General features: G+C 43.2%; 1 protein-coding gene across 2 annotated transcripts; it reads left to right on the top strand.

Annotated features, from left to right (window-relative positions):
• The first annotated feature begins 35,211 nt into the window (after nucleotides 1-35,211).
• cenpw (centromere protein W) lies at nucleotides 35,212-102,176 on the top strand. Of its 2 annotated transcripts, none has more exons than XM_041188307.1 (3): nucleotides 35,212-35,392; nucleotides 48,818-48,931; nucleotides 101,763-102,176. In XM_041188307.1, exons 1-3 carry the CDS (start codon nucleotides 35,300-35,302, stop codon nucleotides 101,931-101,933), a joined length of 378 nt encoding a protein of 125 aa, XP_041044241.1. In that variant the 5' UTR covers nucleotides 35,212-35,299; the 3' UTR covers nucleotides 101,934-102,176. The 2 variants fall into 2 exon arrangements, with proteins under 2 accessions (XP_041044241.1, XP_041044242.1); XM_041188308.1 differs by lacking the exon at nucleotides 101,763-102,176 and adding an exon at nucleotides 59,697-60,271.
• The last annotated feature ends 42,003 nt before the right edge of the window (nucleotides 102,177-144,179 follow it).

The following is a 144,179-nucleotide window of genomic DNA, read 5'->3' as shown; positions in this document are numbered from 1 at the left end:
TCCTCCTGATGACTAGGATTCTGGTTTTCCTGCTGAGGGTGTTGCTGCTCATCACCACTGAACCCAAAATCCAAGAGGCATGCCCCCATTTGCCAGCTACAGTCTTCATTGTGGTCAGGTGGCTCCCTAATTGTGATTGGTAGCTTTGCCCCACAATGACAGGATGACCCCCTGCACTGCGCGAGCACTTACTGCCCACTGCCCCCACCATCTGCGCTGAGCTGATGGCAGCTGCTTCCCAATCACTGAGTCCCCCTCTGAACTGTCCACCCTTTCATAGAGCCCCGGTAATTCCCCAGACGGCTATGACTGGCTGGTCATGACCACCCCCATTCAGCTGGTCTACCTTAGGCAGTGCTGCAGCCTGTGAAAATCTGAATTTGCCCTCTGAATGAGCTTTAACAATGTTAATTGTGCTTCAGATTGGGCAGGATCATGAGTACGCCTTCCCCCACTCTGGTGGAACTTGCCAGTTCCAAGAATGAGATCATGAAATTGGAACACCGGCTAGTGCCGGTACTTTCATCCTCTCTCAGTCTCTGTTCCTGCCCCTAACAGGACCTGAAAATTCATGCCACTGGGTGAAATTTTACACCAACGGGATTTTATGGTCCAGCTGAAGTCAATGGACTTTTGAATTTCTCACCGCATTTTACAGCCTGCCCCGTCTCGACAGGGCCATAAAATTCCACCCATTAGGGCCAAATCTTGTTGCAATGGGGCATCTCATGTTTTGTGTCTTTAGTAAGACCTTTCTCTGCATCCTTCAGCTTGAATATAATTTGCGCCACAACTTGCTGGAAGGTGAGGGAGACAGAGCTCTGTTACCTTAGCAAATGTTGGGACCAATGGTCTATCTCCTTAACCAATGGACTTTAAGGATTAAGAAAGAAAAAGAGAAACAACAGAGAAGGAGAATTAATTAAAATCAAATATGGAATAGAAAGAGTAATCAACAGAGGGAAAGAAAAATCAGATAAGAGAAAGACAGAAAGGAAAAGGAAATATCAAATATTAAAATCATTTTAAATCATTTTTAAAATCTCTAACAATTTATTGTCTATAGGAATGAGACTCCAGTTGAATTGCTCCTGTTTTGGGCTGGAGAGGTTGATTGGCATTGCATTAATATGCTGTTAAAAGAAGGACATACACTGTGAAGTATGAGTCCTAATTTTCTGAGATGAGTTTAATGGGCAATAAATGTGTAAATCCAGCAAGTTTTTAATGGCAACCAGGAGGTTGAGGGTGGGATGCTGTTTATGCGTGGCAAACAGTGGAGCCATCGACCAGCAAGTTCTAGACATTCACAGCTCAGACTGTAACTCTTCTGCCCTGAACTTCCTGGCAGATCTGCACATTAATAATAATGTGTGGTGTAAATTAGCTGTTATTTTTCCAACAAGATTTGGCCTAATAATAAATCCCCATTACACTTGGATCAATTTAGGCTGAGGTATGGAATTTAACTGCAGCTGGCTTTTAATTTCTTTGGGCCTGATTTTCCTTCCCCTCTTGTATAGACCTTGGCATTGCACTGTGAAAATGTATACTCCCCCGAATGGACCCAAATGCGCTTATATTTTTCCGACAAGAAGCCTGGTTTTATAAAATTAGCCATTATATTTATTTCTACCTACTACACAAATTGAATGGGAAGTTTTGACAAAAGAATGGATAGGCTGGGTTGTTTTCTTTGGAACAGAGGAGACTGAGAGGAGATTTGAATGTGTATATGAAATTATGAGAAGTCAATTTAGAATGGATAGGAATGACCTATTTCCCTTGGTAGAGAGGTCATTAACCAGGGGATATATATTTAAAGTAATTGGCTGAATGATTAGAAGAAAGTTGAGGAGAAATTGTTTTTACCCAGAGGGTAGTGAGGATCTGGAAACTGGCTGCCTGAAAGGGTGGAAGAAGCAGAAACCCTCATCGCATTATATAAGTACTTGGATACACATCTGAAGTGTTGTAATCTAAAAAATTCTGAACCAAGAACTGGAAAGTGGGATTATAGGCTGGGTCGCTGTTTCTCGGCCAGTGCAGACATAATGGCCTGAATGTTCTCCTCCTGTGCCGTCAAGTTTCGATGTTGTAAAATAAAAATAAAAATAAAATTAGGTTAACAGGGACAAACTTAGACAAAGTGCTAAGAATCCTCAAATTTTAAAGGGTATATCTAATATAGTTGTTTGCATTCACAGATCCCAAAAGTTAATAACTCAAGAATGTCATTGATTATAAGCTATAACATGTGAAAACAAGAAGTTACATGGGTTTGCATCATTTGTATTGGAGGGAATAAAACATAACTACAAGAAAGCCTGAAGGGAAATTCCAAATATTGAAAGCATAAAATTGGTAGTGTGTTTTTACCCATGCATTTTAAACTTCATTCTTGATTGGAGGATAACCCTCTGCTCTAAAGAGGGCAACCTTCATTTTTTGCACTTCCTAGGGCAACACCTCAAGGGTATAATTCTTCAATGGAGTTTTTTTACTCATGTTGCTGTTCCATCTGGCTTTCATTCTGTGAGGACACACAAAACCTGCTTGCTGTCTGTTTGTGCAACTCCCCTTTAAATTCTAACTGTAACCCTTTAACCTGCTGGTTTCTCGGATATCCCATCCAAACATGTAATTCTTGGCCCAATGTGTGCAGGGATGTATATGTATTGTTATACGTATTGTACCTGACCGTACAAAGTCATACAACATGTTAGCACAATGAGCACAGTGTGAGCACTGCAATGTGGAACTGCCAGCTATGTGATGTGACTGAATTAACTCTATAATTCTCTGTAATTGTTTGGTTTTTAAAAGGCCAACAATAGCAAGATTTCTTTTTCAAAGTAGAATTCCACAGAATTATGATGTTTCCTTCTAGATTTCCAAATTAATTTTAAAATAGTCCTTGGCTTTCTTGTTCTGTAACATGGGGCAGAATTTTCTGTCTGTGGGATGGGCTGGTTGGGAGCGGGTGGTGTGGGGGTGGAGCCGATTGTCGCCCACGATTGGCTGCGTGCACCATTTTACATGGGCGGGTCAATTAAGGCCCCCCCCAGTGTGACGCACGACCGGTAGTGCTCAGTGCTACCTGCGTGGGTGCAGGGAGGAGGGAGAGTTGGGGCCTGCGGTCTTTCGCCCATGCACGCAAAAGAGCGCAGAAATCTCCCTGAGCATGGAGCTGCCTCAGGGAGATTAAGTTCATATTCAAATATTTAAATATAGAAAGGTAAAAATTATTTAGACATGTCCCCTCATGTGACAGTGTCACATGAGCTGGGACATATTTATGCATTGTGACAAAAATATTTATTCTTTTAATAAAACATTCACGAAACCTCATCCCGCCCATGGATGAGGTTTTCTGAAAAACACAAAGGCCGCTTGAGCTCTTTGCTTGCCCGCCAACCTTAAGGTTGGACAGGCAGCATTGACAATTACTTTAATTGGTTTTTCAATGGCCTTAATAGGCCCGCCGTACAAAAGGTCTGAATGACGCACGGTGACGTCGGGACACACGCCTGATGCCACTGCGCGTCATTTTACGATTCAGTGTGTTGAGCCCACACTCGCATGCCGACGTGAAAATTGTGGCCTTGTATACCAGTAACCTTAAAAGAAATTTCCTTTGTAAAATACAATCATAAATATTCTGCATGTCTTCCTCTCACACTGAATTTACTTATATCAAATAGCTTTAGTTCATTAGAAACACCTTACAATGTTTAACATGTATATTTTGCTTATTTAAAGAAAACTCTTCAATTTGCAGAACTAATGAAGGAATCGTAATGCTCACACTGTGCTCATTGTGCTAACATGTTGTATGATTTTATATAGTCAGGTTATGATAACAATGCATATACATCCCTGCACATATTGGGCCAAGAAATACATGATATCCGAGAAGCCAGCAGGTTAAAGGGTTAATTTGATACGCACAATTTTTTGTAGCGTCCAATCCGAGTTTTTACGTGGCTCGTCCACGTTGTGTCTTAACTCCAGGAAACCACAGCCAAGGGTGGCGAAAAAGTCGCCGCTGAGAGCCGTGAATCAGGTGGAAACGGAGCTCTGGGTTGCTTGGTCTTGATTTTCAGCCCGTTAAAATTTGGTAAGCGTGGATGTTCGTCACTTAGGTACTGATGAAACTAGGAAGCCGGTCACATGGTTAGTGGTCCGAAGACCTACCCTGAATTAAATCATCTGAATGTGTGTTACTTTATTAATTATTTATTTACATTAACCAGGAAAAAGCCATATTTAGTTAACATAGTTATAATTAACACTGAGTAACCACTCCCAAATAATTAAACAAGGTAAAAAACTAATCAAAATGCCAGACTACACAAGTTCATTTCACCATTATGTACAAATTGTCCACCTTACCCACCCACCGGGGATCAGGTGTTAGGCCTCCCAAACTGGAGATATACAATACCCATCTCGTGCGGCCGCTCCGTCCTCCATCTTGGGTCTTGTGACATCTCTACGGGTGGTCTCTGTGAGACAATTCTCTGACTACTGGTCTCCGAAGCTCTGTACAAGTTCCAATGTCAGAGATATCGTCAGTCTCGAAGCAAGCTGGGCGACGGATTTGTATTTATCGATCTTCAGGAAACGCATGAGGCTGTTATTCAGGTCGAGCAACTTGCCACGAGCTCCCATGACGAATCCGAAGTATCGTACTGACTTGCCACCAGTCAGTTTCAGTATCTCCTCCTCCAGGTGTTGGTATTTGCGTTCCTTTTCGGCTCATGCTTTCTCCAGAGACTTGTTGTTATCTTCGAAACGTACTGTTACATCCACCACCGCGACTACTCCGTCCTTGACGAGAACTAGATCGGGCTTCCAAAGGGTCCCGTCCTTTCCGAAGAGCCTTGGTTCTAGGTGCGATGTCCAGCCGTATTTGGCGACAAACTGCTGTAAGCGGTCCAGTATTTTGTTATGTCTTTTGATTCTCGCATTTTTCACAAACGGGCAGCTGCCGGAGATGTGAGCCAGTGACTCGAAGGGGGCCTCACATCTCCTGCAGGATTTGTTATGGTGTTGTCTGCCTCTGTTTAAGGTGCATCTCGTAGGGTAGAGATTGCACCGCAGTAGTAGACTGTTTATTAGCCTGGATTGTTTAATGTTGAAACATGTTTTCGTCCAGGAATTAGAAGCATAGTCATTTTCGTAATACTCGATGCCGATTCCTTGGCATTGGAGTTTGGTCCACTTCCGGTATTCCACCTCCCTCCAAGCCGAGTATCTGTTGGTGGGTTTGGGCCTGGACGTTTGGGTAATCTCCGTCCATCCCATTGCGATACCAATTTCATCCATGCCATTTCCTTCATCAGCCACTCTGGGACCTCCACTGTCCTTAAGGGCTTCTTCGATCTCTCTGAGTACTTTGAGGTTCCTCAGGGATTCGATTGTTCGTTTGTTGTCAATTCCGCTGAATTCAAAAGAGGCCTCTATCACCGCGTCCGGTGAGCTCTCCAGCGCCTCCAGTTTTCGGATTATGGCGGACGGAATCTGTACTTCGAGCCTCAGCATGCCCAGACCTCCATTCCTGTTACTGCTGTATAGTAAACCATCCGTCGTGTGTGGCGGAAGGTGTAGGATTTCTTTTGTACCGTTCTTGAAAGATTGGTCTAGTTTGACTAGTGTATTCTGTGAGACCTCTGCGAGGATCAGGTGGAAATATATTCGGGGTATCATGTGAGTTTTGAGGATTTCGATCCTCTGGATAGGCTGAAGAGCTGCCTTTTTCAGGTTCTCTATCCACGTATCGATTCTGGATCCCCATTGCTCCTCGGTGACTCCTGCCCATGGGTTGATTCTGGCACCCAGGTATTTCTCCGTCTCTCCTGGTGGTATGTAAGAGATAGGACCTCCTTTCAGATGCCAGTTTGCTCTTGTATTATACAGGAACGTCTTCCGTTTGTGGGTGAAGTGAAAGCCTTTGGTCTTTCCGGCATTCATCTCCAGTCCCGTCTTTTGGCAGAAGTCCTGCACAATTTCCAAGTTCTTAGCCATGCCAGCATAGGAGTCGCTGAGCAGAGCAATATCGTCAGCGAACGCCAGGGCTGAACAACATATCTTTGTTCCCCTACAGGGCAAGTGAACGCCCAGCTGTGCCTCTTGCAGGGTACAGATAAGAGGATCTATAGCGATATTGAAAAGTATAGGTGATAGCGGGTCTCCCTGTTTGACCCCTCTCATGACATTGATGGGTTCTGTTTTCCCGTCTTTGCTTTCTAAGTATGTATCTGTGTCCGTGTACAGATCTGTAATCATGTTTATAAACGATTTGGGCAGCCCCACTCTTTGTAGTGCTTTTATGAGCATTTTATGCTCTACGGAGTCAAAAGCTTTCGCCAGGTCTACAAAGACAACAGCCAGCTCTCTCCTGTTGCGTTTCGCCCCTTTCATGATGTTACTGAGAATCGTAATATTCTCGTTGCAACCAGGAGTCGCCACCAGAAATCCCTTCTGCCTCAGGTCAATCTGGACCGCTTCGCTTAAGCATTTGGTGATGATTTTTGTGTAGAGCCGTAGTAAAATCGGGCCGATTGTTATTGGCCACCAGTTGTCTATATTCTTAAGCTTCTCCGTATCGTCTGATTTGGGAATAAGGACTGTACGACTCTTTTTCAGCATCCGAGGGATGGAAGCAGACTTGAGCCAGAGGGTGAAGAGACTCGGAATCCTGTCTTCAAATTCCCTCTGGATGTCATCGATATTCTCCCACTTCATCCCATCCGGAACTGCTGCCGTTTTCTTGTCCATGCTTTGTAGGGCTTGTTTGACCTCATTTTTATCAATGGGGTCTTCCAGAGAGTCGTACCATCTTGTTCCCGTGTATGGTGCAAACTTCTGCAGGTTTGCTTTATTATTGGGTATGGAGAGTTTCCGTGTAAAACTCTCCTGCAGTTCAGCTTTGCTGAGTGGGCATAACTGGGTGGACGGTGCACCCATAATTTGTCGCGCAACTTTCCTTCTGTCTGTTTTGTATGCCAGTTGCATGGTTTTGAATTGAGCCTTTTTTGCTGCTCATTTTTTCATGGCTTTCGAGTTCTTACTACCATCTTTTGGGTGAGCTACTGGGTTCCTGGACCGCTTACCCGTTTGATCAGTCTTTCCTTCGTTAAGCATGGCGTCCGTTATGCTCTCTACGAGGCCGATGGCCAGGGCTCTCATTTCGGGATCGCTGGTAACTGTCATCAATTCTTCAGCTGATTTCAGCTGGTCATCCAGATCCCTGTATTTCGGGATACTGGCTGGGTGACGCCCTTTCTTTGCCACTTTGCGACCGCTCCCTGGCACCGTCTCTGCGTCCTCCCCTTGAGGTGGATTTTCCACATCCAAAGCACCTTCTGCCTGGCTGCTTTGCGTAGCTGGTATCTCCGTTGGCTTCTGCCCTGCTTTCAGGAGACATCGTCTCTTAGAGCCAATCTGTTTATTTGTTTTTGATGTTAGATGGACCGCAATCTTTTTGTTTATATCTGTGCAGCCTTCATACTGCTTCTCCAATTTTATGAGGAGTTCTATTTCCTCTTGCGTCCATTTGTAGTCTCTCCGGCCAGGTTTACCCTGACGCAAGTGAGCTGCAACTTTTTTTTCGTTCCGTACTTCCGCGTGTCGGTGGCATGCGTGCTGGCTGAGTCCACTCTGGGATGTGAATTCCATTTCACAATGTTCACATTTGAAGATCGTACCTGCAAGGGGGGGGCCTCACCCCTTTACACTTGCTGTAGTGACATGCGATGGAGTGGTACTCGCCAGTTTTCCCACACTTGGAACATCTCGTACGGACGATTTTGATTTGGTGTTTACCGGCCACATGCTTGCATAACTCGATTAATCTGGAGAGTAACAGATTGCACTGATCACAGAGCAGACCGTCAACGGGGTAATGGATTTCCACCTCCTTCTTTGCATTTCTGTCTTCACTGGGTGGTAGCACCACCGGCTCCACAGAGATGGGTGGGACACCTGCTTCGTCTTTGGGCTCCACCACACTCTTCTCGTTCACAGTTACCGTTCCCTTGAGTTTTGTATTATAGAAGGTAAGCGTTTTTATGACTATCGGGTTGTCCCTTTCGCTTGTCGGGTCTGACACCAATACCTTCTCTCGGACATTGACATGCACTACTGGGGTTTCCGGCTCTTGCAGTCTGGCTTGCTTCACCGGCTCCCAGTAGGGTAGGTAATATTGTCTCATCGGCCTTGGGCCCACCTCGACGGTTTGTGTAGAGGCGGACTTCTTTCCTAGTTCGATGACCTCTGAACTAGTACGTGAGTAGCATTTGCATTTTTCACAGCGGCCAGCTACAAATGGCACTACTGTGGGGACATTGTTTTTCTGGGGCGCTTCCCAACCGGGCCACTCTGACCGACAACGGCCATCCATTTTTATACGGAATTGTTTGGTCTACGCAGACCACACCCAACGCTGTGCTCTTTGGAAGGTCGTTTAGCCAACGAAACCTTTCTTTCTCTCTGTGTGCCAACTCGGATAACGGTGATGTTGTTACCAGCGGGAGCCACGAGGAGGCACAACCAACACTGCGAATGGACAGAGTACCAAACCAACACAGGTCATGTAACTATAAGTCCAGACAGACTCGCAGGTAAGACCGCAACCAACAGAGTCATAGTTACTCCCGTTACTCCCATAGTTAGAATTTAAAGGGTAGTTGCACAAACAGACTGCAAGCAAGTATTTAGTACCACAGGAGGCAATTTGGCTCATCTTGTCTCTGCTGATTTTTTGTTTGAACAACCTAAAACTAATCCACTTCCCTGTTCTCTGCCAAAAGCCCTATGTATTCTTCTATTATTCATTCAACTTTATCCTGAAAGATGCAATACTCTTTGGCTTAACCATTCCATGGGGCAAAGTATTCCATGGTCCAGTAACCAACTATATAAAGAAATTTTTCCTCAGTTCTCTCCATTTCTTCTTGGGACAATTTTAAATCAACGACCCACTGATTTCCCAATCAGAGGGAATACCCATTCCCTATTCATTCTTCTTCCTCCGAGTTTCACTTTTTGTTTCCAATAAAATCCAAAATATATTGAAAACTCTTGCAATTACAACATGCACCCCCTTGTTTTGTGGACAAATGGGATAAACTTAACTAATATAAAAAAATTGAAAAGGTTGACCATGCTATCCATAACTTTGCTGCAGTATTTGATGTCAAGATGAGCTTCCGACCACATATCCATGCCATCACGAAGATCATGGGTGGGATTTTTCCAGCCCCGCCTGCTGCCGGGATTGTCCAGTCCCGCTGAAAGTCAATGAGCTTTTGGCTGGGCCGCAAACCCCACGGTGGTTCCCACCATGACGGGGCCAGAAAATCCCGGCCCACATTTTTCCAGCTCCGTAACATTGCCTAACGCCACTCCTTGCCTCAGTTTATCTGCTGCTGACACCCTTGTACACTGCTTTTCTTACCTCTAGACTTGACTAATTCAATGCACTCCTGCCCAGCTTCCTGGCCATCCACAAACCCGAGGTCATTTAAAACTCTGCTGCCCATGTCCTAACTCACACCAAGTCCTATTCACCCATGTCCCCTGCGTTTGCTGACTTACATTAGCTCCCAGTTAAGCAGTGGCAAGATTTTAAAATCCTCACATTTGTTTTCAAACCCTTTCATGGTCTTGTTCTTGATGAAAGAAAGAACTTAAATTTATATAGTGACTTTCACAACCTCAGGATACCCCAAAACACTTTACAGCCAATTTAAATGAGCTGCACAGAATACGCTGCCTTTTATCAACTGATATGTGAAATTGAACACAATCTGCCACAACCTTCACAGATGCAATTAATTTTATGTCAATGGTTTCACTGCCTAAATTCTCTAAAATTGAAACTAACTTGAATTATGGAGTTGGTTAGTAGTGCATGAAAAACATGGACGACACACAAATTAGTAGTTTTGACTTATTTACATCAAACCTAAAATACATACAGTACCTTGTTTTAGATACAGTGGCTTTAAATTCCATGATTCTGTAACATCAGTAGTTGATTCATCATTTCAGGGATAGGTAGAGTAGATAGAGATAGAAGGAGATATAGAAATTGTGGAGGTAACTTTAATATCCAAAATGAGTGGTTGGGATCAGATGAGATATAAACATATTTTAAATCTTAAACCCAACCCTAACAGGCCTCCAAACTGCACACTCTAAGTTTTAATGGAGGCAGGACAAGGGCCGAGCAGCTAAAATGCTCCCAGGAGGCGTGGTAGGTATTTATATATTACAATGAGAATGGGAGCCTCACACTTAACTCTCTATACAGATTTAAATGACTGGTTGGTGTTTTCCAGGCTTCGGGAAATTCAACTCAAGAGAGCTAAGGTCTGCTTTGGGGAAAAGGTAAGTTCCCCTAAAGCACAATTGTGGGCCAGGAGAAGCAGGAGTGATTCCTTCCCCCACCCAGCCACTCCAAGCTACCTATCTCTCTGGGATTGGAACCCCTCCTAATCAAAGGCTAACCCATCCCCCTGGGATTAGAACCACCTCCTGGTCACCTACTAGCAGTCACGGGTTCCATACCTTGTGTTGCAGCCTGCTCCAGGAATGCTCAACGCATGGAAGCCAAACCTGTCTTTCAGTCTGACTTCCAGATGGGGATCCTGTCAAAAGAATTATGCACCTTATGGAGTGTAACCTTTAAAGCATCAGGAAAGCAATGTTATACAACCAATACAGGTCACACACAAATCAGCCATTTTTATTTACATGTTTAAATTTACCATGTTCCAAGTGATGGATCTACTCGATTTTTTGATGATACCTTTGCCAATTTCACTACTGCCTCAGACTTTCCATGTGATTTTGGGTAGCATGGAGATGATGTGCAGTGCTGAATTTCCCAATCATTTATGAAGCACCTGAATTCTTCGCTCGTGACCTTGCGAGCCATTGCCGCTCATCACAATGTCAGGAATGCCATAATGACTGAAGACATTCTACGATCTCACTGTGGTCGTTGACGTGCATTGTAGTCAACGGTGAAGCAACAATCAATTCCAAAAAGAGTGAAGAAGTTTATTCCCAGTTTCATCCATGGGCTATCTGGGATGTCATGAGTCATGAGCGGCTGCTAGCTTGGTTAGCTTGATGTCCATTACAAGCACTGCATTGACTGATATGGTCCTTGATTTCATTAATTTATAAGTGACCGCACAAAAAATGAAAGGTTCCACACACTTAAACAAATCGCTGTGCACTCCCAGAAAAGATTAGAGGGTACGTTGAAGGAAAACTGCTCCCATTTTGAAACCTCGCCTGCTAACACCAGGGCAAATGGCTTTAGACAACAGTTTTCTACAGATCATGATACATATGATGGAATAGCACATTTTATGCTGAAATCCCAAGAAATGAAATCTTGCTCTCTTGTAGCTTTATTTCAGTTTGTCATATTTAACAAGTCTGAAAATCGAAGCTGAATAAGATGCCATATGATTATTTGTTCACTCTGATTATATTTTTCCAGCTCCCCTCTGGATTTGGAAAGATAATTATGCCAGCATTTGTACATATTATATACTCATTTAGCAGTTTTAGTATTTCAGCCAGGAAGAAAACACAAAACAAGAACTTCCAATATTATTTAACATTCTATTTGATGCAATAACTATACATGAGTTTTTCAAAATACGATTATGATGTAAATGTTCATGAACATCGTATTCATAATCCTTCTGATTAATATTTTTATTTTAGCAAGTAATTCATGTTGATGTGCTGAGAAAAATGATTTCTGATGGAATTGAAAGTATTGGTTCTAATTTAAAAATAACAATTTATATTCTTTCGAAGAAGTATTTGCAAGGCCATCACTGTATAATTTGATATCTTACCATTTTTTGAAACTCAGGTGTTAAGTGGGCCAGGAAACATTGGGTGGGCTGGGAGATATCCTGGGGGATTACCATTGACCAGAAACTGAACTGGATTAGCCATATAAATACTGTGGCTACAACAGCAGGTCAAAGGCTAGGAATCCTGTGGCGAGTAACTCACCTCCTGACTCCCCAAAGCCTGTCCACTATCTACACAAGTCAGGAGTGTGCTGGAATACTCTCCACTTGCCTGGATGAGTGCAGCTTCAACAACACTCAAAAAGCTTGACACCATCCATAACAAAGCAGCCCGCTTGATTGGCACACCATCCACAAATATTCGCTCCCTCCACCACCGATGCACAGTAGCTGCAGTGTGTGCCATCTACAAGATGCATTGCAGGAACTACCAAGGCTCTTTTGACAGTACCTTCCAAACTCACGACTGATACCATCTAGAAGGATAAGGGCAGCAGACAAACGGGAACATCACCACCTGCAAGTTTCCCTCCAAGTCACTCACCACCCTGACTTGGAAATATATCGCCGTTCCCTCACTGTCACTGGGTCACAGAACACCCTCCCCAACAGCATTGTGGGTGTACCGACATTACATGGACTGCAGCGGTTCAAGAAGGTAGCTCACCGCCACCCTCTCAAGGGAAATTAGGGATGGGAAATAAATGCTGGCTTAGCCAGCAACACCCACGTCCCATGAATGAATTAAGAAAATTCTTCTGCACTCAGTCTCTGATGGAATGTCGAACTATTTGCAGTCAGAAATCAAATTTATTAATTAGTGAACTTAGCCAAGGTTGCATTTGGACATCACCACCGAGTCTCCTGGTCAGCTAGAAGGGTGGGCAGCATGCCATCCATTGTGTCAAAGGAAGGTTTTTTGATTAAAGGGACCACAGCATAGGTTTCAAGGGCTGATCAGCACTAATTTTGAGACTGCAGTAGCCCAGAGAGGAGAGTTGTGAAGGCTGCTGTCCATGTTTCTGACTTGTGCCTTCAGATACTGTTGTGGGATCTGAGGGGCTGCAGTGAGCTGAACCCTCCCAAGCACACAAGGAAGATGATAACCTCTCCAACCAATTAGGCATAGATGGAAAAAAGCAAAATACTGTGGATGCTGGAAATCTGAAATAAAAACACAAAATGCTGGAAAAAGTCAACAGGTCTGGCAGCATCAATGGCAAGAGAAGCAGAGTAAACGTTTTGTGTCCATATGGCTCTTCTTCAGAACTAAAGAGAAATAGAAATGTAAGTATTTTATACTGTTTATGAGGGGTGTAGCAGATGAACCAAAATGGAAGGTCAGGGATAGGTGGGAGCTAAGGAGAAATTTGACAAAGATGTCAAAGGGAGTGTTAATGGTAGTGTTAAAGACTAAAGAAGGTGCTGATAGTGGTATAAAGATAAGACAGCAGAATGTGTTAATAGCAGAACAAGGGTCAGCAGTCTGTGAAAGCAAACCATAAAAACAAGTGCCAGATGGCCCTATTGGGAGGGGGTGACGGGGGGAGGGGAAGGTTGGGGAAAAATGATTTAAAAAATTTAAAAATGAATAAATAAATAAAAAATAATAATTTGATTTAAAAAGTGATAAAGATGAAGTTCAACATGGTCTGGAGTTGTTGAATTTAATTTTAAGTCCGGAAGTGCCTAATTTGAAGATAAGGTGCTGTTCCTCCAGTTTGCTTTGGGCTTCACTGGAACATTGCAACACGCCAAGGACAGACGTGTGGGCATAAGAGCAAGATGGTGTGTTGAAATGGCAAATGACAGGAGAGTCTGGGTCATGCTTGCAGACTGAGCAAAGCAGTCATCCAGTCTGATTTTAGTCTCCCCAATGTAGAGGAGAGCACATTGGGAGCAATGAATACAGTTGACCAAATTGAAAGAGGTACAAGTGAAGCCCTGCTTCACCTGAAATGAGTGTCTGAGGCCTTGAACAGTGAGAAGGGAGGAGATAAAGGGTCAGGTGTTATACCTTCTGTGGTTGCATGGGAAGGTGCCATGGGAAGGGGAGTTGGAGTTGGGGGTGATGGACTAGGGTGTCATGGAGGCAATGGACCCTACAGAATGTTGCTCAGGAGGGTAAGGGGAAGATGTGTTTGGTGGTGGCATCATACTGGAGTTGAAGGAAATGGTGGAGGATGATCCTTGAATGCGGAGGCTGGTGGGATGAAAAGTGAGGACAAGTGGTCCCTATCATGGCTCTGGGAGAGAGAGGAATGGGTGAGGGCAGAGGTGTGGGAGATGGGTCGGACATGGTTGAGGGCCCTGTCAAGGGGGAACCCTTGGTTAGGGAAAAAGGAAGATATGTTAGAAGCTCCGTTTTGGAAGGTAGCATCATCAGAACAGCTGTGACAGAAGTGAAGGAACTGGGAGAATGGGAAAGAGTCCTTGCAGGAAACAGGGTGTGAGGAGCTGTGGTCGAGGTAGCTGTGGGAGTTAGTGGGTTTGTAATGAATATTGGTGGAAAGTCTACCCCGCAGAAATGAAGACAGAGAGATCAAGGAAGGGAAGAGAAGTGTTGGAGATAGACCATGTAAAGGTGATAGAGGGGTGGAAATTGGAAGCAAAATCAATAAATTTTTGCAGGTCCAGATGAAAGCACGAAGCGGCATCGATACAGTCACCGATGTACCGAAAAAAGAGTTGTAGGAAGGGGCCTGAGTAGGACTGGAACAAGGAATGTTCTACAAACCCCGCAAAAAGCCTGGCATAACTGGGGCCCATGCGGGTACCCATAGCCACACCTTTTATCTGGAGGAAGTGAGACAAGTGTGAAATTGTTCAGTGAGTGGAGTGAGTTCAGAGAAAGAAGAGTCATATGGACTTGAAATGTTAATTCTGTTTCTCTCTCCACTGATGCTGCCAAACCTACTGAGTTTTTCCAGCATTTTCTATTTTTATTATTAGGCATAGATGGAAATAACTAAGGAAGACAGCTGTAGAAGTCTGGTCCCTCCAACCTGGAGATATGCACCAAGATAATCCAGGATCTCAGGTGGGCATGACAGGTGTGTGAAATGACACTTTCAGGTGCCAAACCTCACACTTTTACTTGGCCAACATTCTCTTGCACTGCAGTCCTCAAGACCTTATATCCTACAGCTCCACTCATTCTTCTCACTGCAGCCACATCACAAACCTATCTGAACAGCCAACACTCATATTCAAACTCAGCCTAATGCCATCTCACACCCATGCTTCACACTCACCATCCACAAATATTCTCATTCCTTCTTCTGCACAGAGCCTTATTAACAATCATATCTCTCCATTTTCTCTCTTGGCAGGTAAAAAGAGCATGCAACTCAGATGAGGTAGAGACCAGGAACAGGGGGAGGTGGGGCTGGGGGATTTGGCTGGCTAGCCAGTGACAGGCTCCTTATCAGCCACAATGCATACTTAGCTGCTACACTGGGAAGGAGCTCTTGTTCCAGGAGGCTGCAGATGTCAGCAGCAACCTGCTATGAATACAGGGGCCCCAGAGGAACTGGTGCTCAGAGACAGGAGAGCTGATCCTCTGTCTGTAGAACCTGTGTTGGGAGTCTTCACTCCTTTCAGTTAGATCTCAATGTCCATCCTCTCTGCCCTTTGGTGGGGCATGTGGCTGAGTAGAAGGCAGCATGTGCCTCTGCTGATCCTACTCTGCTCTTGCCCTTCATCAGAGGTGCAATGTGGGGCTACAAAAGCTGCACCCATATTATGATGAGAGATGACAGCAGGGAAGTGCAGCTGAAAGTGAGTGAAATACTAAATAGGTGAAGTGCCTTCCAAGAAGTTAGAAATCACTTGTCAAGCAGTGATAGTGCTCTCTGAAAAAATGGGCTTTGAATAGCAGCCTCTCAACTGACCATGGCTGGAGCTCTTCATTTTCACTGTTCAAAGCATTCCCAGCTTGTCAAGTCCACTGAAGAAGATTTTCCCACTCTGCACTCACCTTGACGAGTTGCTGACAGGTCAGGGAACGGATGCCCTGGACTAGGACAGTCAGAATAGAGTTAAAGATGCCTTTATTAATTGCCTTTATTATTATCACATTAATTGGTTTTCTGCCAGACCAAAGTTGCCAGGGAAACCCGGGAGAGGTCAGGATGACACCGGTAAATTGACCCAATGTCAATTTCAGGGTCTTTAACTCCCTGCACACACACAAACCCATCTCTCCTTTGGGAATATCTTCCCCACTGTTCCCATTATCATTACATTGGGTACTTATTTTATTAGTTCTTCTTTTCCAGTGAGAAATTCAGATGTGGTCTTTTCCCATTGGCTCTTGAATTTTGCAAGCTTCAGATCTGTGCCTGTTTCTGCAGACATATTACCATGTGTTTCCAAGGCAAATCCATACTGGTAGAAACAATTTTATCTTTGATCTTATTTTTGAACACCTGGTCTTTTGCCATATACTCCTGTGCATTGTTGCTGTTTCTCAACGTGCTGGAACTATACTTCAGATTTTTCAGTTTTCCTGCCAATCCTGGCAGCCTCTTTGCCAGTCCTTCCTGTGTTGCTACTAGCCTAGGTGAACCCTTTATCTTAACTTCTTGAGGAGAGTGGTCAGTAGTGTATATGCATTTCAGAAATGTTTTCAAAGCTCATCTGTTCCCCTCTTACTGCTAGGCATTGTTTCAGGATGTTAACCACAATTACTTTAAAAAAAATTGCCTATTGTTTTCCATATCATACATTACATCTTACAGCCGAGTCCTAAGCTCTGGAATTCCCTCCCTAAATCTCTTTGCCTCTCTACTTCTCCTTTAAGACACACTTTAAAACCTATCTGTTTGATCAACTGCCTAATTACTCCTTCTTGGGTTTAGCATCTACTTTTGTTTGATAACCCTTCTTGCTGTTGTTGATCTACTGTTTGACTTCCTATTATTCTTTTACAGATGACCTGATGATAGAGGCAGATTGTAGTCTGTTGGGCAACTGCCTAACTTTGTGACTGAGAATGAGTTAGGTGGGTGTTTGGGTATTGAAATGCAACAGTACTACATGCCCTATCTGGCTTGTCACAGTAATTTGACTCTGCCATAAGGCAAGCTCAATGTAGGTGGCCATCTTAAATCAGTTCAATAAAGACTTGCAATGAGAAAGCACTGGGAAGCTTTGCTGTCTTTAAACATGAAAAATGGTGTCAAGAAGCGGAGATAAAATAGAGTTTTGAAATCCTGGAAATGCTGCAGAGAAGAAACAGCTCAGAAAGGCACACAGAAATGTTCAAATCTGCTACAAGCTGCTGAAAAAGGACAAAGAGAAGCAAACACATACCAAAGACTGCAAGTAAAATGCTGGATAAGTAAACATAGCACTAAACTTTCCAATCCCAGCTCCAGTAGAAATGAAAGGTGATACGTTGAAGAACTGGCAGTTTTTCCAGTTGCAATGGCAAAGCTATGAGCTGGCAACAGGTTTAAATAACAAGCTGGAACTGGTAAGAGTAGCCACACTTCTAACACTGGTGGGGATACTCTACTACAAAGTGTATGCCACTCTAAATCTAACCAACGAACAAAGAAAACAGACGGCAGAGATTTTGAAAGCCTTGAATGAATGCTTTGAACCCTGAGTGAATATTACTTATAAACGCTATGTATTCAACACTAGAGCCTAAGGTGAAAAGGAAACCATAGATTAGTATGTGACTGCTTGCAGAATCAGGTGAATTCAGACAGCTAAAAGATGATCTGATTAAAGATAGAAAACACTGAATAAATCAAGTCAAGAAATCAACTGTATTAGGTAACCAATCCAGGTCAGTCAGGAGGATAATGATTGAGCTACTTGTGAAATCCTTCCTTGGCACGGGAAATTTGTGTCAAGAGCACATAGTCTTTCACCTCAAACTAAACATTAAATTAAATAATTAAACTAATGAAACAATTGCCCTAATACTTTAATACCCTAACCCTTAAAGCTAAATACCCTGATTTTTCTAAAGGATAATTTGATAAGGTCCTTGAGAGGATGCACAGCAGATTAACTAGAATGATTCCAGGGGTGAGGGAATTTAGCTTAGGTTGGAGAAATTGGGGTGAGACTGGGGGTAGATTTGATAGAAATGTACAAGATTATGACAAGTTTAGGTAAGTTAGAGAAAAAAGCTGATCACGTTAACTGATGGCACCAGGACTAGGGGACACAGATTTAGGATATTGATCAAGAGATACAAGGGGGGATGTGAGGAAGAACTTTTTTACGTGGCAAGTGGCAATAACCTGGAACTTACTGCTTACCAGAATGGTGGAATCCTTGTGCAAATGACCTTGTGCAAAATAAGGTTGACTTCCGCTTCACTGACAAATTCAGCAAGGATGGTAGTGTTCCCCAACACACACATGTGCAGCGCAGTGTGGGCCTTGGCAGCTTCCTGCTTGGTGCTGTATCGGACCAGTGCAGTGCCGTGTGTCAGGTTCAGGTGGAATGTTATCAGCGGGCCATGCTGCATGCAGATTGTTCGCAGGGTGGAGCCATCAATCTGTGGAGTGAGATTATGAAGAACAAGCCAGGAGCTGACCCGACTAGATCCACCCAAACTGCCATCACCCCAGTTGGAACTTAGGGCATAATGTGATTCCTGTACGATAATTGGCGATAATTATGCTGAATTAACCATGCGGATTAAATAAGGGATATTTAGAATCTGCCATGGGTTTACTTTAGGTAAAGCTAAGGCTAACCTCCTGAAATGCATCTCAAGGAGTTATAGTCAGAGAATCATTACTGAACTGTACTGAAGGGGCCAATCAGCCCAGCAAGTCCATTTCAGCTCTCTGTAGAGCAATCCTGTCAGTCCCATACCCCCGCTCTGTCCCCGTAGCGCTGCGAGTTTATTTTCTCCAAATGCCTATCTTATTTCCTTTTGAAATTATTGAATGTCTTTGATTCCACCATTCTGAAGGCCTTCTCTAAACATGTCAGCATCAAATCATGCACATACTGCCAGATGCAGAAATAATTCTGACTCAGCATGTTAATCCTAAAAAAAAATCCTAAGTGTGTGAAGAAAAAGCACAGGTGTTGCTGTCTGCTAATTCTTGTTGCTGTTGTGACAACCAATTTCAATCTATCTTGTTTAGTACCTGAAGACTTTGCCAAATTTCGGTCATCATTTGAACTGCTGACAGCACTGTTTCTTTTTATTGAAATACTAAATATCTTATGAAGAATGTAAGTGAAAAAAAATGTTGTCACTAAACTAAATTACAAGCTTTACCCAACACTGTCTAAATAGACTTCATTCAAATAATAACAAAGACTACCAGACAAAGCACTTAACTTAAAATTTGGATATTTTTATATTTTAATAAATTCCAACATTGTGGTTTACATACTGTAAAATCTTTATTCTCTGGGAAAGACATGATTAACTATTGCCAATTTAACAGTAACTATAGCTTCATAAAATTTCAGCAACGCTTTTCAATTTTTCAAACTGAGAACACCAGACTGACTGGCGTGAGCTTTCTTTTTCATCCGTCAGTCATGTATCTTTATATACACTAATTTATAAGTCACAGCAAAAAACTTTACATTGGATGATCAGTTTTGTTAGTGCGAACAAATAGATGCCAAAAACAGTTATTAGTGTTTTAAATAATTATAATAAACATACAACATAAGAGGATTTCAGTATTAATTTTCACAAGCTGGCTGAAGTCAGGATGTTTGGCCTATGTGAAGTGAACACAGGGATTACAACTTCAACATCAGGTTAGGTCAAGGTTATATGTTGCCAACCTGCTCCCACACAGGAGAATTCCACTGATCAAAAACTAGGGAACATTTGTTTCCTGGGGCTGAGAAGAAAAAAGGTGCAGAGGTGTAAGATTCCTACAAGAGGCACAACTATTGCAAAGGCATAGAAATGGGAAGAGCCTCAGTGACATCATCCACCTCATTTTCTTCTGGACATGTTGGTTAGGCATCCATTGAAAAAGCGACTGGATAAATTTGGGGGCACTCCTTACACCTGATCTCCTTCAGATTGGAGGAGTCTGGCAGCATGGCAACAGTAGGATTGCCAAGTCTCTTAATTGTCCTGGAGTTTTTAAGAACCACAGATTAATCTCCCAGTCACTGTAGAAGGCAATCTGTGAGAAAATAGGGAAGTAGAAAAGGCATAACTAAAGGCTCTGTATCTAAATGCCCATAGCATTCATAACAAAATGGATGAATTGCCAGGTCAAATAGAAATAATAAGTGCAACCTGATAGCCATCACAGAGATGTGGCCGTAAGGTGACCAAGGCTGGGACCTAAATATTCAAGAGTACTTGACATTTTGGAAAGACAGGTATTTAGGAAAAGGTGGTGGGCTTTGTTAATTAAGGATGATATTAGTACAATAGTGAGAGATAAGTTCTAAAGATCAAGATATAAAATCAGTTTGAGTAGAGATAAGAAATAGCAAAAGTAAGAAGTCACTTGTGGGAGTAGTTTATCGGTCTCCTAACAGTAACTACACTGTATCATGAGGTAAACAGGAAGAAATAATGGGGGCTTGTAGGAAAGGTACGGCAATAATCATGGGTGACTTTAATCTACAAATAAATTGAATGAATCGGATCGGCAAAAGTAGCCTGGATAATGAGTTAACAGAAAAAGAGTTTTTGGGAAAATTTCTTGGTGCAGCACATTCTAAAGCCAACCAGATAGCAGGCGATGCTAGACCTGATAGTGTACAATAAGGCAGGATTAATTAATTGCCTTATAGCAAAGGAGCCTCTAGGTAGCAGTGATAATAACATGATTGAATTTCGCATTCCGTATGAGGAAAAGTGAGAAGTGTGTGTCTAAGGCTCACACCTTAAGCTTAATTAAAGGCAATTACAAGGGTATGAGGACAGAGTTAGCAAAAGGGTACTAAGAAAAGAGGTTAAATGGTAGAACAGAAGAGAAACAGTGGCAGACATTTAAGGAAATATTCCATGGGGCAGAATTTTCCTCCTGCTGGGGGGGGAAGTTTGGGACCGGGCGCATGGAGGCGCACCTCTGATCAGGCGCCCTCAATCAGGGGCACGCCGCCATTTTACATGGGCGGGCCAATTAAGGCCCGCCCAGCGTGACATCCACCAGGAAGCAGCATGCGCTCCCTGTGCGGGCGGGGGGATTCCCTGAGCCAAGAGTGCGCTGTTTCGTGCATACACACGAAAGAACACACTCATCTCCCTGAGGCTAAGTGCTGCCTCAGGGAGAAGGGCGCCACACTAAAAATTCTTAAAAATTGAAAAACAAAATTCCCTGACATGTCCATCACTTTCAAGACATTTTTATTACATTTTTTAAAACCTACATGAAACTTCATCCCGCCCTTGGATGAGGTTTCATGCTTTTTCTAATGCCCACCAGGGCTCCTGGCCTGCCCGCAAACCTTATGGTTGGACGGGCAAGTCCACTAATTACTTTAATGCGTTTGTCATTGGCCTCAGTTACCATTGACAGGTCAACAGGTACATAGCTGATTCTGTTGAGCCCCCACCTACCTGAAAATTGAAATGGGGGGGTGACGTCAGAAGTTCCGCCCAACATCATCCCGCATCATTTAACGCATCGGCAAGCGGGCCCCACACGCAGACTGGGAAATCCTGGCCGGTAACTCTCACCAAAGACATAGTCCATTGAGAAAGAAAGAATCTAGGAGAGAGATGCACCATCTGTGGCTAACTAAGGAAGTTAAGGGCAGTATCAAATTGAAAGAAAAAGCATACAATATTGTGAAAATTAGTGGTAGGTCAGATTGGACAGATTTTAGAAATCAGCAAAGAATGACCAAAAAATAGAGGGAGAAATTAGAATATGAGAGGTTAGTGTTATGACCAATACAGTTGGTAAAGCGGAGTTATTCAAAATTCCGAGGGGAGGGAAACTAAACAACTGTCATAACCTATAATTTTAAGTGTTATGTTTGAGATGTGACTCTAAATTCAGGAATCAGACCATCAGTTCTTGAGGTTTTACATTACTAATTGAAACATTTTATTAATTTACACAGGTTAAAAATAATATACACTTGGCTACAAATTACTACAATCATAACTTTTAACAAATTCCTAAACTAATCTCCATTAAAGCAACAGCAACCCATAGACTTAACCAAACACCAGGCAAAGCATTTTCACCTTAGGAATTCAACATGAGATTCTTCTCACTGTGGAGCCATTTGGAGGCTTACAGCTGCCTTTTGATCTTACATTGCCTCTGCTCTGCACATCCGAAAATACTGAAGTTATACCTACCACCATTGATTGGATTCAAATTCTCGTTGTCCCACCAGTCTCTTTGAAATTTACCTTTTAACAATAAAACCCCATTCATCATACCAAAGTTTATTAGTAATAAAACATATGGCTTGGTAGCTGCTAGGAAGGCATCAAGTTTTCACCCCACTTCTTGAATGCTCTATTCAAAAAAATGCAAATGCACGCTACCTGTCTGTTTACATCTCAACCCAGTATATATCAAAGTACCCAGATTAGCTGACTTTACTCTAATTAAGACACATCCACAGACTAAACCTCTATTTTAAAAGAAAATATTTTCCAAAATATTATATACATTAATAGCTTCATGGCACTAGCTAGAAATATAAAAATAGGTAGTAGGAGTTTCTATAAGTATTTCAAAATGAAAAGAGTACTTAAACTGAGTGTTGGTCCTGTAGAGGGTGAGACTGGAGAATTATTAATGAGAAACAAGGAAATGGCGGAAGCACTGAACAGGTATTTTGTTTCTGCCTTCACTCTAGAAGACAGAAAAAACATCCCAAGAATACTTGAAAATCAAAAGGTAAAAAGGAGGGAGGAACTTTAAATAATCACAATCACTCGGGAAAAGGTACTGGGTAAACAAATAGAACTAAAGGTTGACAAGTCCCCTTGACCTGATGGCTTTCATCCTAGAGCCTTCAAAGAAGTGATTGTAGAGATAGTAGCTGCATTGGTGGTGCTCTTCCAAAATTTTCTGGATTCTAGAAAGGTCCCAGATTGGAAAATCACTAATATAACACCTCTAGTCAAGACAGGAGGGACAGAAAGCATGAAACTATTGATCAGTTAGCCTACCATCTGTCATAGGGAAAATGCTAGAATCCATTACTAAGGAGGTAATAGCAGGACATTTAGAAAATCATAATACAATCAGGCAGGGTCAATATTGTTTTGTGAAAGGGAAATCATGTGTGACTAATTTATTAGAATTCTTTGAGGAAATAACAAGCAAAGTGGATAAAGGGGAACCTATCAATATGGTGTACTTAAATTTCCAAAAGATATTCGACAAGGTGTCACATCCTAGTTTACTTCACAAAGTAAGAGGTCATGGTGTAGGAGATAATATATTGGCATGGATAGAGGATTGGTTAGCTGATAGGATGCAGAGAGTAGGGATAAATAGCTCATTTTTGGGTTAGCAAGCTGTTACTAGTAGAATGCCACGAGGATCGGTGCTGGAACCTCAACTGTTTACAATTTATATCAATGACTTGAATGAAGGGGCTAAGGTGTGGTAGTTAAATTTGCTGATTACACAAAGAAAGGTAGGAAAGTAAGTTATCAAGAGGACATAAAGAGTCTACAGAGGGATTTAGATAAGTTAGGTGAGTGGGCAATAATTTGGCAAATGGAGTATAACATGGGAAAATGCGAATTGTTCCACTTTGGAAGAAAGAATAGGAAAGCAGCATATTATTTGAATGGAGAAAGACTGCAGAACTCAACAGAGGGATCTGGGCATCCTGGTACATAAATCACTAAAAGCTGGTATGCAGGTGCAGCAAATGATTAGGAAGGCAAATGGAATGGTGGCATTTATTGCAAGAGGAACCAAGTATAAAAGTCGGGAAGTAAGTGTTGCTATAGTTGCACAAGGCATTGGTGAGATCTCATTGAGAGAACTGTGAAAAGTTTTGGTCTCCTTACTTAAGAAAGTGTACAGCTATATTAGAAGCAATTCAGAGAAGGTTTACTTGACTGATTCCTGGGATGAAGGGGTTATTGCATGAGGAAAGGTTGAGCAGGTTGGGCCGAAACCCATTGGAGTTTAGAAGAATGAGAGGTAATCTTACTGAAATATATAAGATTGTGAGGGGACTTGATAGAGTAGGTGCTCAGAGGATATATACTCTTGTGGGGGAGTCTAGAAACCATAAGATCATAAGACCATAATACAAAGGAGCACAAGTAGGTCATTCAGCTAATCGAGTCTGCTCCGCCATTCAATGAGATCATGGCTGATCTGATAATCCTCAACCTCACTTTCCTGCCTTTTCCCCATAACCCTTGATTCCCTCAATGATTAAAAATCTGTCTATCTCAGCCTTGAACATACTTAACGACCCAGCCTCTACAGCACTCTGCAGTAAAGGATTCCATAGATTAACCACCCTCTGAGAGAAGAAATTCCTCCTCATCTCTGTTTAATGTGAGTGCCCCCTTACTCTGAGATTATGTCTTCTGGTCCTAGACCCTCCCACAAGGGGGAACAACCTCTTGGCATCTACCCTGTCAAGCCCCCTTAAACATCTCATATGTTTCAATAAGGATACCTCTCATTCTTCTAAATTCCAACAAGTACAGGCCCAACCCACTCAACCTCTCCTCATAAGAAAATCCCTCCATACCTGGGATCAACCTAGTGAACCATCTTTGGACTGCCTCCAATGCCAGTATGTCTTTCCTTAGATAAGGGGACCAAAATTGTTTGCAGTATTCTAGGTGTGGTCTAACTAGTGCCTTGTATAGTTTTAGCAAGACTACCCTATTTTTATACTCCATTCCCTTTGAAATAAAGGCCAACATTCCATTTGCCTTCCCTATTACTTGTTGAACTTGTATGTTAGCTTTTTGGGATTCATGCACAAGGACTCCCAAATCCCTCTGTGCTGCAGCCTTCTGCAGTCTTTCTCCATTTAAATAATATTCAGCTCCTCTAATCTCCCTGCCAAAGTGCATAACCTCACATTTTCCCACATTATATTCCATCTACCAAGTTTTTGCCCACTTACTTCGACTATCTATATCCCTCTATAGACTCCTTGTGTCATCCTCACCACTTGCCTTCCCGCCTATTTTTGTGTCATCCGCAAACTTGGCGATATTACATTCAATTCCCTCATCTAAGTCATTAAAATATATTGTAAATAGAGGCCCCAGCACTTATCCCTGTGGCACTCCACTAGTTACAAGTTCCATCCTGAAAATTCCCCCCTTATCCCAACTGTCTTCTATTAGTTAGCCAATCCTCTATCCATGCGAATATACTACCCCCAACACCATGGGCTCTTATCAACTTAAGTAGCCTTATGTGCGGTACCTTATTGAATGCCTTTTGGAAATCCAAGTATATTACATCTACTGGTTCCCCTTTATCTATCCTGCTTGTTACCTCCTCAAAGAATTCTAATAAATTTGTCTGGCGTGATTTCCCTTTCATGAAGCCATGCTGACACTGATTGATTAGATATGTATTTCTAAATGCTTTGCTATTACATCTTTTATAATAGACTCCAATATTTTCCCAATGACAGATTTTAAGCTAACTGGTCTATAGTTACCTGTTTTTTGCCTCCCTCCCTTTTATAAGGGTGTTACATTGGCCATTCTCCAATCTTGGAACTTTTCCAGAATCTAAGGATTCTTGGAAGATTACTACCAGTGCATCCACGATCTCTGCAGCTATTTTCTTTAATATCCTAGGATGCAACCCATCAGGTCCAAGGGACTTATTGGCCTTTAGCCCCATTAGTTTCCGTAGTACTTTTTCTCTAGTGATACTTATCGTATTTATTTCCTCCCCCCTTTTGCCCTTTGATTATTTAGTATTTTTGGAATGTTATTAGTATCTTCTACCATGAAGACTGAAGCAAAGTATTTGTTCAACTCCTCTGCCATTTCCTGGTTCCCCATTATTATTTCCCCAGCCTCATTCTCTAATGGGCCTATGTTCACTTTGGCCTCTCTCTTCCTTTTTATTTATTTAAAGAAGCCCTTACTGTCCATTTTTTATAACTTGCTAATTTACCCTCAAAGTTTATTTTCTCCCTCTTTATTTATTTTTTGTCATTTTTTGTTGGTTTTTAAAAGTTTCCTAATTCTCTGGCCTACCAATAATTTTTGCTACATTGTATGTTTTTCTTTCAATTTGGTACTATCCTTAACTTCCTTTGTTAACCATGGTTGGTTTATTCCCTTCCTTGAATCCTTCTTCCTCACTGGGATATATCTCTGTTGAGAGTCATGAACTATTTTCTTAAATGTCTGCCATTGTTCATCAGCTGTCTTTTTTACTAAACTCCTTTCCTAGTCCACTCTGGCCAACTCTGCCCTCATTCCATTGTAATAACCCTTACTTAAGTTTAGCACAGTTGTTTTTCACTCTCAAACTGAATGCTAAATTCTACTATGTTATAGTCACTGTTTCCTAAGAGGATCCTTTACTCTGAGATCATTTATTAAACCTGTCTCATTACACATTACCAGATCCAAAATAGCCTGATCCCTGGTTGGATTCATAACATATTGTTCTAAGAAACAGTCCGAATATACTGTATGAATTTTTGCTCATGTCTACCTCTGCCAATTTGATTTCCCCAATCTACCTGAAGATTAAAGTCACCCATGATTAATCTACTGCCTTTTTTACATGCCCTCATTATCTCCTGATTTATTCTCTGTCCTACAGTATAGCTACTGTCAGGGGGCATGTAGACTACTCCCACCCAGTGTCTTCTTCTTCTTGTTAATTCTTACCTCCACCCTTTTGGATTCTACATCTTCTGATCCAAGATCATTTCTTGCTATCGTACTTGTTCCATCTCGTACTAACAAAACTACCCCACTATCCTTTCTTTCCTGCCTGCCCTCTTGAAATGTCACATACCCCTGAATATTTAGTTCCCAGCTTTGATCTCCTTGCAACCACTTCTCTGTGATGGCTATAAGATCATACCCATTAACCTCTATTTATGCCATTAATTCACTTATTTTGTTATATTATTCATTTTTCATTGTTCATTTATTTTGAATAGTATGTGCATTTAAGTAAAGGGCCATTAATTTTGCCTTTTTACCATTTTCTCCTATTTGCTGCTTTTTTTATTTGTACACTCTGTCCCTTCCTGTCACACTCTGGGTATCTTACCTAAATAGCTGCCCTGCAAGGCTGCCATGTCCTTTTGCTTTGTAAGCCTATGTATCCCTTTTCCAGAACCACGCTCCCCCCCCCCCATTATTTAGTTTAAAGCCCTCTCTACAGGCCTAGTTATTCAGTTTGCCAGGACATTGGTCCCAGCGTGGTTCAAGTGAAGCCCGTCCCACTGGAACAGCTCCCTTCTACCCCAGTACAGGAGGCAGTGCCCCATGAACTGAAACTCATTCCTTGCACACCAATCTCTGAGCCACACATTCAACACCTTGACTTTATTTACCCTATGCCAATTTGCCTGTGGGTCAGGTAGTAATCCCGAGATTATTACCTTGAAGGTTCTGCTTTTTAATTTGGCTCCTAACTGTTCAAACTCTTTCAGCAGAACCTCCTTTCTAGTCTTATCGATGTCGTTGGTACCAACATGGATGACGACAACTGGATCCCTCCCCTCCCACTCCAAGTTCTTCTTCGACCATGAGGAGATGTCCTTAACCCTGGCACTGGGCAGGCAACACAGCCTTCGGGACTCATGCTCATGACTGCAGAGAATAGTATCTATCCCTCTAATTATACTATCCCCTACCACTACTAAGCTCCCATTTCCTCCACCCACTTTAATGGCTCCCTGTACCATGGTGCTGTGGTCAGTTCACTCATCCTCCATGCAGTCACCGCTCTCATCCACACAACTTGCAAGAACCTTGTAACTGTTGGACAGTTGCAGGGGCCGAAGTTTCTCGAACGCTACCTCCTGGGTCCAGATACCTGCCTCACCTGCAGTCACACCCTCCTGTCTCTGATCACAGACCAAATTTGAATTACCTAATCTGAGGGATGTGACCGCCTCCTGGAGCAAAGTGTCCAGGAAACTTCCCCCTCCCTGATGTGGCACAATGTTTGCAGCTCAGACTCCAGCTCCTCAACTCGGATCCGAAGTTCCTCGAGCCGCAAACACTTTCCAGATGTGTATGCTCTGGATCACTTCGTGTCCAGCAAAGCCCACATGCTGCAGCAGCAACACATCACCCATCCTGCCATCACTATTATTTTCTTTTCAACATATTAATTAATTATCCCCACTCTTTACATTTTATTATAATTATTGTTTATACACACCAATATCGCTTATACTTAACAAGCTATCTTTAAGAAAAAGAGAAAAAACAGGAGGTCGCAACACAAACTAAAGACCTTACTTTTACTTTAAAGACTAGAAATACTCACCAAGCAGCTGCTCTCCGCGCTTGTTCCCTCTCGCACTCTTTAATGGTCTCACACTCTTCTCTCACTGTTAAAGGCCCCGCTCCTCTCGCACTCTCTCATTGTAAATGACCCTGCTGTTTCTCTCTCACTCTCTCAGTTAAAGGCCCTGCTCCTCTTGCACTCTCTCGTTATAAATGACCATGCTGTTTCTCTCACAACCCCTCACTGTAAATGACCACGCTGTTTCTCTCACACTCTCTTGCTGTAAATGGCTCCGCTGTTTCTCTCTCACTCTCTCATTGTAAATGACCCCATTGTTTCTCTCTCACTCATTTAAAGGCCCTGCTCCTCTCGCACTCTCTCGCTATAAATGACCATGCTGTTTCTCTCTCACTGTAAATGACCACGTGGTTTCTCTCACTCTCTCCCTGTAAATCACCCCGCTGTTTCTCACACACTCTCTTGCTGTAAATGGCCCGCAGTTTCTCTCACACTCTCTTGCTGTAAATGACCACGCTGTTTCTCTCTCACTCTCTCGCTGTAAGTGACCGTGCTGTTTCTCTCTCACTCTCTCCCTGTAAATCAACCCACTGTTTCTCTCACACTCTCTTGCTGTAAGTGGCCCCGCTGTTTCTCTTACACTCTCTCGCTGTAAGTGGCCCCGCTGTTTCTCTCACACTCTCTCGCTGTAAGTGACCATGATGTTTCTCTCTCACTGTCTCCCTGTAAATGGCCCCACTTCTCTCACACTCTCTTGCTGTAAATGGCCCCACTGTTTCTCTCACACTCTCTCGCTGTAAATTACCATGCTGTTTCTCTCTCACTTTCTCCCTGTAAATGACCCCGCATCTCTCACACTCTCTTGCTGTAAATGGCCCTGCCGTTTCTCTCACACTCTCTTGCCATGATCTTATTGAATGGCAGAGCAGGGTCAAGGGGCCAAATGGTCTATTCCTGCTCCAAATTCTTGTGTTCTAGAATTGTTGGACAGTGACAGTACACCAATGACAAGAGATGGAGATTTGATGAGCAATATGGAGGCTAATAGTATGGGGCAGGGACATCTTTCCACTGTCAGGTTCTATCTTGTGGTTCCAAGAAGTTTGAAATAATCATAATATTTTACACAGAAACAGGAACTACGTTGAATGTATTGCTCAAATCTCACCACCTGCTGTGGAATGATAAATTGTTGCCTTGATACACTGTTGTGAAATAGTGAGTGATGTGGCATTCTGGATATACATGTATACGTGCTCTGTGAAGGAATCCATGTAAAGAAATATGGTCATAATGAAGGGTTATAAAGGTAAAAGAGTTATTTTGTATAAATGAGAGCTTAAAGAATTTAAAAGTATTCATTTTTTAGAATGGCAAATGCTGTTTACAAGTCTAACTACACATCCTGGCATAGACAAACTTATGTCTTCTTAACAGCAATGAGGATCCACTGATGAGAAAGGACACACACCAAAAAATTATACACAAATGCATCTTCTTTTCTTATGTCAGGAAGACAGCATAGTTTAGGAATTGATAAGGAAACCACACTTGGCTAGAACCTAGAATCAGGAAAGTGTCAGCTACATCCTTTTATAGGAAGGGGAGAAAGGTTTAGCTATTTTTAATAGCTGGGAGTTAAGTGAGGATGATGATAAAACACAGACAAGGTCTTAACTAAGATTCTATTTTATTTTTGTGTTTTTAAATGACTTTAACTTAAAAAGCATCGACATTTTCTCAGAGCCATGGGCAAGACTGAAGTTTAACTAAGTACTGTTGATATTTTAACTTTTCTCCAGGTTTCCTTTAGTCAGAAAAGAAGAAAATTGCAAATGCCGGAAAACTCAAACACAAATTGAAAATGCCAGAAACACTTAAAAAGTCAGGCACCATCTGTAAATCATTGAATTTTACAACTTGGAATGGCATTTGGTCAATCGTGGCTTTGCTGACTCATAAAAGAGCTGTCCAAATAGTCTCATTACTATGCTTTTTCCAGAGCCTTGCAAATATTTCATTTTCAAATATATATCTAGTTCCCTTTTAAAGGTCCATCACCCTTTCCGACAGCACAGTGCGGATGATAACATCTGAACTGTGTTAAAAAAAATCTCATGTCTCACTGGTTCTTTTAAATCGATGTCCTCTGGTTATTGATCCTTCTGCCAATGGAAACAGTTTTATCTATTTATTCTATCAAAATCCAGCATAATTTTGAACATTTCTATTAAATGTCCCCTTAATCTGCTCCACTCTTAAAGGAGAACAACTTCAGCTTCTCGAGTATCTTCACATAACTATGGGTCTCTCATCACTGAAATCATTTTGGTAAATCTCCTCTACATCCTCTCCATGGAAAGTCTTGACATCCTTCCTAATCCTTTCAGAATTGGACAAAACAATGTGGCTGAGACCTAATCAATGATTTATAAAGATTTAATAAAGAAAAGGAAAAATGTTTCAAGTCTTTCCCTTCATCAGGACATTAAAAAAATTACAGAGAAATAGCTTATAAGGAACAAAGTGGGGTGAAAAAGGAACCACATACACGAGAAAAATATAATGAATTGCAAAGTGATTAGGTAGAGAACAAGTGATGGGTAACTGACAGAAGGAATAATGGCATCAGCCAAAAATAAAACTTGAAGGCAAAAAGGCAGTCCAGGGAATTTGTGAATGTTTAAATCAAGTTAGCTAAATTGGAGAGAAGGAACATGAAAACCTGGCAAACCAGGCTCCAGTTGTTCAGTGAAAGAAAAAAAAAAGCAGGCCAACACCAGGAACCACTCGCTTGGCAACTGAAAATTCCATCTGAAACATTAACCCTTAAGCTTGAGAGGCACCCCATCTTTCTACTTGGTGCCTGACCTTAATATTGACTTCAGACCTTAAACTTAGCTCTGATTTTCATATGCCTGAAATATTAACATTTTACTTTCCTTACAGACGTTTGTTAGGGTATCAGCAGCTTTGTCTGGTGTAGATAGGGGAATTCACCCCTCTAAGTGCATGAAGTCTGGAATGGAAGAGGCAGATGATCCTAAGAGGACAATGGCTCTGAAGGAGCAGCAAGACTGAGTATAACACATCCAGGGCACCCACCTGACCATAGGAACATAGGACTTAGGGGCAGGAATGGCCCTTTGAACCTACACCACCATTCAATAAGATCATGGCTGATCTAGTTGTGGTCTCAGTTCCACTTTCCTGTCTGCCCCCCATAACCCTTGGCTCCCTTGTCTATCAAAAATCTAACTCTGCCTTTAATAAATTCAATGACCTAGCTTTCACTGCTTTCTGGGGAAGAGAATTACCACTAGTAATCTTCTGAGAGAAAAATATTTTCCTCATCTCAGTTTTAAAAGGGAGACCTCTTATTCTTAAACTGTGTCCCTTAGTTCTATTCTCTCCCATGAGTGGAAACATCCTCCTGGTCTGGATCTTATATGTTTCAATAAGATCGCCTCTCAGTCTTCTAAACTACAATGGGTATAGGCTCAAACAGTTCAACCTTTCCTCATAGGATAAGCCCGTCATCCCTTCATCGGGAACGAATTGAATGGCACTGCTTCTAGTGCAATTGTATCCTTTCTCAAATAAAGAGACCAAAACTGTGTGCTCTATATAGCTGCAGTAAAATGTCCCTACTTTTATTCCATTCTTCTTGCAATAAACAACAACATTTCATTTGCCTTCCTAATTACTTGCCTGCATACTAACTTTTTGTGACTCATGTACCAGGACACCCAGATCCCTCTGTACCAATGAGTTCTGCAATCTCTCTCCATTTAAATAGTATACTGCTTTTCCATTCTTCCTACCAAATTGGACAAATCCACATTTTCCCATATTATACTCCATCTGCCAAATCTTTGCCCACTGTTATGATATGGCAGGTGGTAACTGTCGGGCTGACTAAATCCCAAAGGGAAACTTGGTCAAGCTACCACAACGATTTGCAATTAGTATTTTCATTATGGGAAGGTATGTGTACTGATGTCAGAAGTAAAGATTCCACTACCACTTTTGAAGATTTTCAATATTAAGTTAAAACATTTATTAACAGAAGAAAACAGTTACATGGTTAAATTTAGTCTTACAACATTTGCCAAAAGGTTTTGATTTAGCTAGACTCACAAATAAACACCACTTTTCCAGGCAACAGTCCCTCTAGATTCTTAATCTATAGAACATCCAGTAATATTACCACAAGGCACCCACTGTTGCTACAGGGGAGATATTTCACAAGCTTCTCTCTCCCTCCCACTTGATAATAGGAATCCAAGGCCTGTGACAAAACCTTGCTTTCTTAAACAATCAGACACTTCTCTGGGATGGCTAGAAGTTGCTTCCTTCAGAGGACTGTGCTCACACAGCACACTCTTTAAATTCACATGGCCATATACTACTTACAGCATTCAATCTTTCCTTAAACGTATTTGTTTCCTTTTATCTTCAAACCCACTGTTCTTAACTTTCTTTTGAAAGTTACCTTTCCCAGAATCTAAAAATCTTTCATGTTGTCTTTACGGCCACTACTTTCAGGAGAAATAAACATAATAACTTTATTTTATTCATTTATGATTTTTGCTAGTAGCAAAACTTCCTTTTGTGTCTCTTTGAAATTCAAAAAGCTAAAAATGTACTCCTCATTTATCTCCTAATGCAAATTTCTATTCATGTTGTATTCACATGTATCCCATTTTAGCTTGTTTATCTCCACTTCAAAATGCCTGCTTTTACACCTAACCTTTGATGATTTAAACCTTGCAGCCTGACTGTCATCAGTTTAATTAAATGAATCATACACACAACATACAGACAGTCCCCACAAGCCTGCTTCACAGTATCCCACAGTTATATTTGAAAAGATGATATTTTCTTTACACCACTTACTTACCCTGCCTACCCTTTGCAGACTCTCTACCTCCTCTTAACTACTTATCTTGGTAATATTGGCAAATTTATATAGATCTTATATCTATAGCTGTATATACATTCTGTCCCTTCATCCAAATAATTGATGTAAATTGTAAATAGTCGAGGTCCCGGCACTGATTAAAAAAGACCCGTTTATCCCGACTCTCTGCTTCCTTTTAGCTAACCAATCCTTTATTCAAGCTAATATGTTACCCCTTATACCAAAGCTCCTCTATACAGACCCTGGAGCCAGTTTTGAAAATGCTGGTCAAACGGATAAGTTGGAATGGAAGATTCCGCAAGAAACAGCTCCTCCAATCACAGGCTGTTTCTCTCCCATGTTTGTTGCTGATAGGCTCACAGGGGAGGGGGTCTGGAGGAAGAGAGAGCTGGGGAGTGGGTCTGGCAGAACAGAGAGTCAGGGAGTGGGCTCGGGGGAAGAGAGAGAACTGGGGAGCTGGTCCGGGAGTCAGGCCCAGATGAAAAGAGTGCCGGAGCCATGGGGTGGAGATGCCGGCTGCGAGGCCCGAGATGCTGCAGAGCCACAGGGTGGGGGGAGAGGCTGATTGCCGTGTTTGAGAGATTGAGAGTGAGTGAGTGTGTGAGGGAGTGAGTGCTTGTTGGACTGAGAGTGAGTGAGAGAGTGTGTGTGGGAGTGAGTGAGAGTGTTGTTTTATTCATTCATGGGATGTAGGCATCGCTGGTTAGGCCAGCACTTATAGCCCATCTCTAATTGCCTTTGAGAAGGTCATGGTGAGCTGCCTTCATGAACCACTGATGAAGCAGGTAAAGATGGTTGGCTAGGACACCACCCTGAGGAACTCCTGCAGGGATGTCCTGGAACTTGAAACGATTAACTTCCAACAACCAAAATGATCTTCCTTTCTGCTAGGTATGAGTGAAAGTGAGTGAGTGAGATTGAGTGTGTGTGTGGGAATGAGTGAGAGTGGGTGAGTAAATGAGAGTATGTGTGTAGGAATGCAGTGAGTGAGAGAATGAGTGTGTGTGGGGGTGAGTGAGGGAGTGAGAGAGAGAGACTGAGAGAGTGTGATTGTGCGTCTACCTTACTCTTGGTCTCAATTTTCTCATTTACTCTCACCAGCACACACATCAATACACACACACACACACTCACTTGCAGTGGACGAGGGTGAGTGAGCACCCCAAGACTGGTAGTGAGCCTAGCACACACATTCCGACCCTCTCACACTCTGTTCATATTTTATTAATTTTTTTTTAAACTTAACAACTTATTGCTATGGCAATGTTTTATTTTTTCCCAGCAATTGTTTATTTTCTTAATACCTCCATTTTTAAAAAAATTAGTTTAAAGTTGTGCTGAACCTAATCTTTCCAAAATTTGCTCATCAGTCCCTTGAGGGAAAAAAATGGAAATGTGCCACCTCCACCCCCCCCAAGCAAAAAGTTTGGACAAGCCCATGCAGGGCGCACCATATGCCCTTATCTTACCTTTGATGTGGCATCTTATCAAATGCCTTTTGGAAATCTGAGTATATCACATCTACAGGTTCTCCTTTATCTACCTGGCTTATTACTTCCTCAAACAACTCTAATTAGCTAATTAAATACGATTTCCCTTTCACAAATCCATGGTAACTCTGCCTGATCACATAATGACCAAGTGGAATTGCGACCAGTCACCTTGGGAAAGATTGGATCTTACACAGCATGATCCCACACTTAGCAATCAAGCCCAGTCACAGAAATGCTGTTGCTTCCACGACTTTCGCAACATTGTTGCATCTAACCCGTGGCAAAAGGAAAGCACCTGAAGAAGAAATTTATTTAGAGGTGTTGCAATAACGACTTGTTCAATTAAAATTACAGTACAGAGCACTTTGAAACAACTTTGTCAAGAGGAGGAGAAGAAAGATTAGAATCTTGCCTTCGAGCCAACACTAAGAGGCCAAATCACAACGTCCACCAGAAGCTGCGGACTGAGCTGAGAGGCGGGGCCGAGGGGCCGGGGCGGGACCAGGTTCAGCGCAGGGCAGTGGGCGGTGCAGGGCCGAGCGGAGGAGGCGGGGCTTGATCTGGTAGTGACTGGCGGTTGGTTGTTTTGGCGGCGGCCGCCGAGATTTGAAGGCGCGCGGAGGTTCGGAGCCGATAGCGATGGTCAAGCGCGCGGTGCCGCGGAGGAGCCTCCAGTCAGTGCTGAAAAAACACAAACCGCATTTGCGGCTCAGCAAGGATATCCACATCATGGTGAGCCTTTCTATCCTAAACCTCTCCTCTCCCAGTGTCAGCACCGGGCCTGGGCCCGGAACCGTGTTTTAACCCGGCGGGCCTATGATTCCTCCCTTCTCAAAACTCTGCCCCAGTGACCTGAGCTAACAGTATAGTGACTGGGAGTAACCGCCTCCTCCAAACCTCTTGGTGGCGGCAGTTTCTGCTCATTGTCTTTGGCGACCTGTTTCTGATGGCCCAACAAGGGTTTCCTTTGCCCAACCCCCGAATCACCCCAGCAACGGTCTCCTTTCAGGGTGCCACTGTATGGTATGTTTCTTATTCATTCAGGGGATGTGAGCCTCACTGGCTCGGCCAGCATTTATTGGCCATCTCTAGTTGCCCTGGAGAAGGTGGTGGTGAGCTGCTGCCTTGAACCGCTGTTGTCCACTGGTTTAGGTACACCCACAGTGCTGTTAGGGAGGGAGTCCTAGAACTTTTGGCGATATATTTCCAAGTCAGGATGGTGAATGCCTTGGAGGGGAACTCCCAGGTTGCGGTGTTCCTATCTATCTGCTGCCCTTGTCCTTCTAGATGGTAGTGGTCGTGGGTTTAGAAGGTGCTGTCTAAGGAGCCTTGGTAAGTTCCTGCAGTGCATCTTGTAATTGTTACGTACTGCTGCTATAGTGTGTCAGTAGTGGAGGGGGCGAATGTTTGTGGATGATGTACCAATCAATTGGGCTGCTCTGTCCTAGATGATGTGAAGTTTCTTGTGTTATGGGAACTGCACTCACCCAGGCAAGTGGAGAGTTTTCTATCACCCTCCTGACTTGTGCCTTGTAGATGGTGGACAGGCTTTGAGTCAGGAGGTGAGTGAGTCGTCACACCAGTCATAGCCTCTGACCTGCTCTTGTGGCCACAGTATTTATATGGCTAGTCCAGTTCAGTTTCTGGTCAATGGTAACCCCTAGGATGTTGATAGTGGAGGATTCAGTGGTGGTAATGCCATTGAACATTAAGGGGTGAAGGTTGGATTCTTTCTTGTTGGAGATGGGTATTGCCTGGCATTTGTGTGGTGTCACTGTTATTTGCCACTTGTCTGCTCAAGCCTGGATATTACCCAGGTCTTGCTGCATTTTGACATGGACTCCTTCAGTATCTGTTGACTTTGCAATCATCAGCAAAAATCCCCACTTCTGATGGAAGGAAGGTCATTGATGAGGCAGATGACGACGGTTGGGCCAAGGACACTACCCTGAAGAACTCCTGCAGTGATGGGGGAGGCAATGGCATAGTAGCATTGTTGCTGGGCTAGTAATTCAGAGACCCAGGGTAATGCTCTGGGGACCCAGGTTGGAACCCCTCCATGACAGATGGTGGAATTTGAATTCAATAAAAATCTAATGATGATCATGGAACCAATTTCAATTGTCGTAAAAATGCATCCGGTTCACCAATGTCCTTTAGGGAAGGAAATCTGCCTGGCCTATATGTGACTCCAAACCCACAGCAATGTGGTTGACTCTTAAATGCCCTCTGAAATGGCCTAGCAAGCCGCTCCGTTGTAACAAAATCACAAAAAAGGAATGAAACCAGACGGGCCACCCGGCATTGACCTCGGCACCGGAAACGACAACTGTAACCTTAGCCCTGTTGACCCTGCAGAGTCCTCCTTACTAAACACCATCTGCTGAAATTGGGAGAGATCTCTTAGACTAGTCAAGCAACAGCCTGACATAGTAATCCTCACGGGATCATACCATACAGATAATGCCCCAGACACCAACATCACTGTCCCTGGGTATGTCCTGTCCCACTGGCAGGACAGGCCCAGCAGAGTTGGCAGCGCTGTGGTATATATTCGGGAGGGAGTTGCCCTTGGAGTCCTCAACCTCGACTCCGGATTTCATGATATCTCATGGTGTCAGGTGAAACATGGGCTAGGAAATCTCCTGTTTACCATATACTGCCCTCCCTCAGCTGATGAATCAATACTCCTTCATGTTGAACACCACTTGAAGGGTAGCAAGGGTGCAGAATGTGGGGGACTTCAATGTCCATCACCAAGAATGGCTAGGTAGCACCACTCTTGCCCAAGCTGGTCGAGTCCTGAATGACATTACTGCTAGACTGGGTCTGTGGCAGGTGGTGAGGGAATCAACCAGAGGGAAAAACAAACTTGATCTCATCCTCACCGACCTGCCTGCTGCAGATGCATCTGTCCATGATAGTATCAGTAGGAGTGACCACCGCACAGTCGTTGTGGAGACAAAGTCCTGCCTTCACATTGAGGATACCCCCCATTGTGTTGTGTGGCATTATCACCATGCTAAACGGGATAGATTTTGAACAGACCTAGCAACTCGAGACTGGGTATCCATGAAGTGCTATGAGCCATCAGCAGCAGCAGAATTGTACTCGAACACAATCTGTAACCTCATGGCCTGGCATATCCCCCACTCTACCATTACCATCAAGATGGGGGATCAACCCTGGTTCAATAAAGAGTGCAGGAGGGCATGCCAGGAGCAACACCAGGGGCACCTAGGAATGAGGTGTCAACCTGGTGAAGCTATAACACAAGACTACTTGTATGCCAAACAGCATAAGCAACAAGTGATCCCACAACCAATGGATCAGATCTAAGCTCTGCAGTCCTGCCACATCCAGTCATGAATAGTGGTGGACAATTAACTCATTGGAGGAAGAGGCTCCACAATATCCCCATCCTTAATGATGGAGGAGCCCAGCACATCAGTGCAAAAGATAAGGCTGAAGCATTTGCTACAATCTTCAGTCAGAAGTACCAAGTAGATGATCCATCTCGGCCTCCTCTGGATGTCCCCAGCATCACATGCCAGTCTTCAGCCAATTCAATTAACTCCATATGATACCAAGAAATGGCTAAAGGTACTGGGTGGTGCAAAGCCTCATCGATGTCCTCACATCACCTTCACGGGAAGCATTTGCATATACTGCCCTGGGGGCCCAGATTCGGTCTTTGAATATTCAACCCAGTCTTGCACAGGATACGAGCCAACCTCTATGAGAGCCATACGTGCAAGATATGACCCCTACTTACAGACAAGACACCGTGTGGAGCAGCTGGGACACAGTGTGGACAAGGTTGAATCCATTGTGATGGGTGGGACATTTATGGCACTGCCAGAAGAATACAGGGATTACTTCATCCGTAACCTGCATGATGCCCTCTCTGGGCGCATCTCCAACAACATGGCAGAGGCTGTCAAGTATTCTGAGCGCAGCAATACCAAGTGTGTTGGGATCACCATCGAGACCAGACCACTGAAGTGCCATCTCAGCCCTGATAACGTTCTGACAATAGTACTAAAGGCTTGTGCTCCAGACCTTGTTGTGCCCCTAGCTAGTACAGCTACAACACCGGCATCTACCTGGTTATGTGGAAAATTGCTCAGCCACGTCTTGTACACAAAAAACAGGACAAATCCAACCCAGCCAATTACTGCCCTATCAGCCTATGCTCTATCATTAGTAAAGTAATGGAAGGGGACATCAATAGCGCTATCAAGCGGCACTTGCTTAGCAATAACCTGCTCACAGATGCCCAGTTTGGGTTCTGCCAGGGCCACTCAGCTCTTGACCTTATTTCAGCCTTGGTTCAAACATGGACAAAAGAGCTGATCTCCCAAGGTGAGGTAAGAGTGACTGCCCTTGACATCAAGACAGCATTTGATGGAGTATGGCATCAAAGAGTCCTAGCAAAACTGGAGTCATTGGGAATCAGGGGGAAAACTCTCCACTGGTTGGAATCATACTTAGCACAAAGGGTAGGTGCTAGTGTGGCAGCTGTACTGGAACAGCTTGGCTAGGGTTGCAGCAAGTTCTAGAGCACAAGTCTTCAGTGCTATTGCCAGAATGTTGTCAGGGCCCATAGCCTTTGCAGATCCAGTGCCATCAGCTGTTTCTTGATATCATGTGGAGTTAATCAAATTGGCTGAAGACTGGCATCTGTGACGCTGGGGACCGAAGAAGGAGGCTGAGATGGATCATCCATTCAGCACTTCTGGCTGAAGATTGTTGCAAATGCTTCAGCCTTATCTTTTGCACTGATGTGCTGGGCTTCCCCATCACTGAGGATGGATATTTGTGGAGCCGCCTCCTCCAGTGAGTTGTTTAATTGTCCACCATCATTCTCGACTGGATATGGTAGGACTGCAGAGCTTAGATTTGATCCATTGGCTGTGGAATCGCTTAGCTCTGTCTATTGCTTGCTGCCTATTCTGGTTGTCATGCAATAGTCTTGTGTTGTAGTTTCACCAGGTTGACACCTCATTTTTAGATATGGCTGGTGCTGCTCCTGACATGCCCTCCTGCACTCTTCATTGAATCAGGGTTGATCCCATGGCATGGTGATAATGGTAGAGTGAGGGATATGTTGGGCCATGAGGTTACAGATTGTGGTAGAGTACAATTCTGCTGCTGATGGCCCACCTCATGGATGCCCAGTCTTGAGTTGCTAGGTCTGTTTGAAATCTATCCCATGTAGCATGGTGTTAGTGCCACACAACACAGTGGAGGGAGGTGAAGATGTGACTTCATCTCCACAAGGACTGTCTGCTGGCACACCTACTAATACTGTCACGGACAGATGCATCTGAGGCAGGAACGTTGGTGAGGATGAGGTCAACTTTGTTTTTTCCCCTCTTGGTTCCCTCACCACTTGCTGCAGACTCAGTCTAGTAGCTATGCCCTTTAGGGCTTGGCCAGCTCAGTCAGTAGTAGTGCTACTGAGACATTGAAACCCCCCCATCCAGGGTACATTCTGGCCAAGCAACAACCTGACACAGTCATACTCACAGAACCACACCTTATAAATAATGTCCCAGACGCCACCGTCACCATCCTAGCTATGTCCTATCAAACTAAAAATGGTGTCGAAATAAGGCTTCGAGTACCACCTAAGCACAAGGGGCTGTGTTTTTGGGGGGTGGGAAGTGTTCCTGTTGAGGGGTTTTGGGACCCACCATCACCTCCTTACATAGTTGCTGACTGGGTCACATCAGCAGCTTGGCCAAGCAGCTCGGGGACTCGGGTAATGGGCAGGTAAGGGAGGAGTGGGTTGGGCAAACTTTGGTCAAAGAGATGAGCATTTAAAACAATAATTTGAATTATATAACACTTTTTACATAATGAAATGTCCTAAGGCATTTCACAGGAACGTTGTAGAACAAATTATGATACTGCGCCATTTAAGGAGATGTTCAGAATGCCTTAAAGGAAGAAAGCGAGGTGGAGAGGTGTAGGGAAGGAATTGTAGAGTTCGGGGCCTATGCAACTGAAGGCATGGCTACCAATGGTGGAGCAATTATAATTGCGGATTCATGAGGCGGCAGAATTAGATGAGTGAAGATAACTGAAGATTTTGGGGTTCAAGGAAATAGGGAGGGGCAAGGGCATGGAGGGATTTGAAAACAAGGATGAATTTTAAAAACAAGACTACGTGATCAGGAGCCAATGTGGGTCAGCGTGCACAGGAATAATAGGGGAATGGGACTTACTGCACATAGGTTAAGACATGGGCTACAGAGTTTGGATGACCTCAAGTTTGTGGAGGGTAGAGTGTGAAGACCAGCCAGGAGTCCATTGGAATGGTTTAGAGGTGACAAACACATGGATGAGGGGTTTTAGCAGCAGATGATCTGAGATGGTCAAAGTTAGGTGACATGGAGGTGGAAATAGGTGGTCTTAACAATATGACACCAAGGCTGAGAACAGACTGGCTTAATCTCAGACACTTGCAAGAAATAGAATGGAGTCAGTGGTTAGAGAATGGAGTTTTGAGTGGGGACTGTAAATAATGGCTTCGGTCCAATATTTAATAGAAGGAAATTTTTGCTCTCCCAGTGCAACCAGTGGAGGAGCTGAGAGAAGTGTCGTCAATGTACTGTGAAAACTAATGCTGTGCTTTTGGACGTCGTTGAGGGGCAGCAGTGATATGAGAAATAGGGGGCCAAGAATAGATTTTGGGGGAACACCAGAGGTAACAGTATGGGAACAGAAATAGAAATGATAGATAAGAATGGAACCAGGCAAGAGGTGTAGGCACTTGTGTCAAATACTTCAGGCAAGTCAAGAAGGATGAGTAAGGGAAGTTTACCTTTGTCACAGTCATGTAGGATGTCATTTGTGACTTTGATAAAAGCCGTTTAGGTACTGTGACGGGCAGAAATCAGATTGGAGGGATTCAAATGTACTTTTTGGGGAAAGATGGGAATGGACTTGGAAAGCAACGTAACATTCAAAAACTTTGGAGAGGAAAGGGAGGTAGGAGATGGATCGATAGTTTGCAAAGACAGTGAGGTAAAGGGTGTTTTTTTTTTTGAGGAGGGGTTGATGAAGGCACATTTAAAGGGGAGAAAGACAACACCTGATGAAAAGGAACCATGAGGGCCCCCACGGCTAACATGGGGGCCAGGAGGGGAAGTTGGATGATCATTTTAGTGGGAATAGGATCGAGAGAACTGGAGGTGGGCCTCATGGACAAGATGAGTTCTGAGGAGTGCGTGAAGAAGATAGGAGAGAAACTAGAAAAATATGTGAGTTCAGGGCTAGGACAGGGAGGAGAATTAGAGGAAATTTGGGCTAGTGGAAGGGAGTACCTAGTGCAACAGAGGCAGCTGATTTAAAGTCTTGCTTTTAGTGACGAAGTACATGGGCTCCTCATGTGAGGATGGAGGGTCGAGTGAGAGGGGTTTTAAGACTATTTGCATTTGATAAAGAAAGCTGGGGATTATCTTTGCATCCCAGGATGATCCTGGATAGTGCGCACTTTTAGCAGAGGACAACAGGATCAGATAATGCTTTAAGTGGCCCAGCCGGACCTGGCAGCGGACAGCTAAACCTATTGCCCTCCATATCATTTCAAGTGTGTGTCCCTTGGACTAAAGGGAGCTGAAATGAAGGCAGTACTGGGAGAAGATGCGAGAGAATAATGTTTTTATTGGGGGTTAGGACATCAAAAGTGGAGGTGAGTGTGTTTGAGCAAATCAGCAGCTGCATACATGTAGTGACTAAGTTGGGACTTTGAAAGTGTAGTTGTAAATGAATCGAGGATAGTTTTTTCCGGGGACAGATAGAGAAGGAGGTAGGGTCAGGGTGTGGAAAGGGGATGTGGGTCATAGGAACATAGTATCCATTTATCACATCCTTTTATAATAGATTCTAGCATTTTTCCTACTAATGTAAAGCTAACAGGCCTGTAGTAACCTGTTTTCTCTCTCCCTCGCTTCTTAAATAGTGGGGTGATGTTTGCTATCTTCCAATCTTTAGGAACCATTCCAGAATCTATAGAATTTTGGAAAATGATCACCAATGCATCCACTATCTCTATAGCAACCTCTCTCAACACTGGGATGCAGAATATCAGGTCCCGGGGACTTATCAACTCTTAATCCCGTTAATTTCTCCAATACAACCTTCTTATACAAATTTCCTTCAACTCTGCGCTCCCCCTAGTCTCTTGGATCTCTAAATCTGGGAGATTTCCTGTATCTTCCTCAGTGAAAATGGACACAAAGTAATCATTTAGCTTCTCTGCCATTTCTTTATTCCCCATTATGAATTATCCTGACTCTGCCTGTAATGGACCCACATTTGCCTTAGCCAAGCGCTTCCTTTTTATATACCTATAGAAACTCTTACCTATAGAAATTTTTATGTTTTTGCTAGATTGCATTCATATTCTATTCTCCATTTCTTTACCAGTTTCTTGCTGTATTCTAAAAACCTACCAATCCTCAGGTTTACTACTACTGGCAACTTTATAAGCTTTTTCTTCTAATCTTATACAATCCTTAACTTCCTTTGTCATCCACAGTTGACTGACTTTTTTGGGTTTTTGCATCTTGAAGAAACGTACAGGTGCTGAAAGCTATGTAGTAGTTCTTTGAAAACTATCCACTGTGTATGCATTCTTTTTAATGTACTTGCCCAATCCACCTCAGCCAATTTGTCCCTCATGTCTTCACAATTTCCTTTATTATTCAACTTTAACACCCTTGCTTCACAGTGAACTACCACACTTTCAAACATAATGTAAAATCCTATCATATTGTGGTCACTCATCCCTAAAGGTTCTTTTACAACAAGATTATTAATTAGCCCCTTTTCATTACATAATACTAGATCTAAAATAGCCTGTTCTTTAGTTGGCTACTCAACACTCTGCTCTAGAAAACCATCCCTAGCACACTCCAGAAACTCACCTTCCACAGCATTAGTGCTCAGTTGGTTTACCCAGTCTATATGCAGATTGAAGTCACCCATGATTACTGTATTGTCCATGCTACATGCTTCTCCCATCATCATCATATTAATAACCATGCCCCACATTACCACTACTGTTTGGTGGTCTATAAGCAACTCCAACCAATGTCTGCTGCACTTTGCTGTTTCTTAGCTCCACCCAAATGGATTCCACACATTGTTCTTCTGATCTGAGATCCTTCCTTACTAATGCATTGATCACATCCCTTATTATCAATGCAACTCCACCTCCTTTCCCTTCTTGTCTGCTCGTCCTAAATGTTGAATATTTTTGATTATTCAGTTCCCAGTCTTGGTCACCATGCAGCCATGTTTCTGTAATTGCAATTATATCATACCCATTTACCCCTATTTGTGCCTTTAGGGCATCTACCTTATTGCGAATGCCGTGCGCGTTCAGATAAAGTGCCCCTAAGTTTGTCTTTTTGAGATCATTCTGCATTCGAAGCATACTCAATGCTCTGCTCTGTTTCTCTTGCCTTCTAGTCTCACTACAACTTCCTGTTACCAACTTTACTTTCCTCCAATTTGGGCCACCCCTCAGGTTCCCAGCCCCCCTGACAAACTAGTTTAAACCCACCCCAACAGCACTAGCAAATCTCCCTGCAAGTATATCGGTCCCAGTCCTGCTAAGATGTAACTTGTCCAGGTTGTACTGGTCCCACCTGCCCCAGAACCGGTCCCAATGCCTCAGAAATATGATGTCTTCCCTCCTACACCAGTTCTGCAGCCATGTATTTAATCAATCAATAGGCTCACTAACAGTAGTACTAGGAGTAATCCTGAGATTACTGCTCTTGAGGTCCTGCTTTTTACCTTCCTTCCTAACTCCCTGAAATCTGCTTTCAGGACCTCCTCCCTCTTCCTGCCTATGTCATTGGCACTAATGTGGACCACGACTTCTGGCTGATCCCCTTCCCCATCGAAGAATGTCTAGTAGCCGCTCTGTGACATCCTTGACCCTGGCAGCAGGGAGGCAACATACCACCCTGGACTCGCTTTTACTGCCGCAGAAATGCCTGTCCGATTCCCTGACTATGGAATCCCCTACCTATGTTGCCCTTCCATTCTTCTTCCAACCTCCCCCTGCCCCCAATACAGCTGAGCCGCCTGTGGTGCCACAGGCTTGCCTATGGCTGCACTTCCCTGAGGAACTATCGCCCTCATCAGCATCCAAAATGGAAAACCAATTAGCAAGCAGGATAGACCAGGGGGCTCCTGCACTACCTGCCTGGTTCTCTTAGACTGCCTGGCAGTCACCCATTCTCTCTCTGGCTGTACGTTTCTGACCTGCGATGTGACCACCTCCCTAAACATGCTATCCACATAGTCCTGTACCTTGCAGATGCACAACAGTGTCTCCAGCCACCGCTCAAGTTCTGAAACTCAGAACTCAGGCTTGTGCAGCTGGTGACACTTCCTACAGATGTTTGTCAGGAACACACAGTGCGTCCACAACTTCACACGTACCGCAAAATGTATACTCCACTTGGCCGAGCTGACCTGCCGTCCCATAACTCTAAAAGCTATTTATTGCACTTAGAGTAAATAGAATGAGTAGAATAAATGGCTAATAACTTAACTTTACTACACTTATGTTAACTTTATCTTTCGACTGGCACTTTACAGCCTTCCGGACTGAATATTGAGTTCAACAACTTTAGATAATGAGCTCTCTCCTCCATCCCCACCCCCTTTCCAATCCCCCTTTTTCCAACAATTTTTATATATTTTTCTTTTCCCACCTATTTCCATTATTTTTAAATGTATTTCCATTCATTGTTTTATCTCTACCTTTTAGCCTATTTCGATCCCTTCCCCCACTCCACCCCCAGTAGGGCTATCTGTACTGTTCTGTTGAAGAGTCATACGGACTCAAAACGTTAACTCTTTTCTTCTCCACCGATGCTGCCAGAGCTGCTGAGTTTTTCCAGGTAATTGTTTTTGTTTTGGATTTCCAGCATCCGCAGTTTTTTGTTTTTAACTTTATCTTACTTTGGTTTACTTTATTACTCTAGTTCACTTTGACTTGATTTAACTTTACTTCCCTATTGCTAGTGTTCCTTCCTGAAATCCAAGTAGCTACTACTTTGTAAATGATACGTTTTTCTAGTTTTAAGCTTTTTAAACACATCCCCTAACAGCATCCTCTCACCAACCAATGATCTTACAACTTTCCTGTGATATCACCCCTGGATTTTTTTTTTTCAAACTCGGCCTGCTGCCCGAGTGGGGGGTGTCCCTCTGTCCGGCTGTTTCCGCTCCTGGAAGGTGAGTGAAGACCCTGAGCCTTGTCCTCTATTTGTCCGCTGCCCGAGTAAAGGCATCACTCTTGGGTCCGGCTGTCTTCGCTCCCAGAAGGTCATGAGTGATACAAGGAACTGATCAGAGATGGCCTTATCTGTGGTTGAGACAATTGGACTACCAAGACCATGTGAGATGATAAGATAAAGGGGATGGTCATGAATGTGTTGGGAGTTTACATGAAGGGAAAGATTTAGGGAGTATGAGAGGGCAGTGAATTCGGAGGAGAGAGTTGAAATCACCTGAGGTTGAGTTGTTTGGTGTAGAGGCTGAGGAAGGAAAGCAGTGGAGATATTTCAGTGATAACATTTTTATCACACTTGGGAGGGCAGTAGAGAATGATTTTTGAAAGAGTTGGGTAGAGTGGAAAAAGGTGAAATGCTCAAAGGAGGAGAGTGTACCAAAGGAGGAGGGGTGAAGCCAAAGTGTGACCTGGTGCTAAGTGTCACACTGCCACTGTGATGGTCTTGATGGGGCAAGTAGTGGGTGATGTAGCCAGGCAGGGAGGCTTCAGAGAGAAGGTGTTGTCACCCCACAGCCAGGTTTCTGTTAAGGCCATGATGTTGATACAATCATTCACAATAACTTAATGGGTGACTCGGGCTTTGTTCACAAATGAATAATATTCTGGAGGGAGATGCGTAGAGGGGTGGTGAGTACTGATCTGGCGCATTTCACAGGGTCAGCAGTGGGAGGGTTGAGTTGGCCAGGAAGAAGATTGGTAAGATTAGCCCCTAGCAGGTGCAGTGAGCCTGAAGGTCGAAAAAAGTAGGTTGAGGCAATTGGTGTGTTGCTCATTGAGCCAGTGCCGAGTGCCTCAATTTGCACCCTCTGACCAGCTCAGAGAGGCACAGGGGAACTGTAGGCTTGTTTAATAGGGGTCAAACCTGGGACAATGGCAAGAAAACAAGGAATGTTCCACATACCCCATAAAGAGACAGGCATAGCTGGGGCCCTACTGACTCCCACAGCTACCTCGACTCTGCTCCTATCACTGCTTGCTTGTCCCTACAACCACCCCCCTCCCCTCCCCCACCCCTCCACTTCTCTTCCCCCCCACCTTAAACCAGCTTATATTTCGCCCCTTTCCTAATATTCAATCAGTTCTGTTGAAGGGTCATGAGGACTCGAAACGTCAACTCTTTTCTTCTCCGCCGATGCAGCCAGACCTGCTGAGTTTTTCCAGGTAATTCCGTATCATTGTATACATTTCTGATTTTTTAGTTATTGGACAATACGTGTTGCCTTTCTAAATAGAAAATATTCTGAGTCAGACTTGTGAACAGTATATGTTGTGCATATTGGAAGCTATGTGAATGCCATAGGCTGTCATCTTGATTTTCTGCACCTTTAAAATGTGAGAAGTTAATTTGTTGTCTTGTTTAGATGTAATTTTGATGCCAATTAATTAATTTATTGAGGACATTCGTTAGATTCTAGAAGCAAAATCAGTTGCAATATGTTCGTGGTGAGCTTTACGTCTACCCGGATGGTCCCCATGCACTAAAACAGATTGCACTAATAATCCACCTACCTAGACCTTTTGTAAAAGCACACTAGTAGAATTGCACATCCTTTCTTATTGGACAAATAAAGTATTTATTCCTTGGAAGCTAGTTCCTTTTCCTGTTTGTTCTTTTCGCATATATTTTAAACATTGAAACTAGTGCATTTTGGTGATTCTGTCAAGATAGTCCCTCATCCTAGTTCTGTGGTTTGTGTGCAGTGTTTCTCACTGAGTAGAGTTGATATCATCCCATTATGTGATGTGTGAATAGGAATACAGTAATTGAAAGAATTGTCCTGAACATCAGACCTCACTTGGACTGTTAAAATGTAACTAGAATTTATAAATAGTTTTGTGGTCACATGCACATAAATATAACTAGTGGTCGCAGACATATTCAGTTAGTTTACAAATCCAAACCATTGTATAAAAGTGAGTCTCAACCAACAATCAGTTGGTTCAATAATGATTCAAAATGTCCACTTTTTAGTATTTTTTAAAAAAGTGTATTAAAAGATAATATAAACAACAGGAATGTTCTGTTGATAAAGTTAAAGGGAGGCTTGGAATAGTTAGTCTTCCAGTGTTTTAATTTCCTTGAAGCACAGGGAAGTTCTTGTAACAAGCTCTTGTTAGTATTTGTCGTAATTTTAAAAATAAGTTTTAGTCTACTAAAACACAGACAACTGTATTATACCATAATAGGAGCAGCAATAACTCTTCAGGTTTTTTTGAACCCTAATAAGCAGAACTTGCGCATTCTAATTCTGCTAATCTGGGTTGGTATAGTGCAGTACTAAAGGGCTGTTTTTGATTCTTTTGAATATGTTTCTTAAATAAAGACCACAAGAAATTAAAAACAATGCTTTGATAGTTTTTCAAATCAACTTGCAAGGATATCTGGTTTTTATATATCCTACTGTGTACAATGAATTGATCTAATTTTGAAGTATCTGCTGTGCATTATGTTTTTTAGTTAAATCTATATATAGTGCAGAGAAAACCTGTATAATCTTCCACACACTGAGATTAAAGTAAAATCTCCAATCAGCCTGCGGTATAAAATTACTGCTATGTAAATTGAATTCAGACAAGCCAAGAAGGGGTGGTGTGTTAAAAGGGAGGGAAAGTTTTAAGTGATTTTCTTTACGTAATACTGCCCCATCCCTAAAAATTGACTAACTGCCCTCTGAAATGACTTAGCAAGACATTCAAATGTCAATTCAAAGCCACTGGTATTGCCAATTGCTTGGTTGCGCACAAAAATTTCTTCCTCTTCCTCCCCCTAGTCTGTTGCGTTTTTTGTAAGAATAGATGGTCAATTTTTTTTTTTATTTGAATTATAGGTACATTTGAACTGTCTCTTGTTCCTTCATCGTTTGGCTGTGGAGGCTCGGACTAAAGCTGTTGAATCAAAAAGTTCTACTATTCAACCAAACCATGTCAAGGAAGTGGCAAAGGTAAAACAAACGTTTTTTTAAGTTGCAAAAATTGATGCGATTTGATATTAATCACACTAATATGAGGTAGATATTTTTTTAGCAAATGTTAAATATTCTGTGGGAGTCCATTTAAGTGGACATGGTACAAAAACTTCAAACTTTATGATGGCACTTAATATTTAATGTGAATGGTAAGAATCTAAACATTCTCAACTCATTAACTCCACACTGTTTTCTTGAATGAAATATAATTTTATTTCACTACACCTCCAGCAGCTATGTTTTCTTCTATTTGCTAATGTTAGGGAAAACTTAGGCATGGCTACGAAATGCTTGAAGAGAGGAGTTTCCTTCAACCTAACTTCTCCAGAAGCTCTGGTTGAACTAATGAGTGTGGGATGAATGGTCTTCTGTGCTATTACCTTGTTGATTCTCTATGGTTAACTTGCAAAATCCTTATGCTTTTCTTCAATACTAACTTTGACTCTACAATAATAAAACTGACCCCAGGATATGCATATTTCTCGTTTGAAAATGGATAGATCATTCACTTTCATTGCCGCCTGTGCCATGTTATAACATTGTATGGAAGTGTTGTTCTTGCTCTTAAGTGAGCCTAATAGTTCAATATTACTGATTTTATTTACTGGTAAGTAATTCTAGCTACACAGATGTTGAAAATTGGTTTTATTTATGTTTGGAGCAACCTATTGGGTTCTAGCTCAGCATTGAAGTACTCTTCAACTCAGAGCTTTGAACAGCTGTGGGAGGCAAAGCAAGATAACTTGTGGGTTTATTTGGAATATTTTACTGATAAAATAAAGTGTAAATTCAGAGAAGTGAGTCACAGGTGAGGATTGGTATTGATGTAAGTTTATGCTTAACATCATAATTTGCATGTTGTGTTCTACAAAGATAAAAGTGCTGAAAGGTATATTAAAGAGAGGAGCTACTTTTTAAAGATGTGTTAATTGATCATAGCTGTTAAGACACAGATGGCCAGAAACACATACAGCTTTCCTTAGGGGAAAACAAATTTGAAAAGGCAGTTTGTAGCAAGTTGTACTTTGCCTGTGTTGCTTGAGTGGAATTTCTTAAAAAATATATATTTCTTTAGTGGATTGTTATGTACAGTGTCAAACAGTGCGTGCTTCTGTGGGAAGGCAACTGCTTGTGACACTAGAAGGTCCAGGTGTCGCACTATCTCATTCACATTCCGGTAAGGGCTTAGCTAAAATAGATGTGTGGATCTCTCCTGCTCCCACGTCAAAGGGCAAGTATTCCCCATTAGTGTTGAACTTGAGCCATATACTCTAATATCTTGCATTTTCAAGGGATTTCCCTCTCCGTCCCTTTTCTTTTCTCACCCTCTCTCTCGTCTTGTGTTTGTCTATCGAGAAACAGAGGAACATTGATTTTGCTATGAAAGCTATATATTGTTATTTCATCAACCTTTCACAGAAAGTGGAGAATTCACATAGATGTGTTTAAGTAGCCAAGTAAACTCAGTCAACTTTTTTATACAATACTTTTAAAATGCCCCCAGGCAGTTCACCGAATTGTGAAAAAAAAAAATAAGAAACAGGAGAGATGGACAAACACGTACTCAATGGAGTAATATTCAGGAGGTTTTTAATCAAGAAGAGCAAGGTGCAAGTAAATAAGAAAGTAATGTTCAAGCATGGGACCTAGGTGGCTGTGCATCAGCTGCTAATATTGGGTGAAGACTGCATAAAAGATAAGAGTCAGGGAATTGAGATTTGTGGTGAGAGGGAGAGGTTTTAGGGCTGAAGTAGCTTACAGAGATTGAAAAAGGCAAGATCTTAGAGAAATTAAAGCACAAATTTGATTATTTTAAAGGAATCATTGAGAATCTGGGTGTCACTGTAGGTTACTGTGGACCTGGTTGATGAACGATTGGAACTCGGTTTGGAATAAGATAAGTGCTGTCATGGCATTGGCCACCCTTTTCACACTTGAAAGGATGAGTCCCAAGCCCTCCATGAAGCACTGTGCCTAATTGGAGCCAGAGACCTCCATGTTTCTTGACCTTGAGAAGAGGCTTTGTGGCAGGCCTACCAATACACCAAGCATCTCGTATCCATCATTGTTCCCTTTACGCCACCCAATTGAAGTCCTCATCTGAGTCATTTCTAATCTCTTGTTCCAGTGAGCTGGCACACAAACTATCCTTTCCCTCTGACCTGGTTGCCAGTCACTTGTGCCTAGTGAATTATCATGTGCCGAATCTGACTCTATACTTTCCTCTAAGGTGCGTGCAGTGTTAGCACCTGAGAGATTTGGCTGCAAGTGTCAGGTCAAGTGACTATGCTTCTAAATCAGACTGCCTTGCAGAATGACTTTGAGCAGCTCTGGGTCCTAGTGTAACTCTTGGCCTTCAAGATGAGGCACCACTGGCTGCCAGGCAGTAGTTCTTTCGTATCTGAAAGAATAAATGCAGAAGAGGGTGCAGGGATGAGGGAAGGAGGGCAGGATGGAAAACAAGAGGTCCACGGTCACACCATCTGCAGCTTGAATTTCATGTCAGATAGCAGGATTAGGATGAGATAAAAACAAAAAAACTGCGGATGCTGGAAATCCAAAACAAAAACAATTACCTGGAAAAACTCAGCTGGTCTGGCAGCATCGGCGGAGAAGAAAAGAGTTGACGTTTCGAGTCCTCGTGACCTTTCGACAGAACTTGAGTGAGAACTCAAGTTCTGTCGAAGGGTCATGAGCACTCGAAACGTCAACTCTTTTCTTCTCCGCCGATGCTGCCAGACCAGCTGAGTTTTTCCAGGTAATTCTGTTTTTGTTTAGGATTAGAATGAGGTTGGATTTGAGAAGGGGCATAAGGCAGGAACATGTTATCCTGAATGTTCTCGACGACGCCGAATGCAATGGCCTGAGGCAGAGCACCATTTCCTCCAGAGGACATGGGAGGTATAGAAGTGCTGTGCCTTTACAGTTCTCTGTTGCCATCTTTGTGCTGAAAAAAAGTGGGAAAATGTTAAGTGTGTTGCAATGTATTTGGTTAATGTGCCTGCCATAGCTAATTAACTGGAGGTATTTGAAGAAATGAGAGGTGGATGTGAGACTGACAGCATTAGTGTGAGATTGAAGTGGAGTCTCTGAATGTTGGGCATTAGCCCTGATTGCTGATAGGTGAAGGAAGGGGCTATGGAATTTAAGCAGCCTAAAAGGTTGGTTGCCTGGTGGTAGGTGATGTTGTTTGAAGATACATTCAATGACCTTAATCGTTCTTGTGAGATCATTGAGCTTTTGCCAGCACTGCAGTCAGGTACTTGGGGCAAGATTCCAGCAATTGACCTTTTATGGCTATCTGCTCTCATTCTCTTCTCAGGATGTTTGTTGAAAGCCCCCTGGCATATTGCCTCAATTTCATCTTTATCACTAAAACTTCCAGTGCCACATCAGGAAACCTGAGAGCCCCTTTCTGGCTTGTTGTACCATTTGCTCTTTTTTACCTTCCAGCCATGACTTCCAGAGATGTTGAAGCAGCTTCTGTTGAATGAGTGCAGTGGCCCTTTAAGAGGTTCAGACTAGCTGTGTGTCATGCCAGCCACACAAGCACCTGGTCCCCTGCTGAGCATGCAGCTAGTCAGCAGCTCACTTCATGCTGAGTTGCACATTGAAATCATTTAGTTGAGCAAGCGGCATGAAGTTTGTGTGCTGCCTGCCTCAACAGGACTGGGTGTAGGGTCATCATGCATTATGATCCCCAAGTGCAATATCTAGCCTCATTGAATTTTTCCCCCTTGGATTCCACATGGTTGAAAAAAACATTTGGCTAGTTTACATACTTCTTTGTATCTTTCTTATTAAAAGAGGAACAAGTGGCTAAGCTAATCAGTCAGTCAAACTATAACTGAAATAATGTAATCCAGATGAAGTTGTATATGGGAGCTCACTATCAGGAGTGTGTATTTTGTACAGATTCAGTACTCTAATTTCCATTTATTGATTTATCCTTCAAGGGGTATTTTGAACTAGACACTTAAGGAACTAATTAGTTCAGAATCCTCTTGAAATACCCTCCAGGTGTCTATAATTGTTGTAACCTTTGAATTTGAATTTATGAAGTAAGGTTAGTGGCCCTAAACAGTATGTGGTAAGTGACTTTAAATACTTTTAAACCTGAGCACTGCTTTTGATTATGTAAACTATAATTACAAACATTAGTTTTTGTGATTCATGTATCTTGCATTGCAATTTATGGTAACTTTAGAATATAAACTTCTTATTAAAAACAGTTTTTTATTTTTCTTTTTTTTGCGTTACAGGTAATTTGGATCATATATTTAGCCCAAAATTTAAGTTACTTCAGAAATATGTTCCATAAATATCTGCAAAAAAAATTTGGTATGGTGCTACTGTTGTTTCAAAGTATATAAAATAGCATAAATAAAAGAGCTGTTTTTTTTTTAAAAAAGCTGTTTTCAAATTTGTGAAAGGTATTTTTGTGATCAGTAATACAAAATAGTTGCTGACTTGAGAGGATTATTTGAAAACTTAATTTGTTTGCTATATTAAAGTTTACAGAAAATGACTCAAAAGTACTTTGGAAAATGTTGCATAATGCATACATTGCAAGAATAAGCACATATTGGGAATGAGGAGAACTGGAACGAAATGGGCTTGAGCAATTTTAGGACTAGTGATATTTCACTTGTGAGAGTAGCCTGCTACCATACAGTCCTGCCCTATAAAGGCATCTCACCAGGAAACTGTCGGGTTCTGTCTTTCCCCCACGCACATCAATTTTCAGTTCTTGCTGTTCTTGAAATTGTTTCAAATGCTTATTTTTTTTTTATTGTAGAATATTTTTTTCAGCAATGAATCAGGAAGCTCCTGGCATTGGTTTTCCACTAATTGCATAATCTAGTGTGGTTCTTCCATAGCTTGCCTTCTATAAATCTGAATTGGATTATTAGTCCCATTAAATGAATGCTAAGAGTTTTCTGCTATCTTAGAATGGTGGCAGCACAGAGAGAGACTGTTCGGCCTGCCATGTCCTTGTCACCTCTCTACAAGAGCAACTTGGCTAGTCCCACTCCCCACGTTTTACCCATAGCCGTGAATTTTTTTCTATTCGAATGAAGTGTGGAGTACTGCGTATGTTTCTGTTCACCACAATATAGGAAGGATGTGATTTGCACTGGAGAGGTTGTAGAGGAGATTTATCAGGATGTTCTCTGGGTTAGAGGGTCTGAGCTATGAAGAAAGATTGGATAGGTTGGGATTGTTTTCCATGGAGCACGAAGGTTGCGAGGGGACCTGATAGAAGGGTATAAGATTGAGGGGCATAGATAGGGTGGATAGGAAAGCACTTTTTCCATTCGTAGAGGGGTCAATAACCAGGGGGCATAGATTTAAAGTAAGACGTAGAAGGCTAAGAGGGGAGTTGAGAAATTTTTTTCACCCAGAGGATGATGGGAGTCTGGAACTCACTGCCTAAACACGTGGTTGAGTCAGAAACACTCGTAGCATTTAAGAAGTATTTAGATATACACTTGCGTTGCCATAGCCTTTAGGGCTATGGGCCAAGTGCTGGAAAATGGGATTAGTGCTGTCAGGTATTTGACCAGTGCGGACATGATGGGCTGAATGGCCTCCTTCTTCTGTGCTGTAAATGCCTGAGTCAAATCTCCTCTCAGCCTTCTCTAAGGATTGCAGCCCCAACTTGTCCAATCTATCTATGAAACTGAAGTCCCTCATCCTGGAACCATTGACGTAAATCTTTTCTGCACCCTCTCTAATTCCTTCACACCCTTAAATTACGGTGCCTAGAATTGGACGGAATACTCCAAGTTGAGGCAGAACCACTGTTTGATAAAGGTTCTCCATAACTTCCTTTTGTACTCTCTATGCCTCTATTTATAAAGCCCAGGATCCCATATATTAACCACTTTCTCAACCTGTCATGCCACCTTTAATGATTTGTGTACATGTGCCCCCAAGTCCCTCTGCCCTGTGCCCCCTTTGGAATTGTATCCTTTATTTTGTAATCCTTCCTATCAAAATGTATCACTTTGCATTTCTTTTTGCAACCTGTCTGCTGATTCCACCAGTCTGTCCATGCCCTCTTGACTCTCACTATTTTCCTCATAGTCCACAATGCTTGCAGGTTTGTCATTAGCAAATTGTGAAATTGTGCCTGTGCATCTAAGTCATTAATATAGATCAAGAAAAACAGTGGTCCTAACACCCGTGGCTGGAAATCTCCTTCCTGCAGTCTGAAGAACAGCTGTTCACCACTACTGTTTTTATCACTCAGCCAACTTAGTATGCATGATGTCACTGTTCCTTTTATTCCATGGGCTTTAACTTTGCTGACAAGCCTGCCATATGGCACTTTGGGCTTTTTGGAAGTTATGTACACGACATCAACCCTCTTAGTTGTCCCATCAAAAAAACTCAAGCAAATTAGTTAAACATGATTACCTTTAATTAATCTGTACTGACTTTTCATAATTTATCCACATTTGCCCAGGTGGCTGTTAATTTTGCCCTGGATTATTGTTTCTAAAAGCTTTTCCACCCCTGAGGTTTAAATGACTGACTTGTAGTTGCTGGGCTTAACCCAACACACTGTTTCGAACAAAGGTTTATTTGCAATTCTCCAGTCCTCTGGCACCATCCTGTAGCTAAGGATGATTGGAAGATTATGGTCAGTTCCTTCGCTGTTTCCACCCTTACTTCCCTTAGTATCTTTGGTTGCATCTGATCCGGTCCTTTTACTTTATCAACTTCAAGTACAGCCAGTCTTTGATATGTATTCTTTATCAATTTTTAGCTCACCTGAGTGCCTCAGTTACCTCTTGTTTCATTATGACTTTGTCAACATCATCTTCCTTGGTAAAGACATATGCAAAGTATTTATAACCATACCCCCTTTTGGACCCCTGATTGGCCCCACTCCTCCTTTTATACCTTTATGCTGGCCACATCCATTCTCATGTCACTGAAATTGGTCCTCCCCCAATTAATTTTTAATTTTGGATTGCTCTTTGCCTTTTTCTATAGCTAAGCTATATCTTACGATACTATGACCACTGTCCCGTTGAATATTTCCCTATTGACACTTGCTTCACTTGACCCATCTCATTCCACAGAACCAGATCCAGCAATGCCTCCTTTCCCGTTGGACTAGAAACAAGCTGATGTAGAAAATTCTCCTGACCACACTTCAGAGCCTTTTTCTCCTCTACGTCCTTTACATTATTATTATCCCTGTTTAGGATAATTAAAGCACCCTGTTATGCTACATAGATTTTGCATCTTACTGTAATTTCCTTGCAAATGTATTTCTCCATATCTTCCCTGCTAATTGCTGGCCTATGAAATACACCTAGTAGTGTAAAGACACATCTATTATTTCTTAGCTGTAATCATGTAGGTTCTGCCCTTAACTCCTCTAGATCATCCTCCATTTCCAGCACTGTAATGTTCTCTTTAATCAGCGCTATCACTGCCACCCCTCCTTTCTTTCCTTCCCTTTTCACTCCTGGACACCTTTGGCTGAATATTATGCGGTGGGTGGTTGGCTCGCCCACACCCCTGGAAGCACTGTGTGTGCCAGTCCACAGCCATACCATGCTGTGAGCAGGCTAAACAATGGCCGTGTGGGACTTATGCCCTCACTGGGGAGGAGGTCCCGCCCTTAGGAGCTGCTAGCCAATTCGATTTCTTTGAAATCCCTAACAAATCCTCGCAGTGTTTGCCTTAAGGTTGAGATGGGGAACTTTTCACCTTTTAAGGAGGAGTTCATAACAATTTGAAGTTGAAGATAGAGTTGTGCGGTTGAAGTAAAGCAATAGGATTTGTTAATGATTGTGTCTGTCCTGTTAGAGAGGTGGGTTAAATGACCCCTCTTTCTGCTGTAAATTTCTGCTGTTCACTCCAGTTGCTGCAAGTGGAAGAGGTTAACAGCAGCACTGGGCATTCCTCCCCAGTTCCCCACAATGGGCCCTGCTGGAGAGTGGTATTTATCTTATGTAAATGATCTGAATCTGGAAATACAGACAGGCTTCATTCATTGCAGGCGTAGCACACTGTGGATATGTTTTCTTTTTCCTGCTTGATGCCCAGCTGCAAGGGACACAGGAAAATAGTTTTATTTTCTCATTTGCACAGGGCATATTTTGAAACAATGTCTAAACAATATCCAGGCTTGGGCTGACAAGTAACATTAGCACCACACAAGTGCTAGGCAATGACCATCTCCAAAAAGAGAAAATCTAGCCATAGCCCCTTGACAGTCAATGGCATTACCATTGTTGAATTCCCCACTATCAAAGTCCTGAGGATTGACCAGAAACTGAACTGGACTAGCCATTTAAATACTGTGGCTACAAGAACAGGTCAGAGGTAACTCACCACCTGACTCCGCAAGGCCTGTCCACCATCTACAAGGCACAAGTTAGGACTGTGATGGAATACTCTCCAATTGCCCGGATGAGTGCAGCTCCAACAACACTCAAGAAGCTCGACACCATCCAGGGCAAAGCAGCACACTTGATTGGCACGCCATCCACAAACTTTCATTCCCTCCACCACTGATGCACAGTGGCAGTAGTGTGTACCGTCTATAAGATGCACTGCAGAAACTCACCAAGGCTCCTTAGACAGCACCTTCCAAACCCATGACTGCTACCATCTAGTAGGACAAGGGCAGCAGATGCATGGGAATATTACCACCTGGAAGTTCCCCTCCAAGCTACTTGGCATCCTTGACTTGGAAATATATCACCGTTCCTTCACTGTCACTGGGTCAAAATCCTGGAACTCCTTAATAGCACTGTGGGTGTACCTACACCACATAGACTGCAGTGGTTCAAGAAGGCAGCTCACCACCACCTTCTTGAGGATGTTTGAGGATGGGCAATAAATTCTAGCCAGCAACACCCACATCCCAAGAATGAATAAAAATAAATGCCACAACAATACAACTCTAATTTTTGATCATTTTTGTGAAGTGGAATGGAATTTATTCATCTGGATACTGTAGATTGTTTTAAATGCAAGCCACAGATCTTTGTGCATTAACCTGAGCAAAGTAAGATGCTGATTGATATCTACAAGTGATGGACACTGGGCTTATCCAAGTTATAGGATTTTGCTAAACCTTGATGTAGACCTATTTCTTTGACATGCTGGCTTTTTTGGAATGAAGAGGAAAGAGTGATGAAAATGTAGGCAAAGCCAATTTTTTCATTTACCCATTACTAAAATTGTACTTCCAACCTAGGCGATTTCAATCTGGCAAAGTGTGGCCCATCAATTTTTTTTTAATTTGCCCATGGGATGCAAGTGTTGCTGGGAATTTATTGCCTATCCCCAATTTCCCTTGAAGGCAGTGGTGAGCTGACTCCTTGAACTGCTGCAATCTGTGTGGTGAAGGTACTCCCACAGTACTGTTGTGTAGGGAGCTTCATGATTTTTGAGATAGTGACAATGAAGGAACAGTGATACGTTTCAAAGTCAGGATGGTGTGTGACTTGGAGGGGAACTTTCAGGTGGTGGTATTTACATGCATCTGTAACCCTTCTCTTTCTAGGCTGTAGAGGTTGCAGGATTGGGAGGTGCTGTTACACTGCAGTAACCCACCAAGGTTTATCTTGTAAATTGTACATATTAGCTACAATGAGCTGGTGGTGGAGGGAGTGAATATTGAGATGATGGATGAGGTGCCAATCAAATGAGCTGCTTTGTCCTGGATGATTAGTGTTATTAGAGTGGCACTCATCAGGCAAGTGGAGAGTATTTCATCACACCCCTGACTTGTGCCTTTTAGGTGGTGAAAAGGCTTTTGCAAGTCGGGAAGTGAGTCACTTGCCACAGAATGCTTCAACCTCTGGCTTGCTTTTGTAGTCACGGTTTTTGTCTAGTCCAGTTACATTTCTGGTCAATGCTAATGATGGGGATTTGATGATGGCAGTGCTGTTGAATGACAAGGGGAAGTAGTTAGACTGTATCATTTTGGAGATAATCATTGCCTGGTTCATATGTGGCACGAATGTTACTTGCCACTTGTAGTCCAAGCCTGAATGTTTTCCAGATCTTGCTGCATGTAGACATGGACTACTTCAGTATCTGAGGAATTGTGAATAGACGGAATACTGTAATCATTGTTGAGCATCTCACCTCCTAACTGGGGAGGTCACTGATTAAGCAACTGAAGATGTTTGGACCTGGGACACTGCCTTGAGGAATTCCTGAGACAATGTCCTGGAGCTGAGATGATTGGCCTCCAACAACCATGCTTTCTTTCTATGTGCTGGGTGTGACTGCAGCCATTGGGGAGTTTTCCCTCTGATTCCCTTTGACGTAAGTTTTACAAAGGATCCTTGAAGCCACATGAGGTCAAATACTGCCTTGATGTTGAGGACAGTCACTCTCGCATCAAGGACAAAAAGTGCTAAGTGTTGGACGTGTACCAATCTTCCACTTGTTTTTCAGTATATTTGCTTTAAAATGTTTTTACAACACAATATATGATGGGTTGAGATAAAATAGCAATTTACCTGATCAAAATATTTGTGTGATCCTTCTATACATGATCCTAGATGGTTATAATGCTCCTTTGATAGTTTTCCAATGAAATAAAATTTAGCCTTGAGGAAATATTTATTGTGACCTTAGTTGTAATTAAGACATGACAACCTGTTCTCAGATCATTGTGTACAAAGCATCATGATAGATCATAAAACATATAAACTTCTTTCAATAGTTGAGTCTGTTTTCTGTTTTTAATTCGCAGGCTGTTCTGAAGAAGAGCAGAGGCTGAAGAGAAACAATACATAAGTTATCAGCACTATTTTCTGTATTTGATGAGCTATTGTTAACTGAAATATTGAGTTGTATGTAATCAAGGAAAGGAAAATCATTTTCTTTGGAGACAATTGTTTTTGTCTCAGCTTCTTACTAAAATAATTCTATTTTTGTCATTCTTTCACTTTACTATGACATGACAACTTCTTTTGTGCTGTTCTACAACATATTACTACTTTTACAAAAATAGAATACTTGTGTTTTATACCCTGGGCAAATGAATAATTCCAATTTCAGGCGCAGAATCTTCTTGACAGAGTTGTTGGATTCGTGTTGCTTTCGATATACTATATCACATAATGAATAAATGATTAAAATATCAGAGCTTGAAAGCAAAATACTTTGGATGCTAGAAATCTCAAATAAAAACAGAAAATGCTGAAAAAACTCAGCAGATCTGGCAGCATCTGTGGAGACAGTTAATATTTTGAGTCCTCCTTCATAGCTTCTTAAAAGATCAGTTTTAACTTGGCTGTAAATAAAGTTTGTTTTGCATAAAATACAGATCACTGATTCACGTCTGTCATTTAAAAAATACTGGGTTGTATTTTCTATTTATTGAACAATGCTGTGTCATACTTTGAGAGTGATGTGAACAAGAGAAAATACAGTAAAATCTGTGATATATGAATTTAGAAGCAGTCGGTGGTTGGCTGAACAGAACTTTTAACTGCCTCCCTAAAACATTTTTACAAATAATTACTTTGGGCTACTTTGATTATTTTTAATGATTTCAAAACACTCTGGAGGTAATGAGTTTTCATTTCTCTGTTTGTTTTTAAAAGAAAACAATTTTGGGTGGCGAGGATGCTGAAGGGGGATGTAATATAGTCAGATCTAATACATTGGAGGTCAAGCTGACTGTTTAAAATTCTGAATTATGGTAATGCTCTACTACCTTTTCATGTTCCCTAATGTACATTTTTTAAAATTAAGAGAATGAAACATTTAATTTAGAAATACACTTGAATACAGCCTGTAGGCCCAAAGATTTTTGAATGGTAAATGTTTCCCTCTGCACTTGGATTTTACTGAAAATATTGGCAAAGGAGCAAATATCTAAATATGGAAATTGTAGGTAGAAAATTCTAACTGCCTTGTCTATTCCAAGCAAATGTCCTGTCCTTTTAATTTAAGAATATTACATTTCCACTCCTGAAAGTTCATCATGATCATAGAATTACTCTTGCATATCTATCGGAGTAATTTTATGGACCTGTGCTATGCTGTGAGAGTGTTGGGGCTAATATTTCTTCTTAAAGTATAGGCAATGATTTGCAATGTGATTTCCCATGAATTATGGTTAATACTCAATTTAAACTACAAAGCCAAATTCACTTTGAGGGAGGCAGCGGCATTGTGATATTCTCATGGGACTGGTATTCTCGTGACCCAGGGTAATGCTCTGGGAACCTGGATTTGAATCTCACCAATGCAGATGGTAAAATTTGAATTCAATAAAAATCTGGAATTAAAAGTCTGATGATAACCATGAAACAGTTGTTGATTGTTGTAAGAACCCACCTGGTTCACCAATGTCCTTTATGAAAGGAAATCTGCTGTCCTTACCTGGCCTGGCCTACATATGACTCCAGTTCCACAGCAATGTGCTTGATTCTTAAAATGCCCTCTGAACAAGGACAAATAGGGATGGGAAATAAATGCTGGCCTAGCCAGCGACGCCTACATCCCATGAACAAATATTTTAAAAATGGTATATTTCTTATTCTGGGTCCTTTTTTTGTTTTATTCAAAAGTGTCATTTAGTGATGGCTAGTGTTTTCTAATCTGACATTCAGCCATGCAGTGCTTTGTCAACAAAATCAAGACGTTGTTTTGTTAACATGGGTGCTTTAAAGGGCACTGGGAAGAGCTATTGCTAGTTCTAGACGGCAGCGGATAACATCAATCTCTCTTGCTAGGTGCTGTGCTTTGAAACTTTGGGGCTAATATCTTTTACACACATACAGTGATTTGTAATACAGTGACATTCTTAAAAGAATGCAGGGAAGGAAAAAATGTAATTTGAATTTATGATTATATTAAACATAGTAGGTTATTCCCTTATGGTACAAAAGCACCAGTTTAATCCACAGTAAAATATCAATTTAAAATATTCATACAAAATATTCATACCATAATAATATGGTTCTTAATACTGAAGAATTCATAAGATCACAGAAATTTACGTAATGGAATGAGGCCATTTGGCCTATTGTGCCGCTCTTGAGTTTGAAAGAGCAGTTGCGCTTAGTCCCATGCCCCTGCTTTTTGTTCGTAACTCTTAAGTTCCTCACCCTCCAGTACCTGTCCAACTTCCTTTGAAACTTGTTTATGGCATTGGCGGTCTCCCACTTTTTCAGGCAGTATTCCATATCCCAATGAGTGAAAACTCTCTTTATCTCCCCTCTAGATTTTTTACCAATGATTTTAAATTTGTTTGGTTATTGATTCACTCACCAGAAGGAATAGTTTTTCTCTACCTATTCCGTCAAAACCTCTTACCTTAGACTGTTCTCCTTGGAACAGAAGTTTAACTTTTCCAACCTTTTTTCATAACTGATGTCCTTTGTTAATGGTAGCATCCTAGTAAATCTCCTCAGTACCCTTTCTAAAGGCTTCACATCTTTGCTGAAGTGTGGTGCCCAGAATTGTCCACATTATTCAGTTGAGGCTTAGAGTTTTAGTATAAAAGTCTTTGAATAGAAAAGCAATGCTCTATAACCACAAGTAATCTATATGCTTTTTAAAAACTACCTTATCAAGTAATCAGTGAATGTATAAAATTGAATTGAGCAATGTTATATTGTTCTTTTTTAAGGAGCCCAAGTAAAGGCCAAAGCCCCATAGTTCAAAAGAGTACCAAAGTTTAAAAGTAATTCTTAAAAGGTTTCTTGGCAGTAGTTATTTAGTGTATCAAAAATTTGATTTTTGGGATGTAAGCGTCACTGGCAAGACCAACATTGATTGCCCATCCCTTACTGCCTTTGAGAAAGCTGCTTTCTTAAAGTTGCAGTCCATGAGGTGGTGAGCTGCTTTCTTGAAACACTATAGTCCGTTTGATGTGACAGGACCCCTGTCTTACTGTATATCAGTTGAAGGTCGGATAATCAGAAGGCATATAGATCACCTCAGGAAATGGGAAATAGATCCACAAGAAAAGGTGCACCAAACATTCCCTTTGGAGCCTACACCACAGGTAGAAGGAACTCCTATTGTTTGTCCAAACCTTTAAGTCAAACTGAAAATTTCAAAATTAAAATATGTAGTGTCCATTTATTTGGGTTGCCTAGAGCTCCAAAATGGCACCTGCAGCATATGCACATATCTGGTAGGCATCATGGCAGATGCCACATTGTGTTAGCACATATAAAGTTAGCGCATGTTGGAAATATGCAGAACACTTGGATCATGAAGTCAATACGTATGCTCACCACTCCAGCTAATGCCGTCTCTTAATCAGCCAAGTCTAAACATGTGTTCAGTAGCAGGGAGCCCCCACTCCCCACAGCCACCCGACTGCACTATTTAAAGGGGTCATCAGTTCCTTTTGGGTTAGTTGATTTCTTGTGGCTGCTGCTACTATTGTGCAAATGTTTGATGCTTTCTTGTGTTCTGTAAAGTTGCCAAAGTTTACATGGAGGTATGGTTGGTGCTTGAAGGAGTTGCCCTGCCTTCAAGGCTTCTGTGCAAACCAATTGCTCCCAGACATTGCTGTACTAGTGGCATTCCCATGCAATGCAGCATGACCGGGAGAACGTGTGGAAGGTATACAGAGGAAGACAAACTGTGAGACGAGGGATTTACATGGCATTATGTAAGATATGTGAAAATGCAACAGCCCATTTGGCCAAACCAGTCCATGCTTGTGTTAATGCTGCACTCGAGCCAAAGCAAAATAACTATTTACTATTTCTGCTATCCCTCTATTGTCACCTGTGGTATTATCCTTCCTTATCTCTTAATGGTCCTATTCCCTTCACAGCCTTTTTTTATTGATGTGCATATCAAATATTTTATTATGGTGCTTTATATTTCTTGATAATTTAATTTCATAGCTCCTCTTTACCTTGCTAATTGTTATTTTGCCTTCTCTTCTAATCTGTGTACTCTCTCTTATCATGCTCCTCTGCTTTGATGTACTTAATGTAAGCCTCTTTCCTAACGCTCAGTTGTTCTCTTATGTCTCTCTCCATCTGTGGAATCCCACTAGTGTTTAGCTTGATCTTTCCCTCTCACGGAATATATTTTCCCTGCACTCTGATGCACACTCTTTTAAATGTTTCTTATTGTTCCATAGTGTTGTCTGCCAATATAGTTGTCCATGTTATTTCCCAAGTTCCATTCTCAAAATCAATTTTTCCATAATCTCACAACTTGTTTCTTTATTCATACTTATGTGCTTCTCTATCATCTTAAACGGAGGGATGGGAGAACTTTCAGCAGGAGGGTATATCCAGCCAGAGTGCACAGGGAGCAATTTTCCACTGGAATTGCAAAAGAGGAACAATATGTGAGACTGCATTTCATTAAGGACGGTCTCTCTGAAATCAGTCACCTGCAGCAGATGCAACTGCCATCTGACAGCAGGACAAGGACTGACTTACTGTGAAGTAAGGTCACTGTGCCTATGAACATTTAGGCACTGGGCTCCTACCAGGCTGGAGTTGGAGATATTTGCATCCACTGTTGCATAAGGGAGGTCACTGATGCCGTGTTCAAAGAGGGCTAACTACATTTCATTCTCTCTTGCCAGGGAACAGAAAGTGAAACAGGTGTGTGGCAGTGTGAGGACGCCAGGCAGCAGGCCATGGTGTCATTGACTGCATGCATGTCACTTTGCAGACACCGCATCTCAATTCTGAGATGTACCTCAAATGAATGGGATTCCACTCATTCAATGTCCAGCTGGTATGTGACCATCGACAGAGAATCGTGCAGCCAAATATACTGACATCATTCATTCTACCATCATTCTGCGGCAGTCCACTTTGCCATCTGCACGAGCCACCTGACAAATCAAAAAGGATGGCCTCTGAGGACAACACGGCTGCTGACTGGTGCGTAACCAACATACCTGTGGGTAGTATGCATATAACGATAGCCATGCTGCCACATGTCATGTAATAAGACATTGGCATGCTGAAACAGTGCTTCCCATTTCTGAACTGCTCTGGGAGAATCCTGCAATACATGGCAGAGTGGATGTCAAGATTTGTTGTAGTCTGCTGCATGCTGCACAACCTCCCCAACATAAGGGTACAGTTCTCGCTGCCAGCTATACAGAGCGAGTCTTTGAGGAGGAGGAGGTAAAGAAATAGAGGAGGCAACCTAGACAACCCTTTCTGGCTGGGTTGTTCATGAACAACTAATCCAACTATGATACCTGTAAACACAACCCCAATTCTCCATTTACCAAGAGTCCCACACCTTATCTTGTTGTCAATGACTGTCTGAATGTCTGCTTGGTCACAAATATATATAAAAATAAATGCCACCAAAAAATAAATATTACAAACCAAATATATAAATTAAATCATGTCATGTTGCACCGAAATGTCAACTAATCAGTTTGTGCATTCCCTAGATGCCTGTCTTCTGTATATCTTTGCTAATCCTAGTGCTCTAATGCAGTGTTACCCTAGTGCCCGCTGCATGGCTGAAGACTGCAAATCGTCTTGGAGGACAACCTTGAGCAGTTCTCAGCCTAGGAGCATTAAATATGAGGGTGAGTTGAAGCTATGAATATTAGCTATGGGCTCTGATGAATAAGGATTGTTGGTGACTGATAGGGTGTAATTTGCATTGTCTAAAGCTCATGGTGCAATTGTTGGGATATGGCATTTGAAGATGCATTCACTGACCTTGACTATTTGTGTGGAGTCATTGAACTTACTGCATTCAGGTCCTTGAGCTAGACTTCTGGCATTGATTGCATTAGCTATCTGCTCCCATTGCCTTCTCAGAGTTTGTTTGGGGTGCTTGCTGGCTCCCTTCGTATAGAGCACATCTCTTCTCTCAATCACAACCAAGGCCTCCAGTGCAGCTCCAGATAATCTTGGAGCTTGCAATATCCAGTAGCATGCAACTATTATGTCTTTCCCAGATCAGAATCAATAGGAGATTGGCTTCCACCATCTGCTGCAGCAGCAAAGCACCTCATGGAAGAAGTGCAGGCGTTAACTGTTGCGAGCCTCTCACACTTTGGCCCTTCTGCTGAGGTGTGCAGCTGTTCAGTAGCGCAGTTAACAACATTCAGCAGCCTGCACAAGGTTGGCCTGCTGCTTGCATCTGAAGCAATTGATGTAGGTTAACCATGCACTGTGATCACCCCTGCACATTACTGGGGCTTATCAAGCTTTGCTGCTGTAGACAAGCACAACTCCCACAGTAGTAAAATGTACACGAAAATAAATTGCAAAAAAAATTCAGAAGCTAGATAGATGAATTACTAATTTATTTATAGAAGTGGTATGCCCATGTGTATATGTACATTCACTGTATGTACATGTGTGTATGTATATACGTAAATGTATTGATATATCTGATGTTTTCATACTGTATCACTCATTGAAGAAGGGAGAAAGATCCTATGCAAGTATAAGATCATTTCAGTTGCTGAAGTAATTAAAGTTGTTCAGTTTGTTATTCTGGACATGTTTCTGAAAGTTTCCCTAGACACTAAGTCTGGTTAAAATGCTCTCAGGTAAAGAATTTGGGCCTCGCTTATGACAATCACCTAAAATACTGAAACTGAAACGTCTACAATAAGAGTGCAGAATACTCCAAAAATAACATTCAGATTTGCTTTAGGTCCGTAGGTCATGTAAAATCTATTTTAACTTGCATCCCGCTCCCCCCAAACAACATCATCGTTTCTCAAACTTGGGACTTGTGCTATTTCCAACAACTTTAAAAAAGCAATATCTGGATAACATTACAGCATTTTTGTGTTTTTTTAACTGAGAAAAATGATGCATATCATGCAGGCATTTCTTGAAGTGCTTGTTGCAGTATGATTTCCTAAACAGTTCCATTGAAAACTGTGGATCCTGGTTGAGTAGCAGACACTTCATAGGTAGAAAGCAACTAAACATGTGCTAATACTTCAAACTCTATCTCTATACTACCTCTGCTACTAACTACTGACTACTAACTTACAGAGAGAGCCCACACTACTCTGCTATTGGATACTAAGATCATGTGATCTATTCCATTAAGACATTCTTCAAGGTATATTACACATCAGATTGCCACAAAAACACAGTAAACTTCTTTATCTGGAACATTTAATGTGATTGAGAACCTACATTCTCAGGACCTTCTGCATATTTTAAACTTTTTATTCTTTTATGGGTTGTGGGTGCCATTTACAAGGCTAGCATTTGTTGCCCATCCCTACTTGCCTTTGAAATGTGTGGCTTTGCTAGGCCATTTCAGAAGGCAGTTAAGAGTCAATCAAATTGTTGAGGGGTCTGGAGTCACGTGTAGGCCAGGCTGGATAAGGAGGGCAGGCTGCCCATTAGTGAACCAAATGAGTTTTTTTTTTTCACCCTTGCTGAGACTAGCTTTATATTCCAGATATATTAATTGCATTCAAATTCCACCAGCTGCCCTGGTGGCATTTGAACCTATGTCCCCAGAGCATTAACCCGGGCCTATGGATTACTAGTGCAGTGACATTACCACCATGCCATCTTCCCCCAGACCGTTTGCAACACTAGCTCTCAAAATAAAAAATAAATATAGGCTTTAGAACTACTTAAATGAAAATTTGTGCAAAGTTGTTCTAAGAAAATGATCTGCAGAACTTTTTAAGTTATTGAATGTAAACTTACCTTAATCCACAACAATCTGATCGTAACCTTTTATACATTTTGTGCATTAGATAATTTTAAATTTACTATTCAATAAGCTATCTGGTTTGGATTCCTTTTAACCCTTAGTTTGTATATGCAGGGCATACTATACTAAAATAAAAATTATATGTGGTTGTCTCTTTTTCCATCAGAACTTGAAGCTGAAATCTGTGACTCCTATTTTACACAACCATCTGCTTTGTGCCCAAAGCAAGTTGCTAGTTTACCTTTTTGTTTCCGCATTCAGTCAGTGCCTAAAATGTTGCAAAAATGAAACATTTTTTGAGTAGTTTTGCAACTAATTTTGTGATATTTTTCAATGCAAAAATGCTACACCAGAATCATCAAAGATAAATATTGCTTCACATGGATGTGCTTTTATCATCCTTTACACTGAGTTTTTAAATTCATCGTTGTTCTCTTCCTCTGACTCCTGCATGTTTAAGAATGAGCATTGCCCTGAATTGATGCTAATTAAGCTGAGTATTTAAAACAGCATTGATATATTTTACTCATTGAAAATAATAATCATGTGCTTTACGTGTGTGTTTGGTGGGGATAAGGCAATGGTGTTGGAATAAGTAATGGAGCATTTAGATGCAGTAACTGAACAAGCCAGATATACTTTTTTTTGAGCAACAACAAAGTGGAGGAGTTAGGACAATCCCAAAAGAAGACATTGTCTGGCTCTGAATGAACTAGAGGGCGAGAAGAATGCAGAGCAGACTAGAGTTGGAAGGATAGAATCTGTGAAGGCTGCAAATTGAAAGGAGATTGCAAAGAATTGTTGAACCATTTGAAGTGTGACGAAGACAAGGGCGAGAGACTAGAATTCTCACTCCCAAAAGGCTGTGGATGCTAGGACAATCAGAGTTTTCAAAACTGAAATTGATAGATTTTTGTTATATTACCAGATTTGAAACAGGAAGATAAATGGAATTGAGGTACACAGTAATCACAATTTAATCAAATGACAGAGCTAGTTTCAGGGGCTAAACAACATTTTCTTGTTCTGAAGACAAGGATGTTGCAGAACGTTACAGCCAAACTTGGGCTCTCAAAATAGGAGAAAGGGAGGGCTGAGGGAGAGGAGGAACCTCACAGTTTGGAGATCCTGGGAGAGAATAAGTTTTCAACCTCTACGGGGTGGGTTACCACCATGGGCAGTCTTTTCAATGAAAACATGTGGATTAGAGCCCCTTATGGACTGGTTGCTAGGTTATAAATAAAACCTTCAATAATGCTGCTTTAAAAATGCATCAACATTATGCCTGCAATAATTGAAACTTGCGTGAATGTTTATCTTTGCTAATGAAATAAACCTTACATTATGCATTATATATTGTTTTGTAATTAATTTTACAAGAGCCTTTAATACATGTTATTTTTCTGTAGTTGACTTTAAAAATTATTAAATTTTTACATAATTAGTTATACAATTAGATATTAGCATTACCAACACTGATTTTCTGCAGAGTGAAAATATTTGGAGCAGCTTTCAACAGTTTTGTCATTCACATATTGTAGGGGAAAACAATTCACTATAATGCAGATATAAAGCCAAGTCTGTTCTTACAGTTCAAGTACAGAACTCTTATCTTGACTTTGTATGCTTTTCTTTTGATTTGGTATACGTCTATCCAAGTTTGCCTACAGTAGCAATGAAGCCAAAAGGTGAGGGATTGAGTAATGTGTGTGAAAATAGGACTTGGAATTTTGACACTTGTTTATTTTTATATATAAACTTTCAAATGCAAATCAACCATTTGAAACATGAGAAAGTAAACGTTATGTGACTGACAGTTATTTTATTGTGTTTTACATTTTTTGTTGTTTGTTAAAGAATACCAGATGCTGTGACCATGATGCCAAACATATGGCATTTGGCAATGCTCTAGTGATCTGCAGTAGGTTGTTTTAATGTAGGAAAAAGGAACCTTTTACAGACTGCACTGACATGTTAGGTCTTGCAGCTGGATTCAATTTTGCCACTCTGATGGGCTTTTGCTTGCAGCACATCTTGAGTTTTTTTTAACACTAATATATATATATTTTGAAGTGGTTTACGTTATAATAAATATCACAAAAGGATTGTATACAAGAAATTGATAGATGCTCTGCTGAAGTTTTTTTGTTTAACCTTTTCCAATTTGCTTGGATGATTGTTATTGAAGGAAGGAAGATAAGCCAATTAGAAAAAATCATATTTAACAGGTAGGCAAGGAATAAAAAGGTCAGTTTATGATCAGATGTTATTGACAGCTGTAGGATTTTTTAAAGGAAAATGTGTTCATCCTATGACTATTTTTCACCATTAGCCTTTATTGTTTCTATATATTATAAAAGCATATGTCCTATACTTAAGTTGGAAACTATGGTGTCGAATTTGGGAACTCCATGTTTTTTCAATAAAGCAAAGAATTAAATGTTTCCTAAATCTTTATAACACTAAAGAAACATTTTAATCCGATATTAAAAAGCTATTATTTTCCAATTTCTTAATTTATTTTCCCCTTTATATTTAAAGATACTTTGTACTTAATGTGAAAATTATAGTGCATGAGTTTAAAGGGAATGTGACCACATGATTGTTGGAGGGGTGGTAAGGGCAAAAGCAAATTCTTCACAACAGCCTGGTAAGAAGTTTTTCACTGATGTCTGATGTTTAGAAATTTAGTGAAGATACCAAATTGGGTTGAAGATCATGCAAATTTCCAGAAAGTGATGCATAGGCTTGGATAGCAGAAAGATGGCAGCTGCACTTCAGTGTGAATATATTTCAGAAATAAGAATGAAAGAAAGGAAATGCACCTTGAATAGTAATATTTGGAATAAAGGAGTTGAGATCTTGATGCCTTGATTGAGCAGGAGAGATGTTGTCCATCCACAGTAGGCATGGAAGAGAAACTCAGACGCTGTGGGACCAGATAATCGTGGCAGTCAGAAGTCTCGCCCCGAGGAGTTGGTTGCTGTGCCGCAAAAAGTTCAACGACTTCATATGAGTGGTCAAGATCAGGGAATGCATCTTCAAATGCAATATCACACCAACTGCAGCCTTTTATACTGCTCAAGGCACCACACCCTGATCACTGACCTATCAACAATCTCTATCAAGCAGGACTCATGCCTCACATTCATGGCTTCACCTCACTCTCACAGCACTGCGGCAAGCCTCATATCGACATCTCACAGTTAACGTACATTTCCAACTGTTTTACCTTGACAGCCACATTACCTAAACAGATTGCATGACGCACACTAACACTCTTTTGCAGGAGACAATGATGCAGAACCGGAGGCAGCAGTTACTAACCAGCAGAGAGAGGTGCGGCTACATGTCCTTACCTCCTTGGGGGAGATGGTGCTTGCCTTCATTGAAGCTGGCATTGCTGAAGCCATGGCCAATGGGTGGCTGCACCTATCGAAGATGATGGTATCTGCACGCCTAATCCTCTTTCTCACATCCAACTTTGTACTCATCACACTATCTTTTCTAATTTAGAAGCTTGCAGATGGTGTAAACATGCACTTTTAACTCCACCAACCCCTGACTGTCCCACCCCATCTTCCTGCATCACAATCTTAGCTTGTATCTTTCTCCTTTCAAATACCTTAGAGCTGTCACCTGGCCAGGCAAGAGAGCAAGAAGTTGGTGAGGAGGAAGAAACACCATCACTCAATCTCATACTCTCAATAGCCAGCGCAGATACTGACATTGCAGATCATTAGATGATAGCTTAGAGTCAGGACATACACATGGTGGAACACTGGATGCAAATAGCCTGCAGCCAGGGCAGGAAGCAGGGATAAAATAGGTGCCAGCTCCCTGGAGGGCGAAATGTACACAACTTTTGCTGTAGAGAACTCAGATGAGCACTTCAGTGAAGCAGTTACTAAAGAAGGCTAAAAACAAAAAACTGCGGATGCTGGAAATCCAAAACAAAAACAGAATTACCTGGAAAAACTCAGCAGGTCTGGCATCATCGGTGGAGAAGAAAAGAGTTGACGTTTCGAGTCCTCATGACCCCTCAGCAGAACTGATCTTTCTTTACAAGGAGAGGGAAATATAAGCTGGTTTAAGGTAGGGGGGGGGGGGGTGTGGAGAAGTGGAGGGGTGGGTGTTAGGATAGGAGCAGATCATCAAAAGATGTCACAGACAAAAGAACACAGAGGTGTTGAAGTTGGTGATATTATCTAAACGAATGTGCTAATTAAGAACGGATGGTAGGGCACTCAAGGTATAGCTCTAATGGGGGTGGGGGAGCATAAAAGATTTAAAAATAATGGAAATAGGTGGGAAAAGAAAAATCTATATAAATTATTGGAAAAGAGAAAAAAACAAAGGAAAGGGGAAGAAACAGAAAGGGGGTGGGGATGGAGGAGGGAGCTCAAGACCTAAAGTTGTTGAATTCAATATTCAGTCCGGAAGGCTGTAAAGTGCTTAGTCGGAAGATGAGGTGCTGTTCCTCCAGTTTGCGTTGGGCTTCACTGGAACAATGCAGCAGGCCAAGGACAGACATGTGGGCAAGAGAGCAGGGTGGAGTGTTGAAATGGCAAGCGACTGGGAGGTTTGGGTCATTCTTGCGGACAGACCGCAGGTGTTCTGCAAAGCGGTCGCCCAATTTACGTTTGGTCTCTTCAATGTAGAGGAGACCGCATTGGGAGCAATGAATACAGTAGACTAAGTTGGGGGAAATGCAAGTGAAATGCTGCTTCACTTGAAAGGAGTGAACGCTTCACTTGAAAGCTTCACTTGAACACTCCTTTCAAGTGAAGCAGCATTTCACTTGCATTTCCCCCAACTTAGTCTACTGTATTCGTTGCTGCCAATGCGGTCTCCTCTACATTGGAGAGACCAAACGTAAACTGGGCGACCGCTTTGCAGAACACCTGCGGTCTGTCCACAAGAATGACCCAAACCTTCCTGTCGCTTGCCATTTCAACACTCCACCCTGCTTTCTTGCCCACATTTCTGTCTTTGGCCTGCTGCATTGTTCCAGTGAAGCCCAAGGCAAACTGGAGGAACAGCACCTCATCTTCCGACTAAGCACTTTACAGCCTTCCGGACTGAATATTGAATTCAACAACTTTAGATCTTGAGCTCCCTCCTCCATCCCCACCCCCTTTCTGTTTCTTCCCCCTTTTTGTTTTTTTTCTTTTCCAATAATTTATATAGATTTTTCTTTTCCCACCTATTTCCATTATTTTTAAATCTTTTATGCTCCCCCACCCCCACTAGAGCTATACCTTGAGTGCCCTACCATCCATTCTTAATTAGCGCATTAGTTTAGATAATATCACCAACTTCAACACCTCTGCGTTCTTTTGTCTGTGACATCTTTTGATGATCTGCTCCTATCCTAACACCAACCTCCCCCCCCCCACCCTCCCCACCTTAAACCAGCTTATATTTCCCTCTCCTTGTAAAGAAAGATCAGTTCTGTTGAAGGGTCATGAGGACTCGAAACGTCAACTCTTTTCTTCTCCGCCGATGCTGCCAGACCTGCTGAGTTTTTCCAGGTAATTCTGTCTGTTTTACCAAAGAAGGCTGATGGATATACACAATAGAATGTTTGATGCATTAGCAGGCCGATCAGAACATTAAAAAAAGGAGCAGAAGTTGGCCATTTGGCCCTTTGAGCCTGATCCGCTATTCAATAAGACCATTGCTGATCTGCTTGTGTTTTGTATCCCACATTTCCATCTCCCTCTGATAATCTTTAATTCGCTTGCCTAACAAGAATTCATCTACCTATGCCTTAAAAATATTCAATGACCCCACCTCTATCACCTTCGGAGGCAGAGAGTTCCAAAGTCGCACAACCCCCTGAGAGAAAAAATTTCTCTTCATCTCTGTCCTAAAAGGGCAACCCCTAATTTTAAAACAGTGCCCCCTAATTCTGGGCTCACTCACAAGAGGAAACATCCTTTCCACACCCACCTTGTTAATACTGTTCAGGATTTTAGATACTTCAATCAAATGACACCTCACTCTTCTAAAATCCAGTGAAAACAAGTCCAGCCTGTCTAACATTTCCTCATAAGACAACCTGCTCATTCCAGGGGCAGGATATTGAGGGTGGGGGGGCGGGGCCCGCTTGTCGATGTGTAAAATGATGCAGGATGACATTGGGCCGAGCTCCCGACGTCACCCTGCGTCATTTCAATTTTCAGGTTGGCGGGGGTGCAGCCGAATCAGCTGTGCACCCGTCAACTTGTCAACAGCCAATTGAGGCCATTTAAAAACTAATTGAAGTAGTTAAAGGACTTGCCCATCCAACCTTAAGGTAGTCTGGGAGCCCTGGCAGGCTTTGGAAAAAGCACGAAACTTCATCCACGGGTGGGATGAGGTTTCACATAAGTTTTTAAAAATTTAATAAAAGTTTAATTAAAAGCGATTGACATGTCCCAACTTATGTGACAGTGTCACATGAGGGGTCATGTCAGGGAAATTTTATTTTTGCGCATGCGCGAAAGTGCACTCTCGGCTTGGGGAATCCCCTCCTGTCCGCACAGAAGCATAGCGCTTCCTGGTGGATGTCATGCTAACCCTAACCTTTTGTGACTCATACATAAGAACACCCAGATCTACCAGCGCCTTGGTATTCTGCAGCCATTCTCTGTTTAAGTAATACCCTGCTTTTTTATTCTTCCTGCCAAAGTGACTAACTTCACATTTTCCTACATTATACTCTGCCAGATTTTTGCCCATTCACTCAGCCTATCTATATCCATCGGCAACCTCCTTATGTCCTCTTCACAACAACTTTCCTACTTATCTTTGTGTTGTTTGCAAATTTAGCCACCGTGCTTTCAGTCCCCTCATATAAGTCATTCATATAAATTTATGAAAAGTTGAGGCCCCAGCTTAGACCCCTGTGCGACTCCACTCATCACATCCTGCTAATCAGAAAAGAACCTTTTCTTCATGCTATCTGTTATCTTCATCCAGCCAATCTTCTATCCATGTTAATATGTTATCCTCTACACCATAAGCGTTTATTTTCTACAATAATCTTTGATGTGCCATCTTTTAAAATGCTTTCTAAAAATCCAAGTACAGCACATCCACAGGCATCCCTTTATCCACAGTGCATGTTACTCCTTCAAAGAACTCCAATATGTTGGTTAAACATGATTTCCCTTTCACAAAACCTTGCTGACTCTTCCCAATTACCTTGAGTATCTCTAAGTGCCCAGCTATAACCTCCTTAATGATCAGTCCTTCCCCATGACAGACATCAAGCTAACTAGTCGATAGTTTCCTGTTTTCTGCCTCCCTCCCTTCTTGAATAGAGGGGTTATATTTGCTATTTTCCAATCAGATGGAACCTTTCTAGAATCTAGCGAATTTTGGAAAATTAACGCCAACACGTCTGCTACCTCACTGGCCTCCTCTTTTAAGACCCCAGGATGAAGTCCATCAGGACCCAGAGACTTGTCAGACCGTAGCTCCATCAGTTTGTTCAGTACCACTTCCCCAGTGATTGTAATTTCACCAAGTTCCCCTCTCCCCTCCATCTCCTGATTTACAGGTACTACTGGAATGTTGTTTGCAATCTCTATAGTGAAGACAGAATCAAAATATTTGTTTATTTCATCTGACATTCCCTTATTATCTACTATTAACTCCGCACTGTCATTATCTAGAGGACCAACGCTCAGTTTATTTACTCTTTTCCTTTTTAAATCCCTGTAGAAACTCTTGCTATCTGTTTTTACATGTCTAGCTAGCTTCCTCACATACTCTAATTTCTTTCCCCTGATTAACCTCTCGGACTTTCTCAGCCATTCTTTATATTCTGAGCAATCATCTGACCTGCCACTCATCTTAGTGCAGTTAAATGCTTTTTCCTTAACTTCTTTAGTTAACCACTGATTGTGGGTCCTCCCCTTAGGATTTTTCTTTATAGTAAGAATATACTTATTCTGAGTATTCTGAGATATTCCCTTAAATGTCTGCCACTGCTTCTCTGTTGACCTATCCCCTAGCCTAGTATCTCTGTTCACTCTGTTCAGCTAGCTCAGCTTTCATGCCCACACAGTTGCACTTATTTAAGTTCAAAATGCTAGTCTTAGACCCACTCTTCTCTCTTTCAATCTGGATGCAAAATTCAATCATATTGTGCTTGTCGCTACCTAGAGGTGCCTTCACTCTGATGTCATTAATTAATCCTGTTGCATTACACAATACCAAGGCTAACATAACTTGCTCTTTGGTTCTAAAACATGCTGCTCTAAAACTATCTCAAAAGCAGTCTATGAACTCCTCATCCGGGCTGCTACTGCCAGTTTGATTTTTCCAGTTTATATGTAGATTAAAATTAGATGTAGATTATTGCTGTCCCTTTATCACAAGCACCCAATATTTCTTCTTGTATACTTTGTCCTACATTGTGGTTACTGTTAGGGAGACTATAGACTACTCCCACTGGTGGCTTCTTTCCTCTACTATTCCTCATCTCCACCCAAACATCCTGATCCCCTGAACAAAGATCATCTCTAACAATTGCACCAGTGCCCTCTTTGATTAATTGTGCTATCCCTCCACCTTTATCTATCTTCCTATTCTTCTTGAATACCCCTCAATTCAGGACCCATTCCTTGTCATCTTGTAGCCACATCTCTGTAATGGCTATCAAATCATATTCATTTACTTCAATGTGCGCTATCAATTCATTTACTTTGTTATGAATGCTTCACTTATTCAGACACAGAGTCTTTAGTTTTGACTTTTTGTTATCTTTGCAACATCTAGTCTTGACTGTTGGTGTATTCTTAGATTTTATCTCTCTGCCCCTTCCTGTTATTCTATGACCCTCATTCCCATATTACTATTATGGTCTCCCGCCTTGAATCTACTCCTTAATTTGCCACATCTACCCAAGCTTGATCCCTAACCCACCACCCCCCATCCACCTTGTTTAGCTTAAAGCCCTCTCTACTTCTCTAATTATGCGACTTGCAAGAACACATGTCCCAGCATGGTTCAGGTGTAAACCATCCCAACAGTGCAGATCCCACTTTCCCCAGTACTGGTGCCAGCGCTCCACAAACTGGACCCCACTTCTCCCACACCAGTCTTTGAGCCACACGTTCATCTCTCTAATCTTATTTGCCCTATGCCAATTTGCATGTGGCTCAGGTAATAATCCAGATATTATTACCTTTGATGTTTTGCTTCTTAATCTGAAAGGATGTGTGCAATGTCAAGGTGCATGCAGAAGTTGGCACTAACCTCGCACAGGATTTTGTGCAGAGCTTGGAGCTCACCCTTTTCACCATGTAAGTGGTGGTTGACTCCAACCATGATGCAGCATCTGATGGCCAATATCTCAATTTCCTTTCCGTTCTGAAAAAAGTCATATTTGACTCAAAACATGAACTGTTTCTTTCTGCACAGACGCTGCCAGATCTGCTTAGTATTTCCAGCATTTTCTGTTTTTATCTCAATTTGTCACATTATGTAAGGCAGCTTTCTGAAATGCAATCTTAGGCTGCTGCCTTCATGGCTGTCAATGACAAGTATTCAAAGAGGCTTGCAGAGTATCCATCAACAGGTTATTAGTGTTGAGACACTGACATGGGAGTGACAATGGCTATGTTAAGCCTATTTAATATACCTACTGTTCTTTCTCAGGATGACAACATTCATTCTCTAACCACTACCACTTCCCCCCCGACAGACAGCTGCCACCCATGCCAATATGGTACAGTCTGAAGCTGGGCCTTATAGATCCAGAGCAGATTAAGATTGTCCTCTGTGGTCATCCGCAGTGTAGTCAACTGAAAGTCAGAAACTTTCCACCAGCCACTGGAATAGCACTTCATAAGACCATTACGACAGGTATAGGTAAATAGAAGACAGGCACTAAGGAATGCACAAAAGTGATCAGTTACGTTAGTGTGCAATATGGCATGATTATATTTATAAATTTGGTTTGGATTATTTATTTTGTGCTGGCTTTTATTTTTGCACTGTGGCCATGGGAACACTGTGATGCTCAGTAATAGAGGAAAGGCAAGGTGTGGGATTGTTGGTGAACGGGAGTTGGGATTGCATTTTACTGGTATCACTTTCAAGATGAGTTGATCATGAACAGCCTGATCAGAAGGGGGGCCATGTTGGTTGTCTCATCTCTTCCTGCTCTGTTATAACATGGCAGATAATGTGTGCCAGGTGGACAAATCCACGAGGGAAACTTGGTTGCTCTATCACAATGGTTTTGCAATTTGTATTTATTACGAGATATGTGCACTGAGTTCAGAATATTCAGTCCACCAAGACCTTTAAAGATTTTTAAAAATTAAAAAGCTTATTAACAAAATAAAAGATTTCAAGCACATACATAAGACTACAAATTACTACTACAATAACTCCTATAATTCCTAATTAACCTGACTCCCAGTTACAATCCCTTTAAAGGCAACAGTCCAAAAATAGATTTTAGATTTAACATAAACTCAGCAAGGTAACACAATACCCTGGACAGCAAATTCCAAATGGCTTTTCCCCACCTTCAGGTTCATTAGATAGCAGACTTATGCACAAATGCTGGAGACTTCAATAAGGCTTTTCACACACTCCTGTTAGTTCCTACATGGCCTTCTCCTTTCACAATGCCCTTCATTCTCCTTTATATGTGTTTCTCTCTTTTTAATATATAAATTCTATTGTTTCATTTGTCTTTGAAGCTGTATCTTCCTCGCAGTATAAAAGCTTTCATGTTTCTATTTCTAATAACCTTTGGGAAAAATAAACATATTCTTTGGCCTTGCTTATCTGGCTAATTGTAAACAGACTAAAATCCCTTTGAAATCCAAATACCCCTTCATTTATCAAAAAATACAAATTCCCTTCACACCTTTCATGCTAAGCCAGCATCCATGTTTATTCATTAATGTGTCAAGCACCTAGCTTCTTTTGGTTAGTTAAAGCTTGCAGTCTACTTGACTCCAAATGTAATTAAAACGCACACAGGCCCAACTATACTTGCCCCCATAAACCTACTTCACAATAAATATTATGAAAATTATACTTTCATGACAGCTCTTCTTCCTCATTGTCAGCTGGTGGCAAGGCTCTAATGTCTTTTTTATTCTTTCATAGGATGTGGGCTTCGCAGGCTCGGATTTATTGCCCATCCCTAGTTGCCCTTGAGAAGGTGGTGGTGAGCTACCTATTTGAACCGCTGCAGCCCATTTGGGTGTACGTACACCCACAGTGCTGTTAGGGAGGGAGTTCCAGGATTTTGACCCAGCAGCAGTGAAGGAATAGCAATATATTTCCAAGTCAGGATGGTGAGTGACTTGGAGGGAACTTCCAGGTGGTGGTGTTCCAATCTACCTGCTGCCCTTGTCCTTCTAGATGGTAGTGGTCATGGGTTTTGAAGGTGTTTTCTAAGAAGCCTTGGTGAATTCTTGCAGTGCATCTTGTAGATGGTACACACTGCTGCTACTGTGCGTTGATGGTGGAGGGAGTGAATGTTTGTGGATGTGGTACCAATCAAGTGGGCTGCTTTGTTCTGAATGGCATCAAGCTTCTTGAGTGTTGTGGGAGCTGCACTCATCCAGGCAAGTGGGGAGTACTCCATCACGCTCCTGATTTATGCCTTGTAGAGGGTGGGCAGGCTTTGGGGAGTCAGGAGGTGAGTTACTTGTCGCAGGATTCCTAGCCTCTGACTTGCTTTTGTAACCACAGTATTTATATAAAAACAAAAACAAAAAAACTGCGGATGCTGGAAATCCAAAACAAAAACAGAATTACCTGGAAAAACTCAGCAGGTCTGGCAGCATCGGCGGAGAAGAAAAGAGTTGACGTTTCGAGTCCTCATGACCCTTCGACAGAACAGTTCTGTCGAAGGGTCATGAGGACTCGAAACGTCAACTCTTTTCTTCTCCGCCGATGCTGCCAGACCTGCTGAGTTTTTCCAGGTAATTCTGTTTTTGCACAGTATTTATATGTCTAGTCCAGTTCAGTTTCTGGTCAATGAAGATCTCCAAGATGTTGATAGCGGGGAATTCAGTGATGGTAATGTTATTGAACATCATGGGACAATGGTTAGATTCTCTCTTGTTGGAGATGGTCATTGCCTGACACTTGTGTGGGGTGAATGTTACTTGCCACTTGTCAGTCCAAGCCTGGATATTGTCCAGGTCTTGCTGCATTTGGACAGGGACTGTTGGCAAGGTTGTCCAGCATACAGCAGTTCACTACAAGTCTTGACACACATTCTGCAAAGTACTGCAGGTCTGCTTCGGAGCAGAGTCAGAGTGGAATTTTACCAGGTAAGTGGGGAACCTGCTGATGGGCTAAAAGCAGGTCCTGAACCCCCACTTTCTGGCAGCGGGACCTTGGCTTGCTGCATTGTTCCAGTGAAGCTCAATGTAAACTGGAGGAACAGCACCTCATCTTCTGACTAGGCACTTTGCAGCCTTCCGGGCTGAATATTGAGTTCAACAACTTTAGATCTTGAACTCTGTCCTCCATCCCCACCCCCTTTCCATTTCTTCCCCCTCCCTTTTGTTTTTTCCAATAATTTATATAGATTTTTCCCCACCTATTTCCATTATTTAAATGTATTCCACCTATCGCTTTTCACCCCACCACCCACTAGAGCTACCTTGCTTGTCCTGCTCTCCACTCTTAATTAGCACATTATTTTAGATAATATCACCACCTTTAACACCTCTTTGTTCTTTTGTCTGTGACATCTTTTGGTTATCTCCTCCTATCACTGCTTGTCTTCTTTCCCCCCCCCGCCTTCAACCAGCTTATATTTCACCCCTTTCCTATTTCTACTTAGTTCTGTTGAAGGGTCATGAGGACTCAAAACATCAACTTTGGTCTTCTCCGCCGATGCTGCCAGACCTGCTGAGTTTTTCCAGGTATTTCTGTTTTTGTTTCAGAAAGGTTTAATTCATGTTCTGAAAACAAAGACACTTTTTCCAGTTGAGTTCCTTGGCAATTGTAGGTCAGTTCAACCATGCAACAATTGTCTGTATACTCTGGCTGATGTTTTGGGAGGTTGTTAAACAATAAATGACTAACATGAAATCTAAACAATATTTAAACAAAAGGAATGGAAGACAATCATTAATATAATCAGAAAAAAGCTTTTTTTAAGGAAGATTCTGGTATAGCTATAGACAACAAGCCATCCAACATATGACTTCATTTTCATTACATTTTTGAATCATAAATACCATTGATGCATAGTTGTAACATACAATACGGATACATACTCTTTAGACTAACTTCTTAATTCAAATTATCTGATTTGACTTTTAGTGCTAAATTCCCATTGTGCCATATTATTTGCATTGTTTAGTTCAAATTATTGAATAAATCACTTATATTGCAAAGATGACTGAAAAATGGACTAGTAGAGACATATTTGAGCAATCCACTACCCACTATTTAAATAGATGCATTAATCCATTTTAAAAATAGCTTTATGTTTCCATTAAAATATGACAAATAATATCATATGAACATACTAGCTTCTAGTCTAATTTTATTAGCCACGAAGATTGTTGCTCTTGTCTTCATCCTTACAAAACTATTACTACAGATTTATCAGCAAGAGGATTCTTAACTTGAGTGACAGTTTTGCCATGCTTCTTGATGCACTGATACCAGCCTCTGGCAGGAGGTGGAAACTATTAATCACTAATCTTTTTATGCAATTCAAAAAAATGCAGTTTTTCAACCTGCACAATTTCTTTCTCATTTATGTATTCAGAGGCTTCGTTTTACAAAGCTTGTAATTACTGTAATTAGATATATATTGAATTCATTAGATATATCCTGAGTTTCAAATCAAATCTATAATTAGTGTCTTAGAGCCATGCAGAGAGAAAAAAGCAGAGGCAGAAAAAGTTGGAGATAAACAGAAAGATAAAAGAATGAGATAACTAATCATAAGAACATGAGAAATGCGAGCAGGAATATGCCATCCGGTCCCTCGAGCTTCTCAGCCATTCAGTAAGATCATGGCCGAACTTCTATATCAACTCTACTTTCCCACTGTATCCTCGTATCCCTTGATTCCCTTAGTGCCCAAAAATCTATCACTGTCTATCTTAAATATAATTGACTTAGCAATCACAGCTCACAAAGAATTGCAAAGATTCACAATCCTCTGATTGAAGAAATTTCCCCTCATCTCAGTCTGAAATGCCAAACCCCTTATCTTGAGAATATGATCCCCTAGTTCTAAACTCTCCAGCCATGGGAAACAATCTCTTAGTATCTACCCTCTCAACCCCTCTAAGAGTTTTATGTTTCAATGAAATCACCTCTCATTATAAACTCTAGAAAATGTATGGCCATTCTGCTGAATATCTCCTCATAGAAATCAGTCTAGGAACCTATTTTGCACCTCTGTAAGGCAAATATATCCATCTTTGGGAAAGGAACCTAAAGCTGCAGGTGTGATCTCATCAAAGCCCTTTATAATTGCAATGAGACTTCTTTATTCTTGTACTTGAAACCCTTTGCACAAAAGGCTAACATGCTATTTGCCTTCCTTATTGTTTATCTGTATGTTAATTGCTGTGTTTCATGTACAAGGATCCCCAAATCCCTCTGAATACCAACATTTAGGAATCTCTTGCCTTCTAAAAAATATTATACTTTTCCATTCTTTCTGTGAAAGTAGATTTCAGACTTATCCACATTACACTCTGCCACCTTTTTGCCAAATCACTTAAGCAATCTATATCCCCCTGCAGTCTCTCTGTGTACTCTTCAAGCCTTAATTTCCCACCATGCTTTGTACCATCAGCAAACTTGGATATATTACTTCTGGCCTCCTCACCTATGTCATTGATTTAGATTGTAAATAACCATATATCAGGACGTATAAGTCAACCTTTGAAGCCTCGAAAAATCTTCCAAAACAAGCATTGACTTATATGTTGAGTATAAAATATGAAATGCTGGTGTAGGTGGTTGCCGTTTTGAAACATGAGAAAATACTTGATGCCAGTAATTCAAATTAAATCAATGTGACACATTTTATTGAATTAAGTAATTCCACAGGGATACCTTTAACCACAATCAAATTGTTTTAAAAACTAACAAATTAATTGTCTTCAGCATCTGACGCAAAGAACCCATCAAATTCGTTCTGTGTGACCGGCTATGACGTTATTGCAATGATCTCACTGTGGACCAGTTTTGGTGCTTTTGGTTTAGAATCATCCTTCCAGAATAAATCATCTTTAAAATGTGAGGTTATGCACTTTGGCAGGGAGAATAGAGGAGCTGAATGTTATTTAAATGAAGAAAGACTGCAGAAAGCTGCAGCACAGAGGGATTTGGGGGTCCTCGTGCAGGAATCACAAAGAGCTAGCATACAAGTTCAGCAGGTAATAGGGAGGGCAAATAGAATGTTGGCCTTTGTTTCAAAGGGAATGGAGTATAAAAATAGGGAAGCCTTGCTAAAACTATATAAGGCACTAGTTAGACCACGCCTAGAATACTGTGAACGGTTTTGATCTCCTTATCTAAGGAAAGATATGCCAGCATTGGAGGCAGTCCAGAGAAGGTTCACTAGGTTGATCCCAGATATGGAGGGATTTTCTTATGAGGAGAGGTTGAGTAGGTTGGGCCTATACTCATTCGAGTTTAGAAGAATGAGAGGTGACCGTATTGAAATGTATAAGATTCTTAGGGGACTTGACAGGGTAGATACTGAGAGGTTATTTCCTCTTCTGGGAGAGTCTAGGACTAGAGGGCATAATCTCAGAGTAAGGGGTCATCCATTTAAGACAGAGATGAGGAGGAATTTCTTCTCTGAGGGTAGTGATTCTGTGGAATTCTTTACAGCAGAGGGCTGTAGAGGCTGGGTCGCTAAGTATATTCAAGGCTGAGATAGACAGATTTTTAATCATTGAGGGAATCAAGGGTTATGGGGAAAAGGCAGGAAAGTGAAGTTGAGGGTTATCAGATCAGCCATGATCTCATTGAATGGTGAAGCAGACTCGATGGGCCGAATGGTCTACTTCTGCTCCTATGGGCGGAATTTTCTGTGCCTGCTCGCAGTGGGCGTGATAGGTGGTGTGCATGGACAATATGGCGCGATCGGTTTTACGACAGAGGGAAGGCAGGTTGCGATCTTCCGCTCAGCCTGCCGGCGGAGGGCCACATTTTCCGCCAATGGTTTTCGGGGAGTTCATTGTAATAAATCAGCGTATCATTAAAAGACCATCCTGCTAGGCTTTCGAACCCTTGGCGGATAGTCTGCCTATGTTGGCAGGAAAGCACGTCGACGTGTTTCACAACAGCGCACAGGCAACGTGCACATCGCAGTTGTGAACGTTTGACTCCAGTCTAGCTTATGGCCTTGGAGGCATCTGTTTTTGTTGGGGGGAACGGGGCTGGTAACTGCTGCCCTGGCATTGGATCCCACACACAAGAAATTGAGGCGGAGGCAGGGCAGGCAAGGGAAGTGGCCACGCATTAGGGATAACTATAAACTGACCATGCCTCTGCAACTGAGGCAGTTCAGGCGTAGCCATAGTGATATGATCAGGGTCGGGCTCATAGCCTGCCCGCCCAGACAAGCAATGCAGAGACACCAAAGTGTTACCAAGGGCTCCAGACCTTACACTCCCCTCCCCCATGCCTCTCCTGCCGACACAGACTGCGAGTCCGCCACCACTTTACTAGACCGCGGAGCAGTTGGACTGCACACATTGTACAACCTCCTCAACAATGCTGGCCATGTAGCAGTCACTGCTGTAGGCGCTCACAGCCACTTGCAATCTCAGCATCCCGGTTAAGACCAATGTCCCCCATGTCGCAGGCTGACAACGCTCATCTGTGGCCATCCAAGGGGTGGCCAGCGCTTCCTGGAAAGCATTAAGGGGCCATCACACAGGACCAAGAAAGGTGCTAAGTACAGCCATGCTAACCACATCTCTCTCTATTTCATGCTCCAGGAGGATCACATCAGGAGAATGGAACCTGGTGACCTAGCTGTATGCCTGATGGCCTACAGAGAGCAAAGAAGATGGAGGAAAAAGCGACTGAGGCACCTGGCTGCGCAAAGGCAGGAGAAGCAGCCTCAGGAAGAAGGGGTTGCTGGGGCTCCTGCGCACGCTGCCCAGGAGCGACAGAAAGCCATGGCTGGTCGGCATGTGGTGACACTCAGGGTCTATAGACGCTGCCTGCCATTCCTGCAGATGACCAAGGACCAGTGTCACCGACGGCTGCGCATGTCTATGGACCTGGTCACTCATATCTGTCACTAACTGCAGGCCAGCACCAAGAGGACATGGAGGGCATCCACTGCCAGTGGCTGTGAAAGTGATTGCAGCGCTCAATTTCTATGCCAGTGGCTCCTTTCAGGGCTCCACAGGTGACCTCTGTGGGATATCGCAGAGCCACCAGCCACAAATGCATCCATGAGGTCACGGATGCCATCTTCTCGAGGGCACATAACTTTGTGCATTTTGCCCAGGACCAGGACAGCCAGGATGCAAGGGCCATTAGATTCACCTGGATCTCGGGATTCCCACAGATGCAGGGCACGATCAACTGCACCCATGTGGTGCTCAGGTCTCCATCGCTGCACATGGTGGACTTCATTAACTGCAAAGTATTCGACTCACTGAACGTGCAGCTGGTATACAATCACCAAAAACACATGTTGCAGGTTTGCACATGGTTTCCAGGGAGTATGCACGATGCCTACATCCTCAGTTGGTCACAGATCCCTGGAGTCTTCCACGGTCCACAGAAGCTGCAGGGATGGTTCCTCAGGGACAAGGCCTACCTGCAGAGGATGTGGCTGATGACACCCATGCAGCGGCCTCAGACTGCAGCAGAGCGACGCTATAATGAGGCTCATGCTGCAACTCGCAACTTGGTAGAGCAAACCATCAGGATGCTGAAGGTGAGGTTCCGGTACCTGAACCGGACTGGTGGAGCCCTGCAATACAGTCCACAGCGGGTGTCGGGCTTCGTCGTCGTCTACTGCGCCCTTTACAACCTGGCACTGCAACAGGGAGTCGAACTGGCTGAGGAGGCAATGGAGGAGCTGCACATCTCCTCCAATGAGGAGGTTGGCGATGGGGATGAGGGTGAGGGGGTCCTCAGTTTTGATGATGACGGGGCTGAGAGTGAGGAGGTTCTTGAATGAGGCTCTCACATTGGCTAGACGAGGCAGGCATGCTCGGGAGACCCTCTTAGCTGCTAGATTTGTGGAGGATGATGACGACATGGAGTGAGGGGACACCATGGATCCTCACATCGCAGTTGTGAATGCTTGACTCCAGCCTGGCTTATGGCAGCACGAATACCCTCTGTAATAATGCTCCTGTCATTGAGATGCAGTGGAGGCCCCAATAGTCGATCGATTGCAGGAGGATGATGACGACATGCAGTGAGGACACTCCATTGATCTTCACATAGCCTCTGAGAATGTCTGACACCTGTCTGGCCGAGGGCAGCTCGCTTGCGCTCTGTGATCAGGGTCATATCATAGAGACACAGCCATGAAACTTTAGAAGCATCTGATACTTTGTCCACCTTCAGCCTGAGCCCTTCAGGAGCACAGTGGCACTGGTCACAGAAGCTGAACAAATGGGAGCCAGCCCCTCCTTAAAGGTGCTGAGAGCACATAGAGAGAATGACGGAACTCTGTGACTCCTGCCCACGACATTCTGGCAGCAATGACAAGCACTGCTGAGGTGCAGGCATCAGTAATGTTTCCAGGGAGTCTGAGGCCAGACCATCACTTTGGATCTGAAGGCTGCACAGAGCACAGGGAAGAGGCACTGGACTGAGACACCTGCCTTTATCGTGTGCACAGAGGTTTCACATCTGAGTGACAAGAACACTGCTCAACAAAATGAGGAGCCATAAGCAGGGAAACATTCTTGGGAGTTTATTGACAATAGTGAACAGTATGTACAAGTGATTAACGCCCATGCACAGGCTGTGCAATTAATTCTTCTTAACTTTCCTAACCCTGCCGCTACATCTTGGTGCTCCCCGGACACCCACGGCGGAGGCGGAGGCAGCCTGTGGTGACTTTGGCAGGCATCCTCTGAGGGCCAAGACTCGGAGGGCTACGGACTGCTTTAGGGGTCCTGCTGTGTGGCTGTGGCACCCTCGGCCTGTGAAACTGGAGCTGTGGAGGTCACAGCAAGAGGGGATATGGATGGGGCGGAGACTCCCGGAGTCACCTGGGTGGATGGCCCCGGAGTGTGCACCTGGTGATCCTCCTTCCTGTGGGTGCCTGGGGGCCCCTAGCTGACTCCTTGAGGGGAAGGGGTAGCTGGAATGAGACCGAGCTGCCCAGCATCTTTCTTGTGTACACACTGTTGGGGGCCAACTATGGCGTCAGCGATGGAGCTGAGCCCACGCAGCAATGCAGGAGCGATGTCCTGGACCAAGGCTTCCATGGAGGCCGCCTTCCTACCAGTGTTCACCTTGGTGCATTGGCATGCCGGTGCTATCACCTCGGCCTGTAGGTGGACAGACTCCTCCATTGTGCCTTGCAATCTGGACATCCCTTCCAGATGTTCCTGAGCTTGTCTTTGCAGCTCCAGCAATTGTGACATGACTCAGACTCAGCAAAGTTCTGGCCTCCAGCAGTCCTCTCAATGCCGGGGACCTGGGAAGTCCCTGCCTGCTGTGGATCAGACAGTGCAATGCGCTCACCAGATTGTGATCCCAAGGGTACTCTAAAGCTAGGTCCCACTGAGGAGTGTGTCTCTGTGGTGGTGGAGGGTGTGGATGAGTGCTGTGACAAAACTTCGTGGAGGGTGCCTTCAGATTCCTCTTTGGATGTTTCTTTGGGCCTTGATTGGAGGCCCTGGGTCATGGACTCGGTCGGCTGTTTGGCAGATGTGCCTGAGAAAGTAAGGAGAGATAATTAGTGAATGGCAGTGGGCAGTGAAACAGGACACATCACTCACAGCATGGTTGTCTAATGGATGTTGCTCTGCTTGATCTTCACTTGGTAGAGCAGTGCCAACCTCACCATCGGCACAGGACCTGTCCCGATTGTCGCCGGCCAGCTGGATGACTCTGTTTTCAAAGTCTGCGAAGACCTTGATTTCGGGCATTCTGCCACCAGTCTGCAACCTCTCCCTCTTGATGTGTGCCAGCTTCTCCTGCATGAATAGAAGTGAAGAAAGCATAAGCAATATGCCTGCCGGGCCAGATGATAAATGTACCTTGCCTGTGCGGGTGGTGAGTGGTCCCATGGATGGGCTGAGGACAATGAGGATGTGTATGAGAGAGTGAATAGTGATGTTCCTTGAACTGGCATTGAATGAGGGCCTTGTGGATGTGTGATGGGTTTGTGAGTGTGTGAGTTGAGAGTGATGAGAAGAGTGACTTACCCTGGCAGATCAGAGATTATTCATCCTCTTACGGCACTGGGTGGCTGTCCTTTTCTGACCATTACTGCCACCACCTCCCAAGCCAGATTGGTCTGCCCATCCTGCAGCCAGAGCTGGGGTACAGGACATCCCAGTGAGCCTCCACAGCACCTGACAATCGCTTGAGGGTCCCGTCATTAAACCGGGATGTTGCAGTCTTTTTTCCTTTACTGGCCATGTCTCTCAGGCAGTGATGGTGAGCTGGTAGTGATGAGCGGTGTGCTGGCATGGCGGCTGGCATGATGCAAAGGCATAGTGATGGCGAGAGGGCAAATAAGAGCCCGTCTGCCATGGAAATGGCGTGTTTCCCAGGAATGCATAAATAATGAGGCTGGCTTGGGACAATAGAGCATGAAAACCCGCCATCGTGGCCAACTGGTAAAACATACTTTTACCAGCCTGCAACCGCACTTAGTGCAAATCTGGGAAAATTCCGCTCATCTTGGGTCTTATGGTCCATCTGTTGAACTTGATTTTCCTCATTTTTTGAACTATCTGATGACAGTTTTTTTTATTCGTTCATGGGATGTGGGCTTCGCTGGCTAGGCCAGCATTTTTTGGCCAACCCCTAATTGCCCTAGCTCAGAGGGCATTTAAAAGTCAACCACATTGCTGTGGGTCTGGAGGCACATGTACACCAGACCATGTAAGGAGGGAAAATTTCCTTCCCTAAAGGACTTTAGTAAACTAGATGGATAACCTGTAACCTATAGCCTGGTACATCCCTCACTCTGCCATTACCATCAAACCGGGGCTCAACCCTGGTCTAATGAAGAGTGCAGGAGGGCATGCCAGGAGCAGCACCAGGCACACCAAACAGCATAAGCAGCAAGTGATAGTGCTAAGTGATCTCACAAACAGTGGATCAGATCTAAGCTCTGTAGTTGTGCCACATTCAGTTGTGAATGGTCGTGGACAGTTAAACAACTAACTGGAGGAAGAGGATCCACAAATATCACCATCTTCAATGATAGGGGAGCCCAGCACAACAGTGCAAAAGACATGGCTGAAGCATTTGCAACTATCTCCAGCCAGAAGTGCTGAGTGTATCAACCATCTCGGCCTCCTCCTGGGGTCCCCAGCATCACAGATGCCAATTTTCAGCCAATTCAATTCACTCCACTTGATATCAAGAAACAGCTGAGTGCGCTGTATACTGCAAAGGCTATGGGTCCTGATAACATTCTGGCAATAGTACTGATGACTGGTGCTCCAGAACTAGCCACACAACTAGCCAAGCTGTTCCAGTACAGCTACAACATTGGCATCTACTTGACAATATGGAAAATTGCCCAGGTGCACCTGTCCACAAAAAGTAGGGCAAATAAAACCTGGCCAATTACCACCCCATTACTCTTGATTGTCAGCAAAATGATGGAAGGTGTCATTGATAGTGCTAACTAGTGGCACTTACTCAGCATTAACCTGCTCACTGATGCTCCGCTTGGGTTCTGCCAAGGCCACTTGGCTCCTGGTCTCTTTACAGCTTTTGTTCTAACATGGACAAAAGAGCTGAACTCAAAAGGTGAGGTGAGAGCGACTGACATTGACATCAAGGCAGCATTTGACCAAGTGCAGCATCAAGGAGCCCCAGCAAAACTGGAATCAATGGAAATCAGGATGAAAATTCTCCACTAACACAAAGGAAAGGTGGTTGTGGTTATTGGAGATCAATCATCTCAGTTCCAAGACATCACTGCAGGAGTTCCTCAGTGTAGTACCCTAGGCCCAACCATCTTTAGCTGCTTCATTAATAACCTTCCTTCCATCATAAGGTCAGAAGTGAGAATGTTCACTTGATTGCACAATGTTCAGTACTATTCATGACTCCTCAGATAGAGAAGCAGCCTGTGTCCAGTGTAACAAGACCTGCACAGCACTTGTGCTTGGGCTTATTAGTGGCAAGTAACATTTGCACCACATAGGTGCCCCAGGCAATGACTATCTCCAAAAAGAGATAATCTAGCCATCTCTCCTTGACATTCAATGACATTACCATCATTGAATCTCCACTGTCAACACCGTGGAGGTTACCATTGACCAGAAACTGAACTGGACCAGCTATATAAATACTGTGGCTACAAGAGCAGGTCAGAGGCTAGAAATCCTGCATCAAGCAACTCACCTGCTGACTCCCCAGAGCCTGTCCACCATGTACATGGTACAAGTCTGGAGTGTGATGGAACACTCTCCACTTGCCTGGATGAGAGCAGCTCCAAAAACACTCTAGAAGCTTGACACCATCTAGGACAAAGCAGCCCACTTAATGGGCACCACATCCACAAATATTCACTCCCTCCACCACCAATACACAGCAGCAGCAGTATGTAACATCTACAAGATGCACTACAGCAACTCACCAAGCCTCCTTTGACAGCACCTTCCAAACCCATAACCTCTACCATCCAGAATGAAAAGTGCAGCAGATACATGGGAACGCAACCAGCTACAAGTTTCCCTCCAAGTCACTCACCATTCTGACTTGGAAATATATTGCCGTTCCTTCACTGTTGCCAAGTCAAATTCCTAGAACTCCCTTCCAACAGCACTTTGGGTGTACCTACACCACATGGACTGCAGTGGTTCAAGAAGGTGGCTCACCACCACCTTCTCAAGGGAAATTAGGGATGTGCAATAAATGCTGGCCTAGCCAGCGAAGCCCACATCATGAAAGGATAATTTTTAAAAAATTGTCAAATACGATTTCTCTTTCATAAAACTTTGTTGACTCTTATCAGTCATAATGTGATTTTCCAAGTGTCCTGTTGCCACCTCCTTAATAATAGATTCTAGCATTTCCCCAACAACTGATCTCAGCCTCACCCACCAATAGTTCCTTGTTTTTCTCTGCCCCTCCTTTCTTGAACAGCAGGTTTATATTTGCGACCTTCCAATCCACAGCGCTCCTCTAGAATCTATAAAATTCTGGAAGATTAAATCAAATACATCCACTATCTCAGCAGCCATCTCTTTAAAACCCTGAGTAGAGGCCAACAAAGCAGGAAATTTATTGGATTTTATCCCATTTATTTTTTACTGTACCTTTTCTTTACAAATATTAATTACTTTAAGTAGCTCATTTTCATTAGACCTCAATTTCTGATATATTCTTTATGTCTTCTAATGTGAGGATAGTCACAAAATGTTGGTTTAACGTCTCTATCATTTTCTTATTCCCCATTATTATTTCTTCTGTCTCTGCCTCTTAATGACCCACATTAAATTCTGCCCAGCATAAGTAAATGTTCCCCAGGAAATGGGAGGGCACATATAATTGAGGGGAAGGTGCGAGGTGAGGCTCCGTCACCTCCCGACTCTTCTCCACCACCTCCACCAATTAAGTGCGAGGAAGGAATGGTCTAGTATGGTCTTCCTGCACAGATGCCAATTGAGGATTTCAAGTACCAAAGCGCATATCCTCCTGCCACTGGTATTCTACTGGCCACAGTGAACCTGCCTCACCTACCTTCACTATAGGGCTCCAGTGACAATTTGCAGCCTGAGCTACTGCAGTTCCAGCAGTGGCCACAACTGCAGGTGGCACGGTCAGTAACTGGAAAGCTGCCGGCCTTTGATTAGCCAGCAGCACTTGGAAGTGGGGCATTAACCTCAAATATGACAAGGATCCCCTCGATGATACGAAACTTGGAAGCATTGTAAACTGTGAGGAGGACAGTATAGAATTTCAAAAGGACAAAGACAAGTTGTAGAGTGGGCAGATAGACGGCAGATGAAGTTCAATGTGGAGAAGTGCGAGGTGATGCATTTTAGTAGGAAGAACATGGACAGACAATATAAAATAAGGGGTACAATTCTTAAGGCGGTGCAGGGTGTCTATGTGTATAGATCATTGATGGTGGCAGGCCAGGTGGAGAGAGCAGTTAATAAAACATACAGTATCCTAGGCTTTATTATTTGGGGCATAGAGTACAAGAGCAAGGAGGTTATGCTGAACTTTTATGAGACCCTAGTTAGACTTCAGATGAAGTACTGTACAGTTTTGGGTGCCACACTATAAGAAGGATGTGAACACATTAGAGAGAGTGCAGGAGAGCTTTACAAGAATGGTTCCAAGGATGGAAAACTTCAGTTATGAAGATAGATTGGAGAGATTGGGACTGTTCTCCTGGGAGAGGAGAAGGCTGAGAATTGATTTAATAGAGGTGTTCAAAGCAATGAGGGGGCTGGACAGAGTAGTTAAGGAGAAACTGTTCCTGCTCATAAAAGGATTGGAGGCAGTTCAATCGAGCCATTCAGGAGGGCATTAGATGATTATTTGAATAGAGTCAATGTGAAAAGATACAGGGAAAAGGCAGGAGAATGGCACTAAGTCATAATGCTCTTTCGCAGAGCCGGTGCAGACATGATGGGCTGAATGGCCTCCTTCTGCAGCATAACAATTCTGTGATTTGATAACTAGGTATGTGCCTGATTGGCGTTAAATCACAGCTGGATTGCCACCAGCTCTCCAGGCCCATTGCCATAACCATTAAATACCAGACACTAATTTCTTTTTACACACTTGAGAAAGCTCTTACAATTTTTTTATATTTCTTTCTAGTTTATTCTAAAATTATAGTTTCTCCCTCTTTATCAATTGTTGATGCTTTGCTGTTTTTTCTATCCTTCCTAATCCTCTCTTTAGGGAGGGTTTTGTTTGGTAATATCGTAAACTCTTTTCTAATCTAATACTATCCTTGACTTCTCTAGTTAGCTATGGTTGTACCACTTTTCCAGTGGAATTCTATTCCTCTTGGGAATGTCTACTCATTGAGATTTATGACTTTTTTTTAAAGTTTGCCGTTGCTTATCTATCATCATACTTTTTAATCTCGTTTCATACTTATTTAATTGGCTTTCATTAAATTTAGGTCCCTAAATTCAGACTTAACTACATCATTCTCAAATTAATATGAAATTCTTTCACATTATGGTTATCCAGAGGATCTTTTACAAAATAATTAGTGATTAACTCTGCTTCATTGCACAATACTCCTTCTAAAATAGCCTGATCCAGAGTTGGTTTCTACGCATTAGCCCAGATTTTACAGTTGTAATGACAGTGAAACTGCCAGGATTCCCTGTTGTTACTCTGTAAAACTGACAGCAACTTTTGGCATCTGCACATTTGCAGTGAAATGCAATCCAGATGTTGCTGTCATTGATTCTACACTCCTCAACAAGATGCCATGTTGAAGTCTTCTCAGGTGGAAACCATCTAGAAATCACGGATTTGATGCAAATTACCACATTTGCACTATTCATCTCAGTATAAAACCCCTTGAAAAAATGATGCCTTGTTTAATGAGGTGTAACTGGATTTTAAATGGCTTACTAAGCCATTATTATCAATGAGTAACCTTTGAGTTGAAAAACTAATTTTTATTTATGGAATGTCAAATTTCTCCATTCCATTTATAGCAATTCTAAGAGTTTTTAAAATAACTTTTTTAAGCTTCTTTATGATAGTTCAGTTTCTACCTTAATCCCATGTGTATGAAGAAAAATCAAGGCTGACACTCAAGTGCAGTTCTGAGAGAGCATTGCACTGTTGAAAATGCCGTCTTTCAAATGACACGTTAAACAGAGGCTTCATTTGCCTGCTCAGATGGATGTAAAAGAGCTCATGACACTATTTCAAAGAGCAGGGTAGTTATTGGAGTCTTTGCTAATATTTATCCCTCAATCAACATCACAAGAAACAAATGATCTGGTAATTATCACATTGCTATTTGTGGGAGTTTGCTGAGCGCAAATTAGCTGTCGCACTTCCTACATTACGACAGTGACTGCACTTCAAAAAGTACCTCATAGGCTGTAAGCACTTTTTAATGTCTGATGGTCATGAAAAATGCTTTATAAATGTGAACCTTTCTATTTTTTATGTCTCAACTTTATTTTGCAGTCTGTGAAATTATTAAAGAAACACTGAAGAATAATCAGTGCTTTTTACTTCCTGCTTTGCTGTCAGTGAGAATCCTTCAATGTGATTGGCTGCTTAACCTGCTTGGTGACAATACTGTTGCTGGACATTAGTAATCTCCTATAGTTGGCACCAGAATGAACTTAACATTGGGAAAGTTGAAATCCACAACATAGATCACTAGACATTTGTGGGCTTTCTTCAAGGTCAGCAGTGAACATTGTCACTTCACCACTGACTGCAAAAATCAGGGCCATTGTTGCAGAAAACTGTTTTGAATGCATCGATCAAGTCATCCTCCAAGCTACTTTGGTTTTTGCTGTCTGCAAGAAGTAAATGTTGCATTACCCTTGTTACATGTTCCCCTAATGTCCTGATCTATACTCTGAGTAATGTGATTACTGTTAGTGGCCTATAAACTACTCCGAGAAGTGCTTTCTGCCATTTGTTAATTCTCCTTCTTCTTTGGATTTGCATCATTGCTGCTGATGTACATCTACTGCTCATCTGTTGTGAGTATTCAAGTGGAAGTACAATCTTGTTCAAACAAGGCATTGTCAGTTGCAGTGGGGATATTATAGGTCATCATTTGCTGACGCGGGGTTACTGCCACATGCTCATTCCTCCACTTATGCTTTTCTGTGGCAATCTGAAGACGTAGTTCTTCAAATCTCGGTGTTACAGTATGGAAACTTTGGAACAAAATGCTTCAGCCATGTGCAGACTGTTCCCAGTTATTGAAGTCAATCTTACATGAAATGATGTCTTACTTTCATGAATCTTTGTATCTTAGTTTTGACCGTCCAAAGGGGTCTCATGACATCATCACAGAGAATCTTTTGGTAGGCTTAGCTCCACCCGTACCAATTTAACACTCTGATTTTCTGGGCTAAGATTCTTTCTCCCTACTGCCTTTATCTGATCCTTTATTATCAAGGCTATCCTATTCCTTTTCAAGTTACCTATCTTTTGTAAAAGTCATTTTCCCTGGCATATTCAATTGCCAACCTCCGTCTTCCAATTACACCTCAGTATTGGTGACTAAATCAAATTGATTTATCCTTAATTATACCATTAATTCATCTATTTTGTTTCAAATGCTTTGTGCATTCAGATACAGTGCCTTTAATTTTAACTTTTTGCCTGATGTGACCATAGTTACTAAATGCTCTATTACCATTATTAAATCCTTTGCTCCTTCCTGACATAGTCTGCTTGATTTTACTTCAATTGATACTCTACTCTAGAGTCTTGACTTTTCTCTTCAGGTTTATCAGTTTACCCTTATCTGAATCCTCCTCTCTCTTATTAGTTTAAAGCTTTATCTACCACTCCAGCCATTCAGCTCATCAGGGCTCTGGCTCCAGCCTGGTTTAAAATCGAGTCTGTACCAATGGAACAGCTCCATCTTACCATTGCAACCCCTGCCTCCCACATTGCTCCTCCAGCAATGCATTGATATCTCTGACCTGCATGTCCCTATGCTAATTTGCACTTAGCTCAGGTCATAATCCAGAGTTTATTACCTTTATAATTTATGCCCTAGCTCCTCAAAGTTCCTTAGCAGAACCTCATTTCTATTTCTACCTATGTGATTGGTTGCTATATGGACCACAACAACTGGATCCCAACACCCCCACCCACCCACCCCTTCTCTAAGTTCTTTTCCACCTTCGAGGAAATGTCCTTAACCCTGGCACCAGGCAGACAACACTGACATCAAGACTGGCTGTAGCAAACAGTATCTATCCCCCTGACTATGCTATCCCCTACCACTACTAAATTCCTTTCACTTTTCCCACTTGAATGGCTTCCTGTACCTTGGCACCTTGGTCAATTTGCCCATTCTCCCTGCAGTCTTTGTTATCAGCCACACCAGTAGCACATATCTTGTCCCTGTTAAACAGTGGCAAAGCCTGAGGCTCCTTCACTTTTGAATCTAAGGTTCCCTTACCTGCCTGAGTCAGTCACATCCTCCTGTTCCTGACATTTAATCAAATCTAACGCACATCTAATATAAGGCTGTAAATTACTCCTGGGTCAAAATGTTCAGATAACTCTTGGACTCGCTGATGCATCACAATATCTGCATCTTGGACTTCAGCTCAACAACTCTGAGTCGAAGTTCCTTGAGTTACAGACACCTGCTACTGATGTACTTGCCTGGGATCATGCTGATCTCCACATACTCTTACATGCTGCAGAATCAGCACACCTGCACTGCATTTTGTAACTTTGTTTAATACATTGAATTAATTAAAGCTTAATGTAATTAATTCACTTGGTTTATTTTTAGCTTTTTAAAATCTAATAAACTAAATTAAATAATTAATTTAATAAAGCATTAATTATAGGCTCTTAGTTTTAAATACTTATTTCTCAAGCTTACACAAACACAAGAGTTAAAGGCAGCTCCTTCCCCCTCTGTACTGAATTCCCATCTCACTAATCAGAAGAGGATGATGGATAATGACACAGCTTTATGAAGAGAGAGAGAGAGAGACAGAGGCAAATTTTGATTTTCTTTTGTCAATAAGTAATACATTTAGTGATCAATTAGTTGTCATGGTCTTGATCTATTGTCCGTTGTCCCCTTTTCTATTATGTAGCACCAAGATCCTGAAAACAGTGAATTCTTGTTAACTGGGGTTTCTCAGTTGATAGCAAGGAATTCCCTTATGGCATTTGATTAACTTTGCATATGCACAAGGTAAGAACTTGTATTTATATAGCACCTTTCAACAACAACAACTTGTATTTATATGGCACCTGTAACATTGTAAAATGTTCTGAAGCGCTTCATAGGAGTGGTATCAAACAAAATTTGACATGTTTAAGATTATATTAGGGTAGGTGGCTAAATGCAAAGCGGTAGGTTTCAAGGAACATTTTAAAGGAGGTAAGAGAGGCAGAGAGCAGAGGTTTAAGGAGGGAATTCCAGAGTTTAGGACTCAGCTGAGGGCAAGGCTGCATAACCTTGAGATTCCCAGAGAACTTTATGACAATGAATTACTTTTTCAAGACTATCTGGTAAACATGATAGTCAATTTGATCACCGTAGCTTCTTACTAACTGCAATGAGGCTTTAACTTAAGGGCTGCAAAACTTGGTTCTGTGGTGCACATAGTTTCGGTGCTATAGGTGCCATTTTGCTCTCAAAATGGCATCTGCACTGCTCATGCTCATTTCTGGCATGGCTGACTCCCAACGCTATCTTGATGAGAGATGTTGACATGGGCATTAGGAGTATGTGCTGGAAGTATGCAGAGGAGGCAAGTTGTGACTTTGGTCGGCATCTACATTAACTAAAGCACCAGTGCTGCTATTTTAGACTTTGGTGCTCTAGTTAATATCCTCTGGTAAACACAACTGCACAGCTTAACATGTTCAATAGCAGGAAGAACCCCTACCAGTGCTGTTTAATCACATACATCTAGGTTAGTTCCTGACAACTTTCTACTAATTTTGTTTGAGTTTGTGAAAGTGTTTTGAGGAGTTGGTCACTGCTGCTGAAGTCATGGTTGCTATTGTTTCTATTCCAGTTGGGCTGCAGCATGTGAGATGCAGTTGTGACAGCAAATATGAAGTCAAGCTGCTCGCAGAGGGAGAACGGGGAGGGGAAGAAGGGCTCTCAGCAGGTGGCTTCATCCACCACATCTTCTGGGAACATTTTCCTGACACACTGCTCCTAGCTTAGGTGGAGGTATGTCAGCCGCAATTCACAAAGGAGGTGCTCACAGAACCCTGCCTCGTGTAACCAGACCTGCAATCTCAGAACAGTGAGAGGACGGCAATATCAGTGGCTGTGAAGGTGACTGTGACCTTCAACCTTTATGGGTCAGATTCCTTCCAGGCTGCATGGGGTGACATAACTAACCACAGTTTGACATCCATTACTGCATCAGGGAGATGACAGTTTCTTTGTAGTGGGGGATCTTCTTTGTACTTTCTCTGAACTAAGAGAAGCAGACAGAATAATGCAGGTATCACCAACTGCACACTCAACACTGAGATGTGGCATTACTGCAAAGATTACCATTCGATCAATGTGCAGCTGGTACAAGAACATGCCCAGCACATCATGCTGGATCAATGCATCAGATTCGGATGAGCACTTTGAAGGGGCAACCTACAGAAGAAGGTTAATTCTATGCACAACAAAATACTCTCAGTGTGAAGCCTGCCAGAAAGCCTGTATGTAATGTCAAGCATCATTTTGGCCAGGGGCTTTCCACAGGACTCAGTGCCTATCCTTACGAGCATGGAAATGGTGGTCAACTCCAGCAGCACACTTGTGGGCCCAACCATGAAGCAGCATCTGATGTCTGATATCTCAGCTTCCATTGTAGCACAAACAGTTCTCACCATACGTTTGTGTGATGCAGTGAAAGCTGAGTCTGGAATCATAGAGGCTCAGTTTGCTGCCAAGAAACTCAGACAGATACCATCATGGCTGTCAGTAAATTGTCCTCCAACAGATTACTACGATTGCTGTGGCACCACCCAAGCTGAGGGGCAGACATTCAATGGAGCACCAACCTGCTGTCCTCTGTCAGGAAGACAGCATTCATCCTCCCACGTCTTCCACTCTGCCAGCGCCTTTGCTGTTGCCTGGCAGCCAGAAGCCCAGACTGCTGCCATCCATACTGAGACGGTACGGTCCAAAGCCAGGCCTTCTAGTTCCAGACTGCTCAAGGTCGTCCTCCAAGGTCATCGGTAGTCTCCTCAACCGAAACTCTGGAGCCTACCAGGACAGCACTACATAGGAGCACTAGACAGGCAAAGGCACCTACAAGACACACACTAAGTGATTGCCCAAAGGTAACTGGTTGATTTTTTGTATGGAGATAGATGTCATTAATAAATTTTGTTTTGGAACGTTTATTTTGAGCAGGCTTTTATTTTTGCTTTGTGATGAAGAGAACGCTGCGATGGCCAGATACTATGGAAAGGTAAGGAATGTTGGTGAATGGAGAATTGGGGTTGTGGTTTCACCCAGATAAGATGTTCATGGAAAGCCTGGGCTGTCTGGATTTCCTCCTCTCTTTCTTCTCTTCCTCCTCCTCTTCACACTATTGCTTCTCAGCTGCTCTCCACGTAGTTGGTGGCAAGTCCCCACATAATGGTGAGGCTGCATACAGCAGACCATGACAAATATTAACATACACTCTGCCGAGTGCAGCAGGCCTCTTCTAGAAGAATGATTATTACAGCATGCAACTGGTCTACTGAATCACATGACACAAGGCTTCCATTTTGTCCACACTGCCTTCTTGTGCATGGATTGCACATCAGAGTCATCAGCCATGTGGTCAGTAGAAAACTCTTAATGTCCAGAAGCTGTCCTTTGGCTTGCCATGATACTCAAATGCAGTTGACATAGTGGACTGCCACAGAATGAAGCCATCATGTTCCATTGCAAACCATCTGGACATTGAGAGAGTGGAAGCCCTTTCAGTTGTGACATAGAAAAGGGTAAAGAAAGGAATAGGATGAATTAAAGTGAAATAAGATGCAGAAAAAAGGGAACCAAAGAGTAGAAAGAAAAACACAAGGTAAAAGCAAGAACAAATGAAAGGAATAAATAGAAGAGGACATTGTAACCAGTTTGTGCTTGGGAAATCTATTGATCCTTTGAAAAGTTATTGAAATAATGGCAGGGTAGGTGTGCGAAATGTGCAAAAATTCTTGTTCCATGAAGTACAGATCCAGTGGCCCTAACCATCATGATCAATAATAGCAGAATTGTTTATAGGAATTGTTGGACCTTCCACCATTCTGCTACAACAAGAACGCCTTGGGCAGAATTTTTACCTCGGCAGGTGGGTGCATGCCTGAGATGATGCGTGATGATGTCAGGCGAGCGACCCGATGTCAACATGCAGTCGCATGGTAGTTCAGTCGGCAGGCATACATGGGGACTGTGTCCGCCAACAGTTAGAAGGCCTAAATAAGGCCTTTAAAGTTTTGGAGACCTCATCCATGGATGGGACGAGTTTTCCAACTTCAAATAAAAATAAAACACAATTTTTAAAATTTAATTTATAACATGTTCCTACTCATTTCTTGCCAGCACATTGGGAATGTAATTTCAATATATTTGCATCTCATTATAAAGAACTCTTTGCTGGAATCACCCACCCACGCTGGATTATCATGTGGTGTGTAATTAGAATGACGTGTTTCGTATTTCACAATGGATTTTAAGCGATGTGCACCTGGCAACCTGCACTTTGTTCATGACTTCGAGGTTCATTTGCCTACCTTGCGTCTTGTGGTAATCAGTGCCAGGTTTGGCAGGCAGCACCACATTGCTTTCAAGGGGGTGTCACAGGCAAGTCCCCACCTACCAGACCAGCAGTAAGGTGGGGGTGGCTTTTAATGGGCTGCAGGGCTCGGGCTGCACTGGGGAATGGGGGTGTGGGGGAACTGGCCTCAGGCATGGGAAGGGGCTGCAGGGCTGGGGCTGTACTGGGGAAGGGGAGAAACTGGCCTCAGGCATGGGAAGGGGCTGCAGGGCTAGGGCTGCCCTGGGGGGTATGAGGAGGAAAATTTGCACTCAGACACATGACTGGGAGAGGGTATGGGGGTTTAGCGTCCTCAGCTCCAGGATGGGGAGAGAGTATGTTATAAAATGACATAATCCACTTGGGCCAGAATAGGAGGAGCGTTGAGTGAAGGAGTGCTTCAGCTGACATTGAGCTTGCAAAGACTGTCCTTGTCCCAGCCCAGGGAGAGGGAGGGCATGTCAGTCCAATATCAGTCGTACTCAGCATCCTGTGCATGGGGCATTGTCGTAACATCCTGTGCCACCCTGGTTCATGGGGTTTCTGGAGTCATAATGGGCCTCAGAAGGCACACTCAGTCAGGGTAGGCAGCTGCAGTCTACAGATGGGGAAAAGGCACTGTGGGGGTATCCGAGGGTACATAGGGGGGTGCTATATGTTTAAATGTGCAAACGGCCTGAAGATGGGGAGAGGTGTGGTCCACATGGGGCATAGGCACATCCATCTCAAAATGTTCAGGGGCTAACACACGGATATCCACCACAATCACAATGGGATCAAAGTATACAGGGGGAGGATTGAGAGGTTCTTGGAGGGAGGGAAACCTGAACATTGAGCTCCTCCGGGACGATGAGGGGGGTTTCCACAGTCACACGGAGGGTCCAAGCTGATCTGGCAGTGAGAGCTTAGCACCACAATCTCCCAACCTGCAGCAATGGGGCAGTGCAAAATTAAAATGTGGAGAAACTCTACTGGTGAGGGGTCCGCAGGTGGATTGCAGGGCAGGTGCATGAACTGGAGGGGCCGGTTAAAGGGCCACCCAACTGAACTGCACATTCCCAAATAAAGATAGAGGCACAGCTGAGACATGTTAGCTTTTCAATGACAATGCAGGGAATCAGGAAAGTGAAGCATCGATGAATAATTGTATGAGACTATTCCCGCAAAGTGGCACTAATCAATCTCCTTGTTTTAACCCCTGGCCGCCATCAAATAATCTAATTTCCTGACTAAACATTTACCCTTATGTTTATTCCAAAGCATGTTGTATTAGAGTGCAGTGAATGAAGATCCCAGCACTTGGCCAAAGCAATTTCATAGCAGTCAGTCATGTAATTGTGTTCTGGGGGGTCAGGAAATGGGGGCACCTTGATATGCACCTGCACTGGCCATAATCTCATGGGTGAGTAGTTGCCGACAGGGGAACAAAGCCCTGGAACTCACATTCACTGGTGAGTCATTGACAGAAAGAGGACCTTTGGAAGCTAATGCTGACCCTTGTCTGTTTCTCATTGATGCTGCAGAGAGGAGACAATCAGAAAGATGGAGTCTGGATTTATCACTGCCTGCATAACCACATACAGGCAGGAGAGAAGAAGGAGAAGATTGTGATGGAGGTGCCTGGCTCACCAAAGGAAGGAGCAAATTTCTCAAGACCAAGGGCCAGCAGGTCCATCTCCGAATGCAGAGGGTGATGCTCGCAGAAACATCGTGTGTAGGGGGATCGTAAGACCGAGGGTGTACAGAACTTGCATGTCTTATCTGCAGATGATCGAGAAGCAGTGCAGCCAATGCCGCCACATGTCCAGGGATCTGGTGACTCAAATCTGCCACATTCTCCAGGAATTGGTGCCACGGGGACTGGGAGGGCATCCATTGCCAGTGGCTCTGAAAGTAACGGCCGCATCCAACTTCTATCCCAGTGGCTCCTCTCTGGTGACTGTAATTTTCCTGACTTCTTCCTGCATTTCCTTGTTTATAACTGCTTCTGGGATGTTACTTGTATCCTCTATAGTACAAACTGATGCAAAATATCGGTTCAATTTATCTGCCATCTTCTTGCTTTCCCTTATCAATTCTCCCGACTCACTTTCTTTGGGACCGATACTTTGATAACTCGTTTCTTTATAAATTATTTATAAAAACTCTTACTATCTGTTTTTATATTTCTGGCTAGGTTTCTCTCATACTCTAAATTTTTCTTCTATTCTTTGTTTTTTAGTCATTCTTTGCTGTTCCTTATATCCTGTCCAATCTTCTGACCTGCCACCTGTTTTTGCCCAATTATATATTTTTTCTTTCAGTGTGATACTATATTTAACCATTCTAGTTAACCACAGATGGTGTGTCTGTCCCTTGGACTTTTTCTTGCTCGTTGGAATATATCTATTCTGTGCATTCTGAAATATCCCCTTAAATATTAGCCACTGCATCCCTATTGACCTATCGCTTAAACCAATTTGTCAATTCACTTTAGCCAGCTCAGCTTTCATGCCCTCATAATTGCCATTATTTAAGTTTAAAAAAAATAGTCTCAGATCTACTCTTCTGACCCTCAAACTGCATGTAAAATTCAATCATATTGTCGTCGTTGCTACCTAGGGGAGCCTTCACTTCCTGTTTATACGTAAAATAAAATTTCCCATGATTATCGCCGTGCCTTTCTGACAAGCTCCAATTATTTCTTCCTTTATGTTCCACCCTACCATGTGGCTACTATTAGGGGGCCTGCACATAACTCCCACAAGTGACTTCTTGCCTTCACCATTTCTCATCTTTATCCAAACCGTTTCCACATCCTGGTTTCCTGAACTTGGGTCACCCCTCTCTATTGTGCTAATACCATCATTAACTAACGGAGCCACTCCTCCACCTTTTCCTCACTTTCTCTCCTTCTTAAATATCCTGAATATTCAGGTCCCAATCCATGCCCTCCTGCAGCTGTCTCCATAATGGTTATCAGATTATAATTATTTATTTCTATATGTGCTCTCAGTTCATCTGTTGAATGCTAAGTGCATTCAAATACAGAGGTTTTAGTTTTATTCTTTTTATAACCTCTAGTTTCAATTGTTAATTTACTGTTAGATTTTTACCCTCTATCCCTTCTTGTCACAGTCTGTTTTTCATTTCCCATAATAACACCTTTTCTTTTGCCTTGTCTCTACTCTTTGATTTACCACATCTTCCAAAATTTGATCCCTTTCCCCAACTATTTAGTTTAAAAGTGGGGGAGGAAGTCAGGAAAATTACATTTATGTGGCTCACATGAACATGGGTCCCAGCACAGTTTGGGTGTAGACCGTCCCAATGGTAGAGATCCCACTTTCCCCAGTACTGATGCCAGTGCCCCATGAACCAGAGCCCACTTCTCCCACACCAGTCTTTGAGCCACACATGCATCTCTGATTTGCCCTATGCCAATTTGCACCAGAAATTATGACCTTTGAGGTTCTGCTTCTTAATTTGGTGCCGAGGCCCTTATAGTGACTATGCAGAACCTCCTTCTTTGTCCTGCCTATGTCATTAGTACCTAGATGGACCACGACAACTGGGTCCTCCCCCTCCCACTGCAAGTTCCTCTCCATCCCCAAGCAGATATCCTGAACCCTGGCACCGAGCAGGCAGCACAGCATCTGGACTCAGACTCTTTCATAGAAGCATAGAAACTAGGATCAGAAGTAGACCGTTCGGCCCTTCAAGCCTGCTCCGTCATTCAATATGATCATGGCTGATCCTCTATCTCAACGCCATATTCCCGCTTTCTCTCCATACCCCTTGATGCCCCTAACATGCAAAAAGTTATCAATTTCTTTCTTGAATATACTCTGACCCAACCTCCACAGCCTTCTGTGGTACAGAATTCCAAAGGTTGACCACCCTCTGAGTGAATAAATGTTTCCTTATCTCAGTCCTAAATGGCCTGCCCTGTATCCTGAGACTGTGGCCCCTGGTTCCAGATTCCCCAACCAGGGGAAACGTCCTCCCTGCATCCAGCCTGTACAGCCCTGTTAGAATTTTATATTTTATATTGGGACCCAAGCACTGATCCCTGCAGCACACCACTAGTCACCACCTGCGACCTGGAAAATGATCCATTTATTCCTACTCTCTGTTTCAAGTCTGCCACCAATTCGTAATTCATGCCAGTATATTATCCCCAATCCCATGTGCCTTAGTTTTGCCCATGAGCCTCTTATGTGGGACCTTATCAAAAGCCTTCTTGAAATCCAAATGCACCACATCCACTGGTAGTCCCTCGTCTATTCTACTTGTGACACCCTCAAAAAACTCCAGTAGACTGTTAAGCATGATTTCACTTTCATAAACCCATGCTAACTTTGTCTAACCCCATTAATGTTTTCTACGTCTTTCATAATAGACTAGCATTTTCCCCACTATTGATGTTAGGCTAACTGGTCTGTAATTCTCTGCGTTTTCTCTCCTTCCTTTTTTTAAATAATGAGGTTACATTTGCCACCCTCCAATATGCAGGAACTACTCCAGAGTCTATAGAATTTTGGAAGATGACCACCAATGCATCCAATATTTCCAGGGCCATTCTTTTAGTACTCTGGGGTTTGGATTATCAGGCCCTGGGGATTTTTCAGCCTTTAATTTCTCTAGCACCATTTTTTTTTTTACTAATACTGATTTTCTTCAATTCCTCCCTCTCACTAGACCCTTGGTTCCCTAACATTTCTGGGAAATTATTTGTGTGCTCTTTTGTGAAGACAGAACCAAAATATGTGTTCAATTCTTCTGCCATTTCTTTTTTCACCATTATAATTTTCCCCATTTCTGACTGTAAGGGACTTACATTTGTCTTTGCTAATCTTTTTCTCTTCACATATTTATAGAAGCTTTACAGTTAGTTTTTATATTCCTGGTAAGTTTAGTCTCATGCTCCATTTTTCCCTTCTTGATCAATCTTTTTGTCCACCTTTTCTGAATTCTAAACTATTCCTAATCCTCAGGCTTGCTGCTTTTTCTGGCAATTTTATATGTTTCCTCTTTGGATCTAATACTATCACTAATTTATTTTGTAAGCCATGGTCGAGCCACCTTTCCTGTTTTGCTTTTGCGCAAGACAGAAATGAATAATTGTTGTAAATCATGGATACATTCCTTAAAATTAGCCATTACCTATCCACTGTCAACCCTTTTAGTATGGTTCCCCAATCTATCATTGCCAACTTCTGCCTCATACCCTCATAGTTCCCTTTATTTACATTCAGGACCCTGGTTTCAGATTCAACTTCTTCACTCTCCATCCTAATGAACAATTCTATCATTTTATGGTCGCTGTTCCCAAGGTACCCCACACAATAAGATTGTTAATTAATCCTTTTGCATTGCACAATACCCAGTCTAGGATAGCCTGCTCTCTAGTTGGTCTAAAAAATCATTGTGTACACACTCCAGGAAATCCTCCTCCACATTATTATTGCTAGTTTGGTTTGTCCAATCGATATGTAGATTAAAGTCACCCATGATTACAGGGTATCTTTATTGCATGCATCTCTAATTACCTGTTTAATGCCTTCCCTTACATCTACATTACTGTTTGGGGGCCTATATACAACCCCACCAATATTTTCTGCCCCTTGGTGTTTCTTATCTCCACCCAAACAGATTCCACATTTCCACATTATGATTTTGCGAGCCAATATCCTTCCCCCCATTGCATTGATTTCCTCCTTTACTAACAATGCTACCCCACCTCCTTTCCCTATTTGTCTGTCCTTCCTAAATATTGAATACCCCTAAATGTTCAATTCCCATCCTTTGTCACCATGCAACCATGTCTCTGTAATTTCAACTATATCATAACCATTTATATCTATTTGCACTGTTAATTCATCTACCTTATTTTGAATACTCCATACATTAAGATACAATGCCTTCAGACTTGTCTTTTTAACCTTGCTCGTCACTTTAGCTTTATTTTGCACTATGACCCCATTTGTCTTTTGCCCTTGTTTTTTCTGCCTTCCACTTTTGTTCTTACTTTTCTATCTTTTATTTCTTTCCTTGTTTCCCCTTCCTCTGTCTCCTTGCTCAGGTTCCCTTCTCCATGCCATTCTAGTTTAAACCCTCCCCAACCGCACTAGCAAACAACCCCGAGAACATTGATCCCAGTCCTGCCCAGATGCAACCCATCCTGTTCGTACTGGTCCTACCGTCCCCAGAACCGGTCCCAGTTTCCCAGGAATCTGAATCCTTCCTCCTTACACCATTTCTTCAGTCATGTATTCAGCTGATATATCCTGTTATTTCTACTCTCACAAGCACGTGGCACTGGTAGTATAACCTTTGAGGTCCTACTTTTTAATTTACATCCTAACTCCCTATATTCAGCTCGTTGGGCCTCATCCCTTTTTTTTCCTGTGTTGTTGGTACCAACATGTACCATGACCACTGGCTGTTCACCCTCCCCTTTCAGGATGCTCTGCAGTCTCTCTGAGACATCCTTTCCTGCAAAGAACAGTGTCAATCTCTCTGACTATACTATCCCCTTACTGCCACTACATTTCTTTTTGCTCCCCCAACTTGAATGGCTTCCCGTACCACGGTGCCATGGCCACTAATCTCATCCACCCTGCAGCCCCCACTCTCACCCAAACAAGCTGAAAAAACCTCAAACCTGTTGGACAAGTTGAACAGTTGCAAGGGCCTGCACTCCTACACTCTGAGTCCCCTTACCTGTCTCACTTGCAGTCACACTTTCCTGTACCTGACCACTAATCAAATCAAAAGATCTTGTCTTAAGAGGTGTACAAAGAATCCATGTAACTTTCCCCCTCCCCGATGCATCGCAGTGTCTGTAGTTCAACCTCCAGCTCATAAACTCTGAGCCGAAGCTGCTCAAACTTCAAACACCTGCTGCAGACATGTTTGCCCTGGATCAAACTGGCATCCAGGAGCTCCCATGTGCTGCAGCTGTGGCACATCACCTGCCCTGACATCCTTAATGTGTTCTGTAGGGGGTAGTGGTGTGTGTCAGCTTCACGTCTGACTTCTGAGCGGTCCGAATCGCTCCCACTCCCTGGGTTCTGGACCTTGGACTTATTTGGGGGTTGTGACAAAATGCAGCAGACAACTGGTTTTGGTGCAAGAAAAGAAAACTGGGTTTATTGAAGTCACAAATGAATTTATAACATTAGGATTAAACTGTGATTATACAGACCTACAAAGCACACTTAGTTAAGAATCGGGAACACATGGCATAATGAGGGAAAATCACGCTACTAATCCCCTTACCCTTGTTTCCCCCCCAAAACCTAACTAAATTGAACTAGGAGAGGTCAGGGATCATGCTCACCAACCAGGGTTCCTTGACAGTTCGAAATCCAGCCAGGTAAGCCAGTTGCAGTTTTGAGGTACGCTCTTTATGTCCTCTGGGGCCTGCGGTCCCCACGTGGTCCTGGTCTGTGGAATCTGCAAAGGTTCTTCAGTTGGGTGGAGGACGCGGCTGTGGGTGGTCGATCTTCATGGAGGGCTGCAGTTGCAGCCTTGTTGTCTTTGGTTGAGCCTGCTACCCCGTGCCCCTCGCTGTGATGTTGCTTGCGGGCCTGCAAACCTCCAGATCTCCTTCCTCCGCTTGGCTCAGCTCCCTGCTTAAACCCTGCTTCAACCGCTCCAAAACTGCTCACCCTCCTCCTATTTAACTGGTGGCCCAGTTAGACTGTTTTTTTTTCAAATTTCTTATCTCAATCCAAATCAAGGATAGTTCTTTATCTGTTTGTTGGTGGGCTTCTTCAGGTGATTGTTGTCTCGTTTTTAATGGGCTCGCATGATGTTTATCATTGTCTTCCTGCCCCCATAACTATTTTTGAACTGCAAGCCATTGTATATGTGGAGATTGATAAGTTCGCATAATTGCATTGATTGCTGCCTTCCTGCCTTAGTAGTTAGTAGCGATTATTTATGCAAGATTTTGATGGTCTTTAGTTTCTCTGGGTTGATTGTTTTAAAGGGAAGAATGCATATTCTGTCTCCTCTCGTTGTCTGGTTGCAGGCAACTATCCACACTGCACTCAACAAGCCCGGGCATGTCCAGTCCCAGGCCTTCATGGGCCTAGCTTCCTACCTGCAGGGTTCTACACTTAACTCAGCAATTGGGTCCTTTGCCATAAAAGTCCAAAAGTCATATCCTTGTTGATGATATGAAAAATGTGGGAATTTTGAGAACCCTTCAGCCCTAATTAACTATTTAATATATGAATATATTATATATTTTACTTTTTAAAATATCTTCTGTTAGCCTTACCACCAGTTGCTAGACTATTTTGAACCTTAGGAACAGAATAAACCTTAGTCACTTGCCAGATACTTACCAAATAACTAGCTTCTTTTCTTGTAGCAGAGTACGACCACTTGCTGAAGGCTGAGAAAGTCAGAAAGCAAAAGAGTACCTCTTTCCCTAACTCCATTAATTACCCAACTCCCAGCAGTCTATCCTAAGTCACACTTCTACCGGTATCATCCAACTTATTGACCTCAATGTTTTGCCATGTACTCTTCACGGACAAGCCAGAGTGATTCGTATGTTTTTTAATTTTATTTTTGGACTTAACTTCTCATTTCTGATCTGTGTGTATGTGTGTTGCGTTTTTATTATTTTTCCTTGTGTTTTTAATAACCAATAAACTTCCTCTTTCTTTGGCTCAAGAAAGCCTGGTTAAAAAGGTTCCTTCTAAAATATAAAAACATTTGGACTGGGAAAAAGTATCCATGAGGGAAGGGATCCCTTTTAAGTTAAACTTTGTTGCGACCAACTGAGAGGATTGAATAAAGAAGGGGAGCCAGCTCATTCCTCCTCACCCGGGAGCATAACAAAATTGGGGTCCCATTTGAGAAGTTAACAATTTGGGGTATCTCGCCCAGAATCATAACAAATTGGGGGACCTCGACTGGAGACTGGTCATAACAGTGGTGTATGCGGCCATGGAGTGGATGAGGACATGAACAGCAAAGGATATGAGGCCAGATGGATATGTGAAGATGTGTGTGACAAAGTGAGTGGTGATATCCCTTGAGTTGGCAGCATGAGATGCCAGTGAGTGTGTGATTTTAGAGTGATGTGATAGTTGACTTACCCTGGCGGCACGGATGAGATCATTCATCCTCTTTCTGCACTGGGTGACTGACGTCTCCTGTGCTGTGTTGGCACTGACCACTGCTGCCACCGCCTGCCAAGGTCAGGTTGATGGACCTCCTCCAGCCATCACGGGGGTAGAGGACATCACGGCGAGTCTCGACTGCATCCAGCAGGCGTTCCGGTGAGGTGTCACTGAACTTTGAAGCAGCATGCATCTTCCCTTTGGGAGCCACGCCTTCAGTGGAGCAGTCCTGTGCTGCAAACATTAAAAAAGCTGTGCATGGGTGCCGCTTAAGTATGGCGCCCAGAGCGAGGAAGTGGTGAGCTCACATGGGGCAGGCGAATCAGAGGCCATGTGCGATCTGGCATGTCTCATGTGCGCGCATAATTAATGCGGCGGGAAGTGGACGATACAGCATGAAAACCCGCCATTGCGGCTGGTGGGTAGAATGCCATTTTTCACGTCCGTTGCCGCACTTTGTGCAATGAGGGGAAAATCCAACCACATCCTTTTCAGTAATAAAATGTCCCAAAGTGCATCAGAGGAGCGATATAACACAACATATGACACCAAGGCACATAAAGGAGATGTTAGATCAGATGACTAAAAGCTTGGTCAAAGAGATCGGGTTTAAGGAAGAAAGTGAGGCAGACAGATGGAGTGGTGTAGGAATGGAAATCCCAAGTATTGGCCTAGGCAGCTGAAAGCATAGCCACTAATGGTGGAGCAGTTAAAACTGGGGATGCTCAAGAGGCCAGAATTAGAGGAGCGCAGATATCTCGGAGGATTGTGAAGCTGGAGGAGATTACAGATATAAAAAGGAGTGAGGTCATGATGGGATTTGAAGGCAAGGATGAGAATTTTAAAACCAAGACATTGTTTGACCAGGAACCAGTGTAAATCAACGAGCACAGGGATGATAGGTGAATGGGACTTGCTGTGACTTAAGATACAGGCATCTGAGTTTTGGATGAACTCAAGTTTATGAAGGGTAGAATGTGGAAGACAAGCCAGGAGAGTGCTGGAATAGTCAAGACCTGTGATAATGAAGGGTTTCAGCAGCAGATGAGCTGAGACAGGGGTGGTCAGGTGATGTTACCAAGGTGGAAATAGATGGTCTTAGTGATGGTACCATAATCTGGTCAGAAACTCATCTCAACGTCAAATATGACACCAGGGTTGTGACCAGACTGGTTTAATCTCAGACTTGCCAAAGGAAGGCATGGAGTCAGTAGACAGGGAGGAGATGTTTGGAGCGGGGTCGGAAAACAATATCTCCAATCTTCCCAATATTTAATTTCTGCTCATATCGTACTGGATGTCGGATAAGCAGTCTGATAATTTAGCAACGGTGGAGGAGTTGAGAGAAGTGGTGTGGTCAATTGTGTCAAAGATTGCCGAAGGATAAGGAGGTGTAGTTTGCATTTGTCACAGTCACATAGGATGTCATTTGTGACTTTGAAACGAGCCATTTCAGTACAGTGGCAGGGATGGAAACCTAACTGGAGGGATTCAAACATGGAGTTCTGAGAAAAATGGTATTTGCATGATACAAGGAGTGACGATCACCATCGGATTGCCACTCCACTCCTATTTTTTTACACAATACCGGAGCTTCGAATTTCTAGGCCAGACTTCCAAACTGGACATCTTCAGAAGTGCAGAGCGTACCTGTTTGCTGGGGGAAGCCAAACCACGCCTCCTTTTTATGGCACTAGCTGTCATATTTTGTCTTCATTCACTAACGCACTGAAATGCTCCGGAATATTTAAATAGCTTTTCAGTGTTTTAGTGAATGAGTATGAGTGTACCAGCTGGGTAGGGTGGCAGGATTGTAGGTGGCAGAGTGGGTTGGGTGGTGAAGTTGCGGGAAGTCAGAGGGTCAGGATGGGTCGGGGGAGTCACAGGGCTGGGGTGGAGGGGTGTGGTGTGATCAGAGGGGAGTCAGAGAGGGTCAGCCATATAGCTATCCAGGAGTTAGACCTGTTCTTTTTCTGTCTAACATTTCCTGGGAACACTCCAAAGTTTCCGACTCTAACTCAGAGTTGGAGGCGCAGAGGATTGCCCATTGGAAGTTGAAACTTCCCGAGCAATTCCCACAGATTCCTTGCTTTGAGACATCTGCGGGGTCTCATAGTGTATCCTCCAGGGTATGTTTGGTCTCCAACCATCTGGAAACTGGAAGACCTGGGCCGTTCTATCAATTAATCTATAACAAATCTAGAAAGGATACAAAGAAAACTTTCTTTGGCGAGTCTTGGCGGCCTTTTCCCTCAAAGCAAGCTACGCTTAGCACGTCATATAGAAATTTATCTAATTTGCATTTGAGTGTTGAACCAGCCTTGCATCCTAAAAATTATTGTCTTCGGACAATAATAGGAGCATGGATGGTAGGACTGGCACAACAATAATGCCAAAGCAGATTAAAAGTTTAAACAACCTATAGGAACAATTCTACCAATTCTAACAAATCAGAGGCTAGGGATCGTGTGAAGAGTAACTCACCTCCTGACTCCCCAAAGCCTGTCCACCATCTACAAGGCACAAGTCAAGAGTGTGATGGAATACTCCCCACTTGCTTGGAAGAGTGTAGCTCCCACAGCACTCAAGAAGCTTGACACCGTCCAGGACAAAACAGTCTGCTGTGATTGGCACCACATCAATAAATATTCACTCTGTCCACCCCAATGCACAGTAGCAGCAGTGTGTACCATCTACAAGACGCACTGCAGGAATTCACCAAGGCTCCTTCGACATCACCTTCCAAACCCATGACCGCTACCACCTAGAAGGACAAGGGCAGCAGGTAGTTGGGAACACCACCACCTGGAAGTTCCCCTCCAAGCCACTCACCATCCTGACTTGGAAATATATTACCGTTCCTTCACTGTCGCTGGGTCAAAATCCTAGAACTCCCTTCCTAACAGTACTGTTCACCAGCGTACCTTCACCACATGGACTGCAGCAGTTCAAGGAGGCAGCTCATCAGCAACTTCTCAAGGGCAATTAGGGATGGGCAATAAATGCCGGCCCAGCCAGCGAACCCCACATTCCATGACTGAATAAAGAAAAACCTGCTGGAGTGAGACCCAAAAGCTTCATTGTTACCTTTATGGCCTGCAACGTTGAGTGTCATGTCAGGACCATAAATCACTTCTCTAACAGTGTTCTTACAACAAGATTATCAACCCTAAATGGCTTCCATGAGATTAATTCAATTAATGGCATTCATCCAACAATTTCAAGACATGCAATTCAGTTCAAGGTTTAGGGTTAAGTTGAGATTGCAGTTCCAGTTTTGTCAAGGTTAACGATGGAGTGTGGGAAAAAATCCAACAATTTCTAGAGAATTGGAACCCATGGTATATTTCTGTGGTTCAAATTACTAGATTTTTTTACAAACTATTAATGGTGAGTGCATTAATTCACCATTATTTTTCCATTAATTTTGGGCCAAATAAATGAGCTTCAATTGACAATTATTGCAACCTATGCACTCAGCTTCTAGTATGCTGGTAAGAAATATTACCATATGATACCTGTAACCATCATGTTCCAGCAGTAGCTATTCAGGTGTTCTCACCACCATTGTCATGGCCTTCAGCTTCAGTCAAAGCACCTAACACCAGGAATTCTTATCCTCTCAGTTCAACCTCAATGATGAATCCGAACTGACTGCACCCCATGTTTAGTATAAGTACACTGGCACCAACACTTGTCTTAACCATCAACTCTGTCTGGTTGCAGTAGTTTACCAAAAATCACTAAGCATTACTAAACCAAACATCTAAGCCTTGAGACAGAGCTTCTCTTTTCTGACCCTTCCATGGTATCTTCATTACACCAAGCCAGGTCGATTGGTGTCAGATACACTGCATTTCAGTTCAGCGAAAGAACTACACTGTGCATGTACTCACCAAAATTTTCATAACTCACATTTCCCATGAGGGTACTATCTTCTCTTTCACATTTTGCTTTCTTGATTGAAAGAAATTTGAATGGAATCTAAAAAACATTCACTAACATCACATGTTGGCTTCACTTACTCTTGCAAAAATTCAAAAGTGAAATAGAATCAATGTTTGTACAAATGGGGCCACAAAGCACCACTTTAATTTTTGTATATCCAGCTGATTCTTGTAGTCTGAGGTACAAGAGGATTCATAATTACACAGTAAATTAAAGTCTTACTATCAGAGATGGGATATAGATTCTACAATGTGGGGTAATTTCTGATTTGGTTTAGTGCCGGAATTTAGTTTTCACAATGAAAACTGTGAAGAATTGTATATTAATATTTTCTCAGTTGGGAAACAATGTCAAAAGATCATAGAGAAATTATCATTCTGAGGGAATAGATAAGTAACTTACTCACATTTATGCATGCTGTCCAGAAAACAAACCCGTCATTCAGTTGATTCTGCTCATCGCCTAACTCTTGTTTCAGGATATAGCCTGACCATTTAAAAAATCTTCTTCCCACATCAAACCCCCATCCTTTTGCTCTTTACTAAATGAGAAATTGACCCAGTTTCCTTTTGAATTCAGCAGATCCAATATCCATTGGCCTTGGCAGTTCACTCCAAAAGTCGATGGGTCTAAGCATATAGTTACTGCTTAAAATTACCCCTCTAGTTTATCTAGTTTCTAATTGTGTCCTGATGTTCTCCTCTCCTGCAAGTATTTCATAATTCAATGGAAAGGAATTGTATGCTAAGTTCATGTGATACTATTTGTCAAATATCCTTACAAATGGAGGGCCAGAAATTCCTGGGGAGACCTTGGGGCAGAGCATAACTTCCATCCACCAACGCTCATGCATGTTGAAGGACAAACTCAATCCATCAGAAATCCTAATGTCAGGTCTAAATTAACTATTAGACACACCTATGTACAATTTGTGTCCTCTGGTGTCCAGCTTGACAGGCAGTGCAGGGAGGTGGAAGGTGCAATTGAACACGAGTCATAAGATCGTATGAAATAGGAACAGGGTAGTTACAGTATTCTGCCTGGAAAGTGTAACTTGACCTAGTTACCCTGGATAGAGAGATAGTGACCAGTTTACAGTGGCATGGCAAATGTAAGCACTCAGAGCTCAGACAATGCATGGTGTGAACATTCCCAGGCTCAGACAAGGTGCAGTGTGAACATTCCTGGATTCAGACAGGGCACAATGTGAATGTTCCCGGGTTCAGACACGGCGCAGTGTGATAATGCCCGTATCCAGACATGGCACAGTGTGAACATTGCTGGGTTCATACAAGAGACCGTGTGAGCATTCCCGAGTTCAGACAAGGCACAGTGTGAACATTCCCGTATTCAGACCAGGTGCAGTGTGAACATTCCCAGGTTGAGACAACTTGCAATGTGAACATTCCCGGGTTCAGATAACGAACAGTGTGAACATTCCCAGGATCAGACAAATTACCATGTGAACATTTCCGGATTCACTCAAGGGACAATGTGAACATTCCTGGGTTCAGACAAGGAACAGTGTGAACATTCATGGATTTAGCCAAAGCAGATTGTGAAATTCTTGGATTCAGACAAGCCACTGTGTGAACATTCCCAGGTTCAGATTAGGCACAGTGTGAACATTCCCAGATTCATATAGTTTACAACGTGAACATTCCTGGGTTCAGAAAAATTGCAGTGTGAACATTCCCAGATTCAACCAAGGCACAGTGTGAACTTTCCTGGGTTCAGACCAGGCACAGTGTGAACATTCCGGGTTAAGACAAGGCGTAGTGCAAACATTCCCAAATTCAGATAAGGCACATTGTTAACGTTCCTGGATTTAAACAAGGCACAATATGAACATTCCCAGGTTGAGAAGACTTGTGATTTGAACATTCATCGATTCAGACCAGGCACACTGTGAATATTCCTGGGTTCAGACGAGGCACAGTGTGAACATTCCCCGTTTCAGACAAAACTGAGTGTGAAAATTCCAGGTTTCAGACATTGTGAACATTCCTAGGTCCAGACAGTTCACTGTGTGAACATTCCTGGTTTCAGATAACTCACAGAGTGTACATTCCATGGTTCAGACAACTCTCAGTGCGAACATGACTGGATTCAGACAACTTACAATGTAAACATTCCCAGGTTCAGACCAGGCACAGTGTGAACATTCCCGGATTCAGACAAGGCAAAAAGTGTGAATATTCCAGGGTTCAGACAACTCACAGTGTGAACATTCCCGGGTTCAGACAAATGACAGCGTGAACATTCCCAGGTTCAGGCAAGGCACAGTGTGAATATTCCCAAATTCAGACAAGGCACAGTGTGAATATTCCCAGATTCAGACAAGGCACAGTGTGAACATTCCCAAATTCAGGCCCGGCACAGTGTGATCATTCCTTGGTGCAGACAAATCACAGTGTGACCAGTCCTGGATTTGGAGAACTCGCAGTGTGAACCTCCCCGGATTCAGACAAGGCACAATATGAACATTCCTGGGTTCAGCCAATTCGCAATGGGAACTTACCCGGGTTCTGACAAGGCACAGTGTGAACATTCCTAGGATCAGCCAATTCGCAATGGGAACTTACCCAGCTTCTGACAAGGCACAGTATGAACATTCCCAGGATCAGACAACTCGCAGTGTGAACATTCCCGGGTTCAGACGAGGCACAGTGTGAACATTCCTAGGATCAGAATCGGCACAGTATGAATGTTGCCGGGGTCAGACAAGGCGCAGTGTGAACATTCCCGAGTTCAGAAAACTCAGTGTGAAAATTCCTGGCTTCAGACAAGGCACCATTTTAACATTCCCTGGTTCAGAAAACTCAAGTTCCCAGTTCAGAGAAGGCACAGTGTGAACATTCCCAGATACAGACAAGGCACAGTATGAAAACTCCCAGGATCAGTTAAGGCACAGTGTGAACATTCCCAGGCTCAGACAAGGCACAGTGTGAACATTCCCGTATTCAGATAATGCACAATGTGAACATTTCTGGATTCAGATAAGACGCGGTGTGAACATTCCCAGGTTCAGCCGACTCGCAGTGGGAACTTACCTGGGTTCTGTCAAGGCACAGAGTGAACATTCCCAGGATGAGACAACTTGCAGTGTGAAAATTTCGTGCTCAGACAAGGCACACTGAACATTCCCAGGTTCAAACCATGCACAGTGTGAACATTCCCAAATTCGGAGAATGCACTTTGTGAGCATTCCAGGATTTAGCCAAGGCACAGTGTGAAAATTCCCACGTTCAGACAGAATGTGAGCTTTCCCAGGTTCAGACCAAGCACAGTGTGAACATTTCGGGGTTCAGGCAAGGCACAATATCAACATACCTGGGGTCAGTCAACTCACAGTTTGAACATTCCCAGATTCATATGAGGCATAGTGTGAACATTCTCGGGGTCAGACAAGGCACATTGCGAACGTTCCCGGATTCAGACAACTTACAGTGTGAATATTCCCAGGTTCAGAGAAGGCACAGTGTGAACATTCCCATTCCATCACGGCACAGTGTGAATGTTCCAGTTCAGACCAGGCACAGTGTGATCATTCCCGGATTCAGACAACTCGCAGTGTGAACATTTCCGGATTCGGCCAAGGCACAGTGTGAATATTCCCAGATTCAGATCAGGGACAGCGTGATCATTCTTGGGTTCAAACAACTCACAGTGTGAACATTCCCAGATTCAGAGAACTCAGTGTGAACTTTCCAGGATTCAGACAATGCAGAGTGTGAACATTCACGGATTCCAAGAAGGCACAGTGTGAACATCCCCGGGTTTAGACAACTCGCAGTGTGAACATTCCTGGGTTCAAACAATGTGCAATGTGAACATTCCCGTGTTCAGACTAGGGGCAGTTTGAATATTCCCACGTTCAGACAACTCATAGTGTGAAAATTCCCAATTTAGACAAGCCACTGTGTGTACATTCCCGGGGTCAGATAAGGCACGGTGTGACAATTCTCGGGTTTAGACAAGGCACAGGGTGAACTTTCTCGATCCGACAAAGCACAATGTGAACATTCTCAGATTCCAATAAGGCGCAGTATGAACATTCCCGGGGTCAGATAAGGCAGAGTGTGAGCATTCCCGTATTCAGACCATGCATAGTGTGAACATTCCCGGTGCAGACAAGGCACCGTATGAACATTCCAGGATTCCAATAAGGCACAGTGTGAACATACCCTGTTTCGGAGAAGGCACTGTGAGAACTTTCCCGGATTTAGCCAAAGCACAGTGTGAAAATTCCAGGGTTCAGACAACTTTCGTTGTGAACTTTCCTGCTTTCAGTGAACTCACAACATGAACATTCTCGGCTTCAGAACCGGCACAGTGTGAACATTCTGGGATTCAGAAAACTCACAGTGAGACCATTCCCCATTTCAGACTACTCATAGTGTGAACATACCTAGGTTCAGAGAAGGCACAGTGTGAAAATTCCCGGGTTCAGACAAGGCACAGTGTGAATATTCCCATTCCGACAAGGCATATTGTGAATGTTCCCAGTTCAGACAAAGCACAGTGTGAACTTTCCCAGATTCAGACAACTCACAGTGTGAATATTCCCAGGTTCAGAGAAGGCACAGTGTGAACATACCATCGTTCAGACAACTCACAGTGTGAACATTTCTGGATTCAGCCAAGGCATTGTGTGAACAATCCGGGATTCGGAAAACAGTGTGATCATTGCCGATTTCCAATTTCAGATTGCCAATTTCAGACAGTATGAACGTTCCCAGGGTCAGAGAAGTGCTGTGTGAACATTCCCAGTTTTGTTCAACTCCCAGTATGAACATTACCAAGTACAGACAACTCTCAGTGTGAAAATGTCCGTATTCAGACACCTCACATTGTGAACATTCCCGGGCTCAGACAACTCTCTTTGTGAACTCTCCCGATTTCAGTCAACCCACAGTGTGAACATTCCCGGCTTCAGAAATGGCACAGTGTAAACATTCTGGGATTCAGAAAACTCACAGTGTGATCATTACTAATTTCAGACTACTCACAGTGTGAACATACCCAGGTTCAGACAAGGCACAGTGTGAATATTCCTGCATTCGGGCAAGGCACCCTGTAAACATTCCCAAATTCAGACAAGGCACAGTGTGAACATTCCCTGTTTCTGATAAGGTGCAGTGTGAACATTCCCGGGGTCAGACAAGGCAGAGTGTGAGCATTCCCATATTCAGACAATGCACTGTGTAAATATTCCCGGTGCAGACAAAGCACAGTGTGAACATATCCGGATTTGGAGAAGGCACTGTGTGAACATTCTGGGATTTAGCCAAGGCACAGTGTGAAAATGCCCAAGTTCAGACACAGCGTGAACTCTTCCAAGAACAGTCCAGGCACAGTGTGAAGATTTCCGGGTTCAGAAACGGCACAGTATGAACTTTTCCATTCCGACAAGGCATAGTGTGAATGTTCCCAGTTCAGACAATGCACAGTGTGAACATTCTCGGATTCAGACAACTTGCAGTGTGAATATTCCCAGGTTCAGAGAAGGCACAGTCTGAACATTCCAGCATTCAGACAACTCACAGTATGAACATTCCCAGATTCAGCCAAGTCACAGTGTGAACATTTCCGGATTCAGACGAGGGACAGTTTGAATATTCCTGGGTTCAGACAAGCTACTGTGTGAACAGTTTCAGATTCAGACAAGGCACAGTGTGACAATTCCCAGGTTTAGACAAGGCAAAGGGTGAACTTTCCCGATCCGACAAGGCACAATGTGAACATTCTCGGATTTCGCTAAGACGTGGTATGTACATTCCTGGGGTCAGACAAGACACAGCGTGAGCTTTCCCTATTCAGAAAATGCACAGCGTGAACATTCCTGGTGCAGACAAGGCACTGTGTGAACATTCCCAGTGCAGACAATGCACAGTGTGAAAATTCCCTGGTTCAGACAACTCTCATTGTGAACTATCCCGGTTTCAGTCAACCCACAGTGTGAACATTCCCAGTTTCATAAACGGCACAGTGTGAACATTCTGGGATTCAGAAAGCTCACAGTGTGATCATTACTGATTTCAGACTACTCACAGTGTGAACATACCCAGGTTCAGACAAGGCACAGTGTGAATATTCCTGCATTCAGGCAAGGCACCCTGTAAACATTCCCAAATTCAGACAAGGCACAGTGTGAACATTCCCTGATTCTGATAAGGCGCACTGAACATTCCCTGATTCTGATAACGCGCAGTGTGAACATTCCCTTATTCTGATAACGTGCAATGTGAACATTCCCAGGGTCAGACAAGGCAGAGTGTGAGCATTCCCATATTCAGACGATGCACTGTGTGAACATTCCCGGTGCAGAAAAGGCACAGTGTGAACATATCCGGATTCGGAGAAGGCACTGTGTGAACATTCTGGGATTTAGCCAAGGCACAGTGTAAAAATGCCCAGGTTCAGACACAGTGTGAACTCTTCCAAGAACAGGCCAGGCACAGTGTGAAGATTTCCGGGTTTAGAAATGGCCCAGTGTGAACTTTCCCATTCCGAGGAGGCATAGTGCGAACGTTCCCAATTCAGACAATGCACAGTGAGAACATTCTTGGATTGCAGTGTGAATATTCTCGTTGTGAACTTTCCCGGAACAGAACGTTCAGTATTCTGAACCCAGGAATGTTCACACTGCGCCTTGTCAGAACCTGGGAATGTTCACACTTGAGTAGTCTGAAATCGGTAATGATCACACTGTGAACTTTCTGAATCCCAGAATGTTCACACTGTGCCATATCTGAAGCTGGGAATGTTCACACTATGAGTTGACTGAAACCGGGAAAGTTCACAACGAGAGTTGTCTGAGCCCAGGAATGTTCACAGTGTCAATTGTCTGAATACAGAAATTTTGACACTGAGAGTTGTCTGTACTTGGCAATGTTCACACTGGGAGTTGAATAAAACTGGGAATGTTCACACTGTGCCTTGTCTGAACCTGGGAACGTTCACACTATGCGTTGTCTGAAATTGGGAATGATCACTCTTGAATTTTCTGAATCCCAGAATGTTCACACTGTGCCTTTTCTGACCTGCGAATGAATGTTCCCCGAATCAAACAAGGTACAGGGTGAACATTCCGCGATTCAGACAAGGCACAGGGTGAAAATTCCCGCAATTGGAAAAGGCACCCTGTAAACATTCCCAAATTCAGACAAGGCACAGTGTGAAAATTCCCGGGTTCAGAAAAGGCATAGTGTGAATTTTCCCAATCCAACAAGGCACAGTGTGAACATTCCAGGGTTCAAACAAGGCACAGTATCCACATTCCCAGATTCAGACCAAGGACAGTGTGATCATTCCAGGGTTCAGACAACTCACAGTGTGAACATCCCCGGGTTCAGGTAATTCCCAATGTGAACATTCCGGAATCAAACAAAGCGCTGGGTGAACATTCCCGGAATCAGACAAGGTGCGGTGTGATCATTCCCGTGTTCAAACTAGGGTTAGTTTGAACATTCATGGGTTCAGACAACTCACAGTGTGAACATTCCCGGTTCAGAGAAGCCACTGTGTGAATATTCCCTGGCTCAGACAAGGCACCGAGTGAACATTTCCGGATTGAGACAAGGCACAGAGTGACAATTCCCGGGCTTAGACAAGGCACAGGGTGAACTTTGCCAATGCAACAAAGCACAGTGTGAGCATTCCCGGGTTCAGAAAAGGCACTGTGTGAACACTTCTGGATTCTGATAAGGCAGAGTGTGAGCATTCCCGTATTCAGACGATGTACTGTGTGAACATTCCCTGTGCAGACAGGGCACAACATTAGCATTTCCGGACTCAGACAAGCCACATTGTGAACATTTGTGGATTCAGAGAAGACACAGTGTGAACATTCCCGGGTTCAGCCAACTCACACTGTGAACATTCCTGGGTTTGGGAAAATTGCAGTGTGAAATTTCTGGGCTTGGACAATTCACAGTGTCAACATTCCCGGGTTCAGGCAAGGCACAGTGTGAACATTCCTGGATTCAGAAAAGGCACCCTGTGAACAATCCTTGGTTCAGACAAGGCACTGTGTGAACATACCCAGATTCGGAGAATGTGTAAATATTCCCGGATTTAGCCAAGGTACAGTGAAAATTCCAAGGTTCAGACACAGTGTCAACTCTCCCGGGTACAGACCAGACACAGTGTGAAGATTTCTGGGTTCAGACAACTCTCGGTGTGAATATTTACGGTTCAGAGAAGCCACTCTGTGAACATTCCTTGGGTCAGACAAGGCACTGTGTGAACATTTCTGGGTTCAGACAAGGCACAGTGTTACAATTCCCGGGTTTAGACAAGGCACAGGGTGAACTTTCCCGATCTGACAAGGCACAGTGTGAACATTCCCAGGCTCAGAAAAGGCACAGTGTGAACATTCCCGGGGTCAGACAAGGCAGTGTGAGCATTCCTGGATTTAGCCAAGGCACAGTGTGAAAATTCCCAGGTTCAGACACAGTGTGAACTCTCCTGGGTACAGACCAGGCACAGTGTGAAGATTTCCTGGTTCAGACAACTCTCGGTGTGAACATTCCTGGGTTCAGACATCTCTCAGTGTGAACATTTCTGGATTCAGAAAACTCACAGCCTGAACATTCACAGGTTCAGACAATTATCGTTGTGAACTTTCCCAGTTTCAATCAACTCACAATGTGAACATTTCCACGTCAGAAAAGGCACAGTGTGAACATTCCAGGATTCAGAAAACTCACAGTGTGATCATTACCGATTTCAGACAACTCAGTGTGAACATTCCCAGCTTCAGACAAGGTGCAGTGTGAACATTCCCGTGTTCAGACTAGGGACAGTTTGAACATTCCTGGGTTCAGATAAGGCACCGTGTAAATGTTCCCAGGTTCAGACAACTCACAGTGTGAACATTCCCAGTTCAGACAAGCCACCATGTGAACATTCCCAGATTCAGACAACTTGCAATGTGAATATTCCCAGGTTCAGGAAAGGCACAGTGTGAACATTCCCAGATTCAGCCCAGGGACAATACGATCATTTCATGGTTCAGACAACTCACAGTGTGAACATTCCCGGATTAAGACAAGGTGCAGTGCGAATATTCCTGGGTTCAGGCAACTCACAGTGTGAACATTCCTGGGTTCAGACAAGGCACCATCTGAACATTCCTGGGTTCAGACAACTCATAGTGTGAACATTTCCGTATTCAGATAAGGCACAGTGTGACAGTTCCTGGGTTTAGACAAGGCACAGGGTGAACATTCTCGGATTACAATAAGGCGCGGTATGAACATTGCCGGGGTCAGACAAGGCAGAGTGTAAGCTTTCCCGTATTCAGACAATGCACAGCGTGAACATTCCCGGTGCAGACAAGGCACTGTGTGAACATTCTCGGATTTAGACAAAGCACAGCATGAACAGTCCCAGGTTCAAACACAGTGTGAACTTTCCCGGGTACAGACCAGGCACAGTGTGAATATTTCCGGGTTCAGACAACTCACAGTGCGAACATTCCGGGATTCAGAAAACGCACAGTGTGATCACTTCCGAATTAAGACAACTCACAGAGTGAACATTCCCAGATTCAGACAAGGCACAGTGTGAACATTCCTGGTTTTATTCAGCTCCCAGTGTGAGCTTTCCAGGATTCAGACAAGGCACAGTGTCAACATTTCCAATTTCAGACAACTCATAATGTGATTATTCCTGGTTTCAGACAACTCTCAGTGTGAACATTCCCAGCTTCAGACAAGGCACAGTGTGAACATTCCTGGGTTCAGAATACTCACAGAGTGAACATTCCCGGAATCAAACATGGTGCAGGGTGAACATTCTGGGGTTCAGACAAGACACAGTGTGAACGTTCCCGGTTTTATTCAACTCCCAGTGTAAACAATGCGAAGTACAGACAACTCTCAGTGTGAAAATTTCTGTATTCAGGCGACTCACATTGTAAACATTCCGGGGCTCAGGCAACTCTTGTTGTGAAGTTTCCCGGTTTCAGTCAACTCAAAGTGTGAACATTCTCGTCTTCAGAAATGGCACAGTGTGAACATTCTGGGATTCAGAAAACTCACAGCGAGTTCATTACTGATTTCAGACTACTCAAAGTGTGAACATATCCAGGTTCAGACAAGGCACAGTGTGAGAATTCCCGCATTCGGACAAGGCACCTTTTAAACATTCCCAAATTCAGACAAGGCACAGTGTGAAAATTGCCATGTTCAGGAAAGGCACAGTGTGAACTTTCCCAGTCCGAGAAGGCACAGTGTGAACATTTCCGGATTCAGACAACTTGCAGTGTGAACAATTCTGGATTCAGACAACTCATAGTGTGCACATTCCCAGATTCAGACCAGGGACAGTGTGATCATTCCTGGGTTCAGACAACTCAGTGTGAACATCCCCGGGTTCAGGTAACTCGCAGTGTGAATATTCCCGGAATCAAACAAAGCTCAGGGTGAACTTTCCCGGAATCAGACAAGGTGCAGTGTGAACATTCCTGTGTTCAGACTAGGGACAGTTTGAACATTCCTGGGTTCAGATAATGCACTGTGTAAATGTTCCCGGGTTCAGACAACCCACAAAGTGAACATTCCCGGTTCAGACAAACCACTGTGTGAACATTCCCTGGCTCAGAAAAGGCACAGTGTGAACATTCCTTGATTCTGATAAGGCATGGTGGGAACATTCCCGATGCAGACAAGGCACAGTGTTAACATTTCCGGACTCAGGCAAGCCACATTGTGAACATTTATGGATCCTAAGAAGACACAGTGTGAACATTCCTGGGTTCAGACAACTCGCAGTGTGAACATTCCTGGATTCAGAAAAGGCACCTTGTGAACATTTCCAGGTTCAGACAAGGTACAGTGTGAACATATCCAGATTCGGAGAAGGCACAGTGTGAAAATTCCCGGGGTCAGACAAGGCAGAGTGTGAGCATTACTGTTTTCAGACGATGCACTGTGTGAACATTCCTGGGTTCAGACAACTCGCACTCTGAACATTCCCGGGTTCAGAAAACGTGCAGTGTGAAAATTCCTGGGCTTGGACAAGATGCAGTGCGAACATTCCTGGATTCAGAAAAGGGACCCTGTCAACATTCCCAGGATCAGACAAGGCACAGTGTGAACATATCCAGATTCGGTGAAGGCACTGTGTGATCGTTCCTGGATTCGTAGAAGGCACTGTGTGAATATTCCAGGATTTAGCCAAGGCACAGTGTGAAAATTCCCAGCTTCAGACACAGTGTCAACTCTCCCAGGTAGAGACCGGGCACAGCGTGAAGATTTCCGGGCTCAGCAACTTCCGGTGTGAACATTCCCTGGTTCTGATAATTCTCGTTGTGAACTTTCCTGGTTTCAGTCAACTCACAGTGTGAACAATCCCGGTTTGTGAAACGGCACAGTGTAAACATTCCAGGATTCAGAAAACTCACAGTATGAACATTTCAGGATTCAGAAAACTCACAGTGTGAACATTCCCAATATGAGACAACTCTCAGTGTGAACACTCCTGAGTTCAGAATACTTGCAGAGTGAACGTTCCCAGAATCAAACAATGTGCAAGGTGAACATTCCGGGATTCAGTCAAGGCACAGTGTGAACATTTCTCTATTCAGATAGCTCACAGTGTGAACCTTCCCGGCTTCAGGCAACTTACAGTGTGAACATTCCTGGCTTCAGAAGCGGCACAGTGTGCACATTCTGGGATTCAGAAATCTAACATTAAGACAGCGTTAACATACCTAGGCAAAGGCAAGGCACAGTGCGAAATTTCCAGGATTTGGACAAGGCACCCTGTCAACATTCCCAAATTCAGACAAGGCACAGTGTGAACATTCCTAGATTCAGACCATGGACAATATGATCATTCTTGGGGTCAGACAACTCACAGTGTGATCATTTCTGATTTCAGACAACTTACAGTGTTAACATTCCCAGGTTCAGATAAGGCACAGTATGAACTTTCCTGATCCGACAAAGCACAGTGTGAACATTCCAGGATTCAGATAACTCACAGTGTGAGTATTCCTGGATTCAGACCAGGCACAATGTGATCAGTCCTGGGTTCAGACAACTCACAGTCTGACCATTCTTGGATTCGGAGAACTTGCAGTATGCATTTCCCTGGATTCAGACAAGGCACAGTGTGAACATTCCCGGGTTCAGACAAAATACAGTGTGAAGTTTCCCGGGATCAGATAAGGCACAGTGTGAACATTCCCAGGTTCAGAAACTGCACAGGTTGAGCATGCTCATATTCAGACAATGCACAGTGTGAACTATCCCGAGTTCAGTCAAGGCACAGTGTGAACATTCCCAGTGTCAGACAACTCACAGCGTGAAAATTTCCGGGCTCGGACAAGGCACAGTGTGAACATTCCCGGGTTCAGACAACACACAGTGTGAACATTCCCAGACTCAGAGAAGGCACTGTGTGAACATTCCTGGATTTGGCCAAAGCACACTGTGAAAATTCCCAGGTTCAGACAGAATGTGAGCGTTCCCGAGTTCAGACCAGGCACAGCGTGGACATTTCTGGGTTCAGACGACTCGGGGTGAACTTTACCGGTTTCAGTCAACTCACAGCGTGAACGTTCTGGGCTCAGAAAATGCACAGTGTGAAAAGTCCCGGATTCAGAAAACTCACAGTGTGATCATTTCCGATTTCAGACAACTTACAGTGTTAACATTCCCAGGTTCAGACAAGGCACAGTGTGAATTTTCCCGATCCGACAAAGCACAGAGTAAACATTGCCGGTTTTTTACAAGGCAGAGTGAACATTCCCAGGTTCAGACAACTCGCAGTGTGAAAATTCCCAGATTTGGAGAACTTTCAGTGTGAACTTCCCCGGATTCAGACAAGGCACCATGTGAATATTTCCAGGTTCAGACAAGTTGCAGTGAGAACATTCCCAGGTTCAGACAATGCACGGTGTAAACATTCCCAGATTTGGAGAAGGCATTATGTGAACATTCCTGGTTTTAGCCAAAACACACTGTGAAAATTCCCAGGTTCAGACAGAATGTGAGCTTTCCTGGGTTCAGACCAGGTACAGTGTGGACATTTTCAGGTTCAGACAAATCTCGATGTGAACATTCCCGGTTTCATTCAAATCACCAGTGTGAATATTCCCAATTTCAGACAACTCACTGTGCGAACATTCCCGGTTTAGACAAGGCACAGTGTAACAATTCCCAGGATCAGATACGGCACAGTTTGAACATTCGCAGGTTCAGAAATGGCACAGTGTGAACATTCCCGGTGTTAGGCAACTCACAGTGTGAACATTCCCGCATTCAGCCAACTTGCAATGGGACCTTTCCTGGGTTCAGACAAGGCACAGAATGAACATTCCCAGGTTTAGGCAACTTGCAGTGTGGAAATTTCCAGGCTTGGACAAGGCGCAGTGTGATCAGTCCCGGCTTCATAATAGGCACAGTGTGAACATCCCTGCATTCCGAAAAGGCACCCTGTGAACATTCCTGGGTTCAGACAAGGCAACGTGTGAACATTCCCGGTTCAGACAAGGCACATTGTGAATTCTCCTGGATTCAGATAAGGCACAGTGTGAACAATCCCCGTTTCAGACAACTCGCAGTATGAAATTCCCAGGCTCCAACCAGGCACATTCTGAACATTCCTGGGTTCAGACAAGGCACATTGTGAACATTCCTGGGTTCAGACAAGGCACAGTGTGAACATTCCCGGTTCAGACAAGAGGCAGTGTGAACATTCCTGAGTTCAGACAAGGCACAGTATGAACATTCCCAGATTCCGATGAGATGCAGTGTGAACATTCCTGGATTCTGACAAGGTGCAGTGTGAATATTCCTGGTTCAGATGAGGCAGCGTGAACATTTCTGGGTTCAGACCACTCACAGTTTGAACATTCCCAGATTCCATTGAGACACAGTGTGAACATTCCTGGATTCTGTCAAGGTGCAGTATGAACATTCCCAGATACAGGCAAGGCACAGTGTGGAAATTCTCGGGTTCAGCAAGGCACAGTGTGATCATTCCCGGGTTCAGGCAAGGCACAGTGTGATCATTCCCGGGTTCAGACAAGACACAGTGTGAACTTTCCCGGGCTCAGACCAGCCACAGTGTAAACATTTCCGGTCCAGACAACTCTGGGTTTGAACATTCCTGGTTTCATTCAACTCTCAGTGTGAACATTCCCGGGCTCAGACAAGGCACAGTTTGAACATTCCCAGCTTCAGACAAGGCACAGTGTGAACATTCCTGAGTTCCGTCAAGGCACAGTATGAACATTCCCTTGTTCAGATAACTCACAGTCTGAACATTCCCGGGTTCAGCCATCTCGCAGTGGAAGCTTTCCCAGGTTCAGACAAGGCACAGTGTGAATATTCCCGGGTTCAGACAACTCGCAGTGGAAGCTTTCCCAGGTTCAGACAAGGCACGGTGTGAATATTCCCGGGTTCAGACAACTCGCAGTGGAAGCTTTCCCAGGTTCAGACAAGGCACAGTGTGAAAATTTCCGGGCTCGGCAAGGCACAGTGTGAACATTCCCGTGTTCATGACAGGCACAGTGTGAACATTCCTGGATTCCAATAAGGCACCCTGTGAACATTCCCAGGTTTAGATAAGGCACAGAGAGAACATTCCTGGGTTAAGACAACACACAGTGTGAACATTCCCAGATTTGGAGAAGGCACTGTGTGAACATTCCCAGATGTGGCCAAAGCACAGTGTGAAAATTCCTGGGCTCAGACAGAATGTGAGCTTTCCCAGGTTCAGACCAGGCACAGTGTGAACATTTTGTGGTTCAGATTAGGCACCGTTGAACATTCCCAGGTTCAGACAACTCACAGTATGAATTTTCCCTGTTCAGACAAGGCACAGTGTGAACATTCCCAGATACAGACAAGGCACAGTGTGAATATTCCTGGGTTCAGACAACGCACAGTGTGAACACTTCCAGATTCGGAGAAGGCACTTTGTGAACATTCCTGGATTTAGCCAAAGCACAGTGAGAAAATTCCCGGGTTCAGACTTGGCACAGTGTTAACATTTCTGGGTTCAGACAAATCTCATTGTGAACATTCCCAGTTTCAATCAACTCCCAGGCTGTACATTCCCTGGATCAGAAAAGGCACAGTGTGAATATTCATGGATTTAGACAAGGTCCATGTGAATGTTCCTACGTTCATATTAGGCACCGTTGAACATTCCCGGCTTCAGACAACTCACAGTCTGAACATTCCATGTTCAGACAAGGCACAGTGTGAACATTCCCTGTTCAGACAAGGCATAGTGTGAACATTCCCAGATACAGACAGCTTACAGTGTGAACATTCCCGGGTTCAGAGAAGGTACAGTGTGAACATTCCCGGGTTCAGAGAAGGCACAGTGTGAACATTCCCGGGTTCAGAGAAGGCACAGTGTGAACATTCCCGGGTTCAGACAACTCACAGTGTGAACATTCCCTGTTTCATACAGCTCACAGTGTTAACATTCCCGGGTTCAGATAAGGCACAGTGTGAACATTCCCGGATTCAGACAATGCACAGTGTGAATATTCCTGGATGCAGAACAGGCACAGTGAGAACTTTCTGTGTTCAGACAACTCAGTGTTAAAATTCCCTGTTTCATACAACTCATGGTGTCAACTTTCCCTGGTTCAGACCAAGCACAGTGTGAATATTCCCTGGTTCAGCCTGGTTCAGACAACTCACAGTGTGAGCATGCCATGGTTCAGACAAGGCACGCTGTGAACATTCCCAGATTTAGCCAAGGCACAGAGTGAAAATTCCCAGATTCAGCCAAAGCACGGTGTGAAAATTCTTGGGTTCAGAAAAGGCACAGTGTGAATATTCCTGGATTCAGACAACTCACAGTGTGAACATTCGCAGTTCAAACAAGGCACAGTGTGAACATTGTCCGGTTCAGGTAACCCACAGTGTGAACATTCCCGGGTTCAGACAACGCGCAGTGTAAACATACCCAGATTCAAACCAGGCACAGTGTCAACATTTCCGGGTTCTGACAACTCACAGCGCGAACATTCCGGGATTCAGAGCAGGCACAGTGTGAACATTCAACGGTTCTCACAACTCTCGGTGAGAACATATCCGGGTTCAGACAAATCACAGTATTGATATTCCCGGTTTCAGACATGGCTCATTATGAACATTCCCAGTTCACACAACTCAGTGTGAACATTCCTGATTTCAGACATCTTGCAGTGTGAACATTCCCGGTTTCAGATAACTCACGGTGTGAACATTCCCGGGTTCAGAAAACTCAGTGTGAACATTCTCTGTTTATTACAACTCACAGTGTTAACATTCCCGGGTTCAGACAAGGCACAGTGTGAACATTCCCGGATCAGACAAGGCAGAAAGTGAACATTCCCGTATTTAAATAAGGCACCGTGACAATATTCCCAGGTTCAGAGAAGGCACAGTTTGAACATTCCCAGATTCAGCCAAGCAAATCATGAAAATTCCCTGGTTCAGACAAGGCGCTGTGTGAAATTTCCCGGGTTGTGACAACTCACAGTGTGAACATTCCTGGATTCAGACAGCTCGCAGTATGAACATTTGCCAGTGTAGACAATGTAGACAGTGTAGATCAAACCAGGTACAGTGTGAACATTCCCGGGTTCAGAAAAGGCACGGTGTGAACATTCCTGCTTCAGACAACTCACAGTATGAACATTCCCAGATTTAGACCAGGCACAGTGTAAACATTGGGAATAGTAGGAACACCACATGCTGTAAGTTCTCCTCCAAGTCACTAGCCGCCCTGACTTGGAAATATATCCCCGTTCCTTCACTGTCGCCTGGTCAAAATCCTGAGACCCCCTTCCTAACAGCACTGTGGGTGCACCTACACCACATGGACTGCAGTGGTTCAAGAAGGCAGCTCACCATCACCTTCTCAAGGGCAACTATAGATTGGCAATAAATGCTGGCGCAACCAGCGAAGCCCACATCCCATCAATGAATAACAAAAAATAATTCTTGGGTTCAGACATTTCACAATGTCAACATTCCCGGGCTCAGACAATGTGCAGCAACATTCCCGGGTTCAGACAATGTGCAGCAACATTCCCGGTTCAGACAATGTGAAGCAACATTCCCGGGTTCAGACAATGTGAAGCAATATTCCCGGGTTCAGACAATGTGAAGCAACATTCCCGGGTTCAGACAAGGCACAGTGTGAACATTCCCTATTCAGACAAAGAACAGTGTGTATATTCCCGGGCTCAGGCAACTCAGTGTGAACATTTTTGGATTCAGACAGCTCTCAGTTTGAACATTCCCAGGTTCAGACAACTCGCAGTGTGAACATGTCCGGTTTCAGACAAGTCAGTGTGAACATTGACAGATTTAGCAAAGGCGCAGTGTTAAAATTCCTGGGTTCAGACATGGCACAGTGTAAACATTCCAGGGTTCAGACAAGGCGCTGTGTAAGCGTTCCCGGATTCTGTCACGGCAGAGTATGATCCTTCCAGGGTTCAGACAACTCACAGTGTGAACGTTCCCAGATTCAAACCATGCACAGTGTGAAAATTCCCGGGTTCAGACAAAGCACTGTGTGAACATTCCCATATTCAGAGAAGGCAGAGTGTGTGAACATTCGCAGTTCAAACAATGCACAATGTTAACGTTCCTGGTTTCAACCTGGCACAACCTGAACATTTCCGTGTTCTGACAACTCACAGTGTGAACATTCCCAGCTTCAGACAAGGCACAGTGTGAACAATCCCGGATTCAGACAAGGCACAGTGTGAACATTCCCGGATTCAGACAACTCACAGTATGAACATTCCCAGATTCAGACAAGGTACAGTGTAAACGTTGGGAACAGTGGGAACACCACCTGCTGGAAGTTCCACTCCAATTCACTCACATTCCTGATTTGGAAATATATCACCGTTCCTTCACAGTCACTGTGTCAAAACCCTTGGACTCCCTCCCTAACAGCACTGTGGTTGTGCCTCCACCACAGGGACTGCAAAGGTTCAAGAAGACAGTTCACCACCACCTTCTCAAGGACAACTAGGGATGGGCAATAAATGTTGCTGCAGCCAGCAAAGCCCACATCCCTTCAATGAATAATAATTTAAAAAATTCTTGGGTTCAGACATCTCACAGTGTGAACATTTCTGGATTCAGACGGCTCACAGTGTGCACATTCCCAGGTTCAGACAAGGCGCGGTGTGAACATCCCCGGTTTCAGAGAAGGCACAATGTGAACATTCCCGGATTCAGCCAAGGCAAAGTGTGAAAATTCCAGGGTTCAGATAAGGAACAGTATGATCATTTCCAGGTTCAGACAATTTGCAGTGCAAACATTCCCAGATTCAGACAAGGCACTATGTAAACATTCCTGGATTCAGCCAAGACGCAGTGTGAACATTCCTGGATTCAGCGAAGACGCAGTGTAAACATTCCCGGATTCCGACAAGGTGCGGTGTAAACATTCCCAGGTTTGGATGAGGCACAGTGTGAACATTCCCAGCTTCAGACAAGGCAGAGAGTGAACATTCCCGTATTTAGATAAGGCATCGTGTGAATGCTCCCAGGTTCAGAGAAGGCACAGTTTGAACTTTCACGGATTCAGCAAAGCAAATCATGAGACAAGGCACTGTGTGAAACTTCCCAGGTTGTGGCAACTCACAGTGTGAACATTCACCAGTTCAGACATTTTGCAGTTTTAACATTCCCTGGCTCAGACAAAGTGCAGTGTGATCACTCCCGGATCAAACTAGGCACAGTGTGCACATTCCCGGGTTCGGACAACTCATAGTGTGAACATTCCAGAATTCAGACCAGGGGGCTGACTAGATGTGGTTCAAGGCTATCAGATAGTGTTAAACGGCCTTCCCCATTTCTTAATCAAATCATCCTGTGTCCGCGCCCGTATGTGTCCCCCATTTCCTAATTGCAAATTTACAGCTGAGCCCTTTGTACAAGTCTTAACTTCCATGTAAGGCTATGATTGTCTGTGTATGCTTTGGCACCCTAGCTGCTGGTCCTGGCTGGCACTTCACAATAAATCCAATTTTTCTGCATCTTCATTTCCAAGTCAGGATGGTGAGTGACTTGGAGGGTAACTTACAACACATGGTCTTCCCAATGTTCCCAACATTTACACTGTGCCTGGTCTGAATCTGGGAATGTTCATACTGTGAGCTGTCTGAAGCAGGAAAGTATGTTGAAAGGAATGACCAGGGTGTATCTGGTGATTCAGAAGTGCACCACACACCAAATGAACGTGATAGGCATGGTATTGGCAATCCCCTCAGTCACAGCAGACATGGGTCCGCACCCTCAGTACCAAGTGGAGAATATTAGGTGAATCCAGGACAATGACTCCCTCCAGTACTCCCTACCACATAGACATGCATGCCATACGCAAGAATGAGGGCATACATGGGGTATCACTGAGCGGGTGCAGGAGGAAAGGTAGCCTCATGATTTGCCCCCATCCAGTCGGAACAGGGGGGCTGGGTGAATGTGGGTACAACTGAACGGAGGGTTGTATGTTAGAAATTACTCACAGAGAAAACCATCATACCCGCTCAGGATACAAGGGAAATGGGGAATACTGTGTGACAGCTACTCAGCAGTCATACATGTATGGGAGCCTACATTGCAACATCACCACCCCCAACTTCTGCTTTAAACCCCGGCTCCCTGTTACTATCGGACACATGTGAATGGTGTACGTCCAACAAAGGGGTCAGGTCTCAATCAATGCCTACGTCACACTCCACGATACCCTGGAACAGTATGAGGAACCTAAGCAGGCCCCAATTCCCCACCTTCCCTAAAGTCTGACAAAGATTAAAGGTGACTTATGAAAGGTGATGAAACAGTGTTACATGTTACAGGCGGTGTTTAAAAGGCTAATCAATGATGCGGAAGAGCAATTGAGAGATCCGACATGGTGGGAGCAAGTGTGGGACTGGGGCTGAATGTGGATAAGAATAATCTCTCACATACTCGCCGCAGTCCATTTAACACTGTCTGATAGCCTTGAACCACATCCAGTCAGCCCCCTGTAGTCCTTTTGTTTGAACAAATATACATTCTTTGCTATCTCCAAAAAGACAATGCCCAGTCTCTGCACTGCAATTACTGTACAAGAACACAATTATCAGCCCACCGGGGGGTCATTGTGCTGCGGCCTTTGCCTAACTAATACTATTAAGTTGTAACTGATAGTGAAAAAATATATAAACTCTGCTCATTTGAACCTCGGTGGAGAAGTGCCTGGATAGCCCAGCGTTTGCTCCCCACATGCGTAATAAAGGAACCACTTGAATATTGCATCTGGACTCCGAGTGTTGAAATTTTGTACCAGAGTATTCCTCAGACATTTCAGAAATATATTGCCGTTCCTTCACTGTCACCTGGTCAAAATACTGGGACTTCCTCCCTAACAGCACTGTGGGTGTACCTACACCACATGGACTGCAGTGGTTCAAGAAGGCAGCCCACCACCACCTTCTCAAGGGCAACTAGGGATTGGCAATAAATGCTGGTGCAGCCAGTGAAGCCCACATCCTGTCAAGGAATGATAATAAAAAATAATTCTTGGGTTCAGACATCTCACAATGTGAACATTCCTGGGTTTAGACAATGTGCAGCAACATTCCTGGGTTCAGGCACAGTATGAACATTCCCATATTCAGACAAAGCACAGTGTATACATTCCCGGGCTCAGGCAGCTCACAGTGTGAACTTTTCCGGATTCAGACAGCTCTCAGTTTGAGCATTTCCAGGTTCAGACAACTCGCAGTGTGAACATTCCCGGATTCAGCAAAGGCACAGTGTTAAAATTCCTAGGTTCAGAAATGGCACAGTGTGAATTTTCCCGTGTTCAGACAAAGCACAGTATAAACATTCCAGGGTTCAGACTAGGCGCTGTGTAAGCATTCCCGGATTCTGTCACGGCACAGTGTGAACCTTCCTGGGTTCAGACAACTCACAGTGTGAACATTCCCAGATTGAGACCAGGCGTGGCGTAAACATTCCCAGATTGAGTCCAGGCATAGTGTGAACATTCCCAGATTGAGACCAGGCACAATGTGAACATTCCCAGATTCAGACAACTCACAGGGTGAATATTTCTGGGTTCGGACCAGGCACAGTATAAGCATTGGGAACAACGGGAACAACACATTCTGGAAGTTCCCCTCCAAGTCACTCACCATCCTGATTTGGAAATATAACGCCATTCCCTCCCTTCCTAACTGCTTTGTGGGGGTACTTATAACACATGCACTGCAGCGGTTCAAGAAGGCAGCTCACCACCACGTTCTCAAGGGCAATTAGGGATGGGCAATAAATGCTGTCCCAGCCAGTGAAGCCCACATCACGTCAATAAATAATAATAAAAAATAATCCTTGGGTTCGGACATCTCACAATGTGAACATTCCCAGTTTCAGACAATGAGCAGCAATGTTCCTGGGTTCAGACAAGGAAGGATCTGAACATTCCCCAGTTCAGACAAGGCACAGTGGGAACATTCCTGTATTCAGACAAGACACCATGTGAACATTCCTGGATTCAGCCAAGGTACAGTGTGAAAATTCCCAGGTTCAGACTGGGCACAGTGTGAAGTTTCCCGGGTTCAGTCAAGGTACGGTGTGAACATTCCTGGGTTCTACAAGGCAGTGTGTAAACATTCCCGGATTAACTGAAGGCACAGTGTGAACCAACCCGGTTCCGACAACTCACAGCATGAAAATTCCCGGATTCAAACCGGTCACAGTGTGAACATTCCCATGTTCAGACAAAGCATGGTGTGAACATTCCCGGGTTCAGACAAGGCACAGTGTGAAGATCCCTGGGTACTGACTACTCACAGTGTGAACATTCCTGGATTCAGAAAAGGCACAGTGTGAACATTCCCAGATTCAGACAAGGCACAATGAGAACATTCCTGGGTTCTGACTATTCACAGTGTAAACATTTCCAGGTTCAGACAAAACACAGTGTGAACATTCCCAGGCTCAGACAAGGCACAGTGAGATCATTCCCGGGCTCAGACAAGGCACTGTGAGAACATTCCTGGGTTCTGACTATTCACAGTGTGAACATTCCTGGGTTCAGACAAAGCACAGTGTGAACATTCCCGGGTTCAGACAAGGCACAGTGAGAACTTGCCTGCGTTCTGACTATTCACAGTGTAAACATTCCCAGGTTCAGACAAATCACGGTACAAATGATCCCAGCACAGTGTAAACACTGGAAACAGCTGGAACACCATCTGCTAGCAGATCGCCTCCAAGCCACTCACCATCCTGACTTGGAAATATATCGCCGTTCCTTCACTGTCACTGGGTCAAAATCCTGGAACTCCTTTCCTAACAGCACTGAGGGTGTACCTGCGCCACATGGACTGCAGCGGTTCAAGGAAGCAGCTCACCATCACCTCACGTGCAATTTGGGATTGGCAATAAATGCTACTGCAGCCAGCGAAGCCCACGTCTCGTCAATAAATAATAATGAAAAATAATTCTTTGGTTCGGATATCTCACAATGTGAAGAATTCTGAATTCAGGCAATGTGCAGCAACATTCACGGGTTCAGACAATTTGAAGCAACATTCCTGGGTTCAGACAAGGCACAGTATGAACATTCCCGGATTCAGACAAGGCACTATGTGAGCATTCCCGGGTTCAGGCAACTCAGTGTGAACATCGAGATAAAAACAAAAAAACTGCGGATGCTGGAAATCCAAAACAAAAACAGAATTACCATTCCCTGGTTCAGACAACTGGAAGTGTGCACATTCCCAGATTCAGACAAGGCAGAGGGTGAACATTCCTGGATTTAGAGAAGGTGCCATGTGAAAATTCCCAGGTTCAGAGAAGGCACAGTGTGAACGTTCACATATTCAGACAAGGCACAGTGTGAACATTCCCGTGTTCAGACCAGGCAGAGTGTGAACATTCCCATGTTCAGACAAGGCACAGTGTGAACAATCCGGCAATCAAACAAGGCACAGTGTGAACATTCCCGAGTTCAGACCAGGCACAGTGTGAACATTCCCGAGTTCAGACCAGGTAGAGTGTGAATATTCCCATGTTCAGACAAGGCACAGTGTGAACAATCCGGCATTCAGACAAGGCACAGTGCGAACATTGCCGAGTTCAGACAAGGCACATTGTGAACATTCCCAAGTTCAGAACAGGCACAGTGTGAACATTCCCGAGTTCAGACCAGGCACAGTGTGAACATTCCCGAGTTCAGACAAGGCACAGTGTGAACATTCCCAAGTTAAGACAAGGCACAGTGTGAACATTCCCAAGTTAAGACCAGGCACAGTGTGAATATTCCCGAGTTCAGAACAGGCACAGTGTGAACATTCCCAGGTTTAGACATCCCACAGTGTGAACATTCTTGGTTTCAGACCAGGCACGGTATGAACATTCCTGGCTTTAGTCAAGGCACAGTGTGAACATTCCCAGGTTTAGACCAGGCGCAGTGTGAACGTTCCCGGGTTTAGACAAATCACAGTGTGAACATTCCCTGGTTCAGACAACTAACAGTATGAATATTCCTGGATTCAGACAAGACGTTGGGAACAGTGGGGACACCACGTTCTGGAAGTTCCCCTCCAAATCACTCACAATCCTGACTTGGAAATATATCGCCATACCTTCACAGTCACTGGGACAAAATCCTGGATCTCCTGTCCTAGCAGCACTGTGGGTGTACCTACACCACATGGACTGCAGCGGTTCAAGAAGGCAGCTCACCACCACCTTCTCAAGGGCAACCAGGGATTGGTAATAAATGCTGGCCCGCCCAGCGAAACCCACATCTCATCAATGAATAATAATTTAAAAAATTCTTGGGTTCAGACTTCTCACAGTGTGAACATTCCCGGATTCAGACAATGTGCAACACAAACATTTCCGGGTTCTGCCAATACGGTGCAACACTCCCGGGTTCTGACATTTGCAACACAAACATTCCTGGGTTCAGACAATATGCAACAAAATACCTGGGTTTAGACAATGTGCAGCAACATTCCCGGATTCAGACAATGTGCAGCACAAATATTTCTGGGTTCAGATAATGTGCAGCAAAAATATTCTCGGGTTCAGATAATGTGCAGCACAAATTCCCAGGTTCGGACAATGTGGAGCAAAAATATTCCCAGGTTCAGACAATGTGCAGCAAAAATATTCCTGGGTTCAGATGATGTGCAGCAAAAATATTCCTGGGTTCAGACAATATGCAGCGAAAATATTCTTGGGTTCAGACAATGTGCAGCGAAAATATTCCTGGGTTTGGACAATGTGCAGCACAAATATTCCTTGGTTCAGACAATGTGCAGCAAAAATATTCCTGGGTTCAGACAATATGCAGCGAAAATATTCCTGGGTTCAGACAATGTGCAGCAAAAATATTCCTGCGTTCGGACAATGTGCAGCATAAATATTCCTGCGTTCGGACAATGTGCAGCACAAATATTCCTGGGTTCGGACAATGTGCAGCACAAATATTCCTGGGTTCGGACAATATGCAGCACAAATATTCCTGGGTTCGGACAATGTGCAGCACAAATATTCCTGGGTTCAGATAATGTGCAGCACAAATATTCCTGGGTTCAGACAATGTGCAGCATAAATATTCCCGGGTTCGGACAATGTGCAGCACAAATATTCCTGGGTTCGGACAATATGCAGCACAAATATTCCTGCCTTCGGACAATGTGCAGCACAAATATTCCCAGGTTCAGACAATGTGCAGCACAAATATTCCTGGGTTCGGACAATGTGCAGCACAAATATTCCTGGACTCAGACAATGTGCAGCACAAATATTCCCGGGTTCAGACAATGTGCAGCACAAATATTCCTGGGTTCAGATAATGTGCAGCACAAACATTCCCAAGTTCAGACAATATGAAGCAACATTCCTGGGTTCAGACAATGTGCAGCAACATTCCTGGGTTCAGACAATAGGCAGCAACATTCCCAGGTTCAGACAATGTGCAGCAACATTCCCGGGTTTAGACAATGTGCAGCACAAATATTCCTGGGTTCAGACAATGTGCAGCACAAATAGTCCTGGGTTCAGACAATGTGCAGCGCAAATATTCCCGGGTTCAGACAATGTGAAGCAACATTCCCGGGTTCTAACAATGTGCAGCAACATTCCCAAGTTCAGACAATGTGCAGCACAAACATTCCCGGGTTCACACAATGTGAAGCAACATTCCTGGGTTCAGACAATATGCAGCAAAATTTCCAGGTTCAGACAACGTGCAGCAACATTCCCGGGATCAGACATTGTGCAGCACAAATATTCCCGGGTTCAGACAATGTGCAGCAACGTTCCCGGGTTCAGACAACACTCAGTCCTAAAACCTCTCTGTCTTATCTTAGGAGACTAGAAAGTTGAAGCTGGTCTTCAATGGCACTGCAAAGTGGCCAATATTGAATGGACTGGGCCTGAGTTACCCTTAGCACCATTTTCTTTTGTATTGAAGCCAATGAGCCTGAGTTTCACTATTTTTTTGTGGAGACAGCGAAGTATTGATAATATCAATGGACTAGTAATCCAGAGGCCCAGGCTAATGCTCTGGGGACACATGTTCAAATCCTTCCATGGCAGCTTTTGGGATTTAAATTCAATTAATAAAATCGAATCGAAAGCTAGTGTCATTCATGTAGACATGAAACTATCATTGATTGTTATTAAAAAAAATCTGGTTCACAATTGTCCTTCAGGGAAGGGAATCTGCCATCCTTTCCTGGAGTGGCCTATAATTGCCCTCTGAAATGGTCTAGAAAGCTACTCAGATCAAGGGCAATTAGGGATGGGCAACAAATGCTGGCTTTGCCAGCGCTGGCCACATGCCATGAAATAATACATTTTTTAAAAACTACCATCAAAGACCAATTTCAACACCTCCCAGGCCACGTTTCAGAGCAGCTCTTTAAAAGTGGGTTAGAAAATAGTTAAGAATTTTATGCAGAGTGGTTAGCGATGCTGAGCTGCCACTTACAGTTCTCAAAACCTTCACTAGTAACTCTCCCCACCAACCCCCATCCCAACCACTGGCCTACCAAATGGATTAGGCTCACTGATAACATCACTTCGTCATCCATAAATGTCTACCATTTAGTAACTTTGGGTGGAATTTTCCCAGGCAGGTTCAGAAGAGGAAGGATGCAGGAAAATTGCAGGAAATGGTGTTGGCCCAGAACGCAGACATGATCCTACCCATCCAGTTTTCTCAGAGGAAGGGTGAGAATGCAGCGGGTAACCTCTGTGGCTGAAGCCGGAAACCAATTAAGGAAATTATGAGTGATTTTTGTGCATGGATTCCCTCTTTCCCAGCAGGTGCTCCACGCTGTGCTTTAACTGGGTGGGTTGGGGAACGAGAGTGCCCGTTGAGAAGAACATCCTCAGTGAAACTGACAAGCTGAGACAGCTTTGATCAGTCACATTGAAAACTTCAGCTATGGCCACTGAGAGACTGATGTTCAAAGGATTCCTTCTGTCAGAGAGTGCTACGATTGCCTGACAGGTGATTGACAACTGTTTGTAAAGCATTTCACCTGATCGGCACTTTACTCACCTTCAGCTGCACAGGCTGCTGCCAGCCTCCTGGGTGGCAGAGGAGCAACACCAGCAGCAGCACCAGCTGCCTTTTCCCAACCACATTGCCCTCCCCAGGGCAGGGAGGATGCTCACTGAGATCCAGTTGGAAGGTGCAAATGACCAGCTTTCTCAACATGATTAAGCACCAGTGCCTCAGGGGCTTCAGGCTGTCATAGGAGGTTGCTGCTGACAGCTGCATCTTCATGTAACAAGGTTTCCTTTCCAATAGACAAAATGGTCACACATTGCCAGTGGCCAACTAGTTGTCACTGGAGGCCCAACCCCCTACCTCCCCCCACCTTGTATCTCTGCCTTTTGCCAAGTTGTGTGCTCTCTTCTCCAGCAAGGAGAGAAAGATGAGAGGTGTCAGTGCTGGTAATGGTTTGTGTGCAGAAGAGGAAAGGATGCTAATTGAAGAGGGTCACTATGAGGCACGCGCATATGAACATATGAATTTGGCCTTTTCCTGCTCCTTTCAGCCCCTTGAGCCTGCTCCGCCATTCAGTGAGGTCATGGTTGATCTGATTAGCCTCAACTCCACATTCTGCCTAATCCCTGATAACCTTTGACTGCCTAGTTAATCAAGAGCCTATCAACCTTTGACTTAAAAATATTCATTGACCCTGCCTCCATTGTTTTCTGGGGAAGAGAATTCCAGAGATTCATGACCCTCTGAGAGAAAAAAATTCTTCTCGTCTCCATCTTAAATGGGAGACTCCTTATTTTTAAACTGTGTCCTCTAGTTCTAGTCCTCCCCACAAAGGGGAACATCCTTTCAGCATCCACCCTGTCAAGCCCCTCAGGATCTATATGTTTCAATAAGACCACCTCTCATTCTTCTAAACTCCAATGGATACAGGCCCAACCTGTCCAACCTTTCCTCATAAGATAATCTCCCCATCCCAGGTATGAATCGAGTGGACCTTCTCTGGCTTGATTCTAATGCATTTATATTCTTTCTTAAATAAGGAGACCAAAACTATACATAGTGCTCTAGATGTGGTCTCACCAATGCCCTGTACAACTGTAGAAAAACATCTCTTTTATATTCCATTCACCTTGAAATAAACAACATCATTCCATTTATCTTCTTAATCACTTGCTGTATCTGCATACTAATTTTTCCTGATTCATGTACCAGGACACCCTGATCCTTCTTTACCTCTGTGTTCTATAATCTTCTCCAGTTAAATAATATGGTACTTTTCTATTCTTCAAGCCAAAGTGGAAAAGTTCACATTTTCTCACATTATACTCCATCTGCCAAATTTTTGCCCACTCTTTGCAGACTCTTTAAGTCCTCTTCACAATTTACTTTCCTATCTATCTTTGTGTCAACAGCAAATTTAGCAAATTCATTCAAGTCATTGATATAAATTGTAAGTAATTGGGGCACCAGCACTCTGGCACTCCACTCATCGCATCTTGCCAATGACCCATTTATGCCTACTCACTGTTTCCTGTTAGCTAACAAATCCTCTATCCTTGCTAATATGTTACCCCTGCTACAACACAAACTCTTATTTTGCATTGTAACCTTTGATGTGGCATCTTGTCAAATGCCTTTTTGAAATCTAAGTACAGCACATCCACATGTTCCCCTTTATCCATGTTGTTGCTTGTTACCTCCTCAAATAACCCCAATAAATTAGTCAAATATGATTTCCCTTGCACAAAGCCATGTTGACTCTACCTGATTGCATTGAGATTTTCTAAATGCCTGCTATAACCTCCTTAATAATAGATTCCAACAATTTCCCTCCAACAGATGTTAAGCTAACTGGCTTGTAGTTTCCTGTTTTCTGTCCCCTTTCTTGAATAGAGGAGTCATGTTTGCTATTTTTCAATCTGATGTGACCTTTCCAGAATCTAGGGAATTTTGGAAAATTAAAGCCAATGCATATACTATCTCGGCAGCCTTTTCTTTTAAGACCCTTGAATAAAGTCCATCAGGACCTGGGGACTTGTCAGCTCTTAGTTCCAATAATTTTCTCAGTATCCTTAATCCTGGTGATTGTAATTCTTTTAAGTTCCTCCCTCCATTTCACCTCCTGATTTACAATTATTTCTGGGGTGTTATTTGTATCCTCTACAAAGAAGACTTTTGCAAAATATCTGTTCAATTCATCTGTTATTTCCTCATTTTCCATTATTAATTCCCCATTCTCACTCCCTAGGGGTCCAACACTCACTTTACTTACTCTTTTCCTTTTTAATTACCTGTAGAAACTCTTACTACCTGTTTTATATTTCTAGCTAGCATTCTCTCATACTCTAATATCTTCCTCTTTAGTAATCTTTTAGTCATTCTTTGTTGTTCTTTATATCCTGCCCAACCTTCTGACTGGTCACTCATCTTTGTGGAATTATACGCTTTTTCTTTCAATTTGATACTATCTTCAACTCTTTAGTCAGCCATGGATGATGTGTCCTTCCCTTAGAGTCTTTCTTTTTTCACTGGAATGTATCTTTTCTGGCTATTCTGAAATATCTCCTTAAATGTCTGCCACTGCACCTCTGCTGGCCTATCCCTTAACCTAATTTCTCATTTCAGGTTTCACCAGCTCTGTCTAGATCCACTCCTCTCTCCCTCAATCTGAATACAAAATTCAATCATATTATGATCACTGCTACCAACCGCCTTCACTATGACATCATTAATTAATCTTGTCCCATTGCACATTAGCAGATCTGCCTTCTGGTTGTCCCAAAAGCACTCTATGAACTCATCATCCAGGATACCTTTGCCAATCTGATTTGTCCAATCTATATGTAGATTAAAATCACCCAGGATTATCACCCTAACTTTCTCACAAGCCCCACTCTTTCCTCCAGCATACCCTATCCTACAGTGTGATTACTGTTAGGGGGCTATAAACCACTCCCTCAAGTGTCTTCTTACCTTCTCGTCTTCATCTGATTCTACATCTTCATCTCCAAAACTAAGGTCATCTCTCTCTCTATTGTACCAATGTCGTCCTTAATTAACAGAGCTATCCCTCCATCTTTTCCTAGCTTCTTTTCCTTCCTAAATGTCATGTACCCTTGAATATTCAGGTCCCGGTCTTTGTCATCCTGCAGCCATGTTTCTGTAATGGCTTCAGATCATACATATTTATGTCATTTGTTAAGAATGCTATGTGCATTTAGATGCAGAGCCTTTAGTTCTGTCTTTTTATCACTTTTATAAACTGGTGCACTCTTAGGTTTGTACATCCTGTCCCTTCCTCTCATGCTCTGATCATCATTTCCCTTGTCGCAACCTTGCTGTCTTGCCTTGTCTTCTATATTAAATTTATCATGAACATACAACCATACAGTCAAGGAGCAGGAGTAGGCCATTCAGCCCCTTGAGCCTGCTCTGCCATACAATAAAATCATGGCTGATCTGATAGTAACCTGAAATCTGCATCCCACCTACCCCCGAAAACCTATTACCCCCCCTTGCTTACCAAGAACTTATTCACCTCCACCTTAAAAATATTCAAAGACTCTGCTTCCACCACCTTTTCAGGAAGAGAGTTCCAAAGACTCACGACCATCTGATTGAAAAAATTTTGCCTCATCTTTGTTTTAAATGGGTGACTGCTTATTTTTAAAAAGGTACCCCTAGTTCTAGATTCTCCCACAAGAGGAAACATCCTCTCCACATCCACCCTGTCAAGACTGCTCAGGATCTTATATGTTTCAATCAAGTCGTCTCTTACTCTTCTAAACTCCAGTGGATACAAACCTAGTCTGTCCAACCTTTCCTCATAAGAAACCCACCCATTCTAGGTATTAGTATTGTAACCCTTCTCTGAACTGCTTCAAACGCATATACATCCTTCCTTAAATAAGGTGACCAATACTCTACACAGTACTCCAGATTTGGACTCACTAGTGCTCTCTATAACACTTGTCCCAGCAGAGATCAGGTGAAGACCATCCCACAGCTCCCGATTAACCCAGTCCTGGTGCCAGCACCCCATGAATTGAAACCCATTTCTCCCACACCAATCTTTGAGCCACCCAATTTGCTTGTGGCTCAGGAAGTAATCCAGAGGTTATTATCTTTGAGGTTCTGCTTTTTAATTTAGCCCCTAGCTTTTCATACTCCCTCAGCAGAACCCCTTTGCTGGGTCATTGGTATCTACGTGGACCATGACCACTGGATCCTCCCTCTTCCACTGCAAGTTCCTCTCCAGCCCAGAGCAGATGTCCTGAGCCCAAATACCAGGCAGGCAACACAGCCGTATGGATAGCCGTTCTTGGTTGCAGCTGTGTCTATCCTCCTGATTAT

The sequence above is a fragment of the Carcharodon carcharias genome, chromosome 5, assembly GCF_017639515.1.
Source record: "Carcharodon carcharias isolate sCarCar2 chromosome 5, sCarCar2.pri, whole genome shotgun sequence".
Lineage (NCBI taxonomy): Eukaryota > Metazoa > Chordata > Chondrichthyes > Lamniformes > Lamnidae > Carcharodon > Carcharodon carcharias.
This window is presented reverse-complemented; position numbering and strand designations above follow the sequence as displayed.

Coding starts and splice junctions, on each gene's coding strand:
- cenpw (XM_041188307.1), top strand. CDS start 35,300: ATGGTCAAGCGCGCGGTGCCGCGGAGGAGCCTCCAGTCAGTGCTGAAA. Junction 35,393..48,817: donor GCAAGGATATCCACATCATG/GTGAGCCTTTCT, acceptor TTTGAATTATAG/GTACATTTGAACTGTCTCTT. Junction 48,932..101,762: donor ATGTCAAGGAAGTGGCAAAG/GTAAAACAAACG, acceptor TTGATGCTGCAG/AGAGGAGACAATCAGAAAGA.